The 144,179-nt window shown below is 34.1% G+C and overlaps 1 protein-coding gene across 1 annotated transcript; it reads right to left on the minus strand.

Annotated features, from left to right (window-relative positions):
• Nucleotides 1–2,067: 2,067 nt before the first annotated feature.
• On the minus strand, nucleotides 2,068–120,861 carry Rps6ka6 (ribosomal protein S6 kinase A6). The gene is made up of 26 exons (XM_057760699.1): nucleotides 120,853–120,861; nucleotides 105,944–106,162; nucleotides 105,498–105,764; nucleotides 88,690–88,821; nucleotides 85,270–85,329; nucleotides 82,101–82,214; nucleotides 72,537–72,618; nucleotides 71,664–71,744; nucleotides 69,939–70,018; nucleotides 59,012–59,118; nucleotides 58,416–58,453; nucleotides 53,155–53,297; nucleotides 48,786–48,856; nucleotides 48,493–48,581; nucleotides 47,705–47,763; nucleotides 45,098–45,200; nucleotides 44,368–44,498; nucleotides 43,979–44,101; nucleotides 43,202–43,291; nucleotides 41,959–42,117; nucleotides 39,585–39,746; nucleotides 34,283–34,359; nucleotides 32,564–32,681; nucleotides 19,245–19,385; nucleotides 17,282–17,403; nucleotides 2,068–2,759 (listed from the first exon to the last, which is right to left on the minus strand). Exons 1-26 carry the CDS (start codon nucleotides 120,859–120,861, stop codon nucleotides 2,711–2,713), a joined length of 2,826 nt encoding a protein of 941 aa, XP_057616682.1. The 3' UTR covers nucleotides 2,068–2,710.
• Nucleotides 120,862–144,179: the final 23,318 nt, after the last annotated feature.

Below are 144,179 nucleotides of genomic sequence, written 5' to 3' on the forward strand. Positions count from 1 at the left end.
CAGCCTGATCTACAGAGTAAGTTCCAGGATAGCCAAAGATACACAGAGAAACCGTGTCTCAAAAAATCAAAAATTAAAAAAGAAAAAAATAGAGTAAAAAAAGCCATGTAAAGATAGAAAATACACAGAGAATCTGGATACAGTATGTTATTGTGTTGTCTTTGAATTATGTGCTACTAAGAGGCAACAGATGCTAAAATACATTTGATTACAAATGCTGCTGGATTAAATATATATAATTATATATACTATATATTTTCGAGACATGGCTTCATCAGTAACCTTGGAGCATGCCCTGGAACTAGCTCTTGTAGACCAGGCTAGCCTCAAACTCAGAGTTCCACCTGCCTTTGCCTCCCGAGAGCTGGGATTAAAGGCATGTGCCACCACCTATATATTTTAAAAATCCCTTGATTTCAAAATTTTAAGTCAAGAGATATGTCACTTTGGAGGTTTGCTTGTGTTTTCCATAGGAAATTGTTGTAATAGGAGCAGCGGGGCTGCGTCCCCGGCACCCAGCCGCCCACATGGCTTATGTCCCGAAATAATTACACGGAAACTGTATTCTTTTAATCACTGCCTGGCCCATTAGTTCCAGCCTCTTATTGGCTAGCTCTTACATATTGATCTAACCCATATCTAATATTCTGTGTAGTACCATGAGCTGGCTTACCAGGAAAGATCTTAACCTGCTTCTGTCTGGAGTGGGAGAATCATGGCGACTCCTGACTTGGCTTCTTTCTCCCAGCATTTTGTTTTGTCTACTCCGCCTACCTAATTTTCTGTCCTATTAAAGGGCTAAGGCAGTTTCTTTATTTAACCAATGAAATTAACTCCTCCATCAGGAAATGAAAGGCTGTGGATTTATTCTGGGTTAAGAAAAGTAAGGTTTGATCAAGGAAGACCCCCTTAAAAATCTCCAATGGGAGTAAATGGGCCAGGTGATGTTTTAGAGTGCCTCTGCTGCAGCTTCCTCTGAGTTCTACATTCAATACTGTTGGCTGAGATGATTTAGTGTCAGACTACTCCAGTCAGGACATGACCATAATATGAAATTTTCCTTGAGTCCCCATTAATTATCAGTACCCCCAACTAGCAGGAAGTAGCCTAGAAAACTATGTCCACATCCCCCCCCCCTCCAAAATGGATTATGGATGTTTGTCTTGAGAGTGTTGCTTACAAGTTGTAAAGGAATAAAAGCCAAACAAAGGAGATTAGATTCCGGTTCTTGTTTTGAAAGGAAAAAAAGGAGAAAAGATGTGGGATAATGCTCCTGTATACTATAAATATTTGTCACTCTTACTGGTTTGAACGTTGATTGGCCAGTAGCTAGGCAGGAAGTATAGGCAGGACAACCAGACTAGGAGAATTCTAGGAAATCAGATATGCAGTCACCAGCCAGTCACAGAGAAAGCAAAATGAGACTACTTTACTGAGAAAAGGTATCAAGCCACATGGCTAAACATAGACAAGAATTATGGGTTAATTTAAGTTGTGAGAGTCTGTTTATAATAAGCCTGAGCTAATAGGCCCAACAGTTTATAACTAATATAAGCCTCTGTGTGTTTCTTTGGGACTGAACAGCTACAAGATCAGGCAGAACAGAAACTTCTGTCTACATATATGCTCTGGTGATCCTTGAAAGCAATGTATAGTCTTCAGTCTGAGAATGGATTGTTTGTTATATAGAGTAGATCTTGTTAACTGATGGCATTATTGAGTTTGCTTATACCCTTGGTAATTTTATCTTTACTTGTTCTTTTAAATGTTGTGAGGTTTGCTGACAGTTCCAAATATAACTGGAGATTTTCTATAATTCCTTTAAGTTTCATTAGTTCTTATTTTTTGTGTATTAAATTCTATTTGATGCATATATATTTAAGATTTATATTTCTAAATGCATGGATTGCCTCTTTCATTATAGCATATTCAATGACTTATATATATATATAAATATACACACATATATATTTCCAATCTTTTATTTTCAACTTACACTAACATATACCATTGTATCTGAAGTAAATTCTTTATAGTATAGACAATGTATATGATTGATGTTTCTAAATCAACATTGACAATCTGCTCATTAAATTGGCACATTTTACCTTTCATGGTCTTAAACTATTAAACACTATTAGAATTTACGATTATTTTCTTTAAACACTATTAGATTTATGATTATTTTCTTTTCTTTTAATAGGCATTTATTTTTCACAACTCGAACAGTTTCCCCTCATTCCTCTCCTCCCAGTCCCTCCCCCCATCTCCCTTCTGCCTTCCCCATAGACTCCTGTTTCTGTTCAGAAAAAGACAGGGCTCCCATGAATATAAACCAAACATGGCATATAAAGTTGCAGTGCACCTCCCCTCCCATTAAGGCTGGACAAGAAAACCAAATATGAGGGAAAGGGTCCTAAAAGCTGGCAAAAGAGTCAGAGAAAGCCTCTGCTCCTATTGTTACGAGTTCCACAAGAAGACCAAGCTACACAACTCTAACATATATGCTGAGGGTCTAGGTCAGTCCCATGCAGGTTTCCTTGTTGTCGGTTCAGTCTCTGTGAGGTCCTATGAGAACAGGTTAGTTGATTCTGTGGATATTCATGTGGTGTCCTTGACACCTCTGGCCTCTACAATACTTCCTCCCCCTCTTCCGCAGGATTCCCCGAGGTCCGCCTAATGTTTGGTTGTGGGTCTGCATCTGTTTCCATCAGTTGCTGGATGAAGCCTCTCTGGTGACAGTTGGGCTAGGCACCAATCTATAAGTATAACAGAATATCATTAGGAATCATTTCATTGATTTTATTTATGTATTTATTTATTTATGCTAGTCATATTTGCTTTTATCCTAGTTCTCTGGGCACTGGCCCTCCAGGCAGTATCAAGAATGGGCTCCCTCTTGTGGCATGATGTCAGGCTGGACTAGTCATTGGTGGTCCACTCCCACACTCCCAAAATTTCTGAGCTGCCTATATCCAAGCACAGCTAGCTTGTAGGTAGGACAAATTACAGCTTTTGTGGTTGGGTTGGTATCCCAATCCTTCCACTGGAAGCCTTAACTGGTTACAAGAGATGGCCAGTTCAGATTCTGTATCTCCTATTGCTACAAGTCTTAACTAGGGTCACCCTCATAAATTTCTGGGAGTTTCCATTTTACTATGTTTCTAGCTCATCCTCAAGAGGCCCCCTCCCCAATTCCAGCTGTCTTTCCTAGTGCTCCCTTCCTCCATCCTTTTTCTCAACTGATCCCTCCTGTTACTGTCCCCTCCCAAACCTTCTCCTCACCCCACTGTCTATTCTATTTCCCTTTCCATGGAGATCCAAGTGTCCCCCTTGAGTCCTCCTTGTTACTTAGCTTCTCTGGATCTATGGATTATAGCATGGATATCCTTTTGTATCTGTCTTCTTTCCACATTCTTGGATTGTATATTTTTTCATAATTCTAATTTATCTTTAATTATTATAGTGTTACTGAGTGTACCTCTATGTATTTTAGTGGTAGTTCTGTGTTATTACTTATATAATTTAAGATAAATCTACTGCCATTTTAGCAGTTACAATGAAGTATAGAATAATTAGCCTCATTTAACACCAGTTTATTCTCCCCACAATTTCCTTGAGTATTTTTCTACCCACTTTTGTTACTACAACTGACAGTGTTATATTTTGTTTCAACCATAAGACATACTTAAGAATGTTTAGGCCTATTGTACTCATGTTCTTTTTTGCTTACTGTGTGATTTCTTCCTTCCTAATAATTTTCCAAGGTTCCTTCAATTGTGTTTATTATTGCTTTGCACATCATTTAATTCTAATCATGGTTGAGTAGATCTGTCAGATAGGTCTCACAGTAGTGCTCTCTTGCTGTTTTCTACTAATCTATTAATTGTCTTTCCATACACTATATTTTTTTAATATGCTTTTATTGAAACCTGAATGATTTGTGTTGTGAGACTCCAGATTTGATTTAAACCATTTGCTTTTACTGGATTTCTGACACCACTCAAAAAGAGAAATTAAAGAAGCCACCCCTTCAGAGCCAGGAGAAGACAAAAATCCTGGTTTTCCCCTCAGCCTAATGAGATCTAAGGAAAGGGTAATCCTAAATAGTGCTGGTTAGGAGTAAGAATACAGCTCTTGTGCTAGTGAGATGTCTTAGCAAATAAAGGCACTTGCCACCAAACCTTACAATCCCAGTTCAATCCCTGGGATTCATGTGGAGACAGAAAAGAACCAACTATCACAAGCAAACCTCCACAAACACGCTATGGCACATGTACACCTATATATGCACACACGCACACACAAAAGCACACAAATTAAAGTTCTAAATGTAAAAACAAAACAAACAAAAAACTCACAGATCTTCTAATTCTTCATAACTATCCACCACACTGGCTAGAGAAACAGTGTGTTATGAATAGTCCACGCGTAAAATTCACTAACACCTAAAAGGGAGGTGGAATTGCCTCATCACTGCTGTTTGAAGGTGGAAGCTATGTTATCTATAACATAAGCCAAACACTGGGTATGAGGTTGCCTTGGCGATGCAAGATTTTAGTGGTAATATAGATTTTCATCTCCCATTGTGGATTACATAGACAGTAAAGTGTCATTACAGATTAGCAGATAATGAAAGTGTGGTCTCCACATTCCACCATTGGAAAGAAGAAAATCTAGACTTTCTACACAACTCTTGGTGGCCTATTCACGGATTGGCAGTTATCTCTGTGGTGATCACCTGAAGCACAGCTCTTAGTGCCAAAGGTACTAAGATATCTACCTGATATCACTTGTACTGTTTTTAAAATATCTTAAGTCTTTTTTTTTGTTTTGTTAGTATAAAACTTCCATCAATCTGTTACCACCCAGGAACAATTTAGCTAATCTCAGTTTGTATTCCAAGGCCATGGTCAGTAATATTTATCTCCAGAACAAAATATACTTTATCCCTTTAAATATGGGAATTGTTTTAAATAGGTTTTACACATTTAGTTTGGCAGAAGACTCAGATGCTTTATTTAAATAATGTATCATCATGCTCCACTTACAAAGAAATATTAATTTTCTAGTTTATATTTTGTATTTCCAGAAAGTCTAATTCTTCTCTGGCATGACTATTTTAATCCACTATCAATCCATTGATGAAAAGTCAACTACCAATTAAGAGTTTTTCATCTAAAACTTGTATTTGCAACAACTGTTAGGTTATGTATTGCTAATTTATGACTATTTCTTAGTTTACTTTGAATAGCTGAATAAACAAATTGAATGTCTTAGGGAGGGAGTACTGAGTATTGTCTTTTATAAATTCTTTCAGTGAAAGATATTAATATTGAAACATAAAGATTTGACACAGTATCAACCGACATCTTAGGGTTTCTATTACTTTGATAAAAACATGACCAAAAGCAACTTGGGGGAGAAAGGGATTTGCTTTATCTTATAGCTAATCATCCATCAACAAGGGAAGACATAGAAGGAACTAAGGGCAGGAACTTAGAAGCAGGAATTGGAGTAAGACTAAATTTATGTCTCTGCTAATATTTCTTTTGATGCGATGAACACCACGGCTAAAAGCAACTCAGGATGAAAGGGTTTATCCCATTATATTTTCACATCATAGTCTATCACTGAAGGAAATCAGGACAGGAAATGAAGGTAGGAACCTGGAGGCAGGAACTGTTACAGAAACTATGTAGGAATGCTGCTTATTGGCATGCTCCTTGTGGCTTTCCTAGCCTACTTTCTTATACCACCCAGAATCACTTGTCCGGGGGTGGGGAGAGCACTGCCCACAGTATTCTGGGCCTTTCTACAACATCAAGCAAGCAAATGAATCACAACTTGCCCATATGTCTGTTGGTGGGGGCATTTTCTCAACTGAGGTTGCTCCTTATAAAAGGACTCTAACTTTTGTCAAGTTGACATAAAACTAGCCAACATCACTGGATTTACTAAAGGTTAACTAAACTTGATTTCAGCTACCAAGTCTACAAAAACATATAGAAGAACCATGGACTGAAAGCATTATATAAACTTGTGGAAAGAAGGTAAATAAAATCATGTCAAGATTCCTTTAAACTAAACTTGGAACAACAATATAAAAAACATGGAAAATTAAATAAAAGGTACAGCAAATAAATTCTATGTCATTTTAAGGAAAAGATGGTTAGTTTTAAGAGCAATATTAAGATGTTCTAAAATTTACAAAATATACAGGTTATAAAATCTAATGTATTTACACGACACTGATTCTACCTATACTAATTATACGTGTGAAACAAAGAACCCTATATAGAATCAAAAGTTAATATCCTACTCAAACCCAATCTAATTAAATGTAATAGAAACACATTTGAGCTCAGCCTAATACAGCTTTGAACAGTCTTAAAAATCAATCTAAAAAACAATTCTTGTTGGGCAGTGGTGGTGCCTGTCTTTAATCCCAGCACTTGGGAGGCAGGTGCAGGCAGCTCTCTGCGAGTTCAAGGCCAGTCTGGTCTACAAGAGCAAGTTCCAGGACAGGCTCCAAAGCTACAGAGAAACCCTGTGTCAAAAAACAAAACAAAACAAGACAAAACAAGCAAACAAAGAGACAATACTTGGTGTGATCCTCTCTATAAAATTAAAAACTGGTAATCGAGTTTTCTTTGAATATCAATAGCAACAGAAAACTCATCTCAAAAAACATCTCTATGCATTGGCATGTGTATATGCCTATATAATGAAAAGCTGGTGGCAGTCCTATTATTAAATTTGTGGACGATAAAGCTAATTCATGAACAATGTTACAATATACTACAGAACAGCCAACCTAACTAAAGGCATTTATGTTGGTTTCCTGAGATTACACAGATATAAAGGAGTAGTATAATCTTGACAGAGAATGTCAACTCTTATGAAGATGTCAAATGTGAAGTCTCATTTCATTAAAAACTGTGCTCCTAAAAACTCATTACTTGCCCAGGTGAAAATTTCACCTTTCAGGAGACAGAAACACAAGAAGTCTGACACTCTAAATTAAATTTTGATCACCAGGGGCAAACTAGTCAGTCACATGAAAGTGGTACAAATGTTGAGAAACAGGTCTCATATCAAGTTGACATTTGTGATATTGAATGAAGAAAATAATGGGAGATAGTAATGCACATATTTTAGATGTAAAGAGCCATCATAGAAAAATTCACAGATAATTTTGTGAAAATATATAAATAATGAAAGAAGAAAAATGCAGTGAATACTATAGAAGAGTCAGCCAACTTAATCCAGAATTTAAAAAGAATGATTGAAAGGGAGAATTTGATAAACTTGTGTATATAAATAAATAAATATGCCCCCAAACTAAAAAAAAACCCAAAGATTACATTTTTAGCTGTAGACCTCATTTGAGTTGCATACTTATAATGAATTCAGTTTTTTACTCCCTTATTTCCTTCTTTCATCTTTCTCACTCTCCTGCTGAAATACAATCTATATTTTGTTTCGCCAGGGTTGGATAAAGTAGACTTTATTTTTTAACATGCTTATAATAAAGGGCTGGAAGATAAGGAGCATTGTGAAAGGCTGGCCTCTGGCCATGACATGGCTGCTACACACATGCACTCACAGTAGCAGTGGTTACTCACACAAGACCTCCACGGGATCAGGAGTTAAATTTTTCAACATGGAGTGTGTGTGTGTGTGTGTGTGTGTGTCTGAGAGAGAGAGAGAGAGAGAGAGAGAGAGAGAGAGAGAGAGTTCCCTGAGGTCCCACTCCTTACTTAAAGAGTTATTGACAGTTGATGACTTCTGAGAAGAGTCATTTTTCTTTGGTGGGGGTTAACTGGTAAGTTTTTCATGCCCCAGTTGCTTCCTCCACACATACGCACATATTGATACCACTAATTAGACTTAGTGGGTTATTTTTTTAAAAGTCATGAAGTTTGGAGCAAGATGAGAAATATGCTGGGGTGGTGGTGGAGAGGAACTGGGGGAACTGTTAGATATAACCAAGATAAAATTTATGCATGTATCAAAATTAAAAAATGCTTACATTGAATTTAGTACTCGTGTGCTTTTTAGCACTGTTTTTTAAATAGGTAAAAGGACTATTAGACACATTGTTTATGCATATCATACAATTTAAGAACTTAAGGAATGGATTTCTTGTCTACTATCTTGTCTGTATTTTGTCTACCGAAAGTAACCAGCTTCATACTAGAAAGGTAAAGGTAATAATAATTGAGGCATCAAAAAGAAAATAAAATATAACAAGTAATCTCCATGCTATATTCTATGATTAAATATGATTTAGTAAGTTCCATATTTGGAAACTTGAACATACACTAAACTCAGTTGAATAAACTCCTTGTTAAATCACAGGTTGCTGGATTTCAGCCTCAACTTAAGTAAGTAAGTTCCCTGATGAAATTACCGCTCCTGACAACCACTGTCTAAAAATAGGTGCATTATGTCATTTCTGGGAAGAATGCAAAACAGCCTAATGCCAATGGAAGATACTTTGGCAGTATCTTATAAACAATTGCTTGTGGTGACTAATCTCAAAAAAAATGTCAATTTTATGAAATCTAGACCTACCTGGGAAACAGGGCCTTTGAACAAGCATAAGGAAGATTATTTTATCTAGGTTAACTAAGGTAAGGATATCCACTGTGGGTAGCACATTTCCTGGTCTGGGTTCCTGTACTAATTAAAAGGGAGACACCAAGCTGAGAATAAACATTTATGACTCTCTGCTTGACTATGGATGCATATGGCCAGCTGCCTCCAGTCCCTGCTGCCTTGACTTTACCACATGATCAGCCAACACCTGTCCTTTCTCTCTTAAGCTGCTTTTACTGGGGTATATCACAGTAACAGGAAAAGCAACTAAGACAGAACTTATTAATTCAAAAAAATCTGGGCTCTTAAATTTTTATATTAGGGTAAATAATATACAAGTAGGGATACATCAACAACATAAAATGTATGTATGAATTTTACTGTAAAATTATTTGTGATTGCAAAACATTGGAAACTATATGTCAAAGCATAGGAGCTTAAATAAGCTATAAAAAATAAACACAATGAAGAAACATGAAACCGAAAACAATATGAAGGATGTATATGAGCTAATAATTTCCAAAATCATTAAGTGAAAAAGCAAAGTGCAGGAGAGTGCATAGTGTGAGAGAGACCTTATGAAGAAAGGAAACGGTGTGACTGTTTAGCTTTATATAAAGAACATGAATCAAAAAACAATGATGTTAGTTACTGTTATGATTTGAATCTGAAATGTTCCCCATAGGCTCACGTTTTTAGTGCTTTATTTTCAGATTCTGGCCCTATTTGAGGCTGTAGAGATTTTGAGAGGCAGGTCATAGCAGACAGAAGTAGGTGTAGGCCTCTGAATTTCCTATTAGCTCATGGTTCCTAGTCTACTAGGATGTGAGGAGCTTTGGCATATATTTTCATTGGCACAAACTAAACTACCTAGTAATAGATTGAAACTCCACTGAACTGTGAGCAGTTCCTTCTTTCAGTTGTTTCTATCAGATGTTTGGGTCACAATGTTGCTCAAGTTAAGTAAGTTACCTACAGGGGGTATGTAAAGATACAGTACAGATGATGTTGATGGCATGTTTAGTATACTTATCCATGTAGTGATAGCCTTCAGAACTATGTCATTTTCTACATAGTAAAAAAAAAAACAATTAGAATAGGAAAAGGGGGTTGATACAGAAACATCAGAAATAGAAAATAACTACAAATGAAAAACTACAAACAAACAAAAGACACAATCAGAGAAGTTAAGCAAGGGACTATGTATCACCTAGAGTTCTTGGTCCTGAAGTTACATTAGAGAAATAGATGCAACTTTAGGTATTCTCTAGGGAAGAGTGGGACAGTATATGCATTTTTATGAAGGCATACACATTTAAAACGGGCATGCATACATGTCTATTGAGGTGATGAAATATAATGATTAAAAACAACTTACTGAGGAGTTCATTTTGACTTACAGTTCCAGAGGGAGGAGTCCATCGTGGTGAGGAAACATGGAAACAAGTGGTAGAAGATACTTTCTTCCAGCATGGCTGCACCTCCCCATAAACACCTCAGACAGTACCAACCCGGGGAATAACTCTTAAAATGCCTGAGGCTATGGAGGACATTTCTTACCAAAACTGCCAAGATACAGGAAAGATATTGGGTAGCCAAAAAATTAATAGCTGCTACCACTGTTTGTCCTTACATGATACATCACATCCCATCAAAAATGCCCTATCTCTTTCCAATTTGAGTTCAAACATTACTTAGTTAACTCTACTCCTAGGGGCTGGCCAGGAGGGAAATAACAGTTAGACCTGTTATTTCCATCTTGGAATCATGTTGAGTCTGAATATGGGTTAGTGTCAAAAGTATATTTGAAAGATGTAGGAAAGAAATAGTTCCATGGCAGGGATCAAGACATTAAGTCAAACAATAAATTCTCTTGCATGTTCAACTCATAAGTTAGGTATTGGCATTTGTAACCAAAATGGTCTTCCCACACATACTGTAACATAATGGCTTAAATAGTTATTCTTTTCACTGTTCCAACATAAGGTTGCTACTATATTCTTTGTTAAATAAACAGCCAAAAGTATCTCTTGAAAAATTAAGATGCTTGTCACACAATTACTTAAACTGTTATTCTTTTCTTGCCTCTCCTATTAGAAGCTCAGATCTAAATTTAAAGCTCAAAATTAATGATCTGATAGTTGTAGATACTGGGATACCACTCATCTTCATAGTTTTGTTTTAATGTTTCATTTTTAAAAGCTTTATTTGTCATTATTTAAAAAACCTTTAATCTTTGTTTTAAAAAATCAGCAATAATATCTGGCACAAAAATACAGGATACATTTGTTGAGTAAAATTGCATCTATTATCAAAGAATGCATTTTATTCAGATACTGAATAATCTGTTGCCAAATATGATAGCTTATTTAAAACTTTATAAACAAGATAATCTAAAATAGCTGTGTTTAAAAATTATACCCAATGTATCTGAGAATCCTGAAACAGAAGTAAGAAAAAGTATAGTGCCTAATCTACACATAAGCAAGGAGATCTGGCAAATGAAGGAAGGAAAGGAAGGGCTACAAAGTGAAAGGCTGCTTTGTGCTTGGGTAGAGAAGGGTCTATGATCCATAAAAATCCTAAGAACAAGTCCGCAGTATTTTCAGTCTGTTGTTTCAAGTAAAAAGGAGAACACTAAGGGAATCAAAGGAACAACAAACTCTAGCCTGCTTCTTTTATCTTTTTAAATCACAAATACCCTAGGATCCACTGACTAAAATTACACTCTCTTATTTTACATGAGAGAAGCAAATGCAGAGCATATTATTTTAAGTTAGCCAGTAGGAAACCAATTTCTACAGACTCCTCCAAATTGACCGGGAGTGGGCCCTGCTTACCTCTAAGAAGCTGAGAAAGTAAGAGGTACATGAAGATGTTGATCACATAGGAACTTATAATGTAACATGTCACTGCTTCTTTTACAGTTTAATTTTTGTTTTTATTATAAGAATATTAAGAATTTGTCAGCAACTGGAGACAAATATATTAATGCTCCTACTGCAGAAAAGCCTGTCATGTTAACTTGCAGATAAATACATTCTCCTGATAAGGTCTGAGGTATTGCATATTTGCATATTTATTTTCTTGAATTAGTTAATTTTATAAGGATACTAGGACTTTAAAGGAAAAAAATATCTTAAAGGGAAAAATATTACAGTTTTGGAAATATCAAGGAATATGCATAACCAAGCAGTATTTTTAAACACCTGTTACATTTGGCTTCAGAATCTTGTGTATACACACACATTCATATTCTATCTATCTACCTCTCTCCACTGAAGGAATTGTATAATTTAGCTAAAAAAAGTAAACAGTTTTACATCCATAAATGATGAAGCAAGGTCAGGTATAAAATGTTAGAAAGTTACAGCCATTTTATTTATACTGAGAGAAGGCGAGTAATTTAACATAATTTCTTGATAATTGTTGCTCACAGTTTTAACAAGAACAAAAATAAATATAACTTTATGTTATCTTTGGCATGTTGTAAATTCAAAAGGATAGCCATTTCTTTAGCAGCACTATGAGGTAAAAACACTGTAGAACGCACTACTAAATCTAACCTTACAAAGTGAAAAAGGTAGTACAACGAATGAAAGCATCAGTGTCAAAAGGAACAGTGTCTTAAGGAAAATATTTACAAAATAAATGATGGTATAAAACCTATACTAGCTAGGAAAAATTATACTTTATAGCGACCTGGGGACCTTTTTTTTTTCAATTTTAGCTTTTAAATTTTTATATAATTTATTTTTAACACCATTTCTGTTGAAAAGTGCAATGAAACTCTAGTGAATAGAAATTTCAGTATCAAAATGACAGGTACATAAATTCCCACTGTTTGGTAAGTGGCAGAAAATGAATTTTTAAAGATATGTCGGTAGCAAACTATGTTCTCTTTGCATAAATCCTGGCCAACACATAACTAACAATATCACTTCTGTTTTGCCACATACTTCCCCCCTTTATATTATGGATTATAATGCAAGATAAATTCTCAAACACAAACCATGTTGGAATTTGGATACTTAATTAAAAATTTCTGTATGACTTTTAAAAATGGTGGCTTCTGCCTATTCTTTCCTGGTGATAAAAATAACTTTACTGTACTAAGAAAAGCTTACACTTTTGATATAAGTGGTATTGGCTTGAGAAAAAAGAATTTAAGTGAGAAGTAAATTCCTACCTGAGCAATATTAGTTGATTAAAAGAAAAAGGCAACAAATTAGTCAAATAATGTCAATTATTAATAAGTAAACATACATATTAATATATGCTCTATAACTCTCTCAAATAAAATTGGATATTTAACAACTATTTTCAAGAATAACTAATAGTCATAACTAGACAAAGGAAAGGCAACATATACTTGGTATATGTTCAGAGACATATACTTCTAAACATTTAGCTTAAGGGTTTTTTTGTTAATCAATAACTAAAATGTATATATTTTCTAATGTAATGTAAGCAATATTGAATTTATTTGTTTTAAAGGTACTTTTCTTTTTGTAATTTTCTTCATATTCCAAAGAAACACATGCTTGCAATCTAAGATTTACTGTGTATCCAAGCATAGGTGTTCTACATATTAGAAATCAAGTTGAATTTTAGATGGTCATGCAATATTATTTTACACAAATTATAAAATAGATTCTATCAGATTGTAAGACTAAAAGGAGGAAAAATCATTCCATGAGCATAATGGATGTTCTGAATAATCACTATTGATGACATTACATTCCTGCCGATAACACAATTATTAATCATTTAAATCATCTCAGCAATCACTGATATCGAGATAAACACTAAAAATTCCCTAATAAGCATTGAAATGAAAAAAGACATTAAATAAATTTAAACGTAACTACTCAATCTGGATTTACTGTGGCTCGCCTTATTTTTGAAAAACAGTAATAAAATGAATCTGAGTCCTAAAAATCTAAACAAAGAGTCTAGAAATGGGATCCATTTATAGTTTTCAATTGAATTTCTGTGATTATTTTCTATTAATACAACAGTGGGTTGAATAAATGTCTTTATGTTATTAACTATGTATTGTAAGAAATTAAAATACAAAATAACGAGTTTAACAACATGTAAAGAAGTGACTAGCAATAATTTTCTCTCTCCATACCACTTTGGTATAAAGTAGTTCACAATGTAAAAACGCTTGGAATATTTTAAGACAAAAAAAGAATGCATGGAAAGGAAGGCACTCCACACATATGAAACATTGTATTGAGTGAATGAGTTGACCCTGGGAACTTCTGAATATGTTCCTTAGTCCCCAAAGTTCAACAATAACTGAATTTAAAAGTATCCTTGTTTGATGAGATTGTTCGAAATTCATGCAACTAGAAAAACATTTGATTAATAGTGTTTTTCATTGGAAAATGCTAATTCCCTACTAGGCACAAATAGGAAAATGTGAATTAATTTAGTGATACAGCTTTCCAATTATTTTGTTAGCTGAACTCTATTGTTCTTAAATTTGAAGTCTTGATGTGGGGAAAAAAGAAAGGAGTAAGGTCCTTTGGGAGCACTGAATCCTTCTGAGGATTTGGTAAATCTTAATGGTAAAGAACTATTGTGAGGTGATAAGATAGGATAGTAAGGGGTTTAGAAAACTAGATGAAAGATAATGCACAAAAAGGACAAACTGTTTAAGGTATAATTTTCAGCTTGCCTTATTGTTTTTCTTTTTTCTTCTTTATATATGAGGGACCTCTTCTAGTTAGCATACTATTAATCAACTGATAACAAATGAGTTCCCATGAGCAGTATTATTTTGACATGTTTCAGTGGAAAAGCATAAAGACCAAACTCTCATTGTTAACTTTGTGGGTGCCAAACAAATGCAATCCCTCCAAGATAACCAGAGATGCTATTTAGAAGGTCCTGGTGTCTTACCAATAGTAAGAAATCAGAAAACAAAAAACAAATTATAATGAAATAAATAATAATAAATAAAACAAATAATAATAATAATTAAAAGTCATTCCTAACAAAATAAGATAAAAAGTCTGATAGCAGAAAATCAGTCACCAACACTGCTTCCTAATTTTCTTGCAAATGGTTTCGGTTTCCTGAATATTCACTCGTGAAAATATGTGCTTTTTGACAATGGATTTTTAGTCTACCTTAGTAGACCCAATGTTCCAATGTTTTCTCTTTGAGAAAAATAAGTTCAGTATCTTCCTCTTTCCGGAATGATAAAACATCTCCAAGTTTTACCTCAAAATTTGCTGCTGTTAAATACTAACAAACAATGCAAAATAAAGAACCCATTAGAAACTATAACATGTTAAAGTTTTATGGAAAGTTTATTTCAACTGGTCACTCATTTAAAGAAGTCTCTTTTTTTTTTTTTTTTTTTTTTGAGAAGTACTTGAACCTTCATTCATTCCATTTGGACTTATTCTAGCCATAAAGGACATGATTAGGCACCCTACTTCGATAAAACAAGGGTATTGCCATGCCTTTCTTTTATAACAATGTTGTCTTTTCTGCTAGTTTTGTTAAGCTAGGACATTTGAAATTTCTAACAGCAAGTTTCTCACAATTAGGCAAATGCTCTGGCATGCCTATAACTTTTGCACAGTCAATAATCGCTAGGGGATAAGGAAGCATGCTATTCATTGCTTAATCCTTAGTGGTCCTTTCAAATCAGGCTGTACAACACAACCCTCTGAGCAAACAACTGAAAATTATGGTAATCTTTTTAACCCATTGCTTATACAAAGGCTAAAGGGCGTTTTATGATCATTTTTAATTTTAGTTTCATTTTCTCTAATTTTATTAGCTAGAAAGTACATATGGAAATAGTATGTGTCCCAAAAATTATATCTTTGAGTTTGACAAAACACTAATAAGAATGTGTAAGTGCACAAACGAGATAATGACAGGAGCACAATAACTCAAAGTATATGAACACAAATTTTTAAATGCAAGTGCTTATTGTAATAAGCAAAAAAGGGCCAAAATGAACCAAACTGGAACACAAAATGCACAAATATAACTCTAAGACTAAGTAATGCTATTATGTGGTATCAGATCATCTGTTATTTAATATTGTTCAATTACTATTTTTTTAAAAAAAATACCTCAAATTAAGAATACATATTTTTATATATCATGTTTAGAAAACAGATATTTGTGCATGGATACAGATCACTTACATTTTAAAGAGAATATATAGTTTGTTTTATTAAATACCAACATTACATGTCTCCTAGCCTAACTTGTATACTCAGTAAACAGTTCTTTCTGAACTAAGGAAAGTAAAATGCTCAGCAACCAGTACACCTAGCAACACAAGTACACATTTCTATTAACTAAACAAGACAGACAGCCTCCAGCTTACATTCATAAATTATTTCTGTCAGTATTAGTAGTTAATGGTATTTTCCAGGACAACATAAAATGATATTTTAAAATTTCAGCATTTAAAGAAAACAATACCTATTATACAGTGGTTCTGTACCATAAATTTACTAAAAACCAATTTGGTTGGTTTATTTTAAATATGACTTTTAAATGTGCTCTATTTCTGTGTGAATCATTAATATTGGTTTCTTATTTAAAATGTTAGATTATCTTCTTGAAGTACAACTATTACGTAGAATCATCTAATGCTTACTGAAATATACTATACGGTTTCATATGTAGTAGGTGCACAAGTCCACTATAATAAAACTTCAACTACATCACCATAGGATTCAAGGTAGATCAATATGCTACACTGCAGCTCAAATCACATGGAAATCAGAAATACAATGGTGTAACTCCATTTATAAAGGGAAAAGATGACTAAATTCAACTGGTTAACTTCAAAGTCAGCTTACGTAAGACTAAGATAGTATCAACACCAAGTGCTTAATATTCAAAGGCTTAACTATTACATATTTAGGAGATTAAAATACCAACATGAAACCTTTGAATAAAAATGTCTTCACTTTTACTACAATTCCATTAGCTGTAAAACATTAGAAGCCTTATGGAAACTTTCTCTAGATTTAAGCCACTTATGGATAATATACAAATATGTTTGCACACATTATCAGTGATCTAATTATTCTATCAAAACTTTGGCACCAACCATATGAGGAATTCATATATTAGCACATATGGATTTTGCTCTGGCACCTAACTACTCTCACTACATTTAGTATCTAAACATACTCAAATGAAAGAAGTCCTTTGGCTATGCACAAGCTACTAGAATACTTTTGTTTTTCTTTTAAGATAAAAAAAGCTATTCTTCAGGATATGATGCTAAAAATACTATCATTGTTCAGCATTATGACATTTATAACATATGAAAAGCATCTTGATTAATATTAATGATCCCTTAAACTATTTTTGTGTAAAATACTATGAGGTTAACTTTGTTTGAAAGGAATTTGGTGAGTTAATGTTCAGAAAAGACCTTGTGGACATCAATTATACAATTAAACATTTGGACACTACTGCAAAATGACACAGTATGAATATTATGGACCTATGTATGTTTGTTTAAAATTCCAACCTCCAAAAGAGAGGCTTATATAGAATATTCAAGTAATGTGGCAGGAAAAAAAAATACCCTTGATATAAGATTAGGCAAAAACCAAACCAACCCACAACATTTAATTTTCTCTTCATCCAGTTAGCTGAGGAATAGTATGAATCTTACAAGCCAGTGGATGTTCGCTTTTTCATGCTCCGTCTCTGAGCTAAACTTGAAGCAGCAACGGGCTCTAGAATTGGTTGGAAAGACTTGGGAGTCAAGGCAGAATATGTTGCAACCACTGCTTCCTAAAATAATGACAAAACATTACAAGTTCAGTAACAATCTCTGTAGGAAAAAAGTATTTAATAATACACCACAAGACCTCTACTTATGAAATTTTCCCTTTTACAAAGCTGCTATAGTAAGGGGCCAAGTTATAGAACCAGAAACAGCTAAGTTGCACATACATACATATATATGGTTTGAAATAATTATACAGTAGAAATTTTATTTAGCCATAAAAAAGAACAAAATATCATTTGCAAATAAAATGGGTAGAGTTGAAAACAGTCAAGTTAAACAAAATAATGTAGAATCTAAGAATAAATGCTACACACTTTTCCCAATATGTGGTATCTAGGCCTTGAAAAGACAAAGGGACTATTGGTACTAATACTGTAACCAGGGGAGAACAAGGCAAGGTGGATGGGAGAAAGGGATTCTCAGAGGGCATTAAAGAGTAAGTAGGATCAAAATACAACATATGCATGTAAGAAAAAAATCACCACGAACTCCATTTATTTTGGGAAATTTATATAAGCTAAAAGATAATTTTATCAGAAAAGACATAGTAAAAAAAATTAAGAGTTCACTATTTGTAATAGCCAGAACCCGGAAACAACCTAGGTGCCCCTCAATAGAAGAATTGATAAAGAAGGTGTGGCACATATACACTTTAGAGTTCTACTCAGTGGTAAAAAACAATGACATCTTGAATTTTGCATGCAAATGGATGGAAATAGAAAACACTATCCTGAGTGAGGTAACCCAGACCCAAACAGATGAATATGGTATATACTCACTCATAAGTGGATTCTAGCCATAAAGGACATTGAGCCTATAATTTGTGATTCTAGAGAAGCTAAATAAGAAGGTGAACCCAAAGAATAACATATGGTTATCCTCCTGGATATTGGAAGTGGACAAGATTGCCGGACAGGGGTTGGGAGCACGGGGTTGAGGGTGGGATGGGGATAAGGGGAGATGGGGAGAGAGAAGGGAGAAGGGGAGGATGGGCAGACCTTGAGGGAATGGGATGGTTGGTATGGAGGAGGGGTGGATGAGGGAGCAGGGAAGTAGATATCTTAATTAAGGGAGCCATTTTAGGGTTGGCAAAAGACTGGAGGGGTTCACAGGTGTCCAAGGAGATGTCCTCAGCTTGTCCCTTGGGCAGCAGAGGAGAGGGTGCCTGAATTGGTCTTATCCTATAGCCACACTGATGAATATCTTGCATATCACCATAGAACCTTCATCTGGCGAAGGATGGAGATAGAGACAGAGACCCATATTGGAGCACAGGACTGAGCTCCCAAGGTCCATATGAAGAGCAGAAGGAGGGAGAACATGAGCAAGGAAGTCAGGACCACGAGGTGTGCGTCCACCCACTGAGATGGTGGGACTGATCTAATGGGAGATCACCAAGTCCAGTTGGACTGGAACTGATGGAGCATGTGATCAAACCAGACTCTCTGAATGTGGCTGATGGTGGAGGCTGATGGAGAAGCCAAGGACAATGGCACTGGGTTTTGATTCTACTTGACGGGCTTTGTGGGAGCCTAGTCTGTTTGGATGCTCACCTTCCTGGACCTGGGGGAAACAGAGAGGACCTTGGACTTCCTATAGGGTAGGGAACCCTGACTGCTCCTTGGACTGGAGCGGGAGGGGGAGGGGGAGTGGGGGGAGGGGAGGGAAGTGGGAGGAGGGAAGGAAGTGGAAATTTTCAATAAAAAATATGTGACAAAAGAATGAGTTTTAATTTTAAAATAAATAACACTCAGAAGTTAAAAAAATCTATCTTCAAGAAATAAAGATATTTTATACATCAATGGGTAACATGAGATACACATTAAGTGTGTGTTCATTTTACCGTAACAACATGTGATGCATCATTTGTCTTTGGCTGATCCCTCGGCAACTGTTCTCTGTGGGTTATCCAAGAGTGTTTTAATACTTGTTCAGCAGTATAACGCTGACGTGGGTCCATGTGAAGCATATGAGAAAGCAAATCCTAAATGGATACAGAAATTTACATGAAAATACGTAATTCACATTCCTTCAAAATGTGAAAGTATCAGTAATTAAAATGCTTTATAAGTATCAGTAATTAAAATGCTTTATCAATACTTATGAAAAACAGTATATGTACTCTGGTTAACTTTCAGTGTGTGTATGTGTATATATATATATATATATTAAAGTCACAAATTTGAAAGGGAAAGATGGAGAGAAGGGAGGGGCAAGAGCCAAGAGCGATATAGATGCAGTGCTCATATATGAAATTCTCAAAAAAATCTAAAGACAAAAAATAATCATGAATCAGATTTTTCATTATGTGGTAAAGTTTTTATTTTGTAAATCCATGTGTACCAATAAAAGATCCCAACCCTAGTCTCCAACTTAAGATGTTTTTATGATCAACTAGGCCAGGGCAAAACAGGATATCTGTGGGTGGCAGAAGCAGTCTAGAGACCAGTTGCACCTGCCAAAAAAAGGAAAAACACCCAGTCCTTTGTGTAATCTATCAAAACCCTAGGGGGCAGAAACTGGCTGAAACTGGCTTGATCTAGACTTGTTTTTGTCCTGATGTTGACCCACCCCATATGTTAATTTGAATTGACCAATGGTGTTGCTGTAGCTATGCTTCCCCATATGTAACCCCAGACCCTATAAATACTTGCTGAAAAAATACACAGGGGGGCTCAGTCTCATGAGAGTACTGAGTCACCCGTAGGCTCCTTTGACAATAAAAAATTCTCTTGCTGTTTGCATCCATTGGCATGGCTTATTGAGTCTGGGAGATCCTTCCCTGAGCCCTAGAAATTAGGGTCTTTTATCTTGGAGGTTCCATCAAGATTCCCCTACTCGATAACCCACAGTGCCAATCGGGAGGTAACCGTCCGTCCGTTGTGTGTTTCATTGTGTGTTCCATTGTGTGATTCATTAGGTGTTTCTGTAAGTCGTTTGTATGTACAAATGCTCTGTAGGCTAAGTGAAGGAGGGAGCTGACGGGTTCCATACTCCTCGCTAGCCACCCTGGGAGACATTCCAGGGATTCCTGGGGCTTGATTTTTGGGGGTCCAATTTGTTTCTGAGAGTGAACAGGCCACTCTACTAGAGAGTAGGGGAGATGTAGTGTCGCCTTCTCTGTCTGAACATTTGCTTTCAGTTTTATGCCAAAACCGTGCCACGCAGCTTCTGGCCTGTTGTCTGTCTGTTTTGTCTGTATAGTCTTTGTCTTGATCTATTAGGAAGAAAAGCCCAATTTGGGACAAAATCTAACCACCTCCTTAAGTTTGACTCTAGGACACTGGAAAGACTTCTAGCTCCGGGCCAAAGACCAGGGGGTGGATGTCAAGAAGAAGAAATGGCGGCTCCTTTGTACCTCAGAATGGCCTACTCTTAATTCCACCTGGTCAAAGGATGGTACCTTTAACTTGGATGTTATCTTGCAGATTAAGGAGCGAGTCTTCAGTCCAGGACCCCAAGGATGCCCGGATCAGATTCCCTATATCATCACCTGGGAATCTTTGACTCGGGACCCACCTGCTTGGGTCTCCCCCTTCGTCTCCCCGCAGCCCTCCACTCCTCAACCTCCTTCTTCCTCCACCCCTTTGCAACCTACCCCCAGTCCCTATGCCTCCCTCAAACCCCAACCTACCCGCCTTTATACTGTTTTGGAGAAACCTAAGCCCAAGCCCACAATCCCCAAGCTGGTCCTCCCTCTCTTGGGGGGACCACTCATAGACCTCCTAACAGAGGACCCCCGCCATATCAGCCTTCACCAGCCCCAGCGTGGGACGAAGGACATCATAAATATGAAGTTGAGGAACCAGGAGATGAAACTGCCCCGGACAGCACCACTCCAGCTGGGGCGACAGGAGGGGAACTCCCTCCTAGCCGCCTCAGAGGACACCGCAAGCGCAAGCCTTGGGAGCCTGTTTCCCAGGCATTTCCCCTCCAGCAGGGGGGAAATGGCCAGGTTCAGTACTGGCCATTCTCTGCTTCCGATTTGTACAATTGGAAGACCCATAACCCGTCCTTTTCGAAGGACCCCATTGCCCTCACGGCTCTAATAGAGTCTATTCTCATAACCCATCAACCCACTTGGGATGATTCCCAACAACTCTTGCAGGCTCTACTGACCTCAGAGGAAAAATAGTACATTTTCCTCGAGGCATACAAGAATGTTCCAGGGTCCAACGGGGCCCCAAACGAACTCCCCAATGAGACTGATGCTGCCTTTCCCCTGAATTATCCTGACTGGGACTTCAATACCGCTGCAGGAAGGGAACGTCTTCGCCTCTACTGCCAGCTTCTCATTGCGGGCTTCTGTAGTACAGGGCACCGACCTACCAATTTGGCCCAGGTAAGAGCAGTCACACAGGGTTCAGAGGAGACACCAGCCACCTTCCTAGAGTGGCTAATGGAAGTCTACCGTATGTACACCCCCTATGATCTAATGAGTCCGGATCAACGGGGCAATGTTTCCATGGCTTTCATCTGGCAATCTGCTCCAGATATTAGAGATAAGTTAAAGAGACTAAAGGGCTTGCAGGATTATGCTCTCCAGGATCTTATGAAAGAGGCAGAAAAGATATTTAACAAAAAAGAGACACCAGAAGAAAAAGAAGAAAGATTACGTAGGTTGCAGGAAGAGAGAGATGATAGGCTTAGAAAGGAAATGGAAGAATGCGAGGACAGGGGAGACAAGAAACAAACTAGGGAAGTAAGCAAGATCTTGGCCACTGTAGCTAACCAGACTAAGCCAGAAGCAGGGAGACCAGATAGGATGGGAGACAGAAGGAGGCCATGAATAGACTGCAACCAATGTGCCTACTGCAAAGAGAAAGGACATTGGGTTAAAGACTGTCCCAAGAGACCCAGAAATCCCAGGAAACAGCCGGCCCAATTGCTGGCCCTAGATGAAGACTAGGCCAGTCAGGGCCAGCAGCCCCCTCCACGAGCCCCGGATAACCCTGAAAGTAGGGGGGCAACCAGTCACCTTCCTAATAGACACCGGAGCCCAACATTCAGGACTAACTAGAGCAGAACATTGGCCGCTTTAATATCTCTGTGGATTTTCTTCTCTGAATGTAGATAATCAAGTCCTTTCAGAATTTCTCATAATATGGTAGCAATCTGAATTTCATCTAAAGGGCCAGGTTCTAATAGATCCAGGGCAGAGCGTCCACCAAGATATTCCATTATTATTCATGGTTTGGTGTCCTTCAGATAGGATCCATAATGTTTGGTTACGTATGGGCTGTTGCACTGACTCAGCACTGTGATCTCTTGTTGCATAAAAGATGCTGGAAAACTGACCTTGGGACAGCCATCATGCGGTTGAGTCACTCATTTGCCAGCCACCGAACTGCTGGCTCTCCAATGCCCAAATGACTCATTATCAGTTACTCCTGCTGGATGCGGACAAGGTCCGCTTCGGCCCAGCAGTCATCCTGAATCCTGCCACGTTGCTCCACTCTGGAGGGGCAAACCCCTCATGACTGCCAACGAATCCTTGCGGAAATGCATGGAACTCGGCTGGACCTGATGGACCAACCCCTGAAAGGGGCTGACTTAACCTGGTACACGGATGGAAGAAGTTACCTGCTCAACAGAGAAAGAAAGGCCGGAGAAGCAATAATGGATGGAAAGCAGGTAATCTGGACCAGCGCCCTGCCACCTGGAACTTCAGCTCAGCGGGCAGAGCTCGTTGTGCTCACCCAAGCCCTACAGCTGGCAGAAGGTAAGGCACTCAATGTCTATACCGATAGCCGCTATGCTTTTGCCACTGCTCATGTTCATTGGGAAATATATTGGAGGAGGGGTCTTCTAACCTCAGAAGGAAAGAACATTATTAAAAACAAGGCTGAAATCTTGGCCCTGCTTAAAGCCTTATTTCTCCCTAAGAGACTAAGCATTATACATTGCCCTGGACATCAGAAAGGGGAGACTGAAATAGCTAAAGGAAACCGCGTGGCAGATGAAATGGCCAAGCAGGCGGCCCTAGACCCTCAGCTCTTGTCAGTAACAGTATTGACTGAACAGGAAGGCCCAGAAAAAGACCTGGACTCCATTGACTATGCTGATAAAGATCTGGATATAGTCCAGAAATTGGGGGCAGACTATGATCATAAGAGACAACGATGGATGTTCCAAGGAAAGACAGTAATGCCTGTACATGTAGCCAGAGAGCTAATTCCCTCCTTGCATAAATTGACCCACCTGAGCACCAAAAAGATGAACACTCTGCTCAGCAGACAGGAAATGGGTAGCTATATACCCAAGAAAGAAACCCTGATACAGCAAATCGTCAGCAATTGTAAAGCCTGTGCCCAAGTAAATGCTGGCAAAACAAACAGGCCGCCTGGACTCAGACTCGGGGGGCATAGGCCTGGGATCAATTGGGAAATAGATTTTACTGAAGTTAAACCTGGTATGTATGGTTATCGGTATCTGTTAGTTTTTATAGACACCTTTTCAGGATGGGTCGAAGCTTTTCCTACCAAAAAGGAAACTGCACAGACCGTTGTCAAGAAGCTCTTGGAAGAAATCTTCCCATGGTATGGACTACCCTAGGTACTTGGGACTGATAATAGTCCTGCCTCTGTCTCCCAGGTAAGTCAATTAGTGGCCAAGTTACTGGGGATTGATTGGAAATTGCATTGTGCCTATAGGCCCCAGAGCTCAGGACAGGTAGAAAGAATGAATAGAACAATTAAGGAGGTTTTAAACTGATGCTTGAGACTGGCGCTAGGGACTGGGTACAGCTCCTACCCCTGGCACTATATTGAGCCAGGAACACCCTGGGACCACATGGATTAACTCCTTTTGAAATCCTGTACGGAGGCCCTCCTCCAGCCATTGCCTTCTTTGACTCTGATATTGCTGATCATACCAGCAGGCTGATTGCCCTGCAGGCTCACTTGCAAGCTCTCCAGTTGGTGCAACAGGAAATTTGGAAGCCCCTGGCAGCTGTCTACTGGGACTCAGACCAGTCCCCTGCTGTCCCACACCCCTTCAATATAGGCGATAGCATTTGGGTCCAGAGACATCAGACCAAGACTTTGGAGCCGCAGTGGAAAGGGCCATACACTGCCATTTGACAGCCCTGAAGGTGGACAGAATCACTGCCTGGATCCACTCTTCACATGTCAAAGCAGCCCTACCAGAGCATCTCACTGGCACCCCTGACCCAGAATCCCCATGGAAACTTCAACGCTCTCAAAACCCCCTAAACATAAGACTTGTTCGCTCTTAATTTTAACCTCTCTCTATATATATCTGACCTTTTCATGGTTCTGGCCCAGCAATATCAAATGCTGAGAAAAACAGATTCAGAGTCTAATCTAGCTAAGGATCAGGACTAATGGATATAAAGATTTAATCCATGATAAAGAAAAAGGGGGGAAATGAAAGACCCCAACCCTAGTCTCCAACTTAAGGAGGCAAAACAGGATATCTGTGGGCGGCAGAAGCAGTCTTAAGACCAGTTGCACCCGCCAAAAAGGAAAAACACCCAGTCCTTTGTGTAATCTATCAAAACCTGGGGGGCGGGGGGGGCTGGCTGAAACTGGCTTGATCTAGACTTGCTTTTGTCCTGATGTTGACCCACCCCATATGTTAATTTGAATTGACCAATGGTGTTGCTGTTGTTATGCTTCCCTTTTATGTAACCCTGAGACCCTATAAATACTTGCTGAAAAAATACATGGGGCGGGGTCTCAGTCTCATGAGAGTACTGAGTCACCTGTAGGTGCCTTCAACAATAAAAAATCCTCTTGCTGTTTGCATCCATTGGTGTGGCTTATTGAGTCTGGGAGTTTCTTCCCTGAACCCTAGAAATTAGGCTCTTTCACCAAGTTTCTAGAACTGGGATTTTGTTAGTAACAAAAGAGGAAATAAACATTTAAGATAGCAGGACAATGGGAATGTTTTAAATGGGCAATAAAAAAAGCTACAGAACTTTGCTAGAAAGCTAGAACCCCAAGATTGTAATGGTTTGCGTATTCAGATAAAACATAAAGGGGAGGCTGTCATGCAGTTAGCTAATCCATTCAATAAGTAAGGGCTTTCTGCATTACATGCTGATGACAGTAGAACATAAACTTCATGTCAACAACTACTGTTATAATAATGGTCCAGTCATCATAAGTCTTCATCAAATTAACTATGAATATTTGATATTTCTTATAATTATAACTGTGATAGAATATAACTTAATAGTAACATGCAAGTTTACATACACCAAAGCATGTATGTAACAATTTGAGTAAACTATCCTTACTTTTAGGAAAGAAGTAAAATCGCCTCCACAAGAATTTCTTAATAGAGAAAGACATCATTTGTACAATTTTTATTACCCAGAACAATGAAACTAAGATGAGAGATAATAACAATAGATAAAAGATTAATACTCTTGTATTCTCGCAACTCAGTAGGATGAGCCAGGAGGATCACAAGTTAAAGGCAAACTTAGGATATATGTTAAGTTTGGGACCAGCACTGTTTGACCCTATTTTTTATAAAAAGGAAAAGAAAAAACAATCTGTTAAAAATATTTCAAAGCTTTAGATAATCAAAATAACCAATGTGGAATAGAAAAATTGTGCAAAAATAAACAGAAATTGAATATTAAATATGATAGATGCAAAATTCTTCAGGGAACAAGGGGAATAATGGGAAAGAGAAGAGTGGGTTTGAGGGCATATGATCCATATATATTATATATTTGCATAAAGTCTTTATAAAACCTAGTGGCATATAAAATGAGTATATGAAAATAAAAGATAATGAACATTTCAATAAAACAGACTTAAATAGTGAATCAAAAATTAATAAGTAACTCTTATTTTTTTCAGCAAGCCTATTACTACATATATAACAAAATGAATTAAAATCAGTATATCATAAAGATATCTGTATTACAATATTCACAACAGCACTATTGACAACAGCCACAAGATAAAAACAACTCATCTGTCCACCAACCCTTAAACGAATAAAGAAATGCCATACCTATAATTATACTTCATGGTAGTGCATGTGTGCATGAGTGAATATTTTGTGTATCTATGTATATGAGTTTATATATGTACAAGATAGAATACCATTCAGTCACAACAGAATGAAATTCTGTAATTTGTGACAACATGGATAGAACTGGAGATCAATATGTTAGTGAAACAAGCCAGCCATAGTAACACAATTATGACATGATTTCACTCAGTATGTGGAATATTAATGCAGTCAATCTCATAGAAATCAGAGTAAAATGTGGGGAGGGTAGATGGGTAATTTTGATCAGTTACCATTGGATAGCATCAAGAATTTCTGGTATGCTACCACAGAAAAGTGTGACTAGAGATAAAAACAAACACCTAGAACAGAGAATTCTTCAATGTTTCATTTTAAAGAAATAAGTGTTTGAGGAGGTACATATGTTAACCTACTTTAAACATTACACAATGTATACATATTAATGCAGTGTAAGTTATATTATTAATATGAACAAGTTTTATGGTTTATGTATCATTTAAATACAAATATAAAATAAGTATGGTAAAGTGTCATATACCTGCAACACCGCACTAGGAAGGTAGAAACAGGAAGATCAGGAGTTCAAGGTCATCTTTAGTTAAGTAGCAAGTCCCAAGGGAATCTGAACTACATAGGGAACTGTCTTAAAAAATAAAACAGTCCCTTGTCCGGCAACCCACACATTATATTAGAAAACAAAAGCAAAATTTCTATAGCTCAAGAACTTCTGCTTTTGGTCAGATAGAATTCCAAGGTCTGTTGAAAAGTCAAAAATATAAAACAATGCCGGGCAGTGGTGGCGCATGCCTTTAATCCCAGCACTTGGGAGGCAGAGGCAGGCGGATATCTGTGAGTTCGAGACCAGCCTGGTCTACAAGAGCTAGTTCCAGGACAGGCTCCAAAACCACAGGGAAACCCTGCCTCGAAAAACCAATATATACATATATAAATATATATATATATATATAAAACAAAAACTAAGTTTTCAGAACAAAGAAAAAAAAATCCCCCCAAAACCCAACCAACCAACCAACGAAACAAAACGATCTTCAAGAGATGGACAATAAATCAAAGGAGCATCATGATTGCCCAAACATACCACCGTAAGTTTGTTCTGGTCACTGTGCAAGGAAAGAAGGGTCAGCCTGTGGAACTGATTGAGGAGACAAAAGTGATATTCACAGGAGACCAACATAGTCAGAAGATGGAAAATGAAAGGGGTGATAGAAAAGAACAGAAAATTAGAGACCTACAGATGATTTCCTTCAAGCATACAGATTATTACATACCTACAAAGGAGGAAACAATTCAAGAGAAATATCTGAAAAGACTGGATGAAACTTAGAACTAATACATGATAGTGTCCACAAATTTTTACAAGTATTGCATGTTAATGCAAAATGTTTCATTCATTCTCATTTGAAAATATTATATGAAGAATATTTTGAGGATACTGATTATAATATTTTAGACAGCAAATCTTTTAACAATCTTTATTCTTTTTTTCTTTTTTATTGATTTTACTGATCTATACATTTTTCTCAGCTCCCCTCCCGTTTTCTCCCCTCCCCTTCAACCCTCTCCCATGGTCCCTATGCTTCCAATTTACTCAGGAGATCTTGTCTTTTTCTACTTCCCACATAGATTAGATCATGACCTTTATTCTTTTTAAGAAATCGTTCTTTTTAAAAATAATTTATTTGCATGGTTTACACAGGCAGTAAATAAAAATAAAAGTGGAGGAAAAAAACTCACAAAATCATGTAAAGTGGGGAATATTTATGCTTCTATCAACTTCAAAACACTTTGCCTAACTGGTGAGTAGTCTGAGTCTAAACACTTCTGTAGTCTTCTCTAAGAAAAATCTTTAAAATGAAGATGTAGAACTATTACTGCTTCCTCAAATTAACTGATACCTAGACCAAAAGTCAAAGATATTTATAGGAATAGAAAAGTACCCAATATTCATTGACGTAAAATTGATAATTTTTGCTATCTTACCAAAAATTAGCAAACATACGAGAAAAGCAAGAAAGAACAATGAATAAAAAATGAAAATTGAACTCAGAACTGTCATGTAAGAATTTCCAGACAAAAATTCTAAAAGAATTACAACTCTACTCCAAACATTCAAAAGTTGAGATTGAAGATATTTAAAAGAAACTCAAATCAAATGTCTAGAATTGAATACTGAAAGATGAGGTTAAAAATAAATTCAATATAAAAGCAGACATAGCAGAAAAGGTGGCTGGTACAAATAGTAATAGCTATTAGCTCCAAAGAAATAGACTATTAAAACAGGCAAAAAAGCAGAGCATTAGTAAGCTATGTGAGTATTCAAGAAATATACCATACATGTACAACTGGAGGATCAGAGGAGAAAGAAAAATTGAAAAAAAAATGCCCCTCCTAGTTTCCAAATTGAATGAAAATCACAAACATGCCACATATAATGAAAACAGAGATGAGAATAACACCAATTTTATTTCAGAGAACATTTTAAAAGAAAATATGGTGGAATCATAAATTTTAATATACTGAAAGGGAGAAACAATGCCAACCTCATGGTTTTTATTATATAGCCATATTCTTCAAAACCAAACATGAATGGTGGAAGAAAGGTATCTAGAACTTTCCTGTGTCTCCAACAGTCTATCGCGTACCAGCAGTAATTGTAGTGGCTACAGGAAAAGGTTGATGAAAGACAAAGTGAGGGAGGGTCCCAGCAAACATCAGACAGAGATAAGGTAGAATCCAGCAATGCTGGGAAAGGCGGGGTTGGTATCAATCTGCTGGCAGCTGTTTTTTTTTTTTTTTTTTTTTTTTTTTTTTTTTTTTTTTTTTTTTGCCTAACAAGAGAGGAAACAATTGAATGCCCAAATGACTCCAATACCAAATAAATCAAAACATAACACTAAGACCTCCACACTATATATCTTTAGGGAGTAAGAAATGTTGGCAACTTTGATTGTTTTTTCTTGTACTTTGTTTTATCTCGCTAATATTTCTTATGCTTTCAACCCATATATGCTTCTCTTCTCTGTCTTCCTTCTTTGTTTCTATATCCTTTCTTCATCCACAATCTTTTCACTACTTAATTGTTCACACTTCTAACTTCAGTAAAATTTACATTCCTAAGTTTTATTTTTCTTTAAGAACCCTAACTATACTAGTTCCTTTCTTTCCTATCTAACCTTTTATATTGGTAGTTGGTACTTCTAACTGCCTTTTCCTACATTTAAACATTTGGTTTGCTTCTGAATTATTGTCATGGTTTTTCTCCTTTGAGTGCTAATGTGGATTGTGATTTGAAGAGAAGGCTGCTTGGAATTAATTTCAACACTTGGGAAGTAGAAGTAGAAGAATCTCTGTGAGTTCAAGGCCTCCTAAAGCTACATAATGAGACACTGTATAAAAAGAGATAAAAGGCTGTTCATTTAGAGGGTATCTATGAACAAAACAGAAAAAAGGTATCCATGCCACACTTTTAAGAGACTGAACCTGAGAATCAATCCATGAGACAGAGGAAGGAAAAGATATGCAAACTAAAAAGACTAAGAGCCTATTAAAAAAAAATTATAGCAGAAAAAAAGAAAATATTGGGAAAGATACAGATACCTAATACAAGAAACATTTAAAACCCAAATGGATATGATCAGAAAGAACTTTTCCATATTACATTATAGTGAAAATATCAAGCTAAGAAAAGACAAAACTCTTGACCTTTAAAGGATTGATCTCTTTACTTCTCATCACAAAGTATATTTCAACACACAAATCACCTACACAGACTTAAAACTTAACAAGGGAAAACAAACAAAACCATCATCCACGCATTAAACCTTATCTGAACTTTTTTACTTGCCAAAGAATTTTGATGGATTTTCTAAATGGTATAGTGGCATAAATGAAGCAATGAAGGATAATTTAAGGAGGTGCATGTCTGCAAAATATTGAAATGTACTGTCATAAATTTTACTCGGAAGGGTCTCAGTTGCTGATTACCTGCCATATAGCAAACTACAATCATATTATCTCCAAATACTTGAACACTTACTATCACATATGCAACCTGTTTAAAAATACCCAGAATACTAAAATAAAATATATGAGGTGTTTAATCTTTGTAACAACCTCGAGGTGAGTATTACTAACATCACATTTTGATATAGTAACCGAGATACAAATAGGTTAGGTAACAGTCTGAAAGTCACAAACTTAGTAAGTCATAAAATCAGGCTATGCAATCTATGCACCATCCTATGTCTTAATTGCTATTCTAAATGACCTTTCATCCTTCCCTTATCAATACTAAAAAATGATACTTGAATTTCGAATAATTACTACAGCTTTATATTTTTGTTTCTTTGTTTCATTTTTAGAAGTAGATTCTCATTCACCCTAGGCTAACCTTGAATCCATATACCCAAGTCATCCCTGAACAAGATGACCTACAACTTCTGACTCTCTTGCTTCTACCTACCTGGTTCTGGGAAAATAGAGGCATGTGTCATCATCATGTTCAGTTTAATGAGGTATTGGGGAGCAAACCCAGGGTAATAACTATCACATAAATATAGCAAGCATTCAATGTTGGTAGCATTAAGTTATAGCATTTATGAAAAAGTAAAATCTTATATTTCTAAAGAAAAAATTCAATTTCATAATGAAATGTGATATGAAGATAAGCTATAATAATTTGAGACTTGAATCACTACACATGAGGAAAAGGTATAAATCAAGGCTGTGCCAAGCAAACTGTGTTTTATGCCAAAACCAACACGTACTTCATAAATGGTTTCCATGTGCCTTAACACAAAAAGGGGTTCATTTATATAGAAAGTACTGATTTTTAATACAAACATGTATTCTACTGATATATAGATTAATATATACATGCAGTAATCATGACTTAGACATAAATCCATACCAGACTTTTATTATAATTTCTTCCCAATAAAGACAGTATCAGAATGATGATAAGTTTTTACTAACAAATGTATTCATAACAAAATGTAAATATTTTGTTACTTTAAAAAAAACCTTAACTTGTTTGAATAGGACTTTATCTTATTTATTTTAAATCATCCCTCAAAAAAAAAAAAGAAAGTTCTCCTTGATAGAATGATGAGCAGAGGATGGGAGATCAAAAGTATCATTATCTTAAGCAATATTCACTGAATATTTTGATGCCTAAAAGAAAAATGGGAAGATTCGAATAATTTGTCACTTACATGTGACTACTTTTATGATATTACTGGCCAGTTTTGAAAATTTATACTTGACTATGACAAAAAACATTCATGTATAATATAGTTATTATAATAATATATAGGTATTTATACTGGTACTATAGCTGGGCATTTATACTTTGATAACATATTGAAACAATGGTCAACAAAATTAATAAATTCATCTAAACTGAAACCCTAAAATTTCTTTTTATCTATATCTACTTGTAATAAAAGCTTTATAACCGACATGAATACCAAAATACAGCAAATTTTCTATTCACTTCACAATACTCATATGGCAAACATATCAGCTATACATAGTAAAAATACATAAGCTTTCAATTTTGATCACATATTTCTATTCAACTTCATTTGGTATATGTGATGTATGACAAATGCTACAATCATAAAATGCCACCAATATAGCTCCCTAATAATGTCCTAAACTGAATGACCTCAATAGACATGCAAAGAAAAAAAAAAGCTCAAAAAAAAAAAAAACTTAACCCTATACCCAGGCAACAAAGAAATGCTTTGAGCAAGAAAAATTAGTCTTTCCTAGAGACGAGCACACCAATTGGTTATCCCAGATGTTCAGTCCTGAAAACATACACACAGGGGGCATTATACAGATTGGGCAGGTTGATTTTCACACACAAACACAGCCACACAGCAACAATTAAAGAAAAAGAGGCCATAAATTTAAAAGAGAAAACTGGGCTACATGGTAGGATTTGGACATAAGAAAAAGAAAATAAAGTAATTATAATCTCAATAATAAAAAAAATAAATAAATAAAAACTGACATGACAATATAAGGAAACCAAACAATAAGTATACATTGGAATATAGTTTCAGGATTTTAATAATTTAATATGAACAAAGTAAAACTGAGCATATTTATGATTTATACCTTAGCTCCATCTGAAATATTGTCCCAGTTTCCACCACTCAAAGAGAACTTCCCATTGCCTATACGCAGGAGTATTTCTTCAGGAGTATCATTGGGTCCATTGGAAAATGGAGTGTAGCTGTTAATAAAGTAGATTTTAATAAACATACAAAGGTACATTTTGTACATAATTGAAAGTGATGGCTAAAAGTCTATATACAAATATAAAAAGAAGCATTATTATTAGGTAAGAGCATTACTTAATAATTCCTTTACTATTAATATGAAATCATGTATCTCAAACAATGAATTTAATCCTAATAAATTATTTGACAAAGTAAAGAATTTTGCTGATTACTTCTTTGCTTCCTTTGATCAGCAAACTAAGGGTGGACTTTTATATAAACATATAGTATTATAATGAGGCCACAATAAAGCACAAATATTCTATTTTGAAAGGCTTAAGGTCAGCAAGGAAATATATTTACTAGGAAGAAGTTTTAATTCTTATATATTTATAATATATTGTACCAATTCAGCTTATTTATCAATGTTTTATTTTTATGAATATAATTAGTGGAAATAAGTTACAATTTTCAGTTAATATCTATGAAAACAAATTATATTTAATATTGATGAGAATGCAATAAAAACACAGCCTCTGAATTATGTATATAAAATTACTCATGGGTTGAAAGAAATTCATAAATTTAAGGTGGATTTTAAAAATTAACTTGACAAAAGTGATCATTTTTGTGCCACTTTATTAGATAGAACCAAAATTTCTTTATGCTTGAGAATTGGAAAGTTGATTTATGGTTAAAAGTATTAGGAGACAGTTTGCAGTAAAGTCTTAATTCCTTCATCTAACAATTGGGCTTAAATAGCATCAAACACATACTTATATATAATAATTTCTTATTTAATCATAAAACAAATATTTGAAAGCAGCAAGGAAGAAATTATATCCTATGGTCTAAAACCTATAATATTGACTATATGTGATATGGTACACCATTCTATAAAGAGCTTATAATTTTTTAAATTCTGCCATATGCAATTATGTACAGTCAATTAACAGTTTAACATTACTTTATGTTGCTAATGTATTTATGTTTTTATACAGCAGTTAAATTGTTAAAATGCCATACCTAACTTTCTGATATTTACTAGTAAACCAATCCTTTTTTTAAATCACAATAATTCATATAACCATAAATATTCACTTTTAAATAAAAGTGCTGCTCCCTCTTAAGAGTAAAATATCATTTTAACTAATTATAAATTACAAACATTAACATGGTCTAATTATCATATTTATTTTGAGTGTATCTTCATCTTATTAATGGTGGACATGTATGCATATGCTTCTCTAGTTTAATGTGTAGTATTATATTTTTATCAATCATCTTACTAAATCTGTTGCCCAAAATTAAAGTGCTTTCTTAATAAAATTAACTTAATATTAACAAGCTCAGTGGACATGCTCCTATTATAATACACAGCTAATGAATAGTCTAGTAAGTTCAATAGTTAACCACACAGTTTAAAAATAAAAGGCTTATTCTAAAGCACCTATTCTATATGAAAGCTTTTCTATTTTTGTATTGTTCTCATTTTATAAATAAAAGTATAGATTTGAAAATATTAATGGGATGTCTAACAGTATTTTCTTCTGTACTCTTTCTAGATGAAGATATGCACTCAAGTTCAAATAACAAGAGTTTGTAAATATCTTACCCAGCCAACATAGTATAAAATAGGACTCCTAAACTCCAAATATCACAAGCAGCATCATATCCCTGTTGAGTGAGAACCTGCAAAAAATATTCATGGTATGAAATCTTAATACTATAAACTCATATTTTTCATATATAAATATATATTTCACTGCAATATTGTATAGATTCTAATAATTTCATAAATATTAATAATATAAACATAAATATAAAATTTTAAATTATTCTATGTCCTGCAAAGGTAAAGGTAAAATCAGCAAACACTGCATGAACTAGGGTTATTATAGGCTGGTATGTAATACAGACTACACACGAAAAAGAGCAACCCTGTAAGATATAAAACCTAAGCCTTCATTCTTCCTCATTTCAAATTGAATAAATAAACCTCTAAACTTAAGACTGATATGTACAAGTGTAAGATGGAACTATAAATAATACTGAGGTTTTTCATTCTGATATTGACTCTTACGAGGTAGATATTAATTATTCCAATTCTGAAGATGACACTGAGGGCAATATTAAGTAACTGGCCCATCATCATTAAACTGGTTAGTACTATAGAACCAGCATTCTTACTAAACGGCAGTGCTTTTAATATTTATGAAAACAGCTTCTTATTTTGAGAAGGGTTTTCTTTTAAAGCCGAGCATGCCTGAGAACTCCCTATTATATGTTGTCCTTAAACAACATGCTGTCCTTAAACGTGTGACAATCATCTTGCTACAACCTTCCAAGTGCTGGAATTACAGCAGGTATGAGACATCACATCTTGCTTGATAACTCTTTCCTAATGATTGGGGTGTGTGTGGTGTATGTGTGTGTGTGTGTGTGTGTGTATGTGTGTGTGTTATATGTGTGTGAATATTTTGTAAAAGGACTATGCATTATACAAAAACGAATTCCAATAATGATTTATATCTATGTAATGTGGGTATAAATCTGTAATAAAAAAGATAAAACACGATAATAGGAAAACTTGTGTTATGAGATAGTTTGAGACACAAGGATGGTATCGTGAAAACAGCAGGATATTCTGATAAATTCCTAATAGCTTTATTAGTATTTATATAATAATTTGTACAAATAGTTTTGTTTGAGGGACATTATTAACAAATACCAAAAATATTTTTACTGTAAATTAATGTAAGTTCTAAGAACTTCAACAGCATTTGTGGAAAAACTAAAGGGATGAGGAGACAGTAAGATGGCACAGTTAGCAATGGTGACCTGAGCTTGATCCTGACTCCTCTGACTTCCACATGTACACCATGGCATACACATTCTCCTCACGTACACAAACACACAGAATAAACAAATCAATGTCTTTTTTAAAAAAATTAAAAAAAAAGATAAAATGAGGGCATCATTTTTTAAATTAAGAAATTAAGCACACTGCTAAAGCATAAGAAATAAAACAGAAAGATTATTAATTCATTAACACTGAAGGCTACATAACCATCAGTGTGGACTTTTCATCTAGAAAAGGCTAAAATATTATAGCTATGACTTTCACAATTATCAGACATAAACAATAAGTAACTTGCTTAAAATATATTTATAATTCCTATAAATACATTTATAAATAAGAGCACACATGGTTATGCATGGTGATGCATGCTTGTAATGCTTGCAATCAGGTAGTTCTAGGCCAGTGTTGGCTATATGAGACATTTTCTTAGAACAAATAAAGGACACATATTTAAAACTGAAATGCTATGGAAGACTGGACTATAGAACTCTAATGAATGCAACCTAAAGCTACATCACAGTGTTTTTATTCTTGTATGTTCTCATTTCTTAACACCTCTTACAGTTCTAGACATCTCATGTTTACCTTGTTTGCCCTACTACTCATATTTGTATTTTATGCGCCGTCACAGAGTTACCTGAAATGGTGGTTTGTCAGAACATGATCCATGTAGGAAACTGCATTAGATTCTGAGAGCTTGAGAAATAATGCCAAGACAACAAGGCCAAAGTCTTGTAACCTCTGTTTCTCTGTAACAGACACTTTATTTGCCCCCTCCCAGGTATAGTAAATAGAAGTGTGTTTGCTTTAGATTACGCATAAGTTATCATCTATTACTATTTAGATTGGTGTTTCCAAACAGAGGTTAAACCTTGTGACTGTCAAAAGCCTAAACGCATGCAACCTTTGCTCATTTGACCTTGTTTAACTCTGAGAATATAAAGAGTCTGATGCTTTGAATAAAATTAGCTATTGCATTAAACTTAAGTCTATCTCATTTTAGGGCTTCACTCTCCCATATTCCTGCTACCTACTATAGCAGCAACAGTGACATGCACCTATAGTCCTAGATACTTGGGAGGCTGAGGCAGGAAAACTGCTTAAATCCAGAAGCCTGAGGCTTAAGAAAAGGTCCAATATCTGTATAATTTTTCTAAGGTATGAGAACAGTGGAACTGTGCAGTAAGTGTTATAATATTATAGTTTATCACACAAATCTCGGTTTTTTACTTCTTACAAACTTAGTCACATTCTGTGTGGGTAAAAAAGGACAATATTTTGTTCCATAATTACTCTTCAATGTCATACAATAATGACTATATGAAGCCAAAAGAGAAACAAGGCATGGTGGCAGAATTAATGAATGAGGATAGTATTCAGCCTGTAATTTTGTATCTTTTCACTTGCATCAAGATAAATTTAGGACAATTAAAGTAGTTAATTCTATAACCCTCTCTACCATTTGGATTTGCAAGTCTCCAAAAAGTAACATATAGAAATTCTCATTTCTTTTGCACTAAGGTTAATGAATATTTGACACAAAACATATGACAGCACAATCCATAGGAAAATAAGGTAATTTCAATATTATATTATCAGAAGCTTGAATATATCATTCTTCAAATTTATTTTAAGTTAAATAGATTCAAGACCATTCTAAGACTTAATTACACATTTATTATCAGTCAGATAATATAATATTCTTGGGTTTTCTTGTATAAAAGTAAATAATTGAGGATAATCTTAGAGAGATTAGAATAAAGAAATGCACATCTATGAAGTAAATCACAAAAGGATGACTGAAGTAAAACATATCCAAAAACTGAGTGAACATTATTTTTTAATGCTATGTTAAAATTGCAATAACCAGGCCAGGTGGTGGTGGTAACAGCCTTTAATCCCAGCACTGAGGATGCAGTGACAGGCGGATCTCTTTGAGTTCAAGGCCAGCCTGGTCTAAAGAGCTAGTGCCAGAATAGACTCCAAAGCTACAGAGAAACCCTGTCTTGAAAAATCTAAAAAATAAAATAAAATAAAAATGCAATAACCAATGATTTTTCTTAAAATAAGGACTCTATGTAATGTGATTAAATTATGAAAGCACAGCCCCATAAATTCTATTATTTCTTAAAATATTTGCATGGTTACTTCAATCTTTATGATTCCATTTTAAAATGACTATCTTGTATGTAGTTTGATAGCATCTTTGAAAATTTTTTAAAGACTAATGTATTTCATTTCTAAGAACTTAGAAATAATTACTAACTTTCGGCAGGGTCTTCAGCACTTGATAAAATATTTCAAAGCACTCAAAACACACAAGTGCGAGCCAAAGGTAGTTCAAATAAATGCCAGTTGTGGAGAAGTGCTCTCCACATGCCCACCTGAAAAATTTTCACTATTACAATAAACAAAGTGACTTATTGCAATGGAAGTCTGCTAGGATTAAAAAGCAGCAGTGTACTGTATTGTACTGTGTACATATATTCATTAAAATGATGGCCTAACCATTAATCCTAAAATGTTTATCTAACCATTAATCTAAACATGCATATACTGTGTGTTTATTTATTTTAATTTTTTTGGTGTTCTTTCGGGACACATTCATTCCTAAACTTTTTCTAGTAAGTTTCTATAAAAAAAAACAAAGAGGAGAACTATACAAAATTAAGCCAAGATTAAGAATTTTCCCACTAAAATAAGTAGTTAATAAGTAGTTAAAATAAGTTGCATTAAAGATAACTATTTAGAAAATTTATGGTGACTATATAGATTATATTTAGCAGAAGATACCACATTTCAAATATTATGTTTTCCTAACCTATTAAAAAGAAAGCCTAGAAATACCTTTTTTTTTTATGTACAAGGTAGTATCTCATACACATGAGGGCAGTCCAAATAAAATAACCTCTTTGGGAATATGTACCCCAGATTTATTTCTGAAAGGCATAGCTTCTACCCAGTATAATTGAGTAAAAATTGCATATTCATTATATTATAAGTGTCATTAAAGTACAGAATAAATCACTCACACATTCCTAATTTGTTACAGACCAAATCATATCATCAAGAGCTTATAAAAGCAAAACTGTATGTATACCCCAATTGCATCTAAAGTGAAATTCATAAAAATTAAAATGAGAATAGTTCATCAATAGTTACTTTTATATATTTTCATTTTCAAAAAATATTTTTATAACATCTAATTTAAAATATATTTACATATAATATACATTAGCTGCTTAAAATGATCAATTATTTGATATAAATATAAAATATATATGAGATAAGAATTCACTTTCAGATTATCTGATCACACTTTTCTGATTTGGCAAAATCATTTTTTTCAAAATGAGTTTTAGATATTTGGATTAGTATATAACAACTGCCATTGATGGTCAACATCTACAACATGTTAAAAACAATTCCTGACTTATAAACACATGTTATAAAGAAATTTATAACCTGATTGACTTTTCACCAATCTTGTCTTACTGCTTCAGGATGTACTAGTATCAGAGAGCTCCCTAAAGTACAATCTGTATTCCTGAACTTTCCAGCCTCATCTTCTCTTACTCTTGGTTCCCAAGGAACAACAGATGATTTATCAGGCAAAAACAATGTTTCTATTTAAAAACAAATCAAAAGTGAATCTAAAGATGTATCCTAGTCCTAAAATGTATGATTCTTAGCAAGGCATATTGACACACACCTGTAATCCCAGCCATCAGGAGACAAAGGAAGATTTTGCTGTGTGTTGCATCTTTAGTGAGTAATAGCTATATAGTAAAACCCTCTTTAAAAATTATACAATTTCTATATTAGTATATAGCCTAAAAGAACAGACTACTCTGATTAGAAGATATATGTTTGATTTAGATGCTAGTAATTACCTGACTTTATACTATAAATTATTATAATTCAAATTTTAAAAGAGCTTTATAGTTATAAGAAATGACATCTGTTTTTCCCTGTCTTCACCAACATACTTGCCATCATATAGACTTAATTTAAGCAAAACAATGAACAGGAAACAGTAAAACCTAAAGAATACCTCAGGTGCTACAAAGTTCGCAGTGTAGCACGGAGTTAACAGAAGTCCATTTTCTCCTCGAAGCTGTTTTGCAAACCCAAAATCACAGATCTTAATTGAATCTGCATTGGCTGATTCATCCATGTACAAAATATTGCTGGGCTTAAGATCACGATGAACAACCTTGAATATAAAAGAAAACAGCATTATAATTGTATAACTAAACTTCTGTTAAAACATTTAATATGTTTATAGAAAAAAATCTTCCCATTTTATTCCCAACCTATGGCATCAAAAATAACGAGAAAAGTATTCTGCGAAGTAGACATTACACTATCTGCCAGTTTTTCTATCTTCAATTGGTTCTACTTTTAGATACAATAGTCTAAAGTTTCACCCAGTGCCCCACATCCACTTCGACTATTAACTCTTGATATAGTACACAAGTTAAGAGCCTGCAGACTCAAGAGAATTTAGAAAAGTAAAGAAACAGTGTTGAGTAACACATTTGGTTGAAGGATGAAACAGAGTTGTGGGTAGGTTCCCATATCTGTGTTTATTACACTAAGAACTAAGAGCAGTCTCTATTATACACCTTCATTTGGAAAAAAAATAAATAGTTCTTCTGTTTGAGAAGAGCAGAAAAGAGACAGCAGAAAAACATAAAAACAAAGTTGAGACTATTACACAGCAAAGAACCAGCACTGACACATAAAATTAAGATTTTATATGAAAGCAAAGGATATGAAGACATCAATGCTAGTACACTAAACAAGAGAATTCAATTCAAACTCAGCCAACATTATACTTAAAACAAAATAATAACCACTGTAGGAGAGTAACAAAATGTAATATTTTCATAACTTTATATCACCATAGGATACAATTACAAACCATCTGATTTACATAAACAAGACAAGTAGAACATAGCCACAAGAGAAAAAAAATAATCTAGGTCTGATTCTCAGAAGAACCAAGTTAGAATCTGTAGAATTGTGGTTATAAAGATTCTCAACAAAATAAAACATACTTACAATGTATGAAATTCGCAAGAAAAAATGCAAACTCAGTAGAAAAAATGAAGAAGGCTCAAATAATTGGCAAAACTTTAAATTCTGAATGTGATTTTTTTTGCTTCTACAATTCATTCAATCTAGTTTTAGGATTCATACATATTGTATCATATGGAGATATAAAGTTATGAAGATATTTATATTCTGTTACTATTCTCCAGTGGTTATTATTTTGTTTTAAGTATAATTTTTGGCTGAGTTTAAACTGACAATCTCTTGTTTGGTATACTAGGTCTGATAAGTTCATATCCTTCATTTAGCAATGTACAACAATGTATGCTTTTTAGAGACAAGGGCAAAATCTCACTTAGTGTTTAAATCTTAAAAGCCCTTTGCTTACAATATCTATCATATATAAATATTCAAAATATCTGCTATTTAAGTGTTCTATAAACAAGATTTATAAAAAAATAAACATCAGATGTTTATCATATTGTATTTTTAAAATTCTGGTTTATCGTGCCTTATAAAAAATTTTTTATCCTTTAAAATTCTTGCAAAGAAATTGGATGGATTAAATCATACTAAAATTATTGTATTCCTTTAGTGCTGCATAATTTATTTCCAACTACTGAAATCTTCTTAGGTCACATATAAAATTTTTTATTATTTATAAGTGGGGCTACATACAATTTCTACTATATCAATTCTGAAAAGCAGTTTGCATTTTAATTTCATTTTTTATTTCAAAACATCTACCTTACATATATATGAAATGACAAAAAGAAATATACAAGTCTTCTCCAAAAGATTTAACATATTGATAGTTTAATGTTTAGAATAAAAGCTTATTGTAATATTTAGGGCATTTGGTCAGAGTCAACAGACAGTTGTTTTGGTGCTAGAATATAATAGTTATAGACTAATTCCAATAATACTTTATATGCCTGTAAATATTTTTCTTGTTAGCTTTTAGAAGTCTAGGCTTGATGGAACTCATTATTTAGTTCAGGATGGCCTCAAATTTTAACTATTTTTTTTGCCTCAACCATCCATGTGCTGAACTTACAGGGGCAAGCCACTAAAACCCACTTGGATATTTCTTTGATGACTCACACTTTAAAGTTTGATTAGGCTTGATAATACACAGGCACACGCGCGCGCACACACACACACACCCCTACACACACACCTCTAACCTTGTCCTATAAATTATCAAGCCCTGTGTATGTGTGTGTGTAGACAGACAGACAGACATATTTCAAACCACTTTCTATAAACTTCACTATAACACTGAATTTTATTAGTATATTGTGTGTAAAAATATACAAGAAATACAATATAGGTCCCAGAATTGAAGGAAGAATTCAACTATAACTTACTCCTTGACAATGAAGATATTCAACTGTCTTTGTTATTACATACAGCACATCACTAGCTTCCTGTTCTGAGAAACACTTTTTTTTGAGAATACGATCCAGTAGTTCTCCTCCTTTCATCAAATCCGTTACAAGGTAAACATATCTCCCATCATCAAAGACCTAAAAAAGAATGTGTTTTAAGGTTTTATTATTTGTAATCATTACTCCAAATTTTTAAAGTTATATTTACTTTGTTTTGTCAGTACAACTCTAGAATCAAAGCACATATAGCATTTCTTTCTTGTTGATATAGTAAGGTTGTATTGAAGAATGAAGTGGAAAAATAATCTCCTGTGTAGTTCTGTAAGATCATATCAAATATGAAGTTTTTGAAGTTGAAGGTTAGAGATTTCAACAAAACACATAAACAAGAGTAGAAATCCATGCTTCTCAAATAACATGTACATGCTATTTTAATTATATTACAAATACTTCTTCAAAAGTAATCATCTTTGTGATAGTAGACATAGCACTTATTAGTTCTTTGCCTAGTATGGCTAGAAACAAATGTTGAATTCAAATAGTGCATTAAAAGAAATAGATAAGAAATAAAATTTTCTACTTGGTATGTTTATATATTTGATATATAAAATATAGATGAGTATATATATATTTGATATATATTTCTACTTAATATGCTTATATATTTGCATACACATACATTTAAACATACATGCACATACAAACTACTATTTAAATATGATAAATAAAATTATCATATTATCTAAAACAAACTGATCAAGATGATGTTTAATAGCTTAGTATATTCACAAAAATGAGTCTAAATTATAATGTAAAAGTCATTATTCAGATACATCAATATGTGTGTTACAGGTATTTTAAAAAACTGTAGACTAATACTATTTCATTCAAGAAATGATCCATAATTCTATAAACAATTACTCTATAATCAAGAAAGTAATTTTTCCAGAATAAATTTCCTTTACATTTATAGGGATGAGAAAAGTATTTCTAGTTGCAACATTACTGAGTTAACTATTCAGAATATAAATGGATTATTAGGATATTCTTTTGACAACAATCATAGTTCTTTACTAAAATATTTAAAAAGAGAATACATGTTTAGAATCACTGGAGAATGAAAGCAGCAATTTGAAATTTGGCATTTAAAGAATCACAGCTATAAAGTTCTAGTTCATAACTTTCTTAACTTAGTTGAAACTTAGATTTTAAAAATACTTACATCCTTTAAAGTGATAATGTTGGGATGTTGTCCATAACGCATAAGAATATCAATTTCTTCGGAGGGATCTCGTTTATTTTTATCAATGATCTAAGAAACAGACCACAGAAAATTCTTAAAAACAGTTAAATGATTTTCTTTATCATGCAGAAAGAAATATTTTTCTATCTATCCATCTATCCAGCCAGCCAGCCAGCCACCCCCCACCCGCCCACTCCTCAATCTATCTATCTGTCTGTCTGTCTAGAATTTTGTTGTTATTGTTTTGAGATGGATTGTGCTATGTGGCCTAAGGTGTGCTAGAACTCATTATATAGCCCAGTCTGGCCTTGAACGTATGACAATTCCTGTACTCCCAACTGCCACCATGCCAACCTTCAATTGGGTTCTGTTATTCAAAAATACTTAGGAAATCAAGAACATCATTCTCTAATTGTTTCAACATTTAAAAATTCCATACAATAGAAATTTAACATAAAAATTGAGCTAGATCAAGTATACCGCCTTTAACTAAGACACTAATAAATAATACTATGTACGTTCTACAGTTGTTAAATCTTCACATAGTATGCTACAGATTAGTCAGAAAACAAAAAGTAAGTAAATAATGCCATTTCTCCAAAATGAAACTTTGCAAAGAAATTAAAAATGAAAATATTAAATCACAAACTTTTTCTCATCATCTGATTTTCCCTCAATGTACCAGTAAAACTGTACGAGCTAATCTGTAATACAAACTATGTAAGTCAAACAATAAATTAGGCTCAGAAACAATACCTTTACTGCAAATTCCATGTTGGAACCTGAATGTATGCATCGCTTGCAAACAGAGTAAGAACCAACACCAATATCCTCTTTCAATTCATAGACTTCACTAAATTGAGCAGCATTTCCATTCATCTGTTTTGTTAAAACAAATTAAATACTAATGAAAATGAATTGCACATTTTCTTAATTTTTGTCCCAAATAATCTTAACATATCTTAAAAGTTAAAAAAATTCTAGTGTTTTTGTATGTTTGGGGAAAGAAACATTTTAACTGAATTACATTGAGAAAATAAAGTCATTAACTATGATCTTTCAATAACTATTAAACATCCATTATTAAGAAGTGAAAAAAATACTTATCCTGAAACTGAACATAGTGATGATGGTAAAGAATTTACCTGGACGACTGGTAATACATTTGCACTTGTAACAGGAGTGATTTTATATTCTTCTGCAATAGAAGTTGCAACAAAGCTGAATCCTTTGAAGAGCTGATGAGCATTTGCACTGGCTGGCAAACCAGGAGAATCTAACATTTAAACAGTTATGTTTTACTAAAATTATATAGAACTTTATGATTACAGTATCAGCAAATTTATTTCTTTAAAAAAAGGAAATGAAACATTAAATATCACAGTCTGATACACAACAAATATGACTCATACTTCCTCTCTACTTGTTTTAGACTGACATATTTTATATGGTCAATAATTTTTATTAATGGCTTCATCCTTACTACCAAAAACCACATAGTAGGGATTCAATATTTCTTGAATGAGCACACGAAACAGATGTCACTAAAAGTAAATTAGATCACATTCTAAACTGATCCAGTGCACATCTCATGTTTTACTTCATACCATATCTAGAAAATTATTAGCCTGGAAAGCTAAGAAAGAATTTACAAAGAAATAAAAAAAAACACAGAAAAAAATTCTGCATTTTACCCTTCTTCACATTTCACTGATAAATATTTCCCAATTACAGCTTGTAGCAATATTGTATATAAGATGTACATTTACACAAACACCAAACTAGTTTTGCACAAAGATGTTTTTTTACTGAAACAGTTAATTTATGTAGTAATTACTAGAACAAAAGCCTTGGCTATAAATAAGTATGTATTACCTTTAGGTGTTTTGGCAGTAAATTCAGGATCAAAACAAAAAGTATCATCTGGTTTTCCAGAAGCAGGTCGGAAAGGAGGCTGAACTTCTCTTTTATATAGTTTCTAGAGGCAATGCAGTAATGAAAAAAAAAATTTAACATTTTAAAATATCATTAACACATGTTGGGCATTCCTAATACAACATCTAAAATTCAAATACTTTAATATTCACAAAATTTTGAATGTTGATAGCATAAGTGGACAAGTTGTAGCTAAAACAGACACACTAAAAATATGGTTATGAAATTATCTTTGAGTTGTATGGATAAGATATATAGTAAATACAAGATAATTTCATAGGTTTTATTTTCAAATTCATTCACTTCCTTTTATATATATACACACAGCTCACCAAAGCAAGCTGGACTGGGACGGAGCATATGTTCAAACCAGACTCTCTGAACATGTCGGATAAGGAGGGCTGACTGAGAAGCCAAAGACAATGGCACTGGGTTTTGATCCTACTGCATGTACTGGCTTTGTGGGAACCTAGTCTGTTTGGATGCTCACCTTCCTAGACCTGGATGGAGGGGGGAGGACCTTGGACTTCCCACAGGGCAGGGAACCCTGACTGCTCTTTGGACTGGAGAGGGAAGGGGAAGGGGGTGGGAGGATAGGGATGGGAGAGGGGGAGGGAAATGGGAGGAGGTGGACATTTTTAAGTAAAAATATATATAAAAAAAACAAATGCACCACACACAACACACACACAAAATAAATTCCAAAACCTAAAAAAATCTTAAACATTTTAGGATATGTAAGCTATACTCAGTTAAGAAAAAACATGATATTGAAAATCAGAAGACTTGAAATATTTACACAGGTTTCAGATAACTGTTAACCACATTCTACAATTAAGATGTAATGTCCAAAATCTAATGAAGCCAGAGAACACAAATGATATTATAGTGATGTCACATTTTGCACTATAAACAATGATGTTCACTTTTGAATACCAAAATAAATTCTCCCAAGAGCTATGACCATACAAAGCATATCACAATGTAAAAATTTTGAGATAACTAACAAAATCAGTAGGCAGATTATTTTCATGACTATTTCATCTAAAATAGTTTGTTTCCATATAAGATTAAATACATTCTTCTTAATATTCTAAGTTGCTAAACTGTGTATGTTTTAAAAATACACATGGGTAAACAGGATTGCAGCTGAATAAGATGCTCTGACAATCTCTGTCCATAAACAACACCAAGTGGAACAACCATTCACTAACTAAACCAGCTTCAACTGAGACAATGAAATGAAGCTAGTGATCATAACGTCTTGTTTTAGTATTACAAAACAAAGACGCATTCAAGGAGAAAGGGCGGAAAGAAAACTACATGCTGTTTATAACAAATCCATTTCACCATTATAGAGTGAAAGTGAAGTGATGGAGTAAAACAGTCCAGATCAACTGAATTTAAACCAAAGTGTCAATGATCATACAGCCGACAAAATAGAGCTGAAGTCATAAGTACTAAAAGAAAACAAGGTCTTTATGAGAAAGAGGTCAGGTAAGCAAAAGAAACTGATATATTTAAATGTACATGATACCAAATATTAAACAAATGTATGAATAATAATGATCTAAAGAGAGACCAATGCTCACCTGAAATAAAAACCAGGAAGTTTATCACTTCAATCAACCAATAAAAACACAACCATGTTAAAATGTTCCCTATACCAAATGGACTAAACATATATCTACCAAAAATTCCACCCAATTGCTTCTCGTAAGTCCACTGAACATAGTCCAGATAGACGATATAACATGTCATAAAATAATTCTTAATGAATTTGCAAGCACGTAAATCACATCAAGTATCCTTTTCATAATAGCACATTAAAACTGGAACCAATAACAAAATGAATATTGGAAATTTGTAAATACAAAGTAGTCAATCATCTTACACTTGAACAAATAATGGATTGAAGGGGAGAAAACAAGAATTTGGAAAATTTGAAACTAATTACAGAAACAAGTAACAAAAATAATACCTATAATTCCTATACGTAAAAATCAAAGAATTACTATATTTCAAGGAACTAGAAGAGTGTGTTTTTCTAAGACAAGACTATCAATCTGGGCATATAAATTAAAATATGAATAATTTAGCATAATTCCTCAATGTTTTTCTTTCATGTCATCCACAAGCATAAGTATCTATAGTACAGTGTTTTTTCTTGATTTAGCTTGTTCTAATGCAGAACAATGAACAATGTGAAATTAAAGAATATCTGGGTTTATTATTATTAACTATATTAGGATCTGTCATAGCCTCACTCATTTTTCCCTATCTCATCCTCTCCTCATCTAGAGTGGAAGTGTAAATATTAATCATATTACAACAGTTACAACAAATGATAAGCAAAAATTACTATATCAGGACCTCTACCACTTTAAGGTATTGCCATGCTACATGATAACTATAAACAAAAATATCAGACCTTAATATAAAACACATGGGTTATGCTTATCTGCCAAGTCTCTATATTACTAGATTCAAAAGAATTTTACTCATTTTAATATAAATTATTTAATAACAAACTTATATTCAACTTACATTCCAGTCAATAGATGCAAAAAAAGCATGTCTTTTGACTTCTTCAACTCCTTCTGATCCTGTAATATGGAAATAATTTTAATGCCATAATCTTTTAATCTTGCTACTTAGCTCCTATGTTATTAGACAAAACCACGACTGTATATTTTCCCTAAGATGCTTAGAGTAAAGTATCTATGATTTCTTGTCTGGTATTGTATTAACTTGTCCTTTATCTACTATTAATAAGAAAGAAAACTGATGCATATAGTGAATTGTATAAGTCAACATGAAATACTAGGTACTAAAATGCCTCCTAACAAATACAATTTCTGTTTAATATAATATTAAACTAAGTAATTGCCCTTCACAATTCATGCCTCATAGTCATACGCTATGTTAAAGTCTACAAAGGTGAAAACAGCACTGTACTATTTAACACAAGGACATAGATAATAGGATCACATTAGGATCTAGGAAAAGGCAATATAACTTTGAAGTATACTAGGAGAGGCAAAGTAGTCACCATCAAACATTTAAAAGGATTATCAATATATAATAAACTGCATTTTTTCAAAAGGCAGCTCAGATGATGTACATGATTTCTGTTAACTAGACTATTTCATGTCTATTAATTTTGCTGATTAATCATAAGCAAAATTTTTATTTGACATAAACTACTAAAAGTCCACAATTCAAATGTAAATATACTGTAATCATAAATGAATTTAAACTAAAACATAAAGATACAGTTTCTTGGCTATTATATGTAGTACATTGTTATAAAGGTTAAAGAAGATTAATAATACCCAATCTATTTGCTGGATTCCTTTTGAATAACATCCTCAAAAGACTTTGTGCTTCAGCACTAAGAAACTGAGGCATTCCAAGTTTTGCTCTGTAAAACATTACAGAAAATTTCACTTAAATCTAGACATAGTAGTAAGTCAATAAATCTCAAAGTGAATTTTAAAAATTTTAATGAGTCCCCAATATGTTAGAATGAGAGAAAAAGACAAAATTAGTTTAAGTCTGTTGAAAACCACATTATGATTTTAATAATAGAGGCAAGAATATTTCCATAAATAGTGTTTCTACTTACTTCAGTATCATATTCATGGTCTCATTTCTGTCTTTACCTTGAAACGGCAAAGTGCCAGTAAGCATTTCAAACTAGAAAATAAAATAATCACAATTTATTACAACTTAGAATATATAATTACATTTGTTTTTCAAACCAAGACGTATGGTACATGACTATTAAATCATGCAAATTTCAGTTGACAGTGGCTCAAAACACAATCAGAAATGAGGTAATAGCCAGAACCTGGAAACAACCTAGATGCCCCTCAACTAATAATGTGGCACATTTACACATTAGAGTACTACTCAGTATGTATGCAAATGAATAGAATTAGAAAACACTATCCTGAGTGGGATAACCCAGACCCAAAAATATGAATATAGTATATACTCACTCATTAGTGGGTACTAGCTATAAACAGAGGATATTGAGCCTATAGTTCATGATTCTAGGGAAGCTAAGTAATAAGGTAAACCCTAAGAAAAGCATATATAGATCCTCCTGGAAAGTTGAAACAGACAAGATTGCCTGACAAATTTGGGAGCATGGGGGTCGGGAAAGAAGGGAGGGTGGAAAGTAAAAGGAGGTGAGAAGGGAGAACATGAGGGAATGGGATAGTTGAGAAGGAGAAAGAACAGAGATGAGTGCAAGAGATATCTTGATTGAGGGAGCCATTATCAGGTTAGTAAGAAACCTGACTCTAGAGAAATTCCCAGGAATCCACAAGGATGACCCGGGCTAGGACCCTAAGCAATAGAGGAAAGAGGGCCACATCTTGACTTGCCCTGTAGTCATACTGATGAATATCTTAAATATCACTACAGAACCTTCATCCAGCAACTGATAGAAACAGAGGCAGAGACCCACATCGGAGCACTGGACTGAGCTCCTAAAGTCCAGTTGAAGAGTGGGAGGAATGAGAATATGCGCAAAGAGGTCAAGACCATGATGGGGACACCCACTTAAACAGTCTACCTGAGCTGATGGAAGCTCACCAACACCAGCCAGACTGGGAAGGAGCAAGCATAGGACCAAACCAGTCCCTCTGAATGTGGGTGACAGTTGTATGGCTGGGACAGACTGTGGGGCCACTGGCCGTGGCACCAGGATTTATCCCTACAGCTTGTACTATTCTCTTTGGATGGATACCTTGCTCAGCCTTGGTATAGTAGGAAGGGCCTTGTACCTTTCCAAAAGCAATGTCCCTTACCCTCTCTGAGGAATGGATGGGGGTCCGGTAGGGGGGTATGTGGAGGGAATGGGAGGAGGGGAGGGAGTGGGAACTTGGATTGGTACATATAATGAAAAAAGATAGTTTGTTTCCTTTTTTAAAAAATATTCAGCCGGGTGGTGGTGGCGGCGCACGCCTTTAATCCCAGCACTCGGGAGGCAGAGGCAGGCGGATCTCTGTGAGTTCAAGGCCAGCCTGGTCTACAAGAGCTAGTTCCAGGACAGGAACCAAAAAGCTACAGAGAAACCCTGTCTCGAAAAATCCCAAAAAATAAATAAATAAATAAAATAAAATATTCAAAGTAGGGGCAAAAAAAAAATCCTAATGCTATCTGCACCAAAGGAAAAATGAAAGTCAATTTAACAACAATCCTTCTTGTTAAAGGAAAAAAAAATTAAGCTGTTTTATTTATTTATTTATTTATTTATAAGCTGTTTTATAAACAAAGATATAAGTTTAAGTAAATAACAATAATGGGAAAATAAAACTATGCATCAGAGCATCTGGGACTTATTCATGCCAAGAAAAAAATTTAAAAATTAAGCATTCTAAATTCCTTTTAATCTCAAAACAAAAATATAGAAATTATGAAACTGAATTCCAAAATTAGAGGTAAGATCAATGGTATTGGTATATTCCTATAATATCATTTATTTTAGAGTATGAAGCCAAAGGATTACGTGTTCAATGCCTTCCTCAACTACTACACAGTTAGTTCAAGGCCATTCTGGTTACCTTTAAAGGGCCTTACCTCTAATTTTTTTAAAGGTCTTGGGACACAGGTCAGTGGTAAAGCACTTGTTGGCATATGCAAGACCTTGGGATTAAATTCAGTACCTCAAAATTAAGTAGAACGTAAGAGACACATACACACATACACAGGCATATGCAAGACCTTGGGATTAAATCCAGTACCCCAAAATTAAGTAGAACGTAAGAGATAAATACACACATACGCCTGTGTGAAATAATACATTTATAAAAAGAAAAAATGAAGACATTTGCATAATGAATAAAGAAAATATCTTACTATGGAGATCCAACTGAGAATTAAGATAAAATAATATGTACAATTATTTTTTTAAAGTCTAAGTGTGAGAATTCTGTTTTATGGTAGAACACTTGACTAGACTGAACAGGGTTCTAAGGTTTAATTAAATCTTTAGTACTGAAACAAAACAAACAAAAGAAAAAAAGGGAAAAAGAAAGGGAGGGAGGGAAAGAAGGAGGGACAAAGTCCTAAACTAAAGATCTTACTAGTTCATTAAAGAACTTTATAAGAAGCTGGGGAAATAGTTTAGTGGAAAAAGTGTCTGCCACAAAGTTTGGATATGACAGGCATGCATCCTTAAACTCAGTACTGTGAGAAGAGAAACAAGTGGACCTCTAGTTATACCTCTGGAGCTTGCTAGTCAGTCTAGTTAAACTGATGAGATTCAGGTCCAATAATAAAGTGAAGTTCAACTGAGGAAGATACATTTTGTCAACTTCTAGTCTGTCCCCCACCACAGACACACAAACAAGCTCATGAATATACATAGAAGATTATAGAACTAATAATTGTATTGCAAACTAAAACTGACTAATGGCTTTCGCATCTGTCCTCTGTTCATGTAAGCTGAACTCATAACCTTAGTTGCTTTATACATTAATCTCTCTTGTACCATGGCAACAACAAATCAGCTGCTGCAAACTCATTCTCGATCAGGCACTACTTTTCTCACCCAAATCTATAGCAATATGATGGTAGACAGACAAAGAGGGAGAGACTGCATCTAAGAATCCCACATTCTCACAAACTGTTGGATAGCATCCCCCTCTCATTGTGATATAATCTTTTCATGAAGTTGCCAAATGATTCCTTTTTTTCTTCAGTGTCCCTTTTTACACACAGTTAACCTGTGCTACATGTGGATGCATTATTTCCCTACCAGTTGCCAGTAGGTATTTCTACCAATATAGCTTTCTTACCAATCTACTATACTTTCACATCCCTAAATTCATATATTTGAAAGGGACCTTTACCTTTGAATCATCTCCTCCATCTTACCTGTGTCATTTAATCAGCTACTAAGACTAGTCAAATGCTATCTGAAATGCCTTCAAAATTTCCTTTTTTTGTGAACTCTAATCTTATGACAATTTGGAAAGATTTTATTTTCCTGTTCCTGGGGATTTTTTTCCCTCCCATTTCCAATCTACTTATATAATGCCAAGGTTAATCTTCCTAAAATCTAACTTTCCTTCACCACCCTGACTCAAACTATAACAGTTTGCATATAGCCAAAGCATTGCGTGAAGGCTTACGGGTTTACAGCTGCACTTTCACCACTTTCACCCTTCCTGACTTCCCGAAGACTTGCTAATACGATCACAATAATTGGCTTTTCTTAACATGCAGCTATTAAATTTTATTTATACTTCAGCAATTAAGTTCTATCTCTCTCATCTATACTAACTTTTAAATGAAGTCTTCCTCAAACTTTAGGATACTTCTGGAGAATTTCTTTAGTTATTTGAATTGTTTCTCCAGCAGATTTTATGTGTTCTTTAATCTGGAAAAATGTTGTAATTTAATTAGTTTTTATGTGCTGCCTTCCCCAAATGCCTGCTTTTAACAGATATTTAGTATATGGCAGTGTCATGTCCTCTATACATTACATGATAAATGGGAAAATGGACAATTAAACTTCAAACGAAAATGGACATGATTCAATAGCCAACTATCACCTGTATTTAGAATTTATGTAAATACCACTCTATTAGTTACTGAGTGAGATAAAAATATAATAGGGATACAACTGCCAGTAATTATAGGACAGGTGTGAACCAATTGGACAAATAAGATGAAGGTGATAAATTCTGTGATACATAATAAAATAGTATATAAATATTGGTAAGATACAGAATCATCTAGACCTTTTCTAAATTTCAGATACAGTTTATATAAAAGAACTTGCCATTTACTTTTTCAATAGGAACATTAAAAGGAAAACATTAAAACCTTAGCCCTTATTGCTTACCGACCACAATGTCGCAAACATTAGTCATGAATTATCAGAAGAAAACTTTTCTGAACTGACCCAAAAGTTAAACTAAAACCCTAAATAGTATTAAGCATATATTGACATAACTAAGGAAAATAATACAACTTACCATAAGTACACCATATGACCACCAATCAGCACTCTGAGAATGGCCTCGTCTGTTTACTACTTCAGGAGCCATATATTCGACAGTGCCACAAAATGAATATGCCTTCTTTTCTTGATCCACTGACTCTTTGCTAAGCCCAAAATCTGTGCATTATCACAAATACAGGTTGAAAAATCTCAGGAAATATGAAATACCAAAAACCAAAATAATGAATTAAATATTCAAACATTTTACTTTGGCCTAAATTACTCTTGAAAAAGATAATTTGAAACAACAAAAATCAGTCAATATTTAATGTTGAAGCTCTTTAAGAGCATTTAAAGATTGCTGAGGCAAATACATTTTGTCAGGACTATAATCTTCAGGGATAAAAAAATTAACAAAAGTTGTCATATTATCCTAAGTATAAAGTGATGTAGTAATTTATACCTTAAAAATATTACAAAAGCACAGCATGCATGGACAAAAATGGATTTGTATTTAAAGCCTTCAGAGAACCAATTGTATCAATATAAACTCAATATTTTCTATAAAAGTAACAGAAAAATGGAAATTTAAATTTAAAAGTATTATAGTACCACTAAACACTTTGCAAATAGCTTATCAGCATACATAAGACATAAGATAATTATACTGAAAACTAGAAACGTTAATGAAAGAAGTAAGCCATTCTAAGTACATGGAAAGATATAGTGTATTTATACACTGGTGATTCAATATTGTTAATTTGTTATTTCTTCTAAAGCATACTCAGAGAATCAATGAAATGTCAATAAATTTCTAATAAGCTTTCTTTGGGAGAAATCAACAACCTGAATCTAAAACATATGTGAAAGAACATGAAAACAATACTGTAAATAAGTTTTGAAAAATATAAAAAACTGAATTATCTTATACTAAGTTAAATATGTACTAGACAGATATAATAATAAACACAGTCAAATATAGAAGAAAGCTGGGCGCATATATACACGTTCAATGGAATAATGTTTAAACTGATATACTGAAAGATATTTAGTTCTGCTATAATCTTGTTTCAAAATACAAATCAATTTCAATGCAATTTGTATATTAGAAAATAACTTGAGCAAAACATGGACTTCCCTTTGGCTAACTGTATACAGAAGACTAGTAGAATACAGAAAGTACAAACATCTGCTAGCTACCTCAGCTTATGTTTGTTATGAGTCACTTCTGTCTACCTAGTCCAACAGCGTTCCTTTCCAATTCAGATAATACAGTTCCCACCAGTTCTTTATTATAACTCACAACTGAAATGTTTCTGCTATACTACAAACAAACTTTAGGCTTTTCTCTAAGGGAAGGCACACTGTACACTGCAGTCATTAAGTACTCAATTATATATATGAACACGTAAAACAGTGTTTTTACATTTACTTTCTATGTTTCTTTAATCATGTGGCTCTGAGTAAATACTGTAGTGGTGGCTCTTGTTTATCTCTTAAGTCCTGTAGGTATTTTTTTAGGCTAACTTAAGATTAAGTTTGCATAAAATATGATTTACAGTTTTGTGCACAGGTCCACAGGTGTAACATACCATATACTTTTGTAATCATTAACAAAATCAGATATAGAACAATTCTCAGAAAATATGTCATGCTATCTCTTGTCTGTGTTTCTTCACTCCTCACAATCCCTGGGAATCACCAACCTAGGTCCCAAACTTGTAGTTTTGCTCTTCCAGTGTGTTATGTGATTTTATAGAATGAAATGATAAGGGTCACACACACCTATTATATAACAAAATTGGCTTGATTTCTAGTGAAAATGAAAAGGAATTCCATTGAAGAAGAAAAGCCATTTAAACAAACAGTGCTAAAACAAATTTGTATGTAAGTATAAAAAACACAATGTACTCATACCATGACCAAATATTAACTGAAAATGTACCACAGAATTAAATACAAAAGTTAAAACTACAAAAAGAAAATAGGGAGTACAATCTTTCCGATTCTGTACTAGACAAAAATTTCTTGGGTATGACATCAAAAGTATAATCCATAGAAGAAGAAAGATTTAGTGCGTACAGTATCATCAAAAAAAAAATGTGCTAAAAAGGTAATTGTGGAGATATATGCAATTAGCAGCTGCTGACAGAGGGGAAGGTTTTCTCTAAAAGTGTAGCCTTTGGAAGGTTGACAACTGTCCAGTGGAAAACCACACATCCAAGAACATTTGGGCAGCAGAAATTGGCCATTTTTAAAATTTTTTAAAAAGGGGAGGACAAAAAATTTGAGTTTATAGGTATAGGTGCATGGATCTGAAAAAAGTTGGGAGAGAAGGGTGAATATGATAAAAAAAAAACTATATGAAACTCTTAAAGAACTAACAATTTTAAAAGATACATTAATAAAATAAAAAAATCTAGAGAAAAAATTGCATATTGCATTATCTACTGCTTTGTCTTCGAATCATTAAAAAAATCAAGAGTTAGCAAGAAAACAATCCAGCTTTTACAAATGGTCAAAAGATCTGAACAAACATTTTTAAAAGGACATAAATATATGAAAAATGACATTTTGAGACACATGCCTATTAGAATAACTAAAGTAACTATTACACATTCAGTAGGTTTGGGAAATTTACAACCACTTTGGTAAAAAATCTCGAAGTTTCTCATTAAATATAAACTTATCATAGTAATAAGTGATGATATTCTTAGCAATTTACTCAAATAAATTAGGTTCATATGAAAAACTTCATTAATATTTACTACAACTTTATTCATATTACTAAAAGTATGAAACAAGTGTCCTCAAATGGAAAACACCAAGGCAACATCATAAAATCTAGTTTTAAAACACTAGTAAGTAATTTAAAAAAAAAAAACCACTGAACAACTAACAGTATGGATGAATTTTAAATGCACTGCCCTCCGACAAATAGGCTTTTTACTGTATATGTATGTTTATATTACATGGAGAAAATGAAAACTCTAGGAATAGGAAATAGGTTGGGGATAGCTAAAAGTTTAGAAAGACAATAGTGGAATTTTGAGGATCTTTAGAATTATTGTTTTAGTAGTAGTCTCCAAGAATTACAATATACATTTGTTATTCTATACATTTCTCATCCCCCACTTTATATATATCACCACTGGATTGTATTTGAACACTGATATAATCAAGATAAACCATAACATCTAGCAACTAGAGTTGTATCCTAAAAACCCTCAGCGCCCCACCTATTCATCCTTATCTTCTACTCCCTCCCCCACTCTCTGGAAAACATTCATCTTGCTATCTCCAAAAGCTCTTGTTCACTAGTGTGCCAGGTTGGATTCATGCTGTGTGACCTTTTTACCATGGCTTCTTTCAATTTAGCAACAGGTGTTTGATGTTCCTCCATGCATTGTAATCACTTCATATTGAATTTCTTTTTAAAATTTTATTTCATTTGAATTTTTAATTGACATAAAATATTTATTGACAGGTTATGGTATTAAATTGGATAGCATGTAGTAAAGCAATTATTAAATTACTGCAATTAGCATTTTCAATTTCTCAATTTTTTTATGTATTAGGAATCTTATAAATCTTTTGTAGATATTTTGAAATGTATACTTAGTTGAATGCTATGGGAAATTAAGATTACTTTATACTGCCTAAATAAAGGAAATTAAAATAAGGATCTATCACCATAAGGATTAGAACGATGAGTTTTACTATATACAAATCACTCAAAATTTCCAAAATGAAAAAAAATAAGCCCATCTTATTCTCTTCAGTTAATTAATTCAGGCTAAGAATGATTTCTAAACCACATTTAATATTTTCAATATTTAGAAAATCACTTGTATAAGTTTGTGTTATGACTTTATAATTTTTAATCTTATTATACTATATCCATTCTCTTTATTTAAGACATTTATACCCAGTCAGTGGTAGCACACACCTATAATCTCAGCACTCGGGAGGCAGAGGCAGGTGGATCTCTTTGAGTTCCAGAACAGCCTGGTCTACAAAACCAGTTCCAGGACTAGCTCCAAAGCTATAGAGAAACCCTGTCTTGGCAAAACCAAAACCAAAACCAAACCAAAACAAAACAAAACAAAAACCATTTCTAATACTACATTAAAAAAATAAAATGTAATAAGAGTCCTATAAGTAATCAGGCGAATATATGGGAATGCATGCCTATAATTAAAGCACTTAGAAGACAAAGGCAGGAACACTAGAAGTTTCTGTCTCAAAACATAATATAGATAGATAGATAGATAGATAGATAGATAGATAGATAGATAGATAGATAGATAGATAGATAGATAGATAGATTTGAAGTAGAGGCTAGAGAGATGACTCAGTGGTTAACAGCACTAGCTGTTCTTCCAGTGGACCCCTGGGTTCAATTCCCAGCATCCACATGACAGCTCATAACTGTCTGTAACATCTTTTCAGAAACACATGCAGGCAAAACACCAATGTACATAAAATTAAAAATTAAAAAAGATATATTTGAAGTATTTAGAGGCATATAACCTCATGTTGACATGTTTACTTCAGGCTATAAAATAACAGCTTGATTATTTTTACATTGATACATTATATTCCATAATTTAGAGCAACTTTAACTATTATCAATTCAAATTTCTTTGTATAAAATACATCTTCATTTTCTTGGTTATAGTTTTCCAAAACTTAAATATAGAACTTACTATGTACTGAAAACATATGTACCTTCTTGAGCTTAACTCACTCAATATAATGTCTTTGTCATTTACCTAAATTATTGGGAAATCAATATTTCCATCCTTTAATTGCTCAGTAACATAGCTTCTTTATTCACTAACCGTTTCAAGACAGTAAGGTCACTTCCAGTCTTGAGGTATTGTAAACGGCTGTGCTGAGAGGTGCAAATATTGAATGGTCCCACAAAACTGGGTTATATAAACCATAGAGATAAAGAAAAGAAATCTGACTCCAAAGTTAGGAAAAGGTGGAAGGAGTTTATTGCTATTTTTTCAGATGTGATAACTACTCAGCTAAGTCTTCCAGTGTAGAATAAAACCAAAATCTATTATTTTTGCCTGAAATAATCTTAATTAGTACTGTACCTCTACTGTAGAATTTTAAATGTACTCAGAGTACACTGAAACTATGTAACCTTTAAATGAATCTTAATCCACTCAAAATATAAAATGCAATTCAAATGAACACCAAAAAAGATTAGAAAAACATGTACTAGAACAATGAAAAATAATTAAATAATGAGCTTATTAGTATATAAGAAAATTTATATACCTGTTAACTTGATATGTCCTATTTCATCAAGCAAGATGCTGTAAATAAAAATTCATATTAAATATGGTGGAAATATATGAAGGTCATAAATATAAAATTGGTCACTATTTTCACATTCAGCATTTTGAAATGAAACACATAAATGTCATAAATATAAAATTAGTCACTTTTTGATATACTGGGAAATTTTCAATTAGTATTTTAAAAACAAAAGTGTATTATGAAGATTATTTTGTACAAGTTAATTTTATGTAACTATATCAACCATCAAAATTTCATAATTCAAAACAGCTTAATGAAATACCAAAATATATTTGCATTCAAAAATGTAAATAAATATGAATAAAGGGTGGAGAGACAGGAAGGCTTAGTAGATAAAGGCAATTGCCACCAAGATTGACAAACTGATATCTGGCACCCACATTGTAGAAGGAGAGTAAAGAAATCCCCCAGGTTGTCCTCTTACCTCCACATACACGCCACAGTATACAAATGAATGCAATCACACATACAAACACATATAATAAGTCAATGTAATAAAAAACCTTAGAAAGCAATATAGATAACATGGATACAAATGGATAATATAATTTTACTTCTCTGGTTTCAGGTCTCTATACACAATTCCTAATCGATGCAGATGATCCAAAGCCAGGGCCAATTCGGCAAGGTAGAATTTCACATCTTCCTCTGTAAAAAGAACCTAAAACAAAATAATAATTCATCATTTGATCTTTCTTCTTATATTATGTACTTTTTAATTTACTTCTTTAACACTAGTAGACAGAAAAATCCAGGCAAATAATAAGAAAATAATTGTAGTTAAATCTTACTTGATTGGCACAGTCATTAAGTAAACCAGAGATGTTTTTCAGATACTTGATGTTAGTGTCTTTAAAATTCGTCTCTTTAAAAAAATTAGCACTTTAAGTATAATTCTTTCAGAAACACATGCTGTTTATACATCATCTTACATTAAATGTTCTTCAGAAAATTTAGGCTTTTTATGAGTCGTATAAAATCAGTATTAATTTTGGTATACTGAATTGGCATAGTGGCTGTGCTCACTCATAGTAATTAAATTATTAGGGATATTTTGTTTTAACACTCATACTTCCATTTTTATAATTTCTCTTTTGCCACCTATTATTACTTCTCAGTAATTTCACATGTAGCTCCACTAATTCTAAGCTTCTAAATTTATCACTATAAGTTGTTAAATTAATAATCTTTCCATGCTCACATCTGATCTAAAAGGGATCCACCTGTAAGCAAAGTTTATGAATTTAGTGACAGTTGATTTTTCAACCTTTGTGTGTTTATGTTGGAGAATAAAGATGTAAAGACAAATTGAAAAGCATATGAAACTTGAAGTCAGAATTAGAGGTTTAAAATCAGATTATGTCATTTAATACTCTGAACCTGAGTTTTTAATTTTTTTAAAAATAAAAATACCTACTACATTTAACTAAAAACACTGTTATAAGAATCAGACTCATTTAAATGTACCTAAATATGAAACTATATGGTTTTATTAGTACTGGCATATGAGAGTTGAGTATGTAATCTATACACACATTGGTAACTACTCAACCACTACAACCACTACATATAATTTTAGAGCTATCAAGGATTTTCAGATCAGGCAAAATACTGTTTTCTAGTAATATGATATTTTCATTCAAGAAATCTGGCATATTTGGAAGGATCAAGTTTGAATAAAATACCACATGACTAAAATCAACTTGCCCTTTTAGATTATAGTTACTGTATTTCACAATGCAGATTCAGGCTACTAGTAAAACAAGAAAATGAAGAGTTAATATTAGTCATTGTCTAAGTTTCAGGAACATTTCTTTGAATGTTCCAATGGTGAAGTGTGTGAACATCATTTAAAACTTTTTATTGAAGCCGGGCGGTGGTGGCGCACGCCTTTAATCCCAGCACTTGGGAGGCAGAGGCAGGCGGATCTCTGTGAGTTCGAGACCAGCCTGGTCTACAAGAGCTAGTTCCAGGACAGGCTCCAAAACCACAGAGAAACCCTGTCTCGAAAAACAAAACAAAACGAAACAAAAAAACAAACAAACAAACAAAAAAAAAAAAAACCTTTTTATTGAGAATAAAGTACTTGTTACTCATTTAACTTCTGTGGTCGAACAATCAAATGTTCACTGAAACCTAATACATGACAAATCTCTAAATACAGTTCATAATTTCAAGGAAGAAAGAAAAGACTGCCTTGGCTAGTTATACTTTATATCAAACACATAATCTTATCTTAATGTTGTAGAAAGACTCATGACAGAAATAATAAACTTGCTAAAAGGCAATTATGCACCAGACGCAATTAATTATGTGCCAGCACTACATATTCTTTCTGTTGTCACAGTCTTCCAAACAACTCCATATAATGTACTATTATCAGTATCTTACAGAAGTGAACAATGAGACTCGGAATGACTAAGTAACTTGCCCAAAGTAACTACTAAGCAGGAAGCATAAAATCTGAATTGAGGAATACTAGTACCTAAAAGTGACTTTTTACCCAGAAGCCACTTCTATCTCCCTTATAGTGTGTATTTTCCCCTATGTTTCAGTTCACAACCAATAATGCTTTCATATTTGTTTATTATAATACTCATAAAACTCCCTTCAAAAGTGAAAGTCCTCTTAGACTCCAGTACAAGGAAAAGCATTTTTAACCTGTGGTTTGTTAATTTGTGTACGAGACTGTGTATGTTAAGATACTTGAATCCTTACTACATGTATTAGCTATCTCCTTTACTCCCACTTAATATTTATTATATCATAAGCATACTCCCATACATTTCAAACTTTTAAATAAAAGTTATTAAATAAATGCATATTAATCATGTCAATTCACCATGACTTACCTAAATGTTCTCATTCTGATCAATTAGACTACTTCCAAAATTCACACTTATGAATATCATAATATGCTATATTATAAATATATGTTCTTAAAATGCATACGTCTTTGTATTTCACCAGAATGGTTTGTTAAGTAATAAAACAGTAAATACTAGAAATATAGTCTGGATTCATGACTTATACAATAACATTACTTTCCAATAAGGTTACAATAGTTTCCATGCCCATCAGCAATTTTTTTGAATATATTAGCCTTACTACACCTATAACAGAACCAAATCATCTTTTAATGGAATTTTTAATTTAATATACAAAAGAGTATTAAATTGATTTGATTTAAATTTACTCATAGACCAAACAGTTTTTCATGTCCTGTGGCCTTTCCAGTTTTCAGACTACAAGAAATTTATTGTCTATTTTCCATTATTAGCCTACTATTTTGTTCAGTTGGTATAAGCCCTTCAAGTATGAAAACGTCATGTCTTACAAATGTTTTTAAAATAAGTTTTGTTTTTGATTAATAGTTCCTAATTTTATATAGACAAATGTATTTTATATTTGGTTTCCTCTTTGTTATTTTAAAGCTTACCATATGTCCATTCATTGCTTAACTAAATACTTGCATTTTCTTTTAGGATACAGTGATTAATTTTAAGATATAGTTAAATCATAAAATTTATTTAGTGTGCAATCCAGGTGGTGTTTTACTTTAGTTTTGAAATATCTAAACAACTTCTCATATACTGTTTTTGTTGAATAATCAATATTTTTATCATAATATATGACTCATTCTTTACTCATTAATTGTATGTTAAATTATCTATTGTAAGATTCATGTGTTATATAATATGTTCCTGATCCTGTGTTGAAACTATCATATCTACAGGTATGATGGAGCACATCTGTAATCCTAGCACTTACAAGGGTGCAGTATGAAAGAGTCTGTGTTCAAGGCCAGTTGGCTCTCTCAGCTAGACTCTTTCAAAAGTCAAACGAGCAGGAAGAAAATTTTAAGAAAGTTTATATCAAATGACTTTTTTGGCATTTGTTTACTTCTCTAGATAAACTGTAAAACAATGCTGCAAATTTTAAAAAGACATGAATTTCTATTTTGACTGTCTAAAATTTTATTAAACTAATAAATGAATTTTGAACATACTCTTAGTTTTACAATAATAAATACAAGATATTTTCTAGATATTAGCAAAAGAGAAAGATATGGCTTAAAATTTTATGCATTTATGTATAGATTTATTTGTATATATGTGTCTGTGTACATTTTCAGGGACAGAATTTTAGAGGGGTATATTTTTCTTTTAAAATGTAAGGAACGAACATTATAAAAATTTTTAATACATACTAAAATAAAATTTAAAATTCTGTGTCTAAGGCACAAATACTTCTTCAGTTTGGATTGCTCAATTTTTTATTCACAAGTGAAATATAACCAATCATCAACTACTTATAATAAGCTGCCTATAGAAGTCATCACTGAATCAGTTTTTTAAAGTCTCTTCAATGAATAAACTAATTTATTGTCTTTTGGGAAATGTATTTAAAATGCTTGCTCTTACCTAACATTCCAGACTTAGGAATCAAAACTTACTGACTGCATCTCTGTGCTAGTGTGAGTTTAGATAGTCCCACATCGAGAATGGAGGTCTGAAGAGTTTAAAAGAATATCAGAAATGACTACAGGCAAGAATTTTTCAAAGACATTTGTGACACTTCTATAATCTAACAAAAAATAATAAATGCTGAAGCCTTGATATACCATTGTCCTTCTACAGTTTCTTTAAAGATTTTTCCTTGGATGAGGGTCACAGACAGACCATATTACATACTAAATTCTGTCCTTGACTACAAAATATATGGTCACACATGCCAAGTTCTACACTGAAGTAAGAAAGATACAAGCCATAGGACTCAGGCATCTAAGCGCTGACTAGCATCCCATAAGTACAGTTTTTGTTTATCACAAGTTCCAGAGCTCTCCTACATCATAAATTCTATAACTTAGATGTTGAACTACAATCATCCAATTAAAACTCTTCTACCAGACTACCATTTCAAGATAAAATGAAATGGACAAGGACAAAACCTATTTTCCTGCCTGAAACAGCCACAACACAGAACAAAATATATGAAATGATATTTCTCAAGACACTGGACATCTAGCAACAAAAGACAGTGAATACTGAGATATGAGTAACAAATGTGGTATGCCCTCCAATTTTCCTAGCTTACTACCTGGAAAGTTTCCAAGTGGTAGTGTAGGGAGCTCTAACTCAAATAGAGCTCAAAGATTTTCTGAAGTAATGAGTTAGAGCCAAATGTCTTAGAGAAGAAAATAATCCAGGGTACTAAAGAAGAGGAAATTGCAGAACAGCTTCTCAAGATATGTAATCATTCCCAAGCATACAGCTGGGAATGCACACAGTATGTGCGAATGAGGACACTGTGCCAAACCAGAAAAAAAAACTAAGGACTATACAAAACAATCCATGCAACTCACATTGGGCAAGTGATAGTTCCTGTTATATTTAGGTAGAGCAGAAAACATCACACACAAAGAATCAGAAAACAGGTCTTAGCTTTAGTAGTAGATCAAAATTAATACTGAATAAATGATGTTCAGGGTCATTGTAACAAATTTTTTAAAAAGACATGAAAAGATGAAACAAGTTCTATATTCTCCAGCAAGCATCAGTGTATTTCCAGAAGCATTTCAAAAATGCTCATCTTTGAATATCTTAACTTTTACAAAGATTGCCCAACAACAAGAAATTCCCAATCATGAATCAAAGGGAACTGACATCAAGGGAAAACAGAGTATTAAAGGATTAAAAGAAATCACTAAGCTCAAGATGATGAAAGACATGCCTCGTTTGGAAATCAAGATACTAAATACATCATTGCAATTCCAAGAATGTTAGTTAGAGTAATTAAGAAAGGTCATTGTTTGAATAGTGAGGAAAATTAACCCCATACTAAATGCTGTCTTGAGTGAAAAAATTTAAATGAGGAACCTAGAGTTGGGGGTACAGATAAAGTGTAGAGTGGATCACTACCATATGAGAGGCTCAATGTTTGATTCTCCAGCACTAAAGATTAAAAGTAAGATCCTAAATGATAAGAATGACAAAATATTTAGTATCTACCACCATCCAATACAAATAAGTCATATCTGTGCTGGTGCATACCTATAACCCCAACATGTTGAAGGCTGATGATGGAAGATTTGGGTTCACATCCAGGCTGGGCTATACAACAATATACCATGCTTTAATAAATGAAGGAAGGAAGGAAGGAAGGAAGGAAGGAAGGAAGGAAGGAAGGAAAGAAGGAAGAAAAAACTTTATATGTTATCACTGAGCTATGAAAGAAGTCACAGGAAATACTTGAATGTGTGTGTCTTTGTTTCTATAAAACTTATAAAAAGTAACTAAGGGCTAGAGAGATAACTCATGGTTAAGAGCACTGACTGTTCTCCCACAGGACCCAGGTAAAATTCCCAGCGTGTACATGGCAGCTCACACCGATCTGTAACTCCCAAGATCTGACACACTCATATAGACATAGGCAAAACACCAATGTACATAAAATAAATGAATTATTTCTTTAAAACAAAAAAGAGAAGCAACTGGTTTAAAGACTGTATATCCTTGATCCCAAGTTAAAAATTCACATTATAAAACCTAATAAAACTACAAAATAACAAAAGGTTAGTTAATACTGCCAAGATAGCGGTAGAACTAAAAAATGAAATTAAAATGCATCCATGAAAGAGGAAAATGTACCAGGAATAAATGGTACTTACAATCTAATAAGTAAGATGGTAGATTTAAATATAAAATTACATATTAAAAACAATAAGTCTAATACAACACTTTAAAAATAACATTTTCAGAGTGGATAAAAATCAAGGATGTCATATGTACTTAATTGCTAGATGTAAAAGAATAATTAGTTTAAAATGAAGACACAGAAGAAGGTATACTGAGCCAATATTGCTATCTTAAGAGTCATAAAACTAGTATTAATGAATTAAAGTAAATCATTTAATAGTGACACCATTTCCTCATCAAGAAAGAATACACCATTAAAAAGTTCTTTTTAAACTCTGGTAGAAAGGCAATAAATATACAGATCTATAACTATAATAAAAAATTTCATGTGTTTACAAAATATAAAAACCTGTATAATAATGGAACAAATTCATGATTACTAAAACAACCACTATTAACAAACCTGATCTAACACCTATTTAATGACCCTTCCACCAGCCCACAAGAGATTACGCATTTTCCTTATATGCACATGGAACATTGACAAACATATATCATGTTCTAAAGAATGTAGTAAGTAACCGGGCAGTGGTGGCGCACGCCTTTAATCCCAGCACTTGGGAGGCAGAGGCAGGCGGATCTCTGTGAGTTCGAGACCAGCCTGATCTACAAGAGCTAGTTCCAGGACAGGATCCAAAACCACAGAGAAACCCTGTCTTGAAAAACCAAAAAAAAAAAAAAAAGAATGTAGTAAGTATAAACAATTTAAGAAGATTCAGGTGATGAAAAGTAGCCTTTATGACTACAGTAATATTGGGTTATATCTGGAAAAATAAATAAATATGTATAAATTAAATAACATGTTCTCAAATAACCAATGAGTCAAATAAAGGAAACTAGGAAGTACATTAAACAAAGCAAACGTGCCACATTGCAAAACAACAGGAACAAAGTTAAAACTTCAAGGATTTGTGCACTAAATGATTGCATTAGAAAAGAAGAAAGGCATCAGATCAGTAATCTGCTTCCATCTAGAAACTAGAAAAAGAAAAAGCTAGTAACTAGAAAATAGTAATAAAGATTAAAAAAGAAAAATGGAAATATAACAAAAAAAATCAATAAAGTTAAAAGCTTGTATCATAAAAAGAAAAATAAAACTGATAAACCACTAGCAATGCCAAACAGGACTAAAGAAGAAAAGACAAACTACCACCATCAGGAGTGCGATTCATCCATAAATAAGGATTCTACACCCATGAGAAAAGATAATAATGGAATATAATGAACAGTTGTGGTGGCTTGAATGAGAAATGTCTCATACAGGCTCATGTATTTGTCACTGCGTATCTGACTGTTGGCACCGTTTGAAGAGGTTATGACCATTTAGGACAAGAAATATTGCTGAACAAAGTATATCACTGAGGGTAGACTTTGAGCATTTACAGTCCTTTTCCACTTCCAAATCATTCTTCCTGCTTCTTAAGTGATAGTGAGATAAAATCCTTTAGCTTTCTACCCTACTGTCATGTCTCCCCTGAGATTATGGCCTCTTGCTCCAGAACTGCAAGCTAAAAACCAAACAAACAACAAAAAAACCTCTTCCTACTAAAAGTTCCTCTTGGTCATGGCATTTTAATACAACAAGGGCAACAACAAAATAATGAGCATAAAACCTATAGCTACAAATTTGATGAAACTAATACATGAATTGAAAGAAATAAGGTAGCAGACAAACTTCATCAAAAAGAAACAATAATCTTAAATATATTATATAAATTGACTTTTTGTTTAAACACCTTACTAAAAAGAACTTCTTTTAGTCAAACACCTTACCAGGCCAAGTTGCCTTCACACATAAAGTCTATCAATCATTATTAACAATTAATATTGAATCGAAATAAGTTCTACTGAAAGCTGAAATATATCTATTCAACTTAGGAATCAAGAATTACTCTTGACACAACAAACAAATGAAGAAAACACAAAACAAGAAAATAAATATTCCTTATGAAAATAATTGCAGGTATAGAGAGATGGCTGAGCAGTTAAGAACACTGGGCTGCTCTTTCAAGAGTCATGTTCAGTTCCCAGCATCCCCGTGGCAGTTCACAACCATCTGTAACTACAGTTCCAGAGGAAACTAAAACCTTCTTCCAGCCTCCATTGGCACTACCTGATTGTGTTGCCCAGACATACATTCAGGAAAAACACCCATACACATATAATAAAAACAGAAGGAAAAAAATTAAAAAGAAAATAAACACAAACACACACACAAAAAAAGAAAATAAACACAAACACATATCATCCAATAATATTTTAAAATAATTATACTTGATGTCTATGGGGTATGCCTTCACAAATGCAAGGTTGGGTTACCACTTCACTTTCATTTAATTTCACATTAATATGTTTCATTTAATTGAACATATCAGAAATTAAGCAGGAAAAAAGTCTCCATTAAATGCATGTGACAATATGTATCATCTATTAAAACACTTCTTCACAACTTAATAAGAGATAGTAACTCAACCTAATAAAGTTCACATACAGGCTTAAGTTTTAAAGTGAAATTAGTTTCAGTCTGTTTTAAATTACTAAGACAAGAATGTCTGTTTCCCATCAAATTTATTCAACATCAGAATGAAATTCAAGCCAGTGCTAACAAAGTTATGAATAAAGAAATACATGATATCCAAAGCTGAAATAAGTAAAGTACCTTGTCAAAAGTAATTAGTATAACATTTTTTTGAATCTACACAAAAAGCAGCTAAAATATGTTAATTCTTCTAGATTGTGAGATTCAAGCTCAATATAGAAAAACTCTATTGTTTTTCCCAATGATACTAAAATTAAAAGAACAATTCTTGCATCATTAAAACAGGATGCACTAAAAGATAAATCTGACAAAAGATGTGCAAGACCTATATGCTGAAAATAATCATTCCTGAAATTAGGCATCATTTGGAGCAGAAAAAGAAACCATGTTTATAGAAAAGTCAGTATTTTTTAATGTCCATTTTGTGCAAACTGAATTACAGGCTGAATGAAAATACCAACCAAAAATCTAAGTAGGCTTTTTTATAAGAAAGTGAAAGGGTGACTTTAAAATTAATAAAGAAATGCAAATGACCTACAAGAGCCTAAAAAATTTGCAAAAGAAAAGCAAAGCTCATGGATTGTAATCACCGACTTCAAGATATACTATAAAGATTCAGTTAATCAAGACAGGGGTATGGTCATGAAGATAGACAAATAAGTCACTGAACAGAACATAGTATCCAGAGATAGGCCTTCACACAGATGAAAATCTGATTTTAAATGAAATTACAAGGTAATTCATTTAAGAAAAGATAATTTTCCCAACCATGATGCTAGAAGTATGAATGTTTAAAAAAAAACTTCAGCACATACCTATATAACCACATATTAAAATAACCCAAAATGAATTAAGGATACAAATATAAACTACAGAATACTCTAAAATACACAGGAAAAAATTTCACCTAGAATTAGATAAACATTTCTTAAGTGGGGTAATTAAAAAAACATTAATTTAATGGGCAAATTACAAACCAGACTTCACTAAAATTAAGAAATTCTGCTTTCAAAAGATATGAGATTTTAAAAAAATCAACCTAAAAACCAGAAGAAAATATTTTAAAATAGCATACATGATAGGAGACTTCCATCTAAACTAGGAACCTCCAGAAGAAAACAAATAATTAACTTGAAAGTGGAAAATGTTTAAACATTTTATCAAAGAAGACAGACAGCAAATAAATGTAGGAAAAGATGCCCAACATCTTTAGTCTTTAAGGTGATGAAATTGATATCCACAATTAGGTAATACTATACAATTAACAGACGTTCAAAATGTTTTAAAAGGAAAAAAAACGACTGATCATACCAACTGTTGGCAAGGATGTGAAGCAACTGAAATTCTTGTATGCTGCTGTTTGGAGTGTAAAAATTATACAAGCACTTTGGAAAACAGTTTGGCAGTGACTTTAAAGTTAAAACACACCTACCATGTGACCCAGCTATCAAACTCCTAGATATTTATTCATGAGAAATGAAAACATTATGTCAAACAATCATTTGTACATGAATGTTTACAGCAGCTTAATTGGTAATATCCAAAAACTGCAATAACACAAACATTCATCAAGTAAATAAACAAAACATGGTACATCCATAAATTGGGTACTACTCACCAAAAAAGTGAATGAGCTAACACATACAACATGGATAAACCAAAATAATTATAATGATTTAAACAAGATAAAAAGAATATGTATGTATACACACATATATATATATATATATGTAATATGATCTTGTTTCTATAATCTCTTAGAAAACACAAACAGTGACAGACAGCAGATTCAGTAGAGGTAGGATAAAAAAAACACATTATAAGCCTTTGGTAATAATGTTATTATATTTTAATAACGATTTCACATTTACATGAAAAGGCAAAAGATATCAAATTGTATAATTTGTTGTACTATTTATTGTATGTCAATTATTCCTCAATAAATCAACTTCTGAATAAACTAAACACCACACAAGAGGCATTTAGGTAGCTCGAGTAACCAAAGTCCTAGACTTGCTCCTATCTAGTTCACTCAGTTATTCATAATGCCCTATCATCTCAGAGATGAACAAAAAGAACACTGAGATTATCTAAAAGCACACACAGAAAGTATTAACTGACATATCACTGAATACTATATAGAGTGATAAAAAGCTTATGATTTCAAATTTCTACAGAAAAATTATAGGACTTTTTATCTTGTTGGAATAAAATATATTAACAAATTCGTAAAGAAATTCTTACCTCTTTGGATAATCTTGTGAAGACATCTCCTCCTCTGAGGAAATCCAAGATTAAATACAGCTTTCCCTCAGTCTGAAAGGCTAATTACAAATAATAATGTTGTAGCAGACTAACCCTAAAGACTGAAAATTTTACCATACTTTTATATTAACATGTTTACAATTTATCAACATTATAAAATAATTATATATTTAAATGGTCTATTGTTAGATAATATCAAAATTAAATCCACTATTTAATTGAGTGTTAAAATTGCTATAAATTCCTTTCCAGAACATATTCAGTGTTACATGTGGTTTTACAAAATCTACTACTAAAATTTTCCTGTTAATGAAGTTTCTTGTTCTGGTACAGTTGCCTGAAATTTGTCACCCAATCATATCTATTGCATTCTACAAAGCTCAAAGAAGTCACATCCTCTAAAACGTTGCACACTTCCCTATAGCATCTTTAATCTCCATCAAAATTATCTACTACTACTTTTCATATTTAATTGTACTTCATGCCTCTTTTGCATTTTTTCACTTTCATTTGCACAGCTTAATTCCCTGTATATTACTAGAAATTAGGGATTATTTCAATAGCCCACTTCATATAATACAGTATTTTGCCACAATAAGGGTTTACTATTAATCTCATGGTAAGTAAGAGACTCAAAGACATTCTATAGTATTGCCATTTTTATTCTATTACATTTAAAAAAAGAGTTAAAGTGGTCAGAATTTCTTATAAGGTTTGAATAAACTTGTTAAATATTTAAAATGAGTTCTCTCAAAAACTGCACTAAGAATAAAATCAATATGTGCTACATTTTAAATGCACAAAATGAAATGGTATCATAAACTGCATCAAAGTTTTATTTTGATCTATTCCCCAAGAAAATCTAATCTACAATCTCTTTCATATATTAACAAAGGAGACATGACTGAAATTCATAAATGTCTGATTCCAAAACTCATCCTTCCATTATTTCTGCTACTTCTTACTACTCTCAGCTCCTCCATAATATTACAAAACAGTTCAAACTACCTAATATATAACCACACAGCCTTAATTAGAACTGGAAAATAAAAATAATATTGTCCTTGTAAGTAAACATCAAAATGATTTGCATAAATTATCATAGTAGTCTATGATCATGGAGGTACTGTCTCATCTCATCTAGAAATACTACTGGTCAAACAAAGTTGAAGACATTTTCATTTTTCATTGCATGGGAATTTATATATGTGTGTGTGTGTGTGTGTAAAATGTGTTTTCATATATCCATATACACAAACTTATGGCCATTTTCTTCTCTCCACTTCCTCTCATAGCCACCCAACACTACTGTCTCCCAACTTCACATGTTCATTTTTAAGAGTTCAGCCAGTATGTGCATGCCTATAGAGTCATCTACTGAAACATGGGTAGTGTCTTAGATACTGCATAGCTGAAGAAAACTGACTCTTTACCCATAGCCATCAACTGTCAATAGTTCAATTTGGGGTGAGACTTCATGGCCTCTGTGATACTTGATGGGATTTTGGAAGACATTATCATGTTACATAATTGAGTATATCAACTTAAGAAAATAAAATTCAACTAAAAGCTAGATATTGGTGCATGTTTCATATTTTATATTGCAGAATACATTAACTAACTTTAAAGTATTTATTTTTTGTTATACTATCTGAAAATAATTGTACTTCTCTAATTCCATAATTAAAAAAAAAGGTTGCATACCATAGTGTAGTTTGACGATAAATGGATGATTTACTTCCACCAGAATATCCCTCTCCATCTTTGTGCGAACACGGTCACGAACTAAAATTGTACAAAGATTGAAATATTATACTCATTCATAATCTCAGTAAAGACCAGCCATTTACTAACCAAAATATAAATACATAAATAATTTCATAAGTAACCAATGCAATTAAGTCTGTGTAGTCCTAGATAATAATAACCATTTTCAGAAACCAGAAGATTTTGTTTAGATCTAGAGATCTAAAGTAGCATATTTAGCTAATATGTATTTAAGTTTTCATGTGAAATAAAATTGAAATTAGTAGTAAACTTCATCTTCTACCCTGACACCCCCTCGCCCGCTTTTTCTCTTTCACTGGGTTTCAGGAAGTCCATGCTGGTCTTGAATATGTTATACAGTGGAGGATGATTTTGAACTCCACCTCTGTAAAGCTAGGATTACAGGTTTGTGTTATCATGTCAGGATCTGCATTAATTTTATAAGTCTAGAAGACAGTGCATATCAATGTATGGAGTAGTTGTGCTTTCTAAATGTGCACCACCCAGACAAAACATTAAAAAAAAAAGTTGAAAGAAAAAAGTAAGATTTTTAAAACATTGAAGTTTAGACTGAATTAAATGAAATATGTCACATTTTCTGCTATTAAACTTTTATTCAGATACACATTCAGAAAATTAAGTTATATGACAACAGAGGTCCCCAGAAGTATCAGTTGATAACTAGGAAACTGTAATAATTAACAATGCTAAAAAGCAACTCTAAGTATTCCCTTTACAAGCAACATATGGTGTATTTCATAAAACAAGTTTCGCCACATTATATTCTAATTAAACTTTTTAATTTGATACCTTTTAAGCAAGCTTTTCTTAACACCTTCATTGCATAGAGCTGCCCAGCATCAGGACCAGTCTTCTTTCTGACAAGAAAAACCTAATAGAAGAAATATTTTTAAGTGAATTTCAGTTCAAACCAGTTTATCACTTTAAATATATTTTCTTATATATTCCTGTGAATTTCATACAATGAATTCTGATTATATTCACCCACTATGCGTTCCCCAATAAATATCACTCCCATCATATCTCCCAACGTCATGTTCTCTTTTTATATTGAACTGAATTCAATTAGTGTTTCTAGCATGTGCATGGGTTTAGGGCCAACTATGAGAATATAAGAAACTTATTAAACAAAACTCACCCACCTCAAACATATCCATGTGGAATTTTGATTGGCTTGATACTGTGCAAGTCTGATACTGACAACCACAATTCCTATGAGTTTATAAGTGGACCGGACTTATCATATCCAGAAAATATTGTTTCATAGTAATCCTCCCTAACCTCTGGCTCTTATTACATCATTTGTATGTTAAGGTTGTTCAAGCTATACTAAGTCACATAGAGAAGAATTAGAAACTATAATAGTTGACAGAAGATAATAAAAGAATACATGTCTCAAAAACATAAGAGATGGAATAAAATCATTCACTTTTCATTTATTTGAGATTATAACATAATTACATCAATTCTACTTTCCCTTTCCTCCATTCAAACACTCCTATATACCCCACCTTGCTCTCTTAAATTTATGGCTTCTTTTCTTATTGTTATTACAAGAGGGTAAACCCAAGGAAAAACATATAGATATCCTCCCAGCTATGGGAAATAGACAAGATTGATGGGCAAAAAATGGGAATCTTGGGGGGTGGGGTGGGATGGGGATGAGGGGAGATGGGGAGAGAAAAGTGTGAAGGAGAGGATGAGGGGAACTGGGGGAATTGGGGTGATTGGGGGTAAAGGAAGGTTGGATGGGGGAGCAGGGAAACTCATACCTTAGTTAAGGGAGCCACCTAAGGGTTGGCAAGAGACTTGAACCTGGAATGGCTACCAGAAGCCCAGGGCAATGTCCCCAGTTAGCTCATTGGGGCACCTGAGGATAGGGAACCTGAAATGAACCTATCCTATAATCATACTGATGAATATCTTGCATATCGCCATAGAACCTTCATCTAGCGATGGATGGAGATAGAGACAGAGACCCACACTGGAGCACCGGACTGAGCTCCCAAGGTTATAATGAGGAGCAGAAGGAGAGAGAACATGAACAAGGAAGTCAGGACCAGGAGGGGTGCACCCAACCACTGAGACAGGGGGGCCGATCTATTGGGAGCTCACCAAGGCCAGCTGGACTGCTACTGAAAAAAACATGGGATAAAACCGGACTCTCTTAATGTGGTGGACAATGAGAGCTGACGAGAGGCCAAGGAGAATGGCACAGGAACTTTCATCTGGCGATGGATCGAGAGAGAGACAGAGACCCAATTTGGATCCACCGTCTGAGCTCTTAAGGTCCAAATGAGGAGCAGAAGGAGGGAGAACATGAGCAAGGAAATCAGGACCACGAGGGGTGCACCCACCCACTGTGACAGTGGAACTGATCTATTGGGAGCTCTCCAAGGCCAGCTGGACTGGGACTGAATAAGCATGGGTTGAAACTGGACTCTCTGAACAAGGCGGACAATGAAGGCTGATGAGAAGCCAAGGACAATGGCACTAGGTTTCGATCCTAATACATGAACTGGCTTTGTGGGAGCGGAGCCTGTTTGGATGCTCACCTTCCTGGACCTAGATAGAAGTGGGAGGACCTTGGTCTTCATGTAGAGCAGGGAATTTGGACTGCTCTTCAGTATCGAGAGGGAGGGGGAGTGGACTAGGGGGAGGAGAAGTGGAGTGGGGATAGGGGGAGGGGAACAGGGGGAGGGGGCAATATGTGGGAGGAGGGGGAGGGAAATGGGAAACGGGGAGCAGTTGGAAATTTTAAGTAAAAAAGAATAAAAAAAATAAAAAAAATAAAAACAATAAGCATTTGAGTAAATAGTGTCAGAATCAGCATACCCATCATCTTCCATCAGTACCATTTATAAAGGAAGCATTAAATTCAAAATTAAAGTCTTATAACTTATTAGTACTGAGTCAGTACATTTAATCACAAAAATCTATTTTTTAAAGCTAATATATAGAATAGACCAAAAAACTTGATCAATTATGAAGACAAAATGTTATATAAAACTTAAATTGTTTAAGATAAAGAGTTCCATTCCCAGAAGTATACTTACTCACATAAGTTTTGGCCAAAGTTTTGTCTGTCATTGAACAGATGGGTATGTGTTTATACAAATGATTAAAGATGTACTATCTACCATTTTAAAGCACTAAGTAAAAGGGATTTTCATAACTAAAATAATAAACTGCAAAGCTAAGCAAATGTCAATGACCCTAAGTACCAGGCTCAAAGGTTTCAAAGATTTACTAAATACAGGAAGTTTCTTGTTTAATAATCAAAATTACCATAATGAAGAAATTAAAAACAAAAAAAGCCAACTCATCTTACATGTTTTTACTCTACAACATATAAAATTATGTTTCATTCTTACAGAAAAGTTATTTTCTCAATCTCTGAGGCTTAAACACATCTTTTAAAATTTAAAAATTATTGAAGACTCCAAAGAGCTTGATTCTTTGGGTGACATCTATTCATATTTGCCATATTAAAATTAGAAAAGAAAAATATTATGTATTTATTAGTGGAATAACACTAAACATTTTATATGATTATAGTGATATTTCATTTGTATTTTAATAAATAAAGCTTGCCTAAAGATCAGAGAGTAAAAGAGCCACACTGGTCAGGCTTACAGACCAGACAGAGGTGGCACACACCTTTAATCCCAGTAGCCACACTAGTTTGCCATAGAAGCTGGGTGGTAGAGGTGCATGCCTTTAACCACATCCCTAGAGAGGAATATATGATGAGAGGAAACAGCTCTCGGAAGCAGTCTCATTGTGAGATTCCTAGAGGCAGGATCACCATTTTAGTCTGAGGTAGAGCCAGTGGCTGGTTTCTTTGCTTTTCTGATCTTCAGATTGAACCCCAATATCAGTCTCTAGGTTTTTAACCATTCATGCTACATATGATATCATGATTTTTTTTCTTTTTTTTTTTTTTTTTTTGGTTTTTCGAGACAAGGTTTCTCTGTGTAACAGTCCTGGTTGTCCTGGAACTCAATCTGTAGACTAGGCTGACCTTGAACTCACAGAGATCCACAGGACTCTGCCTCCCCAGTGCTAAGATTAAAGGTGTGTGCCACCAACCAGATTCATAAATGTTTTTAAAGATAATTATGTTTTCCAAAATAAAAAAGTAAAAGAAAAGTGTGACACTGAACTACATTTTCTGCTAATACCTACTTAGCTTAAAATAAGACAACTAGATTCATATATCTGCCTCTATATTCAACATGTTAAAATCAAGTTGTTTTGCAGAAAAATAGTTGTTTTTTTTTATATCAGGGTTCACAAGTGTAATTTGGGAGATAGAATTTTAATAATATTTTCATATAATTGTAACTGTCCTGATACATCAGAAATCGACAACTAGCAGTTTCTTTAAAAGAGAATCTGAAACCATATTCCTTTTATCTAGCTATGTTCTGTTACACAAAAATATACTGGCCCTCCTTGCATTCTGAATATATTTGGTACCCATACTTGATTTGATGCACAGGTCATCTGAAAAATACTGATTCACTTAATTACAAATACCTTCCAAATGCTGGCATAGCTACCTAATCATTAAATTATATAAGGTATCAAAATGTTACGGTGTTGAGGAAAAAAATTTATATACATGAGTTATAAAAAAAACATATAAAGCTAATTGTTAGTTCAAGTCCTAATTCTGTCATGGATATTTTTGGCTTGGGTGGTGGATAAGTTCATAAAATATATTTACTACTGAAAGTATAAAATTTAATGTGAAGCTTTATACTTTCCATTTCAAATGGAAATTTGAACTTAATGAACTGTAGATAAGTGATTTAGTTGTATAGACTTTCAATCTGACTAATTTTCGTGTGATATTTTTATTTAAATCAAGGTTTTTATAACAAAATTTATAAATTTAAAAAATTAAAATGATGGAGGAGGGTCATCTGTCTATGTGTTACTTCCATTGGTTAATAAAGAAACTGCCTTGGCCCTTTGATAGGACAGAAAATTAAGTAGGCAGAGTAAACAGAACAGAATGATGGGAAGAAGGGAAGTTAGGCAGACGCCATAGCTCTCCTCTCCGAGATGGAAGCAGGTTAAGATCTTTTCCGGTGAGCCACCACCTCGTGGTGCTACACAGATTACAAAATATGGGTTAATCAAGATGTGAGAATTAGCCAATAAGAGGCTAGAACTAATGGGCCAGTGTTTAAAAGAATACAATTTGTGTGTTGTTATTTCAGGTATAAAGCTAGCCATGCGGGAGCTGGGTGGGAACGCAGCCTGCCTCTCCTCACTACATTAAAAATTTAATAATTCATTTTCCTTCAAACTTCTACTTTTAATAGACAAAAATATGACCAGTATTTTTTTCCTATAACAGAATCACACCATTCATTTTTTTTGCAAAAACAATAACAAAAACTATCAATACTCAAATTTAAGTAACCATAGTTTATAACTCATTTCTTTCTAGTAAGAATAGTGATCCACAAGAGGACAGTTGCACATATGAGCTCACAGAAACTGTGAAAGAATGTACAAAAGACTTGTGCAATCTCAAGCTAGATAAAATCCCAGTATGGAAAATGAAAAATGGGCATGATGTCCCACCACTAGATTTTTAAGAACCTTATTGCTAGAAGATGGATAGTCAGTTTTCTTTAATGGAGTGGCCCACTAGTAGGCTGACCACACTCTATGACACGCCCCAGTCATAAGAGTAATTGGACAGCAAAAACTGGATTACATGGATTAAAAAAAAAAAAAAACAAGAAAAACTCAGATGTTGGGTGGGTAAGAAAATGACGGTGAAAATGGGATGAGTTGGGTTAAGGGAATGATTATAAACAAAATAAATTGTTATTAAATTCTCAAAAAATTAATACAGATATATAAGATAGTGATCCATGAAAAATAACTAGTTCACCTCATAACTCAAAATTTTTCACTTGTATTCTGCTTTGAAAAACTGGTTTGATCTGCAACTAAAATGCTTCATTATATTTTCAATTCTATAGACTATTAAAAAGATATGAATTTTATGGTTGAGATATAATAAAGGAAATAACTGATTATATCTCATCAAGGACTTTCTTCAACTAAGTGTGAGACTGGAAAGAACCCAATGACAAATGTACTATTTGGAGTTTCTACTGTTATTGTACACAGCAGTTCTAAAAATACTTGGGTTATTATGAAACAGTTCTGACCTAAGGATTCCTGAAAGGGTTTGGAGATGCCTAGAGACACACAGACCACACCTCTGACAACTACTGTTGTAGAACACAGTCATTAACGGTATTGCAAAGAGCAGCATATAAAGGAAGAGGCAGTTAAGGAAGGATAAAAGAGCCCATGCTTCAAGAAAAAATTAAGTTGTACAAAGTAATCATTTCTCATAGCTCTCCAAGTGTTCCCTATTATTCTTAAATGTCAAATAAAAGATGTCATGTCATCTTTCATAATCTGAAAAAGTGACTGCTAATTCCATAATATGCCATTTTCAACAAGCAAAAACCTATTTCTACCTTCTCACAATCAACTATAAATATAGCTGCAGTGCCTATCAAGATCTCTCCAGTTACATTAGACCGTGGGAACCTGTTCAGAAGGGAAATGAGTGAGTTACCTCAAAGTATTTTTCTCTCTATCACATGGACTTTTATATTGTCCATTAAGAAGTATTATATTGTCCATTAGTAAGTACTCAGGAAACACTTGGAAGTGAATTAGATCACATATATTTAAATGTTGATTGCAGAGACTATACCAACTAGAGACTTATTTTAAAACACAACCAAGTATTTTTAAAACTATCACTTGATAATTGATCAATTATATAAAAATAAAATAGTTCAGTGTTCAAAATTCATTTTAAGCCCTATATTTAGAGGCTTATCACAAAAGGAAATATTTAATAATCCATGAATATACATATTATATAATCAATTTTCCCTATGCTATATACAATCTAGTCTGACAATGCCAAATTTTTATATTTTTGTTTTAAAAATGTAATATTCAGGTGTGCTACCTTTCATTAGTAGTCATTAGTAGCCGTATACTTCACATGATCACTAAAGAATTCTCCATACGTCTTTCATAGGGATACTGTTTTTTTTCTAATTTTACTCAGTATATAAAAAGTTTTATTATGGTAATACATAGCATGATTTCTTATTCTTATTCACTTCCACTCTGATTTTTCCCACACCCCCTGCCTCTTGCTGGACCACAGACTCCACTCAAACAGTTCTCTTCATTTGATTTTGTCACATATCTTTTACTACTCACTCTTTTTCAACACTCCCCAATTTCTTGGAAATTGTTCCTCTCCCTCTACTGTCTTGTCTTCTCTCTCTCTCTCTCTCTCTCTCTCTCTCTCTCTCTCTCTCACACACACACACACACACACACACATACAAGCATATATATGTTCTTCATATGAGTGAAAACAATCACATGAATGAAAACATGAGGAGTTCATGTGGTATTGGACTTTTTTATTTAACTTGGTAATGTACTGCTTCTCATTCTTGATATAGGTATATATGTGCTGTTTGTATAATCTTGGTTTAATTCTTATGAGTTACATATCAATCAATTTATCCATTTCTTCTGGATTTTTCAATTTATGAGTACAAGTTTGTAAAGCATTACCTAATGGTTTTATGAGTTTCAATAGTTTGTTATCCCCTTTTCATTTCTACTTTTATCAATTCAGGTCTTCTCTTTAATGTACAGTCTTATATGACTTTGACATTAGTAGGATTTTGTTCCCATTAAATAGAATAAAACATTTAATGTCATAAAACTTTACAACATCTAAAACTCCTATTGCTTATATTTTAACAGTGGAACCTTAACTTAAAAACTTAAGTAAGATTGTACAGCCTGAAGTTTCTTGGAATTGGGCCTACATGTATCTGATTCACAGCCTTGGCCAAATTCTTGAATATGATCAGCATATAACAAGTTACACCTACACAATGCCTACACAAATGATGCAATACCGACAAACAAGTATGTTCACATCCTAAGAAGCCAAACAAAAGCTACCTTCATAATAACTTTGCTTGATGAACTACATAATCTCACTATTTTGTATCTTACAACTATGGATTTAAAAGGCGCTTCAACAATGTCTTTTTTTAAACCAAACTTTTTACACAGTGTTCCCTGAATTTAAGAACCACACCAACAACTTGTTAGCCTGTTGTTATATTTAATATGAAGATGTTACTGAAAAAACTCACTTTGTTATACATTATTTTTTATGAAAAGCAATAAAAATTTATATGGTTTGTTTAATATGTTTCCACCTTAAAGATACTGTCAATGCTAATGTATTTGAATAGGTCTACTTCTTTATGATCGCTATCAATCTCATTTCTGAATTGCTTAAGAAAGGGTTCCAGGCCCTATGTTATATATTTGTAAACAATAGTGTGTATTCCAGGCTTTACTTAATCTTTCCTGCTCTGATTTTTCTGTTTCCATCCATATTGCCACTTGCTTTTAGGGTTGTGTTTGTTTTTCTCCTCCTTTGATTTTGGAATGTTTGAGAATGGGTTTCATTATGTACCCAAGATAGACTCAAACCACTCTGTACCCCCACAAGCCAGCCTCAACCTCAGAAGCATCCTTTTTATTCAGCCACCTAAGTGCTAGAGTTATAGGCAAATAATATCATATCCAACTTATGCTACTTACTTTCAATGTTGATTGTTGTTTACCTATAGAATTCTTAAATCTTTTATGATACAAAGCAAGAAATAAATGCACAGATGAATATATATTATATATTAAGTAACAAAACTTTTAATAACTTCATATGCTTCTGTGTTATTATATTTGTCAAATATTTAAGCATTTATACTTTGAGATATAAAAACTTCTCTGTTCTAGATTAATAAATATCTCAGAAACATTAAAAATAAAATTATCTATAATATATATACCTAATTTACAAGTTAGTTTTATAATACCTCCTCTACCAACAACCTATTAATAGGCCCTTCTGGTTTTTCTTTCCACCCTACTCTTCAAGTTTTCTCCCTGTCTGACTTGGTTTTCTGCTACTATGACAAACACCATAACAAAAAACAACTTGAGTGTTAAGGGGTTTATTTAAGGGGTTTATTTGGCTTAAATATTGCAGTCCATCATGGAGAGAAGCCAGGGCAGAAGCTCAAGGCAGGAACTGAAGCAGAGACCATGTTGGAATGCTGCTCACTGGCAAGCTTCCTCTGCTTTGTTCAGCCACCTTCTTTACACAGACCAAACTCACGTACCCAAGGAAGGTACCACCCAATGTGCTGGGCCTTCCTACACCAACCATCAATTAAGATAATACTTTACAAACATGCCCATGGGCCAAATTGATGAATGAGGTGCTTCAACTGAGATTCCCTCTTTTCCAGGTGTTTCAAGTTGATAACCAAGATCATCCCATAAGCCATTTCAGTTTGTCTTTTATGTCCTAAAAATATTTCTATTTATTTCATATATTCTATACCATGTAGATATCAGACTACATTCAAATAATTGTCTAGTTTATACTCAGCAATATATTTTTTTTATTAAACTACTGTGCACACACTGGATACTCAGTAAATATATTTCCTTACAAATGTCTTAATCACTGCTCAATTGCCTTAATTTTCCACTTTATAACTAAATCTCAGCTACTATGATATCTTGTTTCTCCCATATTTCTCCCAACAAATAATGATTGCAGTCATTTTCCTAAAGGCTATCACTACTATATGCATTAGAAAATTTTCATGCCTTAGATTTTGGGTATACAATCTACAGGATCCAGATCCACATACTTTCTTTCTGAGAAACATATTGCCAAATACTTAATAAACAAATACCATATATGAATTAATATTTCTAAAAAATTCTTCAAAGCAAGAATCTCACATCATTTCCAAATAATCTAGGCTAGTTCTTCTTTGCTTTAAGAAATGGTAGGATAGCTCCTGATTTCAAACATAAATTACAGCATAAATTACAGAGCTAGAAACAGAGGTAACATCACCAGGAGATAGCCAGTTATGTTAGTGAACATAAAAAAGGACATCTAAAATATCTTCATAAAAATCAAGTAGGTGATTTATCCAACCAACAATGAACATGGTGTGGTTTTTACCTAGAGAAATATAAGCTCAGGGGATTAGGATACCTTGACTGCTATTGAAGATCATAACAAAATCTAAATCAAAACAGAAATAAAACATAATACTAAACAGTCATTTTCAAATCCTGTGAGAGCTATAGAAATGACTTTTAAGCATGTTTATACATTCCTATTAAATATCAAAAAGAAAAGCAAATGTAGGAAAAAATATTTATTACCTTTCCAAAAGACCCCTGACCAAGAACCTTGAGCAGGTCAAACTGTGCAGGATCTGCTTTCTCATATCCTTCTTTCACATGATGTGTAATAGGGATTTCTTTAACATCTTCATCCTTCAAAAAAAATCCAAATAATACTAATGTGCAATTCCAACATCATGTGATTAGTTCCATTTCAAAAAAAAAAGTCACACTATAAGTTATACAATATCAAACCCCATCAATCTAGTACTTTGTTTATGGACTAATTTCTATCTCCTGATATAACACAGAGATATAATTTCATTTCTTTTGTTGCCAGGTCTTCTTGTTGGTGGTGGTGTTCATTTGAGGTATTCATGCTATGTACACCTAGACTGGAACTTGCTGTATAGAGCATATGGGCCTCAAACTTTTGACAATTCTCTTGCCTCTGCCTTCTGTATACTGAGATTACATTCATGTGCCACCAAGCCCAGCTCTTAATATATAATTTCATATAAATGAAAGCATGTGAAATAAATTCATGCAACAGCATTATAAGTGGATAACAACACAATAATATTAGAAACTAAGATTTATTTTTAATTGTATTTTTATTGATGTTTGGATGACTACTGTATTTACATAATTCCTTCTTCCTTCCTCCAACTCCTATGTACCCTCTATTTGCTTCCTCTCAAATTCATACCCTCTGTTTATTATTACACATATATACACATAAATATATAAGTCAGCCTGCTGAGTCTATCTAGTATTGTTCATATTGTACATATGTTGTTAGGATTGGTGACTTGGCACTGAATAATCAATTAGGGAACTCATGGAAGAGAGCTAGACTTATTCTCCTCTCTCAATAGTCATTAATTGTTTGTAGCACTTCTAGGAATGGGTCCTTGTGAGATTTCTACCTTCCATAATGGCATGTCAACTAGTGTTATCATTGTTTAGGTCTTGTTTATGCAACCTTACTGTTGAGATTTCATGGGTGCAGCTTCCCTTTCCTATATAGAGAACACTATCTTCCATCAGCCAGTATGATCCCCTGACTCTTATGATTTTTCCAATCATTTTTCCATGATGTTCTTTGAGTCTTAGGTGTACAGTCTTAGGTGTGTTGTAGATGTATCAACTGGGGTTGAACACACCACAGTCAGTTGAGGAACTTAGATGCTTAAACCCCTCACAGAAGTGCAACTGATGAGACAGAAACAGAAAAAGTAAAGATTAAACCTTGTAAATTGTGAGAAAGCAAATATAAAATCTCAAAAGTCCTTTTAAATAGTAATTTACTATATTCTTAAGTATATTAGTATCCAGATCAATGCAAAGCAAACTCACAAAAATAATTATAGAACTCAAAAATGTTCCCATGCCATGAACTTTTATTAATAATTTAAATATAATTTAAATATAAATAAATATAAATATAAAAGTATTCTACCATCTATGTTAGAAAGAAAGGAATCCTCCCTAGGAATATTTCTACCCCATCACAGATGACAACTCTCAGGTGTTACGACTATACTCAAGTGAGTTGTAATTCTAGTCTGTATGGAAAGCACAGTAACTAATAATTTTTCTTAATCTCCATGGATTTCCTATTACAAAATAGCAAAGCTGAAGGTATAATCTCTGATTCAACTCCATTACTGTCTAGAAAACAAAATTGATACACTCAAAGCTTGAGTTCTACAATATCTCAAGCCAAATGCTCTTTATTCTATTGCCCCTTTAATTCTCTGATTAATCAATGGTGGCTGTGGCTAAAGAGGACAAGAGAATGGTCCCAATGAGCTAGTCTTCTTGACTGCTAAAATAATATCAATGACACAGAAAGTCAGATATACACTCTCAAGTGTGGTTGAACTGAGTATTACTGTACTAGCAATGATTAAGAAAAAATAACATCATATGGCTATGACGTAATCCCAAATGACTGATAATCTTACACACACACACACACACACACACACACACACGGGGTAGGGGGTATGTGAAGCCATAGACCATCTACAAAATCAGGAGAAAGACCTCAGAAAAATCAATTTTGCCAACACCTTGATGGCAGACTTAATAGAGTCAAGAATTGTGAGAAAATTAATTTTTGCTGTGTAGGACACTCAGTCTGTGGTCTTTTGTTAGGGCAGTCCTAGAAAATATAGACAATGTCTATCTGTGAAAATGAAGTTGGTACTGTAAAATAAAAATTTAATAACTTCCACACAGAGTTCATTGCATTTTCCACATTAAATGACAAATCTGAGGCACATGTGACTACAGTGTTAGGTACTTTTATAGAACTCAAAAGTATATTTAATAAGTGATAAAAAAAAAAGAAAAAATTAAGAAGGCTGAACCACAACTTCTATATTATGATCATTTTTTGTTTTAAATAAAGGAAGCCAAGAGTGCTTAACACTAGACAATCAAATACTGCGTCATTCATTTGACAACTGATTTGCTTATGGGGAACTGTTATAATGAAAAGGAGATGATTCTATTATACCTCAAATACAGAAGAGTCACAAGATTATAAGACTAGCCTCCAGAACAAAAAGGGGGCACTATTTAAAGACTAAATAATCTTTTAGTTTAATCCAGGGGATACTGCATTAAAATAACTACATTTCTTATATAATAAAAAGTAAAAATGCCATTTCTTATATTCAAATTGGTGATTGTTATGGCCTGTATATTGTCAACAAAGCTGTTTTTTTGAAGGTCACACACTGGGCAGGTTTTATGATTAAAAGCTGTAATCCTAGTATTTGTGAAGCCGAAGCAAGAAGAGTGTTAAATGTTAAGGTGAGCCTGAACTACAGAGTAAGATTCAATTTCATAAAAAAAAAAATAAAAATAAAAAACCACAGGGTAAGAATGGAACTCCGTGTGTATACCTAGTGCATGCACAAACAAAACATATGAAATTTTTAAAACTTTAGATATGAAGTATGGTGATACATGCCTATGATCTTAGAAGGTGGAAGTTAAAGCATCAGGAATTCAAGGTATCCTTAGTTACACTAAGTTTAAGAACAGCTAGGACCACATGAAACCATTTCAAAATTTTACATTTATTATAGACTTACTAAAATACATTTCTGTAACTGATAAAACTTTTCTCTTTTCCAATCATTTTTTCTTTATATGCTACAAATGGTGTTTACTAAATTAACATGATACTTACCAAGCTAGATTCTGCTTCTCCCTCTTCCATTGGTTCATCAACCGTTTTAAGATCATTTACCTGAAAAACATTTTTCAAAATGTGAAGTTCAGTGATATTGAAACAAGAATAACTAAGAAAAATATAACACTGGGCATTTCCCTTCACAATCTAACAAGTTCCTGCAAAACAAAAGGTCAAGGGTACACAGAAATTATTTAGAAAAGGAAATTTATGAATTGAGTTGACATATTGTCCTTAAAGCCTCAATTTTTCATAGTTTTACGTTTCACTACATGCTTCTTAATGCTGTGCCATGACCAATGAATGGCCTTACACATACAAATAAATCTCCCAGAATCTAACTTAGATATTGTCAAAGAATGTTACAATAGGAACAATTTCATATGAATGAATAATGGAAAATCTCATATGCTTCAATTTTAAATTCATAAGATACCATACAGAAATAAAATTTAAATTACAAGAGCTTTAAGCAGCTATAGAAACATTTTCACATGCAAAAGCTTTGGGGATAATTACATGTATTGAGACACTGATTTTAAAAAAGTAATTATGGACGGTTTTGATCAAGGGTTTACAAACTATGATCCATAAGCCAAATCAGGTTAGCTGCCTTTTCCTGAATAAATGCTACTAAAATACAGTCACAGTCATTTGTTTCCACACTAACTATGATAGCTTTCACATTAAAGCAAAGTTAAATAGTGTGACAGAAATACTGTAACTACAGAGATACTGAAACTACAAGGTGTTAAATATTTATTGTTTGGCCTTTTACAGAAAACGTATATAAAGATCATTCACTGATCTAAAGAGTTTGCATATTAAATAACAGTAAGTTGGTCTAAATGAAAAGGAATTTAACCAATGCCAATTTGTAAGAGATCACAGAAAAGCAAAATTAGATGACTGGACAGAAAGAAGGATGGATTAAATAAAACTACTAATGACACCGACACCTAAAATAGAGTAAGTTCACTAAGTCTACCACTTCCCTGATTATCAACAAAAAATTCTATTTAGAATGCTAAAGAAACTATCCTGGGACTCTGGGAAGTAAACACTAACAATAGAAAAAGATACCAAAATTTGATAAACAATTCAGAGTTTATTTTCTATCTGTATCTCCTGATTGTGGCCAGTGGGGAGACTGAATCATGGAATCCTCTCGACTATAGGCCTAAAAATAAACTTCCCAAGAAGAATATACTTCTGGGGTAGTTATCATAAGGAAGCTTTCTAAACTTATCCAGTTTTCCTTTTTCAATATCCAACCACACTAAGGCAAGGACCAATCAAAAGAGAAACATCTCTCCAGAGGAAGCAGGAAAAGAGACCCCTGTGCTAAGAAAGGTATAGGTATAATCCCTTTTTATTTGCTGCCTTTGTCACTAAGAAAACAGCTACAATACTACTACTACAAAGCTATGTGAACTAGGGCTTTGAAAGAAAATCCTATTTCTGGCCAGAAAAACAGTATTAAAGTTCCTGGAAAATGGAAAATTTATAAGAAATTACAATAGAGGTATTTCTTGATTCTAGGCTTGACCTAATTCAAGTACTGGCTTCAACATCAATCTGCACATGTAGGAACTACAACACCAAAACACAAGAACATCTTTGAAAAATGATTAACTAATAATACTCAAAACTCAGACTAACCATGAGTGAGAAATTAGATTCCAGTAAACAGTGGAAGAGCATTTATCTAAGACACATGTGAGCAAAGGTATGTGCATTTGACAGAGCAGCTTTAGTAGTAAAGGCCATAAATTGGACACAATCTATCTGTCTTTCAACCAGTCCTGGACAAGCAATAAAAGATCACATATCAACCCAAAAGGAAGAACTACTAACACCTCTGACAGATCAGAGGATTCTTTCCACACATTTTGTCAACTCAAGAAGCCAATTCCTAAGTGGTCATTATTGAAAGGACAGCTCTAAGAATGCAATGCTGAAAAAAAAGCAAACTGAAAGGGAACAAAGAAAAACTAACCAATATAGATTAATCAGGGAGCCATTCCATATCAGCTCTTCACCCAGAGTTTCTAATCTCTGAATATGACAGCACTATACCTTACCTCAACAGATTGGGGAATATGCTATTTAAAAACACAACCTATAAATTTGTCATTAACAATCAACTTTCAACAAAGAATCCAAAACCCAGGAAGATAGCATCCTGATAGCTAAAATTTTACTGTCAAGTGATTCTCATATTTGTCTATACATAAAAGTTATGTATAAAAAGGACTGAGACTTTGACTTCCCTCTGTTACCTAGCTACTGCTTGCATACTAGCCATACCATCTTATAACTAATTTATCATGAAGCTCTTAGTCTGGAGAAATTAGAAATAAAATGAACTGGAATGAATCAAAAAACATCATGGCATCCTGGGAATCATCCCCGTCACAAACAAAACACTTAATTTTTCCTACTTTATCAATCTTCAAAGAACAGGTTTTCAATATAAGAATATCAATCTATGGAATACCACAGAATTCACTGGTGCTTACTAAAATCCAAATAATTTTTCACTCATGTAAAAACAAAAATATATCCAAAATGATCTAAGAAAATAAAATTTTATTTAAAAATATAACCTCTAATTTGAGAAGATAAATGACATATTTTGCCCCCATTACGTGTGAAATGGAAGTCCAGCCTGGTACCTAAAATCGAAGCACTTGAGAAACTGAGAGGATTGTGAGATCAAGGTCACTCTGGTTTATGCAACAAGATCCTCTCTCAAGACAACAAAAGAATTAAAGGGCCCAAAACCTAAATGAACAGATCTCATAAGTGTAATAAAGAGTACTTTTCAATTATTTTAATTTTCTCAGAAAAGAATTTAAGTACTTTCAAATAGCCTGGAAACATAAGAAAATAAAGATATACAAATCAGAAAGAGGCTAATGACAATGTAAGAAATAATAGGTGATGTAAGTTAATAATTTCATTAATAAAACATATAAAGGCCATCAGTCTTCACAACAAATATTATAGTATTATTACATACTAGTAGTTTCTAGGATCACCCAAAATACACCTAGCAAGCAAAATGATTGTATGTATAGTATACAATGTTAAAAAAATACTTAAGAATTTGATATTCTAAAGAAATTTTGTTCTCAAACTTCATGACTATATGTTGGATACTGATAACTTCTGGAAAAGGTCAATTATTATTGTGATTATTATTATTATTACTTCCCCTCTTCTTCCCCCTCTACCTCCTCCTTCTCTTAAAACTAGAACAAATTACACTGAAATTTAAAGGTACTTTTGCAATACCTAGAATAATGATCTATGTCTGTATATTGAGTCAAATTCTTGATAATATCAACTGAGAAACTTCCAAGTGATTCAATGCAGCAAACAAACTCTGAGATAATCCCCCATGATCCTCACCTCTTCAGGTTCACGTTCTTGTACAACCTCCGTTGTCTTACAAAGTCTGAGATAATCCCCCATGTCCTCCACCTCATCCTGTTCATGTTCTTGTATAACCTCAGCCATCTTCGGGGCAAACATATCCTGTGGCTGAATTCCAAACAAAAATAACAATGACAAAGGTGATAGGATTTCATTTATATGATTACATTATGCCAAAAAAAGTCTAGAAGTTCTCCTTATTGTCTTCATTGAACTAAGAGGTCCTGTTGAAAACCCATAAAACAAAGGACTGTAGCCATCTTCTTGCAGTACTAAGCAACTTGAGGGAAGCCTCCAGTTAATAATACTCAGAAAAGAACCATGCCAAAAATCTTTGAGAGTTTAAAAGTAGACCTTCCCCAGTGAAGCCTCCAGATAAGAATGCAGAAGAGCCGAAACCTTGATTACAGGTTTGTATGACTAAGCAGAAGACTTAGTTGAGTCATGTCCATATTCTTGGCTCATACAAACTGTGTGATAATATATCTTTGTTTAATCTGTAAATTGACAGTAAAGTGTTATGTAGCAACTGATATTTATTACAATCAATATTACTGCTCAAAAGTGTTTAGGATTAAAAGTTCTCTAAAAGGCTTTCTAGAGAAATTTTTTACAGGTTTAATACTTTAGAAATATTTTTATTAAAACTCATCTTTGTTCTCATATTACAGATAAGAAATTGTAAATTATCTTACTAAATAACCTAGGAAAAAGGGCTAAAACTTCAAAACATTTGCGTAATAGTTAAGACTAAGAAGGTATGCTGTCCTTTAATGCTGTTTTCTGAAAATAAGTTACTATCTTAATAAGCATGTTATAGAACACATTAATTTCATATTCCTTTCATAGTCACAGATGCTTGAGAAGTTGAGGCAGGAGAACTGCTATGGCTTTCAGGCCAGCCTATGCTACACAGCAAATTCTAAGCTAGGAAGATCTACCAAGTGAGATTATCACCATATAGCTACTTCTGATATATTGTTATTCAATGAAAGATTATAAAAAAATCACAAAAATACAAGCTCAATTTACGGCACACCTCAGAACATATCCTAGAATTTGTTTTTTACAAACACAATTCCATCATAGCTGCAGATACGAGTAAAATGTATAGTGCTGATAACTATGTAAAACAGCAAGATGTCATATAAATCAAGCTGCTACTTAAAAAATTAATGTAGAATTAACATATTATATATAATTGTACTTCTGGTTGTGAAACCAAAAAAACTGAAAGCAGAGTCTCAAAGACATCATTGTGTACTAAATGATCAGAGCAACAGTATTGAAAACGGGAAGATGAAGCAACCTAAGCACATGTCAGTAGTTACATAAATAACAGCATAGTATATGTACACAATGGAATGTTATTCAGCCTTAAAAAAGAAACAATCCTGACACATACTACAAAATAGATGAACCCTAAAGAGATGATTTTAAGTGAAATAGGAAACTAACAAAAAGAAAAACACTTTATAATTCTACTTATATGAAGTGCTAAACAAGCTGAAGTCATATAGCCAGAAGCTAAAATAGCAGCAGAGGCAAGTGGCTCTCTATTAGTTCAAAGCCAATCTGGTCTACACAGAAAGATCAAGGACAGACAGGGATATGTAGTGAGACCCTGTCTCAAAACCAAATGACCAAAAATAATGAATTCAGTTGCATGGAGAGGTTTTAAAAGGGAAGGTCTGGCAAGAGCTTGGGGGAGTGGGAGTGTGGAGATGGAGGAAGGGCGGATATAGGAGCTGGGAAGAAGATAACTACAGTAAGGGAGCCATTTTAGGGTTGGCAAGAGACTTGGCTCTAGAGGGGTTCCCAGGTGTCCATGGGATGTCCCCAGCTAGGTCCTTGGGCAGCTGAGGAGAGAGTGCCTGAACTGTCCTATGCTGATGATTATCTCGAATATCACCATAGAATCTTAGTCTGGTGAAGGATGGAGATAGAGACAGAGACCCTCATCAGAGCAATGGACTGAGCTCCCAAGGTCCAGTTGAAAGGCAGAAGAGGAGCAAGGAAGTCAGGACCGCGAAGGGTTGGTCCACCAACTGAGGCAGTGCACCTGTTCTAATGGGAGCTCACCAAATTCAGCTGGACTGGGTCTGAATGAGCATGTGATCAAACCGGACCCTCTGATTGTGGCTGACAATGGGGGCTAACTGAGAAGCCATTGATAAAGGCATTGGGACTTGTTTTTACGGCATGTTATGGCTTTTTGGGACCTTAGTCTATATGGATGCACAGCTCCCTAGGCCTGAATGTAGGGGGGAGGGCCTTGGACTTCCCACAGGGCAGGGTTCCTGGCCTCTCTCAAGCAGGGCAGAAGAGGTAGGGGATTGAGAGGAGGGAAGGAAGTGTAAATAGTTGAATGGAAGAATAAAATGTTTTTAAAAACGAAATAAAAACTCCTTCCATGGTTAACTAATAGCTACAGTAGATATTTATCTATTTCCAATTTTTTTTATTACATTGAATTAACAAGGCTCATGCTACAACAGCTAACATGTGTAAGTCTTACGACAACTTATAAGTTCTCTCCTTCTACTACATGGGTCTCAGGGACAGAACTCAGGTCATTAGGCCTTGAAGCAAGCACCTTTACCTGCCACACCATCTTGTTGACCCACATTTATGTCTTTAATCTTTTAGACTTAAGGCCACAGTCGAGACTATTATAGGAAGCTAGATAGTACCTAAAATACTCAAATAACTTGTCTATTTTCTTTCCAGATTTCTAATGATACTATATTCCTACATGTTTTCTATCCTAAATTCCTGGTCCTTTGACAGGCACAGTCCATCCAGCCATGGTCATTGCTTTGGGATGAGCTTTAAAGGGAGCTATTTTGTTTGAAATCAATCTGAAAAACTTATCTGAAAATCTAAAAAGAGACACTTAAGAAAACAAATACATACAACTCCCAAGCTATTTCCTTAGTCAGGTCTTTAAAAGCAGTTATGAAGCTTTGCTGTGAAATGAATTCGCTAATAACATATACTCAAGGCAAAATAATCAAATATATATATATATATATAGTCTTTAGAATCTTTACTATTTTAGTTACCTATTCTCTGCATGTCAGTTCATCTGAACCAAGTTGTGAAGTCACACTTTCTCCTTCTTCTACATAGACTAAATTCAGTCTCATAGTAACTCCCATATTTTTCTATCAGAAAACACTAAATAAGTAGGTATGGTGGCCCATACTAGTAAGTTTAGCACACTTGAGATATGTTTACTGTGAATTCAATGCCAACCTTGGCTACACAGTAAGTTCCAAAGGCCCTGGCCTAGTATGAAACCTTGTCTTGAAAAAAAGAAAGAAAACAAAAAGGAAAGAAAGAGTATCTTATTAAATATCTCATTTCATAAATTCTAGAGTAAAGAGATCACATCTTCTTACCCTACTACTCCACAACATAGAACATTACCTGGAAATAGGCTCTGGATAAATATTTGTAGAAAGGAATGACTATATTTGTAACCTGAATGATTTAAATTCAGTGCCATAATACCTGCTATATTTCCTGAGTCAAAATGTCTAAAAGTTTCTCTAGCAACTACATAATTTCCAGCAAGTCATTTTGCTATCATTTTTGACTCTTAATCTTAGAAATATTTATTTTAAATTATAAATATATTGGGGACAGATGTACAAGTCTGACTTCAGGTGTCTAGAGTCCAGAAGAGGATATCTAATCATTATCTCCTAGAGCTAGGGCTACAGGCAGTTAGGAGTCACCTGACATAGGTGCTGGAAATCAAACCTGTCTTCTACAAAAGTAGAACAGTTTCTTAGCCAGAGTCACCTATATGAACCCTAATTTTTCATTTTAAAAGCCAACAGATCACATGTTCCATCAGTTCCAGTCCAACTGGTCTTGGTGATGGAGGACCTTGGACTTCCTATAGGGTAGGGAACCCTGACTGTTCCTTGGACTGGAGAGGGAAGGGGAGGGGGGTAAGGAGAGGAGGGAAGTGGGAGGAGGGAAGGAGGTGGAAATTTTCAATAAAAAATAAATTAAAAACGAGGAGATAGACATGAGATGGAAAAAATAAATAAATAAATGCCAACAGAATCCATCTCATTTAAAATAATTTTTAAATATAGCTTAGGTTAGCCATAAGACTTTTTAAAATATCACTTATTTCTTTTTTTAAATTGATGTTATTGAGTTATACATTTTTCCCTCCCTTTCAAGCCTCCTCCAAGGTCCCCATGCTCCCAATTTACCCAAGAGATCTTGTCTTTTTATACTTCCCATGTAGATTAGATCTATGTATGTCTCTCTTAGGGTCCACATTGTTGTCTAGGTTCTCTGGGATTGAGAATTGTAGGCTGGTTTTCTTCACTGTATGTTTAAAAACCACTTATGAGTGAGTACATATGATAATTGTCTTTCTGGGTCTGGGTTACCTCACTCAAGATGATGTTTTCTAGATCCATCCATTTGCCTGCAAATTTGAAGATGTCATTATTTTTTTCTGCTGTTTAGTACCACAAGGACATGTGCTCAACTATGGTCATAGCAGCATTATTTGTCATAGCCAGAACCTGGAAACAACCCAGATGCCTCTCGACCGAAGAATGGATAAGGAAAATATGGTATATTTACACAATGGAGTACTACACAACATATTTCTTACAAATCATTCTTTAAATGGCAATTATTTCAAAATGTGATAATTTTAAAAATGTGTTTCTTAAGTCTAATTTCTGTTAGCAAAATTATTACAAATGTCAGGAAATACATAATAAAGCCCTTCATCTAAACTATGGCCCATGTGTCAAATTTTGCCCATTTTCACATGGCCAACAGGATGAGACTTATGTAATTTTACACTCACACGTTTCCCTAAAGGTATAGAATATGTGTCATATGTCATATATTGGCTAGAGTTACCTGAACTCCTATAGAAAAGTTACTAATCTCTAGTCAATATAATTTGTAAATTATAAGTATAAATTAAAGGATGTACAAAGACAGTAAGGTATCCTCCCAGTGAAACAACAGACTAAAATATCAACTCTTTGTGATCATAAGTTGCACAGTACACAGAGGATACCGTTTACCCAGAATATATCATAATTTCATAAAAATCAAGCTACATTTTCATTGTGTGGTGGGGGAATGATGATGGTGACACAGGTCCTTGTTATATAGTATGAATGGCCTGTTATTCCATATAGAGTCCTGACTGGTCTCAAACTCACAGAAATCCTCTTGCCTCTGCCTCCCAGATACTGTTATTATTACATGAGTGCCACCACAAACTACATCCAATTATTTTCTTTTATTTTTTTAGATAGCATCTCACTACGTAACTCGAGCCAGCCTAGAATTTTCTATGTACTCCATGTTGGTCTTGAATTCATAATCCTCTTCCCTCTGCTTCCCAAGAGCTGGGATCATAGGTATGAACTTAGCTCAACATTTATTTCCAACTTACTTTTCTCTAATGTTTTTTAAATGTTTGCATTTTTTCTAAAAACTATCCACCAAGAGACAAATATTTTGGTACACACTTGTAATCCTGCCACCTGGAAGACTAAGACAAAAGCAACACAAATTCCAGATATTTAAAAAGGCCACCAAAACGGATTCTTAAGTTTCAAAGCATCTTGAATGCTAATTAGACAACCAAACCTTTAGCTGCAGAAAAACTGTAAATGCATCTCCCTGAAAGTAAAAAAAGCAGTGCATTAGATATTTGAAGCTGTTAATCCCATTAAGAGACTAATGGGTTAAGAATATTTAGTTCAATTTTTGGAACCAGTATTAATTCACTTTCAATATTTTAGTGTGGCATCAGATATTTCAAAAGGATTTAACACCAAAAAATGTCGATCACACTGCTCTCAAATAATGTAGAACTTAAAAATATAAAAGCTAAAAAGATGTTTATATTTAAGCTTCTATCATATGTCATCAGGTTGTAATGTTTATCTAATTTGGATACCTTGCCAAAACACTACAGCGATTCAAACCAATACCTTCAGAGACAGAGATATTGTAATTTATAGAAAAGAAATGGCTACTGTGGTTTTAACAATCTTCTCAAGCCACAGGGCCTAATAGCCTAAATAAATTCTCAGGCCTATCTAACCAAGGTCGTATCTAAATCTACCAAGGACTGCTTACAGATATCTCTCAAGGCCTTATGGTAAATACTGAGGGCTTCCAAATATATAAATAAACAAAAAAATAAATAAATACAGCAAAGAAATCTGACAAAGTGTCACAAAACATTCTTTCAGCTCTTTAGGAGGATCACTTTGAGACAAGGATAATGAGATTACTCTGGCAACACAGTTAAACCTGTCCTTTAAAGTCACTCTTTATGTTGCTAGCCAGGTTATGAACAAGTTCATTTTTAAAATTTCATTATAAAATTATGAGAATCGGTATAAATTTTAAAATCTACTACTATTCCTACAACAGCTATTTATGTGTTCTGCCATAATTTTAGTACATAGTTCTTCAATTAGATATGGTATGTAGAAAATCAAACATGATTAAATTAAGAGCTAGCATTAGTTCCAGAATAGCTTGAAAACTTAGAAAACAAACCTCTGAAACTCTTATTGTTTTAATATCCAATACAGGAAGTCTAATGTACCTATGAGAACTGTGATAGTCAATCTCCACCATTAACCTGACTAGACTTAGAATCACATAGGAAATTGGTAAGGCATACTTCTAGGTCTATTTGTGAGGGTGTTTCCAGAAAGGATTAACTAACTGAAAAGTGGGGAGTATCTCAGAATAGGGCCCAGGTGAATAAAAATAGGAAAAGGAGAATAATGGATTTATGACATTGACTATACTCTGCTTCCTGGCCCATGTGATTTGACCTTATAATGTGTCTTTCCTATACCTGTCACCATAATGGACCAACCTTTTAAACTTTAAACAAAATAGATCTTTATACACTTTGCATTATTTCTGTCACTTTTATCACAAGGACAAATGATAAAAAAGTAACTAATTTAAGATAAGCAATTCAATTAACTATTTTAAAGCAATTCCTTAGTAATAATAACTTTTCTTTCATATGCAGCAGAAATAATTTTAGAATATCAAAAAACAAATCAAGATGGGCATGTTTCTAAACCCTCTCAAGAATAATAAAAATAATGTAAGGTAAGGCACAAACTGAATTGAGAGATGCACACTGAAGCTGCATTTTCTGCTTTTAAAGTTCTACTTCCTTGACAGCTTATTTAAGTAGGAACAAATCAATTACCAGTACTTTTTAAAGCAAAAGAGTAAGATGTATGAATTAGTCTATGAGTAATGGGACAGAAACTAAAACATTAACACCTCAGAAAAATATTTTAAAGCTTTCTGCAGGCAAAAATTTGTTGGTATTTTTAACATAATATACTGTCTATTTAGACATTTCCTATGATTATAAATGAATGAACACATATACACACACAAGTCAACTGATCTCAGTTAAAAAGGCAGGAGTCTGGAACAGTACCCAATGAAGCCTATCAAGCAACTACCATTATGTTATGCATCATAAATAGATATCACTTGTTTGATAAATAAATGAATATCAAATAACATTTAGAACTAATTAAAACAAATCCAAAAATCATTATGCTTTCAAAAATACTACTACTGTTTGTAGTAAGTACTAGGTTGCTACTGAATTATAAATACTAAGCATATCCATACAATATACATACAAAAGTATTTGGAGATCGTCTGGGTTTTGTAATTCATTTAATAACAGAATAAAAAAAGTATATGCTCCTGACTTCCTTGTTCATGTTCTCCCTCCTTCTGCTCCTCATTAGGACCTTGGGAGCTCAATCCGGTGCTCCAGTGTGGGTCTCTGTCTCTATCTCCATCCATCGCTAGATGAAGGTTCTATGGTGATATACAAGATATTCATCAGTATGGTTATAGGATAGGTTCATTTCAGGTTCCCTATCCTCAGGTGCCCCAAGGAACTAACTGGGGACATTGCCCTGGGCACCTGGTAGCCATTCCAAGTTCAAGTCTCTTGCCAACCCTTAGGTGGCTCCCTTAACTAAGATATGAGTTTCCCTGCTCCCCTATCCAACCTTCCTTTATCTCCAATCACCCCGATTCCCCCAGTTCCCCTCATCCTCTCCTTCACACTTTTCTCTCCCCATCTCCCCTCACCCCCATCCCACCCCACCCCCAAGATTCCAATTTTTTGCTCGGCAATCCTGTCTATTTCCCATAGCCGGGAGGATAACTATATGTTTTTCCTTGGGTTTACCCTCTTGTTTAGCTTCTTTAGGATCACAAATTATAGTGGCCCCTATCCATGGCTAGAAACCGATTATGAGTGCACCCACCCACTGAGACAGTGGGGCCGATCTATTGGGAGCTCACCAAGGCCAGCTGGACTGTGACTGAAAAAGCATGGGATAAAACATGGCAGACAATGAGAGCTGACGAGAGGCCAAGGAGAATGGCACGGGGTTTTGATCCTACTTCATGTTCTGGCTTTGTGGGAGCCTAGACAGTTTGGATGCTCACCTTCCTAGACCTGGATGGAGGGGGGAGGACCTTGGACTTTCCACAGGGCAGGGAACCCTGACTGCTCTTGGGACTGGAGAGGGGGGAGAAGAGGAGTGGGGGGGAGGGGGAGAGGGGCGGGAGGAGGGGGAGGGAAATGGGAGGCGGGGAGGAAGAGGGAAAATTTTTTTTTTCAATAGAAAAATATAATAAAATAGCGATGAAACAGTGAAAAAAAATAAAAATGGAAAAATGCTAAAAAAAAAAGTATATGCTTTCTATATGAACAGGAATTTGACTGTATTGAGCTGACATCAGAGCCAAAAACTTGAACACGTCTGAGTAAGATCAATGTATTACAAAAGCCAATTCATATGCCATATTGCCAGTCTCATAAGAGCTATGACATACACTTTTGGAAAGTTTACTTGCAAAGAACCCATGTACTGTATGTAGCATAAATGAATTTTTTGTAGAAAATGCTTCTCACTATAATAACCTCTTAGAGATATAATGTCCATATAATTACATTATAATGCCTTGAAAATATGAAATGAGTATAAATTGTCTATTGTGTTATTTTAAGGTTAAAGAACTTTGTCTATGACAAATACATTTTTTGTTTAAAAAACTGTTCTTATCAAACATATATAAAGTATACCTGCCCTATTTCTGTCTCAAAATAATCATAAATATACTGATTTTCATTTTACAAATGAAAAATTTCAAGTAACTACCAAAGGACACACATCAAAAATTTCAAGTAACTACAACCAACAAACACACATCAAAGAAATTACAAGAAAAAAACAAACCCAACCCAAGTCAGATTCTGTAAACATACAATACCATAGTATGCTCACCTCACCAAAAAAAAAAAAAAAAAAACAAGGTAAAGAAAAAGAATAAAAAAAATTTTAAAAAATAAAATGTTTCTGTTTCTGCAGAAAGAAAGCTACTACAATCTATTAGCTTAAGATGCACATCTTACCCAAAATATGTTTTCATTAGGAAAACTTTGTGGCAAATATTAACCAAGGAAATCATGACCCAATGGCCTATAGAAAGCTGAAGCTGAGTGAAAATAGCAAACATGTTCTATAAAAGCAGTACCAGCCGGGTGGTGATGGTGGCACACACCATTAATCCCAGCACTCAGGAGGCAGAGACAGGTGGATCTCTGTGAGTTCGAGGCTAGGCTGGTCTACCTCTACTCTCCATTAAGAGAATAAAATAAAAATACAGGTCACAGAATGGAAGAAAAAGGTCATAAGTCAAAGCCTGATAAAGAACCTGTTCCCAGAACTCTCAAAACTCAGAAGAAAGCAAATAATTTAAGAATGACAAAAAATTAAGATAATTCACTAGAAAAAAACATGTGCATGACAAATGTGTTTCGAAAAATCACCAACAATATTTGTAATAACAGAAACAGAAGCTCAAAAAAGTGTGATACCGCTATACACCTATCAGAAGAAATAAATATTTTAATCTTAACTAGCAATATTAAGTACTTACACAAATTCAAAGAAGCTGGAATTTTCACATGGCAACTTCATTCATAAGTATTTACCCAAGGTAAATGAAGTCCCATTCAAATCAGTATCTACACACAAACTTATATAATGGCCTTAGTCATAATTATTACAAACTAGTAACAATCCAAATGTTTTTTTAACTGAATAATGAATAAGCCAAACTTATTAAAACCACATAACAGGACACTGTACAAGAGTGAAAAGAAAGATCTAACACATACAGCATCACACACACACAAGGAACAAAGGAAATCAAATTAATACTGTCTAAAGATCTGATCTACTTAGTTATCCTATCTCTTCTGAGTATCTACATATGTGTCCTCTAAAAGGGCCTCTACGTATTCATTTATTCTTGCGGTGATGATTTGCCACACTCTTAAAGTAATGAACTGAACTGTTCTAGCATGTATTCTCTGCAATAACAGACTGAAATCCTAAAAGTGTGAGTCAAAAAAGTGATTACTTATTTAGCTAGCTGAATCAAATGAGGTATTTGTTAATCACTATTCCCTTACTTAACTAATATTTCTATGCTTTGGATCTGAAATGACGAGGTAGTGATATTTGAAGGTGCTGGAAGTTTTAGGTGACACCTAGGAGGGGGAAGAAGGTGACTGAATGTGTACCTGACAGTCTTGATATCTCAATACTTTTTCCATTCCTTCTTCTTCTCCTCTTTGCTTCCTGGCAATCACACAAAAAGTAGCCTTGATCTACCATGGCCTCCCTACCATGATGTTTTACCTGGACACAAGCCCACAACAATGAGAACAAATGATTGTGAACTGAACTCATAGAAACTGTGAAGCAAAATATCTTTCCTCTTCTTAGGTTATTTTCCCAGATATTTTATTAAGTGACAGAAGAATAACTAATACAACTCTCTAATTACATGGCCACACTATATCTCAATAAGCTAGAACTCTACAATTTTGTTTTTAGTATGATGGAAAAGTAAATCATTTAAAACTAAACAACACTAGCATATAAAACAGATCAAATATCTTCTTTGGTCCCAGTCACATCTTTAAAACAACATACCAAAACACTCAGAAGCAAATCATAATTCACAGTAAAATTATTTTTCTAATTCCAACCTTAGGAATTGACTTTTTACAGGACTATTTTTCTTTTTACTTTGGCCTAGACTTGTTTATAATGTCTGGATATCATAACCATCTGAAAAACAATGTTGAGGTCCTTTCCAAAGCAGTTTACTATCAACCTATCTAAGAGTACAGCACTGGCTTGGGCAACTTTAAAAAAATACCCCAAAGTTAATCCAATATTCAATGAGAATTGAGACCAAGAAACTGAAGGCCAAATTTTATAATAAAATTATATTAAAATGTAAAGCACCCTAAAGTTTGCTTATCTGTGTTCTACTGCATCCTCTACTTCCATCCTTCCTCTACCCTTTCCATATCATTTGCTACTTTCCATTTTAGTAGATAGTGAGAGTTTATTAATTATATTTCCTATAAACTATCACAAATACTCTGTGAAATAAACCTTATGCAGCAAACCTGCTTTCTGTCTCACACACACTGGGGATTGGGGGTATGACTAAAGATGTACAGATTAAAACATGGCAGTAAAATTAGTTACACAAGATACCTGCAGGAAAATTTACAACAAATCTCTATGATAAGCCAAAGCTAGATATTAAGTAGTTTATCTCTTAGATGTCTGGCCTGTGCAACTCTTTTCCATTTAAAGAAAAATTTCCAAAATGTACCCATAAATTAACTATCAAGAAAAGTAGTAAATAATCCTTAGAAATAACATAAGTAAGTATATGTCAAATTCTGACAAGGTACTGAATTTCATGTGCTTATTAAGTCTTTAGAACTATCACTAAATACAACGAGAGCACCAACCATGGAAACAAGCACAGGAAGATAAATATCTTGATTTCCTTCTCAAAAGTAGAAATGAGAAGACTATGAGTGTTAGTTTTAAATAATGTGGTCCAAGAAAACAACTGCACCACTGGTAGGTCCTATTATGGAACATCAAGGTAATGATTACTTCTCATGATGAATTAATCAAGGTAGGGAAATGTAGAGGCCCTGCCCTAGAATGAGCTGACCTGAATATTTGGAGACTAGACTGGCTTAAAGATAAACTTGGAAAAACAAGGAAGGGACTTCTATAGGAGAGGGGTGTATTCAATATAAACCTGGCAAAAATATATAAGATATGCAAATGTTCCTGACTCTTTGTGACTATTCACCACTTCAAACATTGGTGAAACAAAAATAATGTGCATAAGGATCACTTTAAAAGCATGGATTAGCTAATAATAAGTACATAGGTACTAAATATTTTGAACCATAACAAAGATGGCCAAATAGGAATAGCCTACTATTGTTCAAGACTACACTGGAGAGGAAGGATATTCAACTTGCTTTTTTTCTCTTTCTACTTCAAGGATTGACTGCCTAGCATAGATTTATATTAGCAAGCACACATTAACTACCTGTTAAACTGAAATAATTCCTACTTTCAGGCTTCTAATGGCAGCTGTTCAGCCTAGCCTCTTTTTTCTAACATCTAATCAGTTACTATGCTCTATCTATTCTTCTACTGCAAGATGTCTCTGATCAGTTATCTTGCTAACCTCTCACTTTTCCTCCAAAATTCTCACTCTCTTTCTATGAATACAACAGTCTCCTGATATTCCCACCTTCAATACTTCACCTATTCCAATCTATCCCCGGGAATGCCACTGTCATTTTCAAAGCACAAATATGATTCCACTTAATGTTTACATTTACAAAATAAATTTACAAAATAGTTTACATTAACAAAATAAAACTGTCATAAACTTGCTTTAAAAACCTATACAATTCATGTGATTTCACAAAATATTACCACTCTTACAACACAGACTCATCCCAGTGATACCAGATCTCTACTTTCCAAAGGGAGTACAGTTTTGCTTATACTGTCTCCACCCATTTGAATTGTTTCTTTCACTACTATGGAAATATTATCACTCTAAAATACCCTGATCAAATAAATCCAATCTTCTTCACAATGCCTTATCAGATTTATCCCAAAACCACCATGGCCATCACTGTACCCCTTCTTAAATGGTCTTGTGTCATTTACTATAACAATGTCTCAAATTCCTGTCTTTCTCACCTAAATTAAATGAATGAGGGAAGAATATGATTCAGAAATGTATCTTCAGGCATTTCACATTATTCTATAATGTGTTATCTGTACTCAGTAAGAATTCCAAACACAGCAACAACAAAAACCTAACAAAACAAAATGTCAATGAAATGCCTCATTAACCACTTGCAAGAATAAAATTTGTCTCTTCCTATCCCTCTAACTATTCCTATATATGATCTCCTATGTATTTCTGTATCATCCTATTGGTGATTATAAAGATGCAGAATGACAACTTCAATACCTTTGAATGAAACGATCAGATTTAGGGAGGTGTTTTTAAAAAATCACATCACAGAAAGGCTGGGACTATGGTTATAACTACCTAAACCCCCAGGATTTTTATATACATGATAAATAATTAAGAATTTAATGGGAAAATAAAGAGAACTACTATTTATTAAATACATTCCATATATGAAAGTCAACTTGTTAAGTGTATTAAACCCAGTACTGAATTTCCTTTACATATAAACTTTTGAAAATATCTCTTCTTCCCATTTATAAAGGTAACATGTAATATCATATATCTATTCAGGGGCTGGAATACAGATTCATCTGCTTTCAATGCTCATGTTCTTTCCTTTATTACTACAGAGCACCATAAAAATTAATTAAAACTTGCAAGTTTTCTCAATCTACCCTAGTTAAAATTTTAATGACTATAGCTTTAAGCTCAAACTGCTTTCATCAATGAATTAAATTACTCCCCAACTAACTCCCTTAAACAAAAACACATTGATAATATAAAAGTACCAGAATTCTAGTACAATATTTATTATATAATATGCAATTTCAAAACACTATAATCAATTCTTTCATAAAGAAGCAAATATTCGCACACCAAAAAATAAACAAACCAAAAAACCCCAGAAACTATACAAACTGTAATGTTCATGGAACTAATTCATGAAGAATTCATGGTACTCAAACAAGCTGTTCTTTATGACCCTCGCCCAGGAACAACCAATACCATCTCAAGTAACACCTCTTCCCTGATCCTGACAGAATCCAGGCAAGAGCTAAAATTGCAGCTGCCTGAGGGGTGATGCCCTTTGAAGTTATTATTCCCAGCAGACCTAATTGAGACAGTCCCTGCAAGGGCTCTCACAACCAGAGCTTCTTGCTTTCCTTATGTCCCTGTTTCTAAGAATCTTTCCCCAGGAGCCAATGGAGCCCATTTTTTCCCTTCTGCAGGCCCATGTTCTACTTACTATTCACTGGAAACAAACTAGTTTTTGATGGAAACCTCGACACATTTTCCCATAGGAAAAACTTTCCAACAATAATTAAGCTCTTCATCTGTTTAGCTTGCTATAGTGCATCGATCGAAAACTATTACTATCCATGGTTTTCTTGTGGGCAAACATGTTCAGATTCAGAAACAATCAATTTGAACACTGCTGAAAGATAATTCTAAAGTTGTCAACTGTTCACATAAGCAAGAAAGGTAAACATTGAAAAACACTTGAAATATATGAGTGGCTATAATTTAATAATTCTTATTTACTCTTACCAGTGATGAGCACAGAGAAATTGTTTCTTTTGACATCAGAATTAACAAATTTATACTTGCATTTTTAAAGGATTCCACCACATTTTATATATCCCATTATATATAATAACATATACATAACACAATGAAAATACCTTTGTTCTAAAAACTATCACAGTTGAGAAATGTAAAGATCAAACTTAAAAACCAGAATTTCCAAAGTCAATATCAAAAGGTGTAATGAAAATAAATATAAACTCTATAAATTAAAACTGCTTTTTTCTTATGAACATCAGCACAAGAAGCAAAAACAAAATGGGTCTGCCAACATGTAGCACTAAAATTTCACCCTGAATATTTTAATAGACTTATTTGCTGGGTGAGATCTAACCAATCATAATGGTTTTAGACAAAGAAGCAGAAATAATACCTTCACTACATTACCTTCACCTTTTGTTTTTACTTCATAGGTTTTACCAATTTCCACTGGAGTATTTGTCAAAATTGCAGAGGTAGAGACCTATTGTTAAATATCTACAATTCCTAAAACATATTGCAAATTAAAAAAAAATGTGCGTGGTAATTACAATTTAGAAGACAGTACATTCAAAGTTAAGCACACCTAGACATAAAATAGTAGATATTTGAAAGATCCCTACTTCCCATATAAATACTTGAGATTCACAAATGAAACAAAATCTCCCCACCCCCATAGTCTAGTTACACATTTTATCTATGAAGCTACAATTTCCACATTTTAAGAAAATTTAACATTTTTCATTCATCTCACTTTTAATCAATTCTTAAGAAATTGGAATCACTTAGTTTAAAAATATTTGTCTGTATAAAGGTTTCCATTCCACAGTACTTCATTCAATTTATTTCCATAAAATCTCTTGTTGCAAGTTATTCTAACATGTAATGTAATCTAACTCTAGCTTAAATTAAAATAATGGAAAGGGAAAAGGGACAAGTAACCATACGATAATCCAAGGCATGTCTTTCTAGAGCTGGAACAATATTTGAAGACAAAGGCTCACCCTGGTGATTTCGAGGATTCTGACTGAGTCTTACCTCTAAACATTCTGTTGTGAATCAAACTGGTATTCAACAACTATTTTAGGAGGTGTATGGTGGCCTCTACTGGAATACTATGCTTATGATTAAGCGACTAGGAAAGGATCCAACTTTCTATCCCAATAGGTAGGTTTTTATGTTTAAATGTGGCTCGCGTTTTGTAACAAAATAACAAAATACCTGTGCACATCTAAGTTCTCATGGCCCAAGTGCAAAACACAGTCAGTACAGTTTCAGAAGAAAGAACGGCGGGAAAAGGGGAGAACGGAAGTATTTTGGTTCAACTTGGCTCAGCTTTCCCCAAATCGGTCTTATAAGGTCTGGGAATCACTTTGCCTCTGGTACCCACCAATGGTTCAGGTATGCAGGCTGGAAAAGGGTGCAGGGTTGAAGGAAAAAGGGCACGAGAAGGGGGAACTGATAACAGGCAGCAACAGTTCACCTGCACATACTGACTGCCAGTTCTTCACTTAAGGTAAAAGAAAATAGGAGGCTGCAAAGAAATAAGAATGCTGTTACCAAGGAACACTTGTCCCTCAGGATTAAAGTCCCCAGAGTTGGTCACCTTGGTGTGTTTTTGTTTCCCTGAGTTCATAAAACACTGGAGTTAAACCGTAAGCTCTGGTCCCCAGCTCCAATTCTCAGAGAGCAGAGGCAGCATGTTGTAAGAAGAACGCACAGAGTCGTGCAAGGCATCGCGCGTGTCCCCCAGTCCCGCTTCGGGTTGGAAGTGAAGAAACTTAGAACAAACTCTAGCGTGGCCGCACCTCCGGAGCCCAGAGCTCGGGAGGCCAAGCTGCAGCTAGGATTCGGGAGCTCTAGCCCACTGCCCGGTCCCCTTTCCCGCCCTCCTTGCTGCCAGAGGTCCGGGCCCCCGGGAAGGGGGTGGGGGCGCTCGCCTGGCACCCCGCTCTCCCGCCTGGCCAGGCTCTCCCGGGACACGGGGCTGCAGACTCGCAGCCGGTCCCGCCCACCACACTCACCTCGCCGCCGCCGCACGCCCCGCCGCAGCTGCCGAACACCTCCATTTCTTGGTCGTCCCAGGGATCCTCCGGAGCAGCGAATGGTAGCATCGCCTCTTCAGGAGCACTCGAACAGGAGCTGCCCGTCTCCAGCACCAGCACACATCCCGCCTGCTGAGCGTCCTCGCTGCCGCCTCGGAAGAGACTCCGAGCCCCGTATTCAGTGACCGCTGACCTCGTCACCGGCGGATATCTCAGGAGCTGGGAGAGCGGGGTGTCCGCCGACCGCTGTGTCCAAAGAGAAGACAACTCAGTACTGCCTCCCCTCGAGCAGCCGCACACCTCTCGCCGCCCGCCCGGCAAAGCTCCGCGGGGCCGTCCCCCCCCCCCCCCCCCCCCCCCGCGCGCGCTCCCGGGCCCCCTCCCGGCTCCCTACGCTGCCAATATGGCGGCAGCCGCCGCGGTACCTGTACGGCTGTACGGCGCTTGGAACCCCCGCGGCGGCAGCGGCGCGGCGGCGTCACCGGCGCGTCAATGGAGGTTCCCCAGCCCAGGAGTGCAGTGGGGAGGGTAGGGGAGGAGGGGCGGGGTGGTTGCAAGGAACGCGTGCTGGGGGCGGGAAGAAGAGGAGGGGGCGTGCTGGGCGGGGGAGGCGGGCGAACAGTAGTAAAGCCCACAGCTCGCGCCTGCTAAACCTGCCCACTCCACAGAGCATGCGCGATGCTCCCTACACATGCTCAGCAGGCCTTCCTAAGACTACCGAACCGCCCGGCTGGCGAGAGGATTCCCAAAGAGGATGCCGGCAACTCTGGGGCTCTGCAGAAAGCTTCAGGAGCCCAGGCTCTGCCCGAGGGCCCGCTTGCTGGGCCCGACAAAACTCAGGTGTAGTATACACCAAGCCACGCCCATTTCATTACCTAGTAACCAATACTACCAGGGCGGGGATTTTAGACTATAATATAAGCCACCTAGAAGCTAGAGGTAGCAGATCATACATTTAGAAGAAATCAGTATACCTGTGCTTCCCAGTCTCCCACTCCAGTCAATTTGTCTCACTTAAGATGCTCCTGAGAGTCGCCTTCACACTGCTAATGAACTCACAACGGTTCAATCTCTTGTGTGCCCCAACACCACAAAAGCACACAATGCATACACACACAACTCTAAGCAGACTCTAACTATGGTAACAAAGGCAGGGTGTCTAATGCTAACCCCTACCCACCCCCCTGGGAATGTATGAGATAACACACACACACACACACACACACACACACACACGTATTGACAATGTTTCAGTCTTCCTCACATGTGCTTTACCCCTTTGCTATTCTTGGCTCTAGTAATGTAACAGATGAATCAAGTTCCAGCTTACACACAAAGTGGATGATGAAAACCCTCAGTAAAACATTTTCATACTTAAAGTTTAAAAAAAAGTTATTCCACTTCTTTTTGACACCTAGAGACTTAAAAGCATTTGCTATAGCAACAAAACCAACTCAGTCCCTTGGAGAGGTTTCTAATACACTACTTAAAACACACCACCTCCTTGCCCTTTCTACATCTAGAGCTGTTGTGATGTGCCTTCCATTTATTTTACCATCTGCTGTGGAGTGCTAAGAAACCAAAGAGGCCACAGTGAATTGACAGTGAATTCAAATAAGAATTGCTAATAATGCCCTCTGACTATGCTTAAAATCCAAAGCTTTAGGAATACTGCCTTGCAAAAGTGATACCTTTGAAAATGAGAACATGAGGCTATAAGACTTGAAAATGTGTGTTTGTATATATGTGTGCGAGTGTGTGTGTCCATAGACTTATGTGAGTAGACTTATGTTTGACAAAAATGAATGATAGTGTTCTTAATGAAGTCCAATTTCTTTGAGCTCTGAGTCTCATTTTCCTATTGCTTACCAGCTCAGTTCTACAACTCTCCTCCCTCTTTTCCACATCACTTATTTTTTTCCTTCTTCTGAATTATTCCCATCAGCAAAAACATACTCTCTAATTTCTACTTACTATCATTTGATGCATTGTATACCTCCCAATTCTTTTAAATATTTTCTTTACTTGACCTCCAAAATAAAGCTGTGCATATTTTCCTCCTATATCACTGATGTCGTGTCTGTTTTGCTGTTTTTCATCTTTATAAATGTCCAACCTTTGAAGCTTCAGTGCTCAGCTCCTGACTTTTGTCTTTCCCACTTTTCTAGTTCTTTACTTATCCCATGCAGATGCATAGTTTAAATCCCATATGTATGATCTTTAGTTATAGAATTTCTTGAAGTCAAGAGTTGTACATTCACAGCCTGTCCAATATATTTGCATAGATATCTAATATTTTATTCAAATTCAGTTTATTCAAAACAACTCTTAATTTCAGTCCAACCAACCTGGCCCTCCACTATTCCACTAGTTTGCAGTTCATAACTCACTTTACCATATTCAATTTCTACCACCAAATAAAAAAATAAAATTTAACATCCCTATGTGTTTATTCATTCAGCATCCTCTTTAACACATAGCCATTTGAATGCCTCCTAGATAGATAGATAGATAGATAGATAGATAGATAGATAGATAGATATCTCCCATAAATATGTATGCCCCTCAACTCAGTGGTTTTATAAGTCTCCATTTCTCATAAACTTCAATGAGATGAGAAGTGTTTAGTCATTCTTAAATATTTATTTAATATTAGCAGGACAGTGGTGACACACACCTTTAATCCCAATACTCAGGAGGCAGAGGCAGGCAGATCTCTGTGAGTTAGAGGACAGAGCCTGGTCTACAAGAGCTAGTTCCAGAACAGACTCCAAAGCTACAGAGACCCAGCACTTGGGAGGCAGAGGCAGGCGGATCTCTGTGAGTTCGAGACCAGCCTGGTCTACAAGAGCTAGTTCCAGGACAGGCTCCAAAACCACAGAAAAACCCTGTCTCGAAAAACCAAAAAAAAAAAAAAAAAAAAAGTAAAAAAGCTACAGAGAAACCCTGTCTTGAAAAACAAAACAAAAAAATGTATTTACTGTTTTGCTCAGATCCCTTGGAATTGCTTCAGATCAATTTTTCTATTATTTTCTTGAATTGAGCATATACCTCCTTAACTAATCTTTCCAAATGTACATTTATGATCTCTCTTGCATCCCAATCTAGAGATCAAAGTTCTTGAAAGTTCTTGAAAGATTCTCCATCTTATCTAAACCTCTCAGTTCTGAATGTAAATACTTTGTCATCTGCTTCTTTTTTGCACCATCTTAAACTTCCCTGTTCATGGTCAAAAACTGTAGTAAAATCTATGCACTCTTTCCTTTCTCAGACATCCTTTTATCGTTTATTATTTTCTTTTCTCTTTTAAATTTTATTTTCTTTAATTACTTTTTTATTATTCTTGGGAAAAGTCTTAGGATCACTCTTTATTCTAGACTAGCTTAAATTTAGTATAACACAGGCGGTCCTCTCATTTACAATGATCCTTCTGCCTTCGCTTTCAAATTCTGGGATAATGAGCCATACCTCCTGCAATTTAGTCTTAAAAACAACCAATACTAACAACTCCCATTTATTAAGAGTTATTATTCTACAGGTATATTATTTTCACAAATTTATTTAGCATTTATAACAATTTGTTAACTCGGGAGGCTGAGGGAGGGGGACTGCTTCAGTTTAAGACCAGCAAGAGCCAGGACAGCAAAGGCTACATAACAAAACCTGGTCTTAAACATGCAAATAGAATTTCTATTTTCTGTATTTTTGACAAGGAATCAAAGCCTTGAAAAAATCAACAATTTTCTCATATTATATCATACCTTTTAAAAATGGGAAACCTAATATTAAAACATGTCTGATTGAAGCCTAATCTAGCCCACTCTGATACTCCTGAATCATCACAGCTATTAAGTTCCTCTGTTCAGAAGTCTTTGCATTTGTCTCCTGCAGAAGAGTTAGCCACTCTTCTTTTATATTTTCCATATATTTAATTACTCCTTAATCTTTCTTTTGAGCTTTTTGGCACAGTAAATTAATATATTAAGATTTATATTCATGACACATAAATGGTATCCAATAAATATGATGGATGAAAAACACTTCTAGACTCTAACTATACATTGTGTAAAAGCTGTGGGCTTATAGAAAACTGATCAAGACTCAACTCTGCATAGCTTAATAGTCATTTGATCTGTGCTGACCAAGGCAGAGATACGTTGTATGGTTTTAATTAATACTAGGCAGGTACCATGAAACCTCAATTTTACTAGCGCAAAAAGTACTTGAAATTTTGGTGAAAATGTAAAGAAATTTTATTTAAGCATAAAAAGCAAGGATCAGTGAAGACTTGAGCTCTTCAGTCTTCTGCAAAGTATATGGAAGGGGGTTACTTTCTATTCCGTCTTCAGGAAGTTTTAATTCTGAAATTGTATACTTGTCCATGTTCTGGGTTATCAAATACTATAGCATAGCATGTGAATTTTAAAAAAAGATTGGCAATATTTTAGTGGTTATGGGATTATAATGCACTATATCCAGTTCTTAATTAATAAATTGTTTATCTCAGAAGTTGACAATACAAGCTCTACCACCATTATAGTACATTTTTCTGAGTATTTCCAGAACTAGGGAAAGGGTACACTTAAACCTCCACACTGACTCCTCTACTCTGACAAATGGCACACATTGGATGACCTGGGTCAGAGGTGAAAGGGGGTGGTCACGTAATTTAAGTGAAAAAAAAAAAAGGTTAACTGACCCATCTTGGCCTGACTCCTGGGAGGGGGTGTGAAATATGAAACTATGGTCTTTGATCACCAGATCACAGACCACCCACAGATCACTGTGGTTCTGATGTCTAAACTTTAACATATACAAGGTAATATCTGGTGAATGATTATAGAAAGAGCCACATAATCTTACATTGTTTTCTGCCTATTTCTACAAAGATTTTCATGTAAATAAGAGATAACTAAAGTGATACTAGAAAGTATTCAAATACCTTATTTTAGAGATATCCTAAACAAATATTTGGACATAAGTTTACTTAGAAATAAACACATGAGACTTGTATTCAGAAAAACAGTAATTTTTAAGTGTATAAGTATGAATAAGTGTTCAGCTAGCTATCTTTAAATCATATCTTAGCCATTTCAGAGAACTTTTACTTTAAAAATGCTAATATTGAGCCTCTACAAATCAAATTGCAAAAAGCAAAGGAATTCACACTTACTGGTAAAATGCAAGCTCACTATTGTCTGTATTACAAAATTAATGACATTAAATGATAAGTAAATTGTAAATAATATAATAATTTAATAAATTTTCATCTTTAGAAGTTACTAAAGTATATATTATGTAGAAAGTGAAATTCATTTGCATTATTTCAGTTGGCTAACCCTCAGTTGTAGTTTACTAAAACTTTTAAGAAAGGTACTTATATTATGTGATTTAGCTAAAAGTTCACTCTCACTTCATTTGAATAGTAGTATCTATTACAACATAATTCTTCTATATTATATATAAACAAAATACCAAAACCCCAAATCTTGTTTTCCTATTTCTAAATCTCTTTAAGACAGAACAAAATATATGTTTATATTGTTATTTTCTGGGTGGAAAAATATAGGTTTTTTTTTCCCTAAGTGTACTGGTAGTAGGTTGATCAGATGTTAGAATGACTGATCTACTCAACAGGAAATGAATTTCTACGATGATATAAACAAAGATGATAACAAGCTATATTTCAAAAAATAGATATATTTTTATAAGTCAAAGCAATAACATCAGATATAAAGCCAATCTGGATGCAATATCCTTTACAGCACTGTTTACTGAAGTTGAATGAAGAAACTTGGCAGGTTATTCCGTCAGTGTCTCTTTCTAAACTTACTGTCTGCAATTTAAGTTCTTTCCAAACCTTGACCTTTACTGAGGGAAATTCTAAGTGTTATACAGTCCTTGATTAAGACTATGGGAGTAACTATGTAATCTTGTGCAAACTTCGAGCATATCTTTAATCAAAAGAAAAATTTCTCATCCCTGAGGCTCAATGTTGAAGCACTTAAATAAAATCTTAGCACTAAACAGACAAAGGCAGGACTGTGAGCTACAAGCCAAACTGAGATACACAATCTGTCTATCCTTTCCCCTCCCGTCTCTTCCCCTTCCCTTCCATCCTCTCTTCGCCTCTCCTTTCCTTCCCTCGCCCTTCTTTCTCTATCTATCGCTGTTTGTATGTTTGTTGCCCTAACACATGTACATGCACATGCACACAACACACACACAGACACACACAGAGAAATCAGCATTTTTAATTGAAAAGAATTCTAATCACTGCTCAGTAAGTTTATAAATAAAACTTAAATTAAACTGAACTATATAATTTTATACTTATTAACATGTTATTCTAAGTGATTGGTAAATATGTATCAGGATCATTTGCAAATCTCATCAAAACACAAATTACTGAAGACATCCCCAGTGTTTCTGGTTCATAAAGTCTAGGTTGAGAACTCAGATTTTTCAATTCTACCGAAGTATATGGTAATTTTGATACAGCAAGAAAGTAGAATCTAAGAACTATTGTTCTAATTCATAATTAGTCAAAGTAAGAAAGATGTTCTAGAAAAAAATTGATTCCACAAGCATAGACTATTCAGTCAAATTTCAGATGTTTAGAACTCAGAGCAAAAACTAAGAGGAATTTGTTTAAATGAGTGCAAATTTAAACTACAAAGGATGTTATAAACAAAATCTTTCATAAGATCAAACACTATTTGGAGCAACGGTCTGAGCTCTTAAGGTCCAAATGAGGAGCAGAAGGAGGGAGAACATGAGCAAGGAAATCAGGACCACGAGGCGTGCACCCACCCACTGTGACAGTGGAACTGATCTATTGGGAGCTCTCCAAGGCCAGCTGGACTGGGACTGAATAAGCATGGGTTGAAACTGGACTCTCTGAACATGGCGGACAATGAAGGCTGATGAGAAGCCAAGGACAATGGCACTAGGTTTCGATCCTAATACATGAACTGGCTTTGTGGGAGCTTAGCCTGTTTGGATGCTCACCTTCCTGGGCCTGGATGGAAGTGGGAGGACCTTGGTCTTCCTGTAGGGCAGGGAATTTGGACTGCTCTTCAGTATCAAGAGGGAGGGGGAATGGACTGGGGGGAGGAGAAGAGGAGTGGGGATGGGGGAGGGGAGTGGGGGGAGGGTGCAATGTGTGGGAGGAGGGGGAGAGAAATGGGAAACGGGGAGCAGTTGGAAATTTTAATTAAAAAGGAATTAAAAAAAATAAATAAAATAAAAAAAGATCAAACACTATAGATTCACTTTAAAACTTCTATAAATTGTTGGCACTTTATATTACTGTGTGTAGCTAAACATAATAAAAAGTATCCTTTATCCTGATAGCTTGGTTAGCAATTCAACTGGGAAATTGGGCAAAATTAGATATGTCTACAGAAGAATATGGATACAAATATATTCATTGTAGAAATATACTGGGTAATGGATAGGTTATTTATAACCAGTGTGTCAGAAATAGTAGGTTGAAATTTAAAGGGAATTTATTATTATTATTATTATTATTATTATTAATTTGGCCGGTGTTAGGACAACTTCAGGGAAATGTAGTCTAGCACCCTGGATAGCTCCTTGAAAGGCATTCAGATTTCAGTACAAGCCTTGCTTGCTTCACTAAGTACCTCCCCCCTTTTTCCTTATCAGAATCTTTATGTTAGAGGAGGCCACACATTTATATAATTTTAAGTTTCTAGGAAATCAAAGGTGGAAGTTATTTTCATTTTGAAGTTGTACTGTGGTTCTCAACCTTCCTAATGCTGTGACCCTTTAATACAGCTCATCATGTTGTTGTGGTGACCCCCACCCAACTGTACAGTTATTTTTATTGATACTTCATGACTGTAATTCTGCTATTGCGTGGTGTCTCAGTTCCTGAGACCATTTGGAATATGTGTTTTCCAGTGGTCAAGACACACAGGTTGAGAAACACAGACCTAGAGTATCAAATGACAGGAAGCATATGAAAGCATAATAATCAGAGCAACACAGAGGTATTTACAATCACAAAAAGGCCTGTGAGAGTCTTTAAACAAAACAAGGCTTTTCAAACTAAGTATGGAATTCATCAGAGTGGCATATACACACAGTTCCAGCACTTGGAAAGCCAAGACAGAAGAACTGTGGCAAGTTCAAGACTAGCCAGGGCTATAGTGAGTCCTTGTCTTAAAAGCATGGCAAGAGTGGCATACGGCTGAACATGATGATGAACACTTGTAATCCTAGCATTTAGTAAACTGAAACAAGAGTATCCCAAGTTTGAAGTCAGTCTATGCTATGTAGCAAGATTTTGTACTATAAATAAGTAGCTAAACAAATAGAGATGAAAACTAAAATAAAATTTTATCTTTATAAAACCAAATATATGTTTTTTTCAGTATCCATGGTAGTTTCCATGCAGGAATTTCTATAAATAAATACTTAGGTTCCTTAAATTAAATTCTATTTGTAATATATATATATGTACATTAAATCATGTATAAAGTATTTATAATACTTTAGGCAATGTAAATGCTACATCAATACATACGTTTCTTAGTAAATAAAGACAAAGAGAAAAATCCCACATATTCAATACAAGCACATTTTTCCAATATTTTGTATGGAATTTGTACACAAAAGCTATGAATACAGAGGCATGTGAGTATTTATTAATTCAACATTCATTTGGCAGTATGTTTGTGTGTGTGTTTGTGTGCTGCATATCAACCCCAAAGCCGTTAATAAATGATGGACATACTCTACCATTAAGCTACATCCCCTGCACCTATATGATTTTTTGAGTTGACTTAAATTCCAATTTTGAGATGTCTTTATGGTCACTATTATAAAATATTCCTTTAAAATGCACCCTATTTTAAAAACGTGCCAATGCAACAGAACTTCTATCTAACTTCTCTGCTGTACCTTTGACTGTTTATTGTATTTATTGGAAATTTAATTAAACAAGATGAACCTACTCTCTGGCAAAGCTACAATAGTAGTATTTCTTGTCCCATAAATTTTAATTCATTTGGTAAAAATAGTTTAAGTTAAAGTCTTCTTATAATAGTTAATGAAATTGAATTTAATACTTATCATATAACACCTCATTGTTTATCATAGGACAGTCAGGTGAAGAATTGTATTTAAAAAAACTAAACTTACAGGCCAATTAGACTTTTTAAAAAAGTAAAATATTAACAATGTAATATATCATGCCACTAGAAAAGATAACTAGCCTTATATGAAGGAATACCAGTATGGCATCATAATAAACTAATACTCCTGGAGCTTTCTTTTTTGCAACTTCACTTTTTAGAAAATACCAATTAGAGTTCCACTATATTTTAATGTACAGAAAAATGGAAAAATCATTACATCCTAACAACAACAACTTAGACAAAAATATAAATAAACAACAAAATCATAACATTCTCTTTTTTTCTGATGGCTGTAAAATCTAAGGACTCATGGATGATAGGCAACTATTCTACTACTTAACTTCATTCCAAATCCAAATAGACTTCAATATTCCTCTCTTGAAGTGAAGAACAAGGCCCAAAACCATTACAGATGGAGAAGATTGAAATAACTCAATCGATTTGATAAATGCCATCTATATTGGAATAATAAACCGAAAGCAGAATGCATGTGCTCTTCAAGTATTCACAGGATATTCATGAAGATAGATTCAATCCTAGGTCACAAAACCAATTTTTAGCTATTTCAATGTTTGAGCTAATATAAAGTTTGCTATCAAGTAACTGTGGAATTGAATTTTAAATCAGTGCTTGAAAGATGCCTGGAAAATCCCACATATTTAAAGTTAGAAACTTTCTCAATAAACCATCAATTAAAAGAAAGGTTACAGCTGGGAGGTGGTGGTGCATGCCTTTAATCCCAACACTTGGGAGGCAGAGGCAGGTAGATCTCTCTTTCCAGGACAGGCTCCAAAGCTACAGAGAAACCCTGTCTCAAAAGATCAAAAAAAGGAATCAAAAAATCAAAAAGGGAATGTTGTGCAAAGGTAATTTGAAAATAGTTTAATTGAAGACAAATGAAAGTAGAACTAAGAACTTAATTCAGTGCTGAACTTCTTGTGTTTCAAGATCCAAAATTCAATCCTCATTACTTCAAAAATAAATAAATCAATACATAAAAAGGAATACATTATAATTTGAGAAATTCATCCAAAGAAGCTCTTGGAATGAAATTTACAATATTAAATGCTTTGATTAATGAAGCAATACCTTGTCATCAATGGAAAAATATACCTTAGTAAAGTATAAACAAAAGAAATTTAAAATGAAGCAAGAAGAAGGAAGGAGAAAATAAGACCAGCTATGAATTTAATTCAAAATAAAAACAAAGAATATTAATAAAATAAAGTCTATCACCTCTTTGAAAAGATTAATCAAATAGGAAAACAATAATTTTTTTGCCAAAAACACAAGATACAAATTGCTAATATTGAAAAATGAAATAGAGGATAACATTACAAATAGATGTAAAGGAATATTAAAGACAACTTCCATCCTCTAAAATCAACAACTTAAAACAATCAAAACAATCACTAAATATTTTATTTACTATTCTGCATGTTGTTATATAAAAGAAATGACCTACTAACTCATGACATAATTTGGAAGAAAATTGAAAATACTAAGTGAAATTAAATGTCCACAAAGTACATATTTCTGCCAGGTGGTGGTGGCGCACGCTTTTAGTCCCAGCACTTGGGAGGCAGAGGCAGGCGGATCTCTGAGTTCGAGACCAGCCTGGTCTACAAGAGCTAGTTCCAGGACAGGCTCCAAAACCACAGAGAAACCCTGTCTCAAAAAAACCAAAAAAAAAAAAAAAAAAAAAAGTACATATTTCTCTGATATAAACAGAGAAAATTTCCAAAATAGGCAAATAATAAAAACACTAAAGTGTGGCACTAAAGAGACACACAGTGCAATTAACAGAGTAGAGAAATAAACCCATACAGCTACAGCCACCTGATTTTGGACAAAGATTCCCAAAATATTCATTGGGGAGAAAAGAAAGTCGCTTCACCAAATGGTTCTGGAAACTGGATATGCACATCTCTCAACTTGCACAAAAGTCAATTTAAATTGGATCATAAAGTCCTTAATGTGAAATCCATAGACTTTGGAACTACTTGAATAAAGCACAAAGAAAATATTTCAAGCTACAAACATAGGCAGGAACTTTCTGAATGAGAATACAGATTCTTGGGAAATAGTAACAAGAATTAGCAAATGGAATTTTAAGGAATTAAAAACCTTATGGACAGCAAAAGAACTAATTAAATTAAGCCCTACTAAATGGGAGGAGATCTTTACCAGCTAGTCATCTGCCAGGGTATTCATATCAAAAGTAAAGAACTCAAAAAAGTAAACACCAAAGGAACACTTAATACAATCAATAATGGAAAAATAAATTGAACTTAGAGTTCTTAAAAGAAGCTCCTAGCCAAAAAATACATTAAAAATGTCCAACATCTCTAGCCATCAGTGAAATGTCAATGAAAACTACATTGAGATTCCATGTCACCTTAGTTAAAATGGTTTTAATTTAAAAAAAAAAACACATACTGACAAGAATGCTGAAAATGTGGACCCTATATACCACTTTGAATGAGTACAAATTAGTGTAGGCATGAAAAAAATCATTAACAGTTTCATAAAATTTGAACTACCATGTGATCCTGCTCTACCACTCCAGGTAATTTCTCCAAACAAAAAAACTAGAGATAACTACAATATCCATGTTTGTTGTTCACTATTCATTATAGCCAAGAAATGCACTCAGTCTTAACATCATTTGTAGGAAAATGGATCAATCAGGAGGACATAATAATAAAGGAACTAACTAATCTATCCATCTATATCTATAACTTTTCTCATATGTGGAACCTAGAAAAGACATTCAGTTAGAAAAAGAACTATTTGGGTAGAAGAATGGGATTAGTATGAGTGGGAAGAGTCAGCAGAGAGACAAAAGAGCATAAGAAGACTCAATATGATACACATATATGGAGATTCAATAAAATTGATGATTTTGTATAAGTAACACATACTAACATAAATGTTGAAAAATCAAAAGTTGAAAGGTTTGAAACTTTAAAATTTTTAAAGATGTAATAATCACCAGATTGTACTATTTAGGTCAAATAATATTAAGTATAGAGTAAAGGAGCAGAATACATACAGAGCCAGTTGACTTTAAACAAAGTAAAAATGGCAATTTAATGAAGAAAGGATACACATTTTGATTAAATATGTTATAAAATTGGATATCCATGTGGAAGACAATGAACTTGGATCCATTCTTTGCAAATATACAAAGAATAACTAAAACAAATTATATGTGTATATGTAAAATTTAATGTCTATACATTTTTAGAAGAGATGATGCAAAGATGATCCTTTGTTAAGCAAAGATTTTAGCTTTGGCAATGAATTCATGAAGAATTCTACTTCATTAAACTTTATATTATTTGATCTTATAAAAAACTATTAAGAGAAAGAAAAGAAATGAAATTTATGCCATTTTTAAGTTTAAACAATTTGGCAGTCCCTCTACAGAAGATGATACAATAGAAAGGGGGAAACAAGTGAAGGAATATTAAACATCATTAGCAATTATGGAACTCTTCATTAAAACCCCAATAATATACTACTACAACTTACCAACGTAACTAAAAAACAAGTCACCAAGAAAACTCAAGCAATAAAAAGTTCTGAAGAATATAAGCATAAACAGTTCTCTTCAGTTGTTACTGGAAGCACAAGTGGCATAGCCAATTTGGAAATGTGGCTGCCTATTTTCTAAAGTGTTAAACATACACTTATAAGACTTAGCATTCCACGGCAGCACACTCACTCAGGGGAATTAAAAATGTCTGTTTCCACAGTAAGCAGTGTAAGAGTATTTAGAGGCTTTCATTCTTGTCTTGCTTTGTTTCCTGGTGCTGGAGACTGAACTCTGTCCTGTGCATGCTAGGCTCTATACTGAACTGCATCTGTGCCCCATTGAAAGTTGTCTAAATGTCTCTCTAAATTTCCCAGTCCAGTTTAAGAATGCTGTGTGGCCCAGACCAGCCTTGAGTTTAAAGGCTTGCCTTAGCCTCCAGAATAACTTGGGTTACAGGTTCAAACTCTGACGTTAGGTGTGTGTGTGAAAGTGCTTTTTTTTAAAGCTGTTTTTCCGATAAACCCCTAAACTGGAAATCCCCAACAAGCCTTCTAAGTGAAAAATATATAAACAATGTGTGGAACATCAATTCAAATGAATGCTAGGCAACAATTAAAAGGATGGAACTAAATGGAAACAAAAAATGGCAAATTACAAATCCATTCTTTTCAGGTGAAAAAAAATTACACCTAAAAAGCTTCAGTCTCTAAATTATGGATGACATCTTGGATAATAGCAAATTCAGAAGAAGAAGGCCACTAAGTGGTGGCTGGATACTAAAGCAGAATGTTCTTATTCAAAGGCCTGAAGTTTGCTAGACTGATAAAAATGTTCATTTTCATGTTCAACTACTAGTCGGAGTTGCATTATTATATGCATTTTAGTATATAAAAATATCCCTTAATAATCCTGTCATATAAGACTGTCCATTACATAAACAAAAAGGGTACACACACCCAGACACACAAAGTATGACTAATAACTTAATAAAAGCCAATTGTAGTGACATAAACCTGTTATTCTAGTAACTGGGAGGCTGAGACAGGATTGTGAATCCAAGGCTAACCTAAACTGAATCATAGGCTGTGTTTCAAAAAAAATACTGAAAGGTAATGTTGAGAATGTGACTGACAGAGTAGCAAGTTAAAAGTGGGGAGTCGGCAAGAAGGTATTCTGAGGGACAAGCAGAAGATTTCAATGGATAGAGATGTTTGCAACCAAACTAGCTCTTGCAACCATATCTATGGGTGGAGGTGTTTATGTCCTGATTGTACAAGCACACTTACACTCCTTTTTAGCAATAGCCTGCTCTGTCACCTGATTTTCCCCTCCCACTAACACACTGAGTCACTGTCCTTCCAGAATTTCTATGCAACACGAGCAACAAAGTCCCTGCAAATGTGCAGAGCACCTGAAAATTGAAGGCTAGAGTGAATCCTCTGACATGCTATTTCCTAGAGATTTCCACTCCACCTAAAAGATTTTGATAGATATAGTAAAAATAAATATATCCAAATTTACCTAGTTAACTTACATATTGTATTTGGATATTACCACATATTATTGTTATTCTTTCTATTGCTTTAGTAAGTAGTACAGAAATCACTTACCATCCAAAATATATTTGATTGGCTTTTCTTTAACATATTATACAAGAGAAATGAGAATGATTCTTTGAGTTCCCTTAGACTTATTTTCTTTGAACTGAAAGAAATGTAGCTTAAAATATATATGGGAAAACAATTTTTTTCAAATGTAACATCAATATATGATATTTGTGTAAACAATACTAACACTAATGGTGTAAATATGTTCTCTAAAAATACAAGGTAATATTACTTCTTTTGCACTTATTTTTACAGTTTCTTATGACCATTTGAGTCTGCTATTGACTTTTTGATTGTCACATAATTACACTGTAACATTACCACTAATTTGAGATGGAAGTATTTCCCAGAAAGTAGTAGTACTTTAACATCTTCAAATAGAAATGATATAACATCTTCAAATAGAAATGGTAGTCGTAAGACTAGTCTGTTTAGTAACGAACACACCTCCTAACCAGGTGGCTGCATGCCATTGCTAATTATCCAATTGCTTAATCTTAATTACACCTTCTTTTTTAAAGCAAATGAGTAGTAGAAAAGGTAACACATTTACTCTCTCTCTATATATATATCCATATTTATATATATAATTCATATATAGATATATTACTTATGCTGCATATGCCCCAAAACAATTTAAGGACCCCATTGTTTATCTTCACTGGAACAAAGAAATGGAAATTAAATAAATGACTCAATTTAATAGAAGTTAAATTATCCACAGAGATCATTCATCCTCTTTACACAGAGTTTATCAAATTGTAATAATCAACTAAATGCCTCCATGGCACCCCACCTCCCTCAACTTTTCTTTTTTCTTTCCAAAACCCCTCTCACTTCTGCCTTGCCACTGTCCTCTCACCCCTTCTGCCCTTTCATTCTCTCCTCTTGACACACTTACTCCTTCCTGTCCCTCGAGAACTCCTTTCTATTCCTTGCATTCTCCCCTTAACTACCTCACTGTATCCTTCCCAGGCCCAGCCCCCAAACCTATGTCTCCTTCTGCTTCCCTTTATTACCTTATCCATTTTCGTGCTTCCCTGCCTCTCTTCTGATTTAAGGACCATCAATCAATAATTACCACATATTAATTGACACTATAACATAAATATCCTTTTCTGGGTATCTTTTTTTTAATTTCTGAAGTTAAACTTATTCAATATTTGACACTCTAGGCTACTGGACTTGTGAAACTCAAGCTACTCACCTTTCATGGTCTTTAGCCCCTTAGGCCTTTGACTGAGTTCCTATTGTAATTTTTTAAAGTAGTAAACATATTCTCTGCTATTCTCCTGGGAATATTGTTTTAAAATGGGAGTGCTAGTATGAGTGTGCTTAATAAAATATATAATTCCAAACATAATGTAAAATGTATAATTCCAAACAAAATAAAATGTATAATAAAAAGTATAATTCCAAACATATCATATGATAAATAATGTTTATAAAATTTACAAGAAAATATTTCTTTGTTGACCAATTGCTTAATTCTAGTAAAGAAATAGGGTTGTGAGTCTAAATATGATAAGATCTTGATTTCAGCAAATGATTTATACACTATCTACTTACATATCATAATTTTCCTATTCTACCAGTGTCCTACAATAAAATTTCTATCATGTAGTTATGATAGTACTGTGAAATCTAAATATTTTTCTATAATTATTGAAGAACTAGCAATAGATAAACCACAGAAAGAATAGCAATGATCTGCATTTATAAAAATACATAAAATTTGAGGATACATTCATGCAAGCCTCTAACAGTATAGTGGCTAACATATTACCCCTAGTAAATCACTTAGAGTAGCAATACTAAGCTCCAGTAGCTTAAAACAGTTAATAAAACGCATTTATTCAGGAAAAATATTAAGCCTGTCTTCAGCAAATAAGCAGTGGTTTTCAAAGTATTAGGTCACAGAAGCTCACCCCTGACTACCATCTGTTATAGGCATTCGACAGGCTCATCCATTTACTCACCCACCATTTTTATTCCTAGAATACTGAGTCTCTCTCATTCTTATTCAGACAGATTTAAGCCTCTGCTATTTTATAAACCGTACACGAATGAATAGATAGGTGAGGAGAGGAGAGCCTTCAAAATTTATTTGTTCAGTGTTTGCATTCATGTTAACATCTCAAATAATGATACTTATCAGTCCTAATTGTCTTCCTGTAATATGGCTATTTACTCAGACCTGAATTACTGTCATACATTTATTTAGTGTGTTGTACAGAAAGAGAACAGTGCACTATTGATCTCAATTTGATTAGAACCAACACTCGAACACTTAGTAGAGGCATGAGACTCTGTTTAGATTAGATGATCTCCATCTAGCATAGAAGCTAATATGCCTCCAATTTTGAAAGCAGATTACTTTTGCTTTTCTGCTAGAATTTCTAAAATAATCTCTATTTTTACTTCCATGTATAATGGGTAAATTAGAATTAGGTTTATTATATTATGTATGGTGTGTCTTCTTTCTTTGAATAAGTATCCTGCTTTAGAAATATCAATTCATCATGATAAATAATCCTGTCATGTTTTTTGAGATAAAAATCAAAGTGCCAGAAAATATTTAATCAACCTGATTTTATAACCTTTATAGAAATGAACTGTGTATCATCACCAAGTCAGGCTCTGGAAAGTTTTCTGTTTTCAATATTGATAAGAATTATTTCTGGCTAAACTATTTATGATTGTTTCTTGCTTTAGTCTCCCCAGGAACTAAACAAATGAGCAAGTATGGTTTACATAAATAATATAAAACTTAACTTATTCTATATTTCTGGTACTTTCCTCCACTGAGTCTGAGTTATCAATACAGGGGAAATTACAGTGCCAAGAGCTTGGCATGATCCCAAATGATCATGCCCAAACTGACAACTGCCAATCTTGTAACTCTCATCCCTGATCTGAATCTTCAGAATGCTTTCTTTTATATGCTGTATTTGTGATGAGGGGAAGGGCTGGAACTATTGTTCCAAAGGCTGACAGAGTATATTAATGAAAGTCCTTAGCTACTCTCCTGCCAGCACTATTTGGCTACAAACTTGATGTTAGCATTATTAGTCAATACGGGAAGTTGTTCATGGCAACATTTGATCCAGAATCATCTATCCTTCCCATAGAAGTCACAAGTCAAAAAAAGATATGTTTGTTAAATCTTATCCTGTATCCATTTTCTTTCCCTTCCTGTCATTTCTTGTTGTAGATTCAGCCTAACACCTTAATGACCAGGAAAAATCCCAGCACCTATTGTGTATACGTGTCCTTCTGTTGTTCATATCTAGCCTGTGGGGAAAAAAAACATGAAGTATCAGGCTGGGCATTTAATGAAGAATACTTAGAAGTTAGCATACTCAGAGCTTAGGTTATGGAGAAGATAGATGGAGCAGGAAGGACGAAGGTGAAGGAGCATGAGGAAGAGAAGGGAGGGACTGTGAAAAAGCCTTGCAAAGAATATCAGATGATGAAAATTCAAGGAAGTATTCTGCAATTTAATTATTATTTTTTGTTTCAATAGATCATTATTCTAGTCAACATTCATAGACACTTTGAACATTTAATTTTATAATGGGGATTTAATCATAAATGATAAAATATGAAGTATACAATTTCTAAGTAGATGAAGTCAAAAGTCTGCTCTATGGTTATATCAAGAAAGATAAAAAGCTATCTTTGGCAATTCTTTCCTAAATAACTATATTTGACAATATTTTGCATATATGCATTTATTTTTCTATCTATTCAACCAGTATTTCCTGAACATCTGTAGACACTCTCCTCATCCCATATCTTGGTCAAGACTTCTTTAGCCCCTTGTACTCCTTCTTGTTACTTATTCCATTTTGCTGGGCACTCATGCCATCAAAGCAACAGGACAAAAGAATATACGTTATTATATAAATAATGAATAAATAATAAATAATCTAGGACATAGAATATGATATCCATGTTGAGAATCTAGATCAGCAACAGCAAAAAACGTGCCCAAAAAATAAGATCTGAAGAAACCTGTAGTTAGTAACAATGTATTGATATCCCTTGTTACAAATGTATAATATTAATATAAAATTTCACTAAAATATGGAACCAACCTAGGTACCTGTCAATAGATGAGTGGAAAATACACTATATATACACAATGGAGTTTTATTCAGTCATAAAAAGTGAAACGATGTCAGTTTCAAGTTAATGAATGAAGTTAGAGATTTTTTTGACAGAAAAAAGCCAGAATCTGAAAGATAAATGTATGTTGTCTATTATATGCAAAACACATACACACATGTACACACACATACACACATGCACACATGACATGAAAGTAGAAAGATGAAGGAGAAGGGAGAAAGGAAGACAGAAGTGGGAGGAAAAATATGGAGTAACAGAGGGAAGATAACTATTTTGTAATTTCTCTCATATGAAGATTCTCAATTTATATAATGAATATATGTATATATACATTTATATAGATCTTTGATGAATGATACTGAATGTATAAAGAAAACTATTCATGGGAAAAGGAAACTAGTAAGAGAGAGAAGGGGAAAGTGAGGATAATAAGGAGCAAAACTGAGAAAGAACAATTTTACATACACATATGAGAGAATGCATAATTAGACTCATTAATTGTATATAAAATCATAAAAATAAAATATAAAAAGGTAATTATGTGTAGGATATATATTCTTTACAATATCTTAACCATTTTCTATAATCCTAAAACTATAAACCTAAAAATAAAGATATTTATAAGAAAAAGAAACAAATTAGTGAGAGAAAAATAAAGGAATATAGGAGCCATATTTCTTTAATAAAGTCTATAATGAAAATATGTGTAAGGTAAGTTACAAATACAAAAGGAACCATAAATAGTTGGGCACACTCATAATCACAGTATTTGGAAGATGAAGATAAAAACATCAGGAGTTCAATGGCCAGCATCAGCTCTATAAATGAATTCAAGGCAAGCCTAGGCTACATGAGACTCTGTCTCAGAAACATACATACATACATACATACATACATACATACATACATAGATGAAAACAGATGAAGGTGAGTAATAGTGATATACATCTGTGATTCTAACATTTGGGAGGCTGAGACAGGAGGCTTGCGAGTTGGAAGTCAGGTTATTTTATAAACCAAGACTCTCTCTCTAAAATGAAACAGCCATTTTCTTGCTGCTCTATTCTTAGTCGCTAGGCAATAGAAACAACCTAAATGTCCTTCAACCTGAATGGATAATGAAAATGAAGTACATATACATGATAGAATACTATTCAGTTGTACAGAAAAGTGAAATCACGAACTTTTCAGGGTAAATGATTGTAGCTAGAAAATATCATACTATGTTAGGTAATCCAGATCCAGAAAGACAAAAATCATATATTTTCTATCATTAGAGGCCCCTACCTGCAAATCTTCAGATATTACTACATAGCCTGGAGTGACTACAGAAACCAGGAAAGTAAATTTGAAACATTGTCAGAAGATGGGGGCCTGGGGAAACAATAGAGAGGGGAATAGCAGGATATTAGTGATCTGATAGAGAAAATGCAAAATGGGGGGTTCATTAGAGAAGGGAGAAGGAGGAAAATGCATAATAAGTATCAATAAGGGTAAAAACTAATAATAATAAGGTGTCTGAAAAAAGTCATAAGGACTAACTGCACAATATTAGTGAAATTATGGTTTTCAAAGGAGAATCTACAACTAGTAATGTATTAAACTAGCATAATCCCTAACAGCAATCTATAAATATTTGTACTTGTACCATTTTAGATAAGTGTAGCCTTCTCCTCTCATCAAGAAAACTCCACTTTGAAACAGATGGAGATCACCACAATAAACCACGACCACAAAAATTCAGAATTGTAGCTCCCAGTCCTGATGGATACAAAGCACTCGCACATCTAAGGTTCAGGGGACATTGGGGAAGAGGGAGCAGGAATATTTTAAGAGCCAGAGGATCAGGGTGCTTTCTCTGATATTCTGTTTACTTACAATGTCAGAAGCTGCACCTATAAAATCTCACCAACATGACTGCCCAAATGTGAGCTAAATACGGATGGCATGAATGAGTGTGCCAAAGAGGACAAGGAAAAGTGGATGAAGCCTCAACCCTACACAAAGGCAACTGAGAAAAGCTGAGAGTGAGAATGGTAGCCTTCCCAGGGTAGAGCACACTAACTCGTTGTCTAGTGCCGAATAGTCAGCCCTGAAATATATATACAATTAACGTTACATGGACTGAGCAGGTCATATTTAGTACATATGTATATGAATGTACATATATGCATATGCAAACACACACATATATACAATATCAATTAATGAAAAAAGTCTGTGTGAGGGAGTAAAGGGCTCAAGGTAAAAAGAAAATATGGTTATCATGAAATATGTTTGTCCTGAGGTTAAGTGGAGGGGGAGAAATGAGAGCTAAACGAAGATAAGGATGCACTAGAAAAAGGAAAGGACATAAGAAAAGGTTCTCGGTTGTTATAAAATCTACTAATTTAAAGAGAGTAGCAATACTTCCTTGCTTTGGAGAAAGGGGAACCAGTATGTGTATTCTTGCATGCTTAACAAATGTATCTGAAAACTACGGATTTAAATACCACCAATTCTGCTTTTGTACAGCAATTTGACCATTTTATTTTGTTAGATCACCTGTTCTGTGTTATTCCTGTGTTCTTCAAACAATCTAATTATCTAAATAGTTAAATTATTAAAATTATCAATATTAAATTTGGGCACATGCCTTTTATCCCAGCACTTGGAAGGCAGAGGCAGTCAGATTCCTGTGAGTTTGAATGTTTTCTGGTCTTTATAGAGATTTCCAGGACAGCCAGGACTATTATACAGAGAAACCCTGTCTCAAAAAAATAGCAGTACTTGCTGCAACAATTGAGATAATCTACTTAATCCAGACTGAATGGTCAGGTGATTTTTCAAACAAAATTAATGAAATATGAATTTAGAGATGAACTGACTTTAGAAAGAGTTCAGATAACTTATGATTACAGATTTAATTAGGAAAAATAACCATAAATTTTTTTGTCGGGGTGTTCATTGGTAACATTAGGATCTGGGTTAAATACCCAAGCATAAAAATAGGGTCCGAGTATGTATCTTGAAGATATAGCCCTTAGGTAGGATGCATGAGAGCGTAGGTTCAATCTCCAGTAAAACCTAAGTAAGTAATCAGAGTTTCTTAGAAAGTTGAGACTAAAAGATCACTTAAATCCATGAGTTTGATGCCACCGTGTGTATACAGTAAGAAATCATCTCAAAACATAAAGTAAAACAAAACATGCAGCATCACTATAATAATCCATTTCAAGCTGTATCTGAAAGTAAAAAACCAGTTTATATATATATAAGATATATATAAACTGTTTATATATATATTATTTATATATATAAAACCAGTTTATATATGTATAAGATATATATATATATATATATATATATATATATATATATATGTATTTTTCTTTTTGGTTTTTCTAGACAGGGCTTGTAGATCAGGTTGGCATCGAACCCACAATATAAGATATATATATATATATATATCTTAGTCTCTAGCTCATTAAATCCTTCATCTCCATCTTCATGCTACTTCCTAACTTTCTGATCCATCCTAAGTCTTTAATGATGACTCTTTCTCTAAGCACCTCTGAAACGTAGGCATTATTTTCATTTCTCTCCCTCTCTTCCTCTCTGCTTTCCTCCCTCCATCCGTCCCTCCCTCCCTTTCTCTCTCTCTCTCTCTCTCTCTCTCTCTCTCTCTCTCTCTCTCTCACACACACACACACACACACACACACAAACACACACACACAGCACACCACACACACACACACACACACAAATTTCTCTGTATCTTAGCATCTGTCATCCTGTCATCTACTCTTACAACTTCAACTGTCTCATTTTCTACCAACAATCCTTGTCACTACTCTCTTGGGTTCTAAGGATGCTTTTTGAAAGTCTGCTAAACAACTACGAACTTTTCATTCACCTTAATTCAATGTGTTACAAAGTAAATTAATCAATTTTCCCCTCATAAAAATTTTACTATTGATCTTTTGTGCTCATTGTGCTAATGTCATCATCTTAATCATAGTCCTTTGCTCTAGAATCTTTGTTGTCTTTAATTCCTCCATATTTCTCAATTTCACATTTATTTGTCCAGTTGTTAGTTCTGTGCAAATGAAGCCAGTAGTTTTCTTATTTAAAAAAACCTCCCTTGGTCTTCAAAAACAAAATCTAAACTCTTTAAATGATTTATGAGGCTTTGTATATAAATTTATCCTCAGTGTGCAGTGTTTTACGATTAATGATTTTATCTATATCACTCATTTTCTATGTTCTCAGAATTTGCCCAACACACAGTTTTCTTTTCCTCTGAATACCTTTTCCTAACTCTTTCCTTTCATCTAGATCAGCTAAGTACTTGGAAGGAACTCTATGTTTTATATTTGTACCACTTATCAGTAATGACTAACACAAATAACACATATTAGAACTTGACTTCAAATTGCAGCAGTTATGTAACCAGTGCTTAGCACCAACAAGTAACACCACTCCCAAGTGCTTTTGAGAAATAAACAATATCTGTCTTGTTGGATTGCATATCTTCAGCATTTGTATTGTTCTCTGACCCATAGGAAATGATTATGGCAAAGGAAAATTCACAAATGAGTGATTTCTTGACTGTTTGCTCTCTCTTCTTCTTTGCACTGCTGCCAGCTTACTCACTCAGCATTTGTCACCTAGACTATTTTGAGAGCTTTCAAGTGGACTTCTTAACTTTCTTTCTCAATCTAAACTATGATTTTAGCTTACAAATTTGCTAAGGTTTTTTTTTTACCTGTTTAATCTCTCTGGTTTCTCACAGATGTATTCCTCCTGAAAATATATTATAAAGGACACTGAGATATTTCCTGACTGTGGAAGTTCATGATCTCATATAGATGAGAGTCTTGTGTATTAGTAATACTGAAAGAAAACAAACTGTATGTTGTCAGTATAGAGAATGAACTATCCTTGGCAGAATTCAGAAATATCAAAGATGAGATCTTAGAACTAAAGGTTTAGATTTGGCTTTGAAATAAGGGTAATATAACTTTCCTAATACTTACATTTGGTTGGATATAGATGGCCATGTTACATCCTAGCTTTAAAAATTCAAACATAAGTGCCTGGCGGTGGTGGCGCACGCCTTTAATCCCAGCACTTGGGAGGCAGAGGCAGGCGGATCTCTGTGAGTTTGAGACCAGCCTGGTCTACAAGAGCTAGTTCCAGGACAGGCTCCAAAACCACAGAGAAATCCTGTCTCAAACCCCCCTCTCCCCAAAAAATTCAAACATAAATTATCACAGTCAAGACCAAATCTAAATTCAGAAGCATACAAATTCTTGTAGGAGCTGGTATCTGCATATTACATCCTAGCATCATCTTCTGGTATTTATTTTTATTTTGTATTGCTACAACAATATTATCATTCCTTTATCTCACTGTTTCATTCTGTATCTACTCCTAATGACTCCTATGTTTCTGTGGTAAGTAATTTCAACTTGAATTCCCTCTTAAGACTTGATATTTGACAAACTAAGTAGAATTTCTGTTTTTTTGTTCCTTTAGTATCACATGTATTTTTCTTTTTGGTTTTTCTAGACAGGGCTTGTAGATCAGGTTGGCATCGAACCCACAGAAATCTGCCTTCCTCTGCCTCCCGAATGCTGGGATTAAAGGCGTGTGCCACCACCGCCTAGCTAGTATCACATGTATTTTCTTCATAACACTTCAAGTCTGTGTATATTTACCTACTGTGAAATCACTTGACTATTATTTAATTACCCGAGTAAAGTGTAAGCTATAAAATTGCAAGGCTCAGGGAAGAAGAGATGATTTGACAATTAAGAACATTTGATGCTCTTACAGAAGACCTGAGACCTGAGGTTTCTTTGCAATATACATATAGTGACTCACAACATTCCATAATTTCAGTTTCAGGGAATCTGAAGTCCTCTTTTAGCTACCACATATACCAGGAAGACACAATATATATATATATATATATATATATATATATATATATGCAGGCAGGCACTCATACACATAAAAATAAATTAAAAAAAATAATTACCAACCTGTCGACTCTTTGTTGCCATTGCATGGATCTGACATACATCACGATGAATTATACTAGTTTATCTCCAAATAAATTTAATCAAAGGGTATACTTTTTATCATGTATGTACTTATATTGATTACATAAGCCTTTATACATGTTTCTTTTCTTTACTACTTTTTAAAAAAGATACTGATGCAATTACATCTATAGAAAGATGAAACAACAAAAAAATATTTGTGGATTTGCAAATTTTTCTACAATTATGAAAAGTTAAGTGCAAAATCTTTAAAGATTTTCTGGGTTTTTTTTTTGTTTGTTTTTTTAATTTTTCGAGACAAGGTTTCTCTGTAGCTTTGGTGCCTGTCCTGGAACTAGTTCTTGTAGATCAGGCTGGCCTCGAACTCACAGAGATCCGCCTACCTCTGCCTCCCAAGTGCTGGGATTAAAGGCATGCACCACCACCGCCCAGTTTAAAGATTTTCTGAATGACAATGAGCCAAATTAGATTCCAAAATAAACTGTCATAAAATGAGAAATTCATTTTTAAATGGTAGCATTCATTAATTAATAATTCTTTTGATGAAACTCTTTAATACCCCTTTTCTGATAAGCAGGTAGCAGAATGATGTAGCTACTGAGAGACTTGTATACAAATTATGTTTTGCCCCATATTTCATGTAACTTTGGTCACATTTATTGTCTTAGCTTTCATTATTTCAATTTGTAAACTTATTTAATTAATTATATGTATTATGTGGAATACTTTTGAGAATTATAAAAGATAATGTCTACCACTACTTGGAGCGGGGAGGGAGTTGATGATGAAGGGTATTCTATAAATGTTTAATTATTCCAGTTATTCCAATGGATATCTATTTTGCCATTGATTTTTCTGATCACATGTGGCCAAAATTCAAATAGTCATATGGCCTGTTTCTTGTGGTTTAAATATACCAGCAATTCTAAAATTCAAAATTCACTGAATCTGTAACTTGTGCCACAGTAGATCTGCCTTCCTGGATTCCTGCTTTTCTAAGTAATGATAAAAAATTAATTATGTTGCACTTTCTACTGCTGTAAAGCACTTGCAGCTACAAAAGAATGCTGTTGCTTCATTTCTGTTCCCAGTTTCAATTAACTGATGTTAGAATAAAAATACATGTTTGCAATGTGGAAGGAGCCATGTAATTATTCAGCTTTCCTGTTTGTAGCTGCTTATTAGTATGCTCCACATGTTTGCCTTTCTTCCACTTCAAATGCTAATTTTAGAGTTCCATTTTCATTATCGAACACCTTTAGGAAAAATTGTAACAGTAAGTATGACAGATATCTTGAGTCTGTCATGTTTCCCTCTTTCTGAATGAGCTTGTTCTCATGACAAAAAATTTTAAATTCATACTTATTTTCAAACAATATCTTTCTTATCAAAAATCAGTGAATTGCTCATTTCATTAGTTATCACTAGTTTCAGTTAACTTTCAGGCCACATAAACTGAAGGAGAAGTTGATTTAAGCAGTTTTCTGAATAAATGTTACATTTGTAAATATTTAACACTAACATTTTTCCAGTTTTCAAACAAAACTCAGTTTGCTTAAAATATACAGGTACTATAATTGAGGTCAAAGAGGTCATCTTTTTGTTTGAATCATGTAGATAATTGCTTCAATTCTCCTCTTCACATTGTGTGAAGTAAGTAATTGAGTGAAATTTCAACTGAACATTTTACTGAAAAAAAATGTCAAAATGAATGTTGATTATCTTTAAGCCAAAACAAGTAGCTAATTGCCTGAAATTACCAGTTTCTTGGTCATGCAACCTTGGTACATTTAGTCATATCTATGATGAAATTGGAGAAAGAAAAATAAACATCACTTCAGTATGCCTACCCTAGCTTTCAATCACATGCACTCGATGAGTTAATAGCACACTAAAAATGGCCACTTTTTTTTCCAATTTCTGGTTTTATCTCTTAAAATAAATGATTAAAGAATTTATGTTTATATAAAATAAAAAATTATAGCATCTTGGCAGCATAATTTATCTCAACAAATTGTCACAAGCATCTGTTTTGCATACAGAGAAAAATTATGAAAGTAGAAATCTAAGTACAAACAGGAGTAATCTGGTAAAACAGAAAGGTGATTGTTAACTAGAAATATTTTCACATATTTTTATTTTGCGTGAACACAGTCTTGGAAGTTAGGATAAACAAATGAAATATGTGTAGGCACACTGGAAACCAGGGGGCGGGGGAAGGTTGGTGTTAAATATTTACAAATGTAAAAGAGGTCTGGGAAATCTTAAAGTTTATGAAGCTGTTTAAAAACACCCGAGGGCAAATGCTATCAAAATTATAATGAGAAACAAAATGGATGTTTAGGAATTCAATTTTTCCCTTTGAACTGGTGAATGAACCTTATTTAACAGATTTATACTACTTAAAAGGCTTTCAAAAAATCTACTAATAGACTGTCCACTTTGCTATATGACCATTCTGTACTAAAATCATTTCATAATGGTAGCTTTTTGTTTAATTCTGACAGAGCTCAAAGGGGAAATTTTTCACCTATATTTCAAATAATAATAACTTTCAGTGTTTTGAAGTGAGAACTATGCTATGGTAAAAATCATCTTCTGACATGCTGTACTGTATTAGTCATCTCAAGACTTATTTGAGAGGAAATGTTTAGGGGCTGTTTAATCCATTCCTTCTACCCTCATTTAATATCTCTCCAACTCTTTGAAGACTTATGATTAAGTTAACCCTTCAGATCTTTTAATTGAATTTTATAAGGACATTTTAAAAAATAATTTCTAAGAATTTAAAAGGAAACACTTTGGCTTGTTTTCCCTATACCTTGTCCAAATACTCCATATATACATAGATAGGTCATAGATGCAGAAATTGAGCACGTTACTCCTTATGAAAGGCACAATAAAAACTTAGATACAGAATATGTCAAGATTATATCACACACACACACACACACACACACAAAACCATGTTCATTGTTTGTGATCGTAGGACATTCTATCATTCTATTATTGGCATGTTTGACCTATACTTCTTAAGGGCTCTGCACAATTATTTGTTATATTTATACATAACCAGTTCAGGACCATCTTGTATTTATTTCTGTAATCTGGTATTCCTCTGGATTTGAGTTTGCCTTTAATAGACTTTGTCATGTTTATTTTTACCCACATCAGCTTGTCAAAGTTGTTTGGAATCTCAAACTTAACCCATTACCCCAACCCCCAGCTCTGAAAAGGCAGAACTGACTGAACATGTATAAATTCTTTAAACAAAGTCACAAATGTCATACTGCTCTTTGCACACAGTCATGACACTGAGACATTCTACATTGATCACTCTTCTGCCATTTAGTTATAACATAACAAAACTCAATACTATATTTCTATAGATTTTTACCTGATTTTTGGATCGTCGACGACAGTCAAACAATGGAAGGCAACAACACAGGCTCAAGTTAGAGTTGACCCTACGGCCAGATGTTCTACGTCGTGTCCTTCTAGAATTCATCATGCCTCAAAGTCGGTGTAATACAATCTGAAAAAAAAAAAATATGACTTGGGGTGAAACAGTGAAAGATCTGGGGAACATAGCAAGCAGTTTAAGACATGAGGCACAGGGTGGGAGAAGTTCTCAGAATTTGAAATCTCACCTTAATCCCTGCTCTTTAGAGATTCTGTAGTATATTTTCTAAAACTACAGCAACTCATAAGTTGCATCTTTTCTTGGAAAAGAGGGACAGAGTGAAGAAAAAATGGTGAATGACAACCTAACCCCTACAAACCTAGCTTTAACATGTCCCTCAGCCTCAGAAAAAGAAAATAGGCCACATTATTCCCTCTTCCTCTATTTTCTCCTGGGACATTCATTTACCCTTTCTTATTTAAATTCCTGGCATTCCCATCTCAGAACTGTCTCTATCCCTGGGCAGTTCCTGTCATAAATATACTCTTCCACTCGGCTCAGACCTTCTTGGCCACCAGCCAGTTGGCTAGTTTCCCTCTACCAATAACTAGATTTTCTCTAATTATACAGCATTTAGATGTTACAAATATCAATGTGAGTAATCAATTTGAATGTTGAACCCTACTGACAACATCTAGTATATCATTAGCATTAAATGTATATTGTCTTAATAAGTCAGTCTATTACTTTATCAACATACAAAAGTGTCAATGACATGAATAGATTGAACTATTACCCAATTTAAAACATACTTGGAACATGGCATCATAATACATGCCTATAATTCTAATACTCAGAAGGCTGAGGCAGGAGGATTAAAAGTTTGAGTTTGACCTGGTCTACATAGTAAAATATTGTCTCCAAAAGCCTAAGGGCTAGGGATATAGATCAAAGGTAGAATATTTGTCTAGAATGCACAAGATCCTATACTTGATCTTCAGCACTACAAAAAAGAAATAAAAAGGAAACAGTGTTTGATACTTTAGTTATGCAATAGAGATGTAGGTAAATTAAATTGTAGTCTAGAACAGTAAGACAGACCACAAGTTTAATACTAAAATGTTTTACTTCATCTTTCCTTGTGTTTCTTTCTTTCCCCTTGCTTTTTAATCTTGAGACAGGGTCTTACTATGTTGGTCAGACTGACCTAAAACTCACAGCAATCATCCTGTCAGCCTCTCACGTGCTGACATTAAAAATGTGAACCACCACCCCCGCTTAAATAAGACAGGTTTATATTCTATTTATTTATTTATAATTTATACTCTGCTGATATTTTTTTAAAAAAGATTCAAAGCAGCTGACATTTGATTGGAGATTGTTATAATCAATCATGTATTAAATATTTTAGCTAAAATGTTTTAAAGAAAATGATTTTATAAATTTTTGCTATTGCTATATTCATCTAAATGACTGCAAATAACAAAACTTATGATAAATTTCATTATTTTAAGGAATTATTGGTGGTGAGAGGGAATGTGAAAAAACTTCTGAAAGGCCAGCCTTCATTGTAAGGACAGTATAAATGACAAAACCTTTTCCTCCATCAACCTAATGTTTGTCTACCTCCCTCCTTCACAAATATCTCCAATAATATAAAGTAATAGAAGAATAAAGGCCTCCCCCATTGAAAACAAATACTGTTACGATTGTAAGATGGTGCCTTTTCACCTTCAATCTTCAAAGTTACTCTTTGAGCACATTTCATTACATTAGCTGATAAATTCAATTACCAAAGCCACTAAATTTGTGCTTATTGGTAACTATGATCTAACTTAAGAGTTAGCTTTAAGATTTGTGGCTTATAGGAGTTTTAAGATTCAAAGATAAAAACTTAAGAAAAAAATGTGTTAGATGTTTGTATACATAATATGTCATTAAATCCTCAAAATTTTACAAAGCAGGCATCATCACTCCTACTTTCAAATGAAAAACCTAAATACAAAGAAGTGTCCACAGATAATTTAGTAGCATAGCTCAAACTATAATTGAAATTTTCCAAGTCCAATGACTTCACCTCTCTCACTTCTCCAACTGTATTAAAGGAGAAACAAAATGAAGACAGGTGCACAAAACTAGAAATTATTTTCCAATAGAACAGCTACCCATTCTTTTCTCCTCAAATTTTCTAGTTTTCTCTAAGAAGAAAACTAAGTTTCTCTTCAGTTACAAAATAATTTTACATACTTGAGGTGCAGTTAAATAACTTATGATCAAAAATTTAGGATGAGCTATACATTTTTCATTCAGAAATATGAGCCAGACAAAAAGAGGATGAAGGCTTAAACAGTGGTTCTCCTAACGCTATGGCCATTTAGAATGGTTTATATTGTTGTGGTAACCCTCAACCATACAATTATTTGTTGATACTTTATACCTATATTTTTGCTAATGTTATGAATCATAATGTATATGTCTAATATACAGGATATCTGATATGTGATCCCCAAAGGGACCGTAGTTCACAAGTTGAGAATCACTGGCTTAAAACTGTTTATTTGAAGCATTAGATATTAGCGTTCAAAGCCCCCAAATTGAGTTTGTTTGTATATAATCTAGTCATTAATATTGCTATATAAACTCTTAGGTATCCATTCTAAAAATAAAATTAAATAAAAATATTGTCAGGATAAATTATAAATGATTAAACATGAGCTGTCGTGGTTGAGCCTTAATCTAACACTAATACAATCAACTAAAGGTCTTTATTGGCTGTATTCATTGGTTGACATCTTGATGAATTTGATGAATAACTAGAAGATTTTACATCTAGAGCATGCATGTAATAGTTTATTTCAGTCTTTATCTACTTCCTGGAGGGTACGTCTGCCCAGCCTTAAAAACACATATAATCTAAAATTGCTCCCTTTTGCTAGAACTTTTTGCTCTTTCCATGGTCAAAATTTTTAGACAGTTTCCTTGAGCATAGTTTTTTTTTTTTTAATTTTTTTCATTGATTGCAGTATTGACAATTGATCCTAGGGGGGTCTCACTCATACTCAACAAGGGCCTTTCCAATGAGCTACATCCCTATTGCGACATACATCTCCTGTGCAACCTCTTTCTTTGTATACCTCTTCATTATTGATTTAGTTCCCCTTGCCAGAGAAATTTCACTTTCAGAGTTTATCAGCAATCTTTTTTGTTACAAAGTCTAAATTATTTTTCAACAGCGTGTTCATTTTCATATTGTCTTCAACTAGAAACTCTTTCTTTGGCTTTTGAACTTAATCTTAGTCAAAAGACTAAAAAATGGTGCTTCATTCACTGGCTTCTGATTGTCTTTATTATTTTTCTCCTATTGTATTCATTTTTACTTATATTTTCTTGTACACCTTTCTGTGAACTTGGGTTTTCCACTGTTTCTTTTTAAAGTTTGATTTGTTTTCATGATTTTGTAACAGCTAGGTTAATGATAGTGTAAGACAAATATTCAGGTCTACTTCTGATCTTCTAAATCCTATTAAAATGCTTAGATAACTATTAATTACTACTACAGATCCCTCAAATAGAAATAGAACCCATCATATTTTCCTCATAAACACTCTTCTACTTTCCACCTCCCCAAATTATAATATCCTCCCACTTACATTTAATTATTTTTCTTTATTCCATCTATGAAGTCAATTATCGAGTTCTTCTGGATTTTCCTTTCTACATGTTCTTATGCTTTTGAGTTTATTCAACAAACTAGTTTAATCCAGAACTAGCACAATATACAAAGCTCTCACCAGCATTTGCAATGTGCCTCCTGCCTTACACTAAATATACATTTAGGGTTTCTTTTTCTGTTGTTGTTGTCCTACTGTGTGTTCCCAAATACTCAAATACCTGACCTTTCTCTGTCAAGACCTTCCTGTTAAAATCTTAGTTTCCAGGATTTAGGATTTTAGATTTAACATTTGTTCCCTTCTGATAGATGATTTTGATTTTTGTCGTTCATTTAAGGCTATATAACATATACAGTTCGCTCTACAGGGCAATGAAAATTTACTAAAGTTACACAATTCATACTTGCACTAAAATGGCATTTGAAGCCCAGTCAATGGAAAAGAATAGAGACTACCCCATCTCAGCTTTTTGCTCAACCTACATGTCATCATTCATTGTTTAAATTATTCCTGTTTAAAATTTCTTTCTTTTTATTTGTTGCCCGTAGACAGCATGAATATGGTGAAATGCAAGCCATCAGTCTAAATCTAAATGTAAATCTAAATATCTACTTTCCTGGCTGTACAATGTTGCAATACTAAATGATGCTGGAGGAAATAGTAAATTGATTTGATGCAAATTCTTGGTCTCTAATCTCAACTTGCTTTCAAGGTTACCTAGTAACATACATTTCTTCCTTCCTCTCCTTATAAAAACTATTTTAAGCCTCCTCCACTGTCTTGTTATCACTACCCATCTGTTTCTTCATTTAACTTATTCACCTCATGCTGCGTGGTACTTCTAAGAGAATCCCTCCAATTTTCTTGTATGTCACCTCTAATCATACTTGCTCACCACTTTCCTCCTCCTTTCCACCTTTCTGCAGAATGCAATGGAGGAAATGACCACCTCTGGTATAAGGAGCTGTTAACACACATATTCTCCTAATCTTGACCTCTCAGAGTTGTCACATGAGGATTGCCACTTGGGGTGTTTCCAGCTCACCCCAAGTGCTCTCTCATGATCACTGTTTATCTTGCTTGTCTCCTAGTTTTAACCTTACCCTCTCTAGTACTTCTTTCCAATAATGAATGAAATGAAATTTCGTTCTTTCCGGTAGTGAAAAATGTTTTCATGTTAAAATTAAAATGGCTTCCTTTGACATTCACCTGCAAAATCGGCCAAATTTATTTAAAGAGGTATTTTTATTCTCATTTTTCAGTGTCCATCACTCTCATTCACTCTTAAATTTGATACAATTTTATTTTTACCTCATTGATCTTTGAAATTATTAAAGTCAATGATGGCTTTATGGTTACTATATTCAATGGTTACACTAATCTCTGCTACTTTCTGAAATATCCCTTCTTATTCCTTTGGTTTCTTTGGCATTACCATGTGTTTTCTCCTATCTATATTTCTTGATTCTTCTGTCTTTGTTTTTTGGTCTTTGTTTTTGTTTTTTGGTGGGAGGGGCTCAGTTTCGTTAAAAAGTTCTTTATATTTTGCTAGTTCATAATATTTTTTTCTCAGCTCTCAAGAGTTCTTACTTTACACTCAAATCTGCATGTAATTTTATTCTCATATGCTAATACCTTACAATTTCATCTCCAACTCATATCTGCTTTCTAAATAAATAAATCTCTCACTTTAACATCCCCTAAGCTATTTCATTCAATACATTCCAAGGGACTCAGTCAATAAATCTGCATTTCTAAAGTCAAATTGCTAAATCAACTATTTCTTTCTTTGTTTCTTAATTACAATAAATGATATCACCATGAATCTTAATTTTCTAACTCATAATAGTACTTGGAGTACTCAAAGTCACTTTTGTTTACCTAGGATATTTCCTATTCATCTTACCTAGGTTATTGTTATACATTTTATATTAGGAATCCTTCCAGGGCTTCACTTTTCTGACCTCTCATCACGTTACGTATCTCTGTTTCATTCAGTAATCTATACTTTTCAAAAGACTGTAAGTACAAATGATCCTCAATTTACCATGGGTAATAACCAGATAAAGCCTTTGCAAGTTGACAATATCATAAATTTAAAATATATTTAATATACCTTCCCTATTAAACCCCATAGTTTATATTAGTCCACATGGCTGCCACTGATATCTTAGCATTTTAAAAGAGTATCAGACTATGTAATAGTAATCAAAGAAGAGATCAAAGTTCAAATTGTGAAGTATCGTTTCTCCTGAATGTATATTGTTTTTGTATCATAGTACAGCTGAAAAATCATTAGTCCCTGTTGTAAGCCAGGGACCATCTGTAGTGTGATGGATGTGTTTTGCTCTTGTGTCTTCAAACTTACTTCAGTATTAACATTGCCACTTAAAAGTGGTTGTTGAATATTTTTAAAGGTATCAGAATTGATGCCGGGCAGTGGTGGCGCACGCCTTTAATCCCAGCACTCGGGAGGCAGAGGCAGGCAGATCTCTGTGAGTTTGAGACCAGCCTGGTCTACAAGAGCTAGTTCCAGGGCAGGCTCCAAAACCACAGAGAAACCCTGTCTTGAACCCCCCCCCCAAAAAAGGGATCAGAATTGATAAAGATAAGGCAAAAGTAAAAACTAGAGGAAGTCATCAAAACAGTCTTAAAAAAAAGAGAACTATTTAATCTATAGACACTAAAAAATTTACCTCTCATACTCAGTATTAACCATTTTAAACTAAAAGATATTTTTAAAAGAAAGTAATGTCTCAAAACATTATCATTATTCAAATGTTTTCATAATAAAAATTATGACAAGTATTATAGCAAACTTCCCACATATTTATGGTTATCATTCTTCAAACTTATAAGAGATTCTGTCTTTCTTATAGATTTCATTCCCACAAGTTTCTCACTATGTTTTCAAAATAATGTTTTACAGGATTATTTTGGTTAATAAGTTAGAGATATCAGTAAATTATTTTAAACTCCAATCTCTCTCTCTCTCTCTCTCTCTCTCTCTCTCTCTCTCTGTGTGTGTGTGTGTGTGTGTGTGCGTGTGTAAAATAAATTTAAAAGAAGATGTTATTTGGGGAAGACCAAGATTTATACTATTTTAAAAATATGTTGTGTAAATTTTTCTCCTCTCCAAAGACATTCATGAGCACACAAGACAAGTGACCCATATCTCCCTTCCCACTACATAAACTTCATTCATGTTCTCGCAGACAGCAATTATGCTATTACTTATCATTTTCTTCTTCAGACAGAATAGGCTTAATTATGTTATGTCCTAGTCTCCATCTTGTTTATTATTTGGGTCTGGTTTTTGCCGAGTCCCTCCTGTTTTTCTAAGCTTTAAACCAAACAGAATGGTATTTGGTATTTCAACAAAGCAGAGAAATCAAATAGTTATTTGATAATAAAAAACATCCAAGTGATAAGATGAGAACTTGCATTTTAACAACGAAGTGTGAATGCTTTTGCCTTTTAAATCCTCTATTAAGGACCACACAGAGGCAATTTCTCTTCCCCTTATTAAGCCATGCCTGAAAATGTGAGTGTTTGGACTTTAAAAACACTAATGAATGACTCATAGTAATAGTATACAATCTGCACTCATAGTTTGCAGTGACTTTATCACTGTCACTCTTCTTGTTCACAGTCACATTTCACTGAAAGACACTTAAAGATTAATAATACAGTATTTCTGCAAGCTGATTGATTTCTCACCGACTCACTCTACTGGGCTGAGGTTGATATTTGTTCCTCAGCTTCCACCTACACCATAGAGACTAAAAATTTTCTCTTCACTTTTACCTCTAACATGTGACTTTTCACAGAATCTGTCCTTCTGTTCCCCACCCTGCCAAGCAATTGTTTTCAATTAATTGGCATTCTGTTCCACTCTTTCTTAAACTTTTCTTAAACTTATTGCCCCCATCGAACACAATACCCTGGCCTTCTGTGAACCAGACTCATTTATCTCTTTTTCTTGTCCATGAACCAGAAAAGAAAGGAACCAGAAAGGCAGAAGTTATGACCAGAGGTTGTTAAATGCCATGTTGTACTATCATGGCTATCCTCTGGTAAACAAAGCCTGAAGCAAACAGATGCCATAGACGTGAAAACACTGGACAGGATTGGTATACTCTGATAAACAATAAATGAGGAAGATTGAAGTTTGTCTTTGTATTTGTGTCTTCTTTTTCGCTTCTCTTTTGACTTCTGCCCTAGTCTTTCACTGCTTTTACATCTTCAGCCCAGATGCTCTGGTTCCCACTTAAACTCATTTATCTGAAACAACCGTTTATACTCTGTACCTTTCTCCATCTATTTCTTACTTTATCTGTAGTACTTTACTATCTTCCCTGCTCCCAATGCCTTGAAATCAGTCCCAAAAGATAATTCATATTAAGATAGCTTACTTCAGTGAGTCTACTAAATGAGGATGATGAAAAGATACTTTCTCATCTTCTTAACTAAAACATATGACATTTGAGATACTATGCAGGGACAATTTCAAGGGATAGATTTGAAGTCTTCTCCATTCATTTCCCACAGAATTTCTTGAGCTTTTGATACATTCTTTCTTCTTTTCTATTTATTCATATCTATCAAATTCTATATCATGTCAGACAGTGACAGAAAAAGACTTCTATAGTTTATGAAATATTGCCTGGGGACAACTCTCTTCTTTCCCTTCACTAATAAGGTGATTTTCCATGTTTGGCAAATGCTTAAGTGTCTGGACAAAGAGGCCTGTGTTATTAATTATGTATACATACTCAAGAGCCTCTGCAATAGGTTCCTTTTCCCAAAAGAACAAGTAAACCAGTAAAAGGATCACGTTGGTTAGCACTAAGGGGCAAATGGACATTTTGGGTTTTGTGTCCCTTTCAATACCACCCTCCCAGCAATACCCAATTAGTGTGCACTGCAAGGAAAGGCCAAATGCAGCCTCTGCTCTTCAGACCTCTGCACAGCCCTTGTAGGATCCACTCACCACTACACTAATCAAATCATTAGGCTGCACTCTGCAAGTTACATACATGCTAGGGATGGCACTTAAAAATGTTAATGCCATGGATAAATCCAAACCCATTTAAAACTGCTCGGATGCACAATTGAAAGCACTAAAGTTCAAAGCACGTTTAATTATATCCCATAAACACAATTCTGAAAGCTTTCTTTGTTTATTTAAAAAGGAAGAAAATCTATTTTCTCTCTGCTGTTATTAACTCAAATAATGGATGGGAGAAATTTTTAAATTTGCTCTTTTATTACCTCACCTTGGATTTTTCTAGCTCAAGATATGGCTTATTTAGCACCAATCACAAAAATTTTAAAATGTAAAAGTCATACAAATTATCCAAACAGGGTTTTTGAAGGAAAAAATATTTGATGGCATTACGCACAACAATTCCTCTTTAGTGACGAATTAAATAGGCTTATTTTATAGACTGTCACCCATTGCTTTTAAAATTACTTCTATTTTTATACTTGCTGTGAATCACTATTAGTTATCCATCCCCTTTTCTGTCTCTAGGTCTCTTTTCTCCCTTAGGCTCACACCTACACATTCATTACAGTCCACAATGTCGGAAACTAAGTGATCATTCGTTGTAGTTGCTATAGCCAGTGCTCCTGATACTTCTGAGTCATAAGGAGGCAGCTAGAGGTGCTACAACCTTTCCTGCCCATCTGCCTAATTACTGACCAAGCACTACATCAGATATTACAATAAATAATCATGCAAAAAAGCCAAAACTATCAATTCTCCTCTGAGAGAGTAAGTAAGTAGGCAGGAATTATGGAACATGCTTCCTTTGGGTTTTAACAGGATATTTGTAATTAAATGATGAGTTTTTAAAAGATAGTCAATGGTTTGTACCTGAACTCTGCAGCGCATTTTGCAGCAACATTTTCAAGCACCCAGAAAAATGGAATGATATATTGCTGCAGTAAAAATGAAAATGCTAATGCACATATGAATAATGTTTTTCTTCTCTGAGCAGTATACACTAACTCGGGCTCTGTGGAATCATTTACTGATGCATGCCCTGATTTAACTCCAAATATCCTTTAAAATTAACAACCTATTTAACATTCCTGCAAAGATTATGGCCAAAAAAGCAAATGTTATTGTCTCCCTTGAAGAAATATTCACTCAATTGGTCTAATCTGTTAGATTTGTAATCAAAATTAGAAATCTAGTATAAGCTCTTATTTGACAAATAATTGACAGAAAACACAAACTCTGTGGCTCATTTTTTTTGTCCCAATGAGATCAGCATGTGCATAAACACATATCTCTCCAGTTTCACTATTTGTTTAATGGATGAGATTCAAGCTTTTGGTTTAGTTGGAGGCTTGGTGTATTCAGCCAGGCATAAATTGCTAGGGTTTTAGGAAGAACAGTTGTTTGGGGGGGCAGATATAATTTTAATTGGTTTCTAGATTTTTACTTATTGTTTCCATAACTGTAATTCCTGGGATGATTAAAAACTAGACTCCGAAGTGAGACATGGAGAGACCCCAGAGGAAAAAGTGGATCGAAATTACTGGATAGAAAGCAGTGGCACAAATTCCCTTATGAGCCCTTTCTCTTTTCTTCTGCTTGCAGAGTAATAGAAATCATTTAACTGTAGTGTGACAACTATTACATACACTATAAAACTGACCAAATAGAAAAAAAGTCCATAACTTAATTGAATACTTTTAAAAATCTAATCTGCATTATGTGACCAATAAATAGTTGTTGACAAGATTCTCAATTTTCAAAAGAAAACACAAGCTCTACACTGAATTCTCGCACTGCCTTTTTACCCTTATGACTTTGTCTTCTCAAATTACAAATAGAGTCTATTCCCTAGAGCTGAAAATAATCAAATGGTTCATACTTGTGAAGCAGTAAACACAAAAGGACCTAAGGATAAAGCAATCCACAAACCAGAATCCTTTGTTTTCTAATGTACCTAAAAGCTCAGTTTACTGTAACCAGATATGAAAGTATAAAGAGTGTAGATAAAGCAGTTCATTATTCATTACTTAAGGCAGTCACAAAAAGGACACATTTTCATTAACAGTGGGTTGAA

The sequence above is a fragment of the Chionomys nivalis genome, chromosome X (assembly GCF_950005125.1).
Source record: "Chionomys nivalis chromosome X, mChiNiv1.1, whole genome shotgun sequence".
Taxonomy (NCBI): Eukaryota; Metazoa; Chordata; class Mammalia; order Rodentia; family Cricetidae; genus Chionomys; species Chionomys nivalis.

What these genes read in the sequence shown, in the direction of transcription:
- Rps6ka6 (XM_057760699.1), bottom strand. An exon ending in TTTTATACTATGTTGGCTGG is followed by an intron (nt 32,682 to 34,282) that starts GTAAGATATTTA and finishes CTTTATTAACAG; the next exon opens with CTACACTCCATTTTCCAATG. An exon ending in ATATTTCAGATGGAGCTAAG is followed by an intron (nt 19,386 to 32,563) that starts GTATAAATCATA and finishes GTATCCATTTAG; the next exon opens with GATTTGCTTTCTCATATGCT.